Source organism: Macaca nemestrina, chromosome 16, assembly GCF_043159975.1.
Source record: "Macaca nemestrina isolate mMacNem1 chromosome 16, mMacNem.hap1, whole genome shotgun sequence".
NCBI lineage: Eukaryota > Metazoa > Chordata > Mammalia > Primates > Cercopithecidae > Macaca > Macaca nemestrina.
This window is the reverse complement of record NC_092140.1, coordinates 100960789-101083111: the sequence shown is the minus strand read 5'-3', so window position 1 is coordinate 101083111 and position 122323 is coordinate 100960789. Positions and strand designations below refer to the sequence as shown.

General features: G+C 42.8%; 2 protein-coding genes and 1 long non-coding RNA gene across 3 annotated transcripts in view; 2 read left to right on the top strand and 1 right to left on the bottom strand.

Annotated features, from left to right (window-relative positions):
- The first annotated feature begins 5377 nt into the window (after positions 1-5377).
- On the top strand, positions 5378-98102 carry LOC105490236 (poly(ADP-ribose) polymerase family member 4). The gene is made up of 34 exons (XM_071081530.1): positions 5378-5506; positions 13119-13251; positions 15079-15280; positions 16574-16640; positions 17536-17611; positions 18691-18804; positions 21895-22044; positions 22877-23014; positions 24006-24179; positions 25713-25873; positions 30939-31076; positions 32807-32902; positions 38751-38934; positions 39166-39322; positions 41421-41545; positions 43663-43794; positions 44888-44974; positions 53842-54006; positions 54658-54704; positions 54853-54931; positions 56277-56414; positions 57544-57739; positions 59103-59170; positions 60754-60941; positions 62767-62866; positions 65357-65527; positions 65781-65861; positions 75013-75093; positions 76062-76157; positions 76768-76890; positions 83782-84840; positions 87927-88026; positions 92579-92711; positions 97719-98102. Exons 2-34 carry the CDS (start codon positions 13120-13122, stop codon positions 97912-97914), a joined length of 5154 nt encoding a protein of 1717 aa, XP_070937631.1. The 5' UTR covers positions 5378-5506; position 13119; the 3' UTR covers positions 97915-98102.
- Positions 89655-105242, bottom strand: LOC139359153 (uncharacterized). The gene is made up of 3 exons (XR_011614955.1): positions 104660-105242; positions 92884-93183; positions 89655-90264 (listed from the first exon to the last, which is right to left on the bottom strand). It is a non-coding gene; the product is annotated as an uncharacterized lncRNA (long non-coding RNA).
- Positions 105243-119727: 14485 nt separating this feature from the next.
- Positions 119728-122323, top strand: part of LOC105490235 (poly(A) binding protein cytoplasmic 3) — a 3297-nt gene continuing 701 nt past the window's right edge. The window contains exon 1 of the mRNA XM_011755657.3: positions 119728-122323. This exon is cut by the window's right edge and continues 701 nt beyond it. Coding sequence (XP_011753959.2) covers positions 119946-121859 — 1914 coding nt within the window. The 5' untranslated portion in view covers positions 119728-119945 and the 3' untranslated portion in view covers positions 121860-122323.

The window sequence follows — 122323 nt, the reverse complement described above, 5'->3', positions numbered from 1 at the left end:
CTGGGCAAAACACATGGGTCACTCAGAAACAAAATTGTTGGCACTGGAGAAGTGCACCTAGCCAAGCAGAGTGCACGCTCTCTAACATGTCACAATTTGGAGGGAAGAAAAGCAACTATACAACCTCTAATCATGCCCATCCCTGTTCATCTTTGGGAATGGCTATTAGCCCAATCGGAGGGGGGGGGTGGGGGTCACTATGCAGAGCCCTCTCTAATAGTGGCCACTGTTGTAATTCCTGCCCTACCCCTCACATGACTGTCTCAAGATCCTATTCAGGTAGAACAGTGACCTTTCAAAGGGAGAGAAATTACAACAAACCCATGTATTAATTGAGGAACAATTAAAAGCTGACCATATAGAACCAGCAAACAGCCCTTGGAATTCACCCATTTTCGTCATTCCCAAAAAGTCTGGTAAAGGGAGACTTTTGCATGACTTACATGCTATCAATGCTAATTTGCAACCTGTGGGGCCCCTTCAACAGGGGCGCCCTTCCCCGCAGTGATTCCTCGAGTTTGGCCTGTAGTCATTATTGACTTAAAAGACTGCTTTTATGCTATTCTCGCAAAACAGGACAGATAAAAATTTACGTTTACAATACCAGCTATCAAAAATGAAAGGCCAGCTCCCCAATTTCACTGGAAAGTACTTCCTCAAGGAATACTGAACAGTCCTACCATGTGTCAGTATCATGTAAATCAGGCTTTGCTCCCCAGTAGAAAAGAATTTCCTAACCGCAAGATCATCCATTATGTGGATGACAGCTTACTGGCAGCCCTGACAGAGCCAATACTTTTGAATTTATATGCCTCTGTCAAAAAGAATACACAGTTAAGAGGCTTAATCATAGCACTTGAAAAGGTACAGCTGTCCTCTCCTTGGAAATATCTTGGATATGTACTAACATCCCAGTCAGTAAGACCTCAGAAGTTTAAACTGAATAATAACCACAGGTTTGTTTACTTATGTTGACCAGGAGCTGACTGTTGATCATTCACGCAGGTGACCCTTCCCTGAAGGGGGAACAATGTTAATTACCTGCAGATTGTGTTTCCTCCAGGCTTTCAGCATGATGTCTGTACTGAATAAAAACAAGCAGCACCAGCTGTTTGAGACCACGCACTCTTTGGCCACTAGTGCCCAGCGGCCCCCAGCTGCTCTTAAACACTGCATACCTGAGTACTCCTTTCAGCTGTTGCTCAGCCAGAGTCTGCAGGACAGCCCCGGCAGATCCCCAAGCCCAGGTGATCCGGGCTAGAAAGGGGAACTCCAGCAGGTTGGGGAGATGCATGTGTCTGGCTTCTAGGCAAACCCAAGAAAACCTACACCCTGCTTCACCTGCAGGAAGAGTGAAGGAATTCTTCACCAAGGCCAGAAACAGATTTCTAGAATGACTTCAGTAAAGAAGTTTCTTATTTTTGAGACAGAGTTTCGCTCTTGTTGCCCAGGCTGGAGTCCAGTGGTGCGATCTCAGCTCATTGCAAACTTTACTTCCCGAGTTCAAGTGATTCTCCTGCCTGAGCCTCCCGAGTAGCTGGGACTACAGGCGCCCACCACCATGCCCAGCTAATTTTGTATTTTTAGTAGAGATAGGGTTTCTCCATGTTGGTCAGGCTGGTCTTGAATTCCTGACCTTGTGTGATCTGCCCACCTCGGCCTCCCAAAGTGCTGGGATTACAGGCATGAGCCACCACCCCTGGCCAGTAAAGAAGTTTCTAACAACAATGTTGGGTGCAAAGAGACTTTTAAAAAAAATCTTGGCATTTTGATGTAGGTAAATCTATTGCTGGTGCATTGAACTTACAACAAAAGATCCTGGAAACCTAATGGGTCTATACAACAAAGAGATTATCATATCTTCTACATTCTAGAATGCCTGACCAATGATGTTAAATAGATAGTAAAGGATTTCTAGCTTGAATCTTTGATGTGATAACAGCGGAGTAATACCATAATAGTTTTCACACTTGCATTTTTGGTTTCTTTAAAAACAGCAATAATTACATAGTAGTTTGATGGTTTTTCAAGCGTTCTATAGGTTTTTATTACACATTTTTTTTAAGATGTGATGACTCTATCACCCAGGCTGGAGGGCAGTGGCACAATCACAACTCACTGTAGCCTAAACTTCCAGGGCTCAAGTGTTCCTCCTGCCTCAGCCTCCCAGGAAGCTGGGACCACAGGTGTGTGCCATCACACCCAGCTAATTTTTTTTTTTTTTTTTTTGTAGAGATGGGGTTTTGCCATGTTGCCCAGGCTGTTGTTGAACTCCTGAGCTCAAGCAATCCACCTGCCTCAGCCTTCCAAAATGCTGGGATTACAGGCATGAGTCACTGTGCCTGGCATCTCCATCATTTCTGCAGGATAGTTTTGACAGATATAGAATTCATGGTTGCCAGTTCTCTTGTTTTCTTTCAGCACTTTATATCATCCCACTGCCTTCTGGCTTCCGTGGTAATAAATTGGCTGTTAATCTTACAGAAGGTCCTTTGTATGTAGTGATCATTTCTGTCTAGCTGCTTTTAAGCTTCTCTGTCTTTGGCTTTCAACAGTTTGAATATTAATATAATGCTATTGTGAACTCCTTGAGTATATCATACTTAAAGTTCATTGAGCTTATTGGAAATGTTACATTATATCTTTTATCAAATTGGGACTTTGGGGCCACTGTTTATTCAGTCACTCTGAACAGTCTGCAAACACTCTGCGTTCTTTTTACCCTCTTATTTCTGGGACTCCCATTATCCATGTGCTGGTACACTTGATGGTGTCTATAAGTCTTTTGGACTTTGTTCTTCATTCTTTTACTTTCTACTCCTTAGACTTAATAATTTCCATTGTTTTCTTTTTTTTTTTTTTTTTTTTTTTTTTTTTTTTTTGAGACGGAGTCTCGCTCTGCCGCCCAGGCTGGAGTGCAGTGGCCGGATCTCAGCTCACTGCAAGCTCCGCCTCCCGGGTTCACGCCATTCTCCGGCCTCAGCCTCCCGAGTAGCTGGGACTACAGGCGCCCACCACCTCGCCCGGCTAGTTTTTTGTATTTCTTAGTAGAGACGGGGTTTCACCGTGTTATCCAGGATGGTCTCGATCTTCTGACCTCGTGATCCACCCGTCTCGGCCTCCCAAAGTGCTGGGATTACAGGCTTGAGCCACCGCGCCCGGCCAATTTCCATTGTTTTCAAGTTTGCTCATTCCTTCTTTCACCTGCTCAAATCTGTTGTGCATCACTTGTGAATTTTTCATTTAAGTTATTGTACTTTTTAAACTTTTCTTTTTTTTAAGAGACAAGGTGTTGCTCTGTCACCCAGGCTGGAGTGCACGAGTGTGATCATAGCTCACTGCAGCCATGGACTCCTGGCCTCAAGTGATCCTCCTGCCTTAGCCTCCTGGGTAGCTAGGGTCACAGGCGTGTGCCACCATGCCCAGTTAATTTAATTTTTTTGTAGAGATGGGGTCTTGCTATGTTGCCAAGGCAAACGCTAAGCCTCAAGTGCTCCTCCTGCCTTAGCCTCCCAAGATGGTAGGTTTACAGGCATGAGCCACCATGCCTCATCCTATTGTACTTTTTAACTATATAATTTTGTTGGTTCTTTTCAGTTCCAAAATTTCTGTTTGGTTCCTTTTATAATTTCTATCTCTTTATTAATCTTTATCTTTAAAATAATTTCAACTTTTATTTTAGATTCAGAGGGTGCATGTGCAGGTTTGTTACTTAGGTATAATTTGTGGTGCTGAGGTTTGGGGTATGATTGAGCCCCTCGCCCAGATACTGAGCATTGTACCCAATAGTTTTTTCAACCCTTGCCCCTTTCCCTCCCTCCTCATCTAGTAGTCCGCAGTGTCTATTGTTGCCATCCTTATATCCATGGGTACCCAGTGTTTAGCTCCCATTTACAAATTTGAACATGCGGTATTTGGTTTTTCTGTTCCTTTATTAATTCACTTAGGATAGTGGCCTCCAGTTGCGTCCATGTTGCTGCAAAGGACATGATTTCATTCTTTTTATGACTTCATAGTATCCCATGGTGCATATGTACCACATTTTCTTTATCCAGTCCATTGTCGATGGGCACCTGAGTTGATTCCGTGTCTTTGGTATTGTGAATAGTGCTGTGATGAACATACTAGTGCATGTGTCTTTTTGGCAGAATGAGTTTTCTTTTGGATGTGTACCCAGTAATGGGATAGCTGGGTCGAATGGCAGTTCTGTTTTCAGCACTTCGAGAAATCTCCAAACTGCTTTCCACAGTGGTTCAACTAATTTACATTCCCACTGATAGTGTATAAGCATTTCCTTTTCAGTACAGCCTTGCCAGCATCTGTTGTTCCTTGACTTTTTAATAATAACCATTCTGACAGGTGTAAGATGGGATCTCATTGTAGTTTTTTCACTTCTCTGATGATTAGTGATGTTGAGCTTTTTTTCATGTTTGTTGACCATTTGCATGTCTTCTATTGCATATTCTCTATTTATTGAGACCTTGTTCTCCTGGTTCTTTCAGTTATTTTTCTATGTTTCCCTTCACTTTTTGTCAATGTTTAAGACAGTTTAAAGTATTTGTCTAATAATTCCTATGTCTGTGCTTCCTTGGCTCAGGGACAATTTCTGTTCATTTCTTTTTTCCTTTGAATTGGCCATTTTTTAACTTTATTTTTTTTTGCATGCCTCATAGTTTTTTGTTGAAGATTGGACATTGTGAACATTATGATGTGGTAACTCTAGGAATCAGTCTCTCTCCTCCCCTAGAATCTCTGGTTTCTTGGACAACCCTATAGAGTAGGTTGTAATGATGAAACTTGGTAAATTACCTTGTCCCCAAGCCCCTCCGTAATAAATTGTGGAGTCAGGATTCAACGCCATACCCTTTCCACTCTATTCTCTACGCTATCCTTTCTATTCTCATTTTATTCAGTATCCTAAAAATCTGAATCTTCCGCATTGCTTTATTCCCATTTCAGTGAATCTCAGATCTGTATCTCCAGCCCCCGCCTCTCTTGAATGGCGGATAGATATATTTCCAACTGCTTACAAACACTATCACGAATTTCAAACTCAGGAAGGCTTAAACTAAATGTATTATCTTATTCTCCTGTTTGCCCAAACTTTCCCGAAATTTTTTTCTTTCCTACCCTTGTGAATCCCTTCCATTTCTCAGTTAAAGGACAGCACCATCCACCCACCTCTCCCAAAGCCGAGCTCTGTATTAATCCTCATTGACCAAATCCCTCCTGAAATAGGAAACTGAAACAAAGCCCTGAACCCTCCGGCTGATTTTGGAAGAGAAACCCCGCCAGAGGCCGGGTCCCGCTCCCCACCGGGCGGACCCGATTCCAGGCGCGTTCTGGTGACTGTCCCTGCGTGGGACGCTGCGCTGGCCTGGTGCGGGGCGGGGTTCCGGCGCAGTGGCGCCCGCCCAGCCCCAGGGCAGGGAGAGCCTAGAATCCGGAAGCACGGAGTGCCAGGAGTGGAATCGGAGCGCCGGGAGCCGGCGGGATCCTCTGGCAGGTGCGTGGGCGCGGCGGGGTCGGGGGCTGCCCAAGGTTCCTGCAGTCCTGGCCAGGAAGTGGCCCGTGTGCTCTGCGCGGCGTCTTCTCCGCCAGTGGCTGCGCCCTTGTCCTGCGCGGCGTCGGCGCTGGGGGCCTGATGGCGCTGTGAGGCCCGGGGCGGACGAGCTAGTGCAGCCAGCGCGCTCGGGAGGGATGTTGCGGTCGTTCCGCTCAGCCCCGCAGCGCGGCCCGGGTGACGAGAAACTGGGTGCGGTGGGGGGCGCCCACCGGAGCCGGCACTCACACCAAGTCTCCGGACCCCGGGCGGTGTGGTTCGCAGTAGAATGTGCTGTTTCTTGTTTCCTTTATGCCAAATGGCCTTCTTTCCTAAAGTTAGGTTTCAAATTGTGCAAAAGTAAGGGGGTTTGGTGAGTAATCAGGAAGTACCATCTGACCCCGTATTGGGAACACCGTGGTAGAAACAATGTGTTTGTTGAGGTCCAAAGTTGAAAACCTCTAACTCAGTCAAGTAATTCCTGGTGGGAGGGCCAAATGATTCACCCAGGGGTCGAGTTGGTAGATCTCAGCTTCTAGAAAACCAAGGCGCTGCTAAATATTCAAGCCCAAGCACTTTCGATTCTGGACTGCTGCATGACAACAATTATATGACAATGTCCAAGCATAGTGCTTTGATAAAGGGGAAATTCGCTCTGAGTATGTGCGTGTTGCAGATTATTTCATTACATCTGACTTGATCATTTGTTGAGTAAACATTAGGTCCTGTCTGTGTGCGTAGAGCTACTGTAAGTCATAGGAGTGGAAATAAAAGTAGTACGTTTGTTGTTTAAGGGTTTAATAATCCCATTAGGAAGGTGCATTACTGATGCCATTTGGGTCCAAAATGCGAATAGTGTCAGAAGGCTTTCCTGTAATCCTGGGCTTTAATGGATGCATGTGAGAGTTTTTAGTAAGCAAGCTTTTATTGAATGCCCACTGTATATCAAAAGTGATCTTAGCGTGCGGTGACTCACACACTTTGGAAGGCGGAAGCTCTAGAATCAAGGCTACCCAGAAGGGGACTCCTTGCGGTTTTGCCAGTGCTAAAGACAAACACCTGTGAAGCAGGAAGCCCCTTGATTCCACCTACACCAATGGTTTGTGGATAGAGCAGCCAGGAGTTTGTGAGGAGGCGTGCTGAGGGTTTCTTAGGAACCGGGGCTGTGCCCTGCTGTCTTTGGACGGAAGACACTCTGTGAATGCTATTTTGGGAAGAAGCTGGGAAGAGGGACAGGCTGGAGTGACTGCAGATTTGCCTTAGAGAATAACCAGCCCCTAGCTCGGTGTCTGCCACATCTCATGTCTGCATAATCAGCGCTGATGAAAACATGAACTAACTCTGTGTTTAGAGAACATTTTCAAACAAGGAAGAACTGGTGGCGCATGTCGGTTAGGAGCTGTTAACCCAGAAGAGGCCTGGCTTTTTAGAGAGACTAGAGATGAATCTGTGGAAAGAGAGAAGTCAAGGCCTGACTTGAGATTTCACGAAACCCAAAGTGTGCCTTTCCATACCTTCCATGCAGCCACAGGTGCTAAGAGCAGACTGCAGATTTATGTTTAGTATGTTTTTACTCTGGGCCGGGCACGGCAGCTCACACCTATAACCCCAGCACTCTGGGAGGCTGAGGCAGGAGGATCGCCTGAGCCCAGGACTCTGTGACCAGCCTGGGCAACATAGTAAGACCTGACTCCAAAAATAAGCTGGGCATGGTGGTGCAGGCCTGGGGTCCCAGCTACTAAGGAGCCCGGGGTGAAAGGATTGCTGGGAAGGGAGGTTGAGGTTGCAGTGAGCTGTGACAGTGACTGCACCACTGCACTCCAGCCTGGGATACACAGCCACACCCTGCCTCCAGTAAAATAAAATGTTTATACTTTGATTTCACAACTGCGTGTATGTACTTAATGCCACTGAACTGTACACTTAAAATGGTTAAGATGGTAAATTTTATCTTCTGCATGTTTTACCACAATGTTTAAAAGGCTAAAAAATGTTTATACTCCTTGATTCACTAATTCCACTTCTGGCCATCAACTCTAGGGAAACTATGACAGAGATGTGGCCAAAAAATATATGTACAAACATTTTAATTAAAGTGTATTTCAAATAGTGAACACTTAAGTAACCAAGTATCTGATGACTTGGGGAAGGATGAAATAAATGCAAAGCTTATGTAACCACTAAAAACACCTTCAAAGAATATTTACTGACATAGGGAGAATATCACTGAAAGCTAAATAAGCTGTGAAGGTGAAAGTCCTATTTAAAAAGTAAAATAAGAGCAACTGGCTCTAACATTGAATATAGAATATTAATAATTTAGAAAATACAATGATACAAGAAAGAATAATACCAGAAAAAATATTAAAATATCAACAGTGGGGGCCAGGTGCGGCGGCTCATGACTGTAATCCTAGCACTTTGGGAGGCAGAGGTGGGTGGATCACTTGAGCCAGGAGTTTGAGACCAGCTTGGCCAACGTGGTGAAACCCCCATCTCTACTAAAAATACAACAATTAGGTGGGCATGGTGGCGCGTGCCTGTAGTCCCAGCTACTTGGAGGCTGAGGCACAAGAATTCCTTGAACCTGGGAGGCAGAGGTTGCAGTGAGCTGAGATCGTGCCACTGCACTCCAGCCTGGGTGACAGAGCGAGACTGGCTCAAAAAACAAAATCAACAGTGGGGTTATTTCTGGATGGAGGGATCAGGTGCTTTTTTAAAAACAACTTTATTGATATGTACAACTATTATATATCCAAAAAGTACTATTTAAAAATGTATTGGGGTACAATTTACATACCATTAAATTTACTCATTTTAATTGTACAATTCAATAATTTTTTTTTTTTTTTTTTTTGAGATAGGGTCTCTGTCACCGAGGCCGGAGTGCAGTGGCGTGATCACAGCTCACTGCAACCTTGACCTCCCAGGCTTCAGTGATCCTCCCACCTAAGTCTCCTGAGTAGCTGGGACCATAGGCATGTACCACCATGCACAGCTAAGTTTTGTACTTTTTGTAGAGAGAAGGTTTTGCCATGTTGGCCAGGCTACTCTCAAACTCCTGGTCTCAAGCGATCTGCTCCACTTAGTCTCCTGAAGTGCTAGGTTTACAGGCATGAGCCACATTGCCTGGCCCAATTCAATAATGTTTAATAATTTAGCAAGTTGTGTACCATCACCGCAGTCTAGTTTTGAGCATTCCCATCATATTAGGTGCTTTTTGTTTTTTCTTCATAGTGATTAACTTTTAACACAAAAAATTGTTCAAACTTTGATTCAATAGTTCTAGTTAAGTATTATTTTCTAAGATGGCTGTTGGAGATGGAAACAAGGATTTGCACATAAGGATGTTCATCACAGCTTTTTATGATACCAAAAATTAGAAATGATTTAATTTTCCAACAATAACTCATTTACAGTCCATATCTGATAGTCTCCATTAAAAATGTTTTCCAATAATATTTAATGACAAAATGCTCAAGATGCTGACTGGTAACAGCGAGATAGGTAGTGTAATTTCAGTTTTGATAAAAAATATAGTCCGCAGCTGGGCGTGGTGGCTCATGCTTGTAATCCCAGCACTTTGGGAGGCTGAGGCGTGTGGATCACTTGAGGTTGGGAGTTCGAGACCAGACTGGCCAACATGGTGAAACCCCATCTCTACTAATAATACAAAAATTAGCCAGCCATGGTGGCAGGCGCCTATAATCCCAGCTACTTGGGAGGCTGAAGCAGAAGAATCGCTTGAACCCGGGAGACAGAGGTTGCAGTGAGCCGAGATCTCACCACTGCACTTCCATCTAAGTGACAAGAGCGAGAATGTCTCAAAAAAAACAAAGTGTTAATAATACATAGACCTAGAAAAAAAGCCCAGAAGAAAAATGCAAAACAAGATGCTAACGTAGCCTTAGGTTTTGAGATTTGTTTTGTTTTGCTGTTATACAATTCTGTATTTTTCATATTTTCGACAGTGACCATGAATCACTTTTCCAGGAAACACTTTTTAAACAGGTCAGAGGATTTTACACATCCAGGACCCATCAATGTCCTGGAAATTATTAAAGAGTCATTAAAGGCTTTTAGTGGTTTTTGTGTGTGTTGTTTTTAATTGTCAGAGATTACATTGACTAGCATAGATTAACCTAAATAATGTGGTGTAATTTTCTCTTTTTTTTTTTTTTTTTTTTTTTTGAGATGGAGTCTCGCTCTGTCACCCAGGCTGGAGTGCAGTGGCCGGATCTCAGCTCACTGCAAGCTCCGCCTCCCGGGTTTACGCCATTCTCCTGCCTCAGCCTCCCGAGTAGCTGGGACTACAGGCGCCGCCACCTCGCCCGGCTAGTTTTTTGTATTTTTTTCAGTAGAGACGGGGTTTCACCGTGTTAGCCAGGATGGTCTCGATCTCCTGACCTTGTGATCTGCCCGTCTCGGCCTCCCAAAGTGCTGGGATTACAGGCGTGAGCCACCGCGCCTGGCCCGGTGTAATCTCTTTTACGGTACCCCTCATTTCATCCCTCCTATCTCTGCACAGATGCTAATTATTGAATGTAAGAGGCAGTCAGCAAATGAAACTTTTACATACTAATGTTATGGAAAGGCAGAATTACATCAAGAGACTTCAGTTTAACTGGACCTCAAAAGAAAGATTTAAAAATATGAATCCTTAATATGTTCATTCATTGTGTCCTGGATGGGGGAGACAGCATGGGGTGAGGAAGGGCTGGGGGTCCCAGGGAGAAAAACTATAAGATATAACAGCATGTGTCAAGACTTGGAGGACCAAGCTGTGGGTTTCTTCCTCCTGAAGAAAAGGCCAGTGTGGCCAGGAGGGAATGAGATAGCTGCTGGCCTTGAACCATGATAAGCAATTTGTATTTTATCTGAAATGTCATTTAAAACCAAAAACCAAGATTCCTCAAGCTGCAGCGTGGAGAAGAGATTGAACCGCAGGCGCAACAGGAGTGGGAGCCGGTCAGGATGAGAGGGTGTGGGCCAGGGTGGCAGCAGGAGGGACAAGTTCTATAGATTGGGGCTGTATCGGGGGCTGTGATGGAAGAGGTACGACTGGCAGAAGGTGATGGGGCTGCAAGGAGTCAAGAATAGCACCCAGTAGTTGTCTCCAGCCAAGAGGGGAGGAGGAGGCCTGGGCTGGGGATGTGGCGCCTCTGTGGTACCAAGGAGACCCAGAAGTGAGGTGTCACGGAGGCACTGGCATTGTGTCCTCAATTGGGAGCCCAGGGAATGGGCTCCAACACACACAGGGCAAAGGGCCTAGGTAGGGCGGGGCCTCCGGCCTGTGGGAGCAGGAGGTAAAAGGGCAGGCAGAGTAAAGGAGAAATGCGGAGCCCAACCGCGGTGCAGGGCTGTGGCCTTGCAGCGACTCAGCTTAGTCCCAAGACGCGCGGGGCCGCAGCAGAGAGCCTGCCCTGCCTACCCAAACTAACACAGGACCTGCAACCGCGATCCTCAAACTAGCACAGGACTTGGGAACCGCTTTGCCAACCTGCAGCTTACTTTGGGGGAGCCTGTTAGACGTGACTCCTTGCTTTTAAAAATTGACAAATACTGGTCTGGGCAACGTGGTGAAACCCTGTCTCTACTAAAAATAGAAAAAATTAGCCGGGCATGGTGGTGGCGGGCGCCTGTAGTCCCAGCTACTCGGGAGGCTGAGGCAGGAGAATTGCTTGAACCCGGCGTTAGCACAAACTAACATTTTGTAAGCTCCCCGCTGTTTTGCAGACCTTGGTCAAGGTGAAACAGTTCTCCCGGGTTGGGGTGGTGAGAAACATCCTTCCCAGCCACCTGACCACAAGGCCAACAAAGACTCATCTAAAGAAACATCCCTCTCATCTCTTGCTGGGCAAAGGTCCAAGGAACACCACGATAACATCCCGCCTGAATAAGGGCCAGAACCCTTATTCCGGGTTACAAATCAATACAAATCATGCGAACATCTAATTGATATCCTGCGGGGCAGCAAGCCATACTACCCAGACTCTTCCCGCCCATACCTATACGTACTGTCAGCCTGTAGGCAGCAGTGGGCTCTGGCGTTAGGCTGCTCCCCTACTTCTGTAGGTTTTATGCTGGACATAAAGCCTGCATTTGCAATCTCAGTCTCTCAATCTCTCAATCTCTCTCTCTTGCTCTCTCGCTCTCTCTCTCTCGCCCCTCTGTGTATGCGTGTGTGTGTGTGTGTGTCTGTCTGTCTGTCTTTCTTTAACCCTCACCTTTCCTTCCCGGAAGGCAGAGATTGCAGTGGGCAGAGATTGCAGTGAGCTGAGATCTGCCACTGTACTCCAGCCTGGGCAACAGAGTGATACCCTGTCTTTAAAAAAAAAAAAAAAAAGAGCCAGGCGCGGTGGCTCACACCTGTAATCCCAGATTTTTGGGAGGCCAAGGTGGGCAGATCGCTTGAGGTCAGAAGTTCAAGACCAGCCTGGCCAACATGGTGAAACCCCCGACTCTACTAAAAATACGAAAATTAGCCAGGTGTCTTGGTGGACACCTGTAATGTCAGCTACTTGGGAGACTGAGGCAGGAGAATTGATTGAATCCAGGGGGTGGAGGTTGCAGTGAGCCAAAATTGCACCAGTGCACTCCAGCCTGGGTGACAGAGTGAGATTCTGTCTCAAAAAAAAAAAAATTTTACAAATAGTGGAAATTAAACCCAATTTTTCACCATGTATTAATTTATTGTTAAATACACATTTCAATACAAAATTGAGAATGCATGGCATAGTAAATGAATTAAATTAATCCAGGCTGGGTGTGGTGCCTCACATTTGTAATCCCAGCACTTTGGGAGGCTGGGTTTGAGCCCAGCCTGGTCAACATGGTGAAACCTCCTCTCTACTAAAAATACACAAATTAGCCACGTGTGGTGGTGCGCACATGTAGTCCCAGCTACTTGGGAGGCTGAGGCAGGAGGAGGCTGAGGCAGGGGAATCACTTGAACCAGGGAGGCGGAGGATGCAGTGAGCTGAGGTCACACCACTGCGCTCCAGCCTGGGTGACAGAGTGAGATTCTGTCTCCAAAAAAAAAAAAATTAACCCAAATGCAGAATATTATATGTGTGTATATGTACACATACATATTCCATTTAAACATAGTTGTATATTTTTATTACCAGTTGTTCAGTTTTTCCCCAGAATGGCCTAACAGAAACCCACATAAAGAGTCTTTTTGAATGCCTAGAATTAAGTATAAAAAACTCAGGGTTTCACTATCAAATAATGTTAATTTTTAATTTAGAAGTAAATGGTTCCGTGTTCTGGAGTCACACACTTGATCTGTAACTGAAATCTGTCATGTTTTTATTCAGATGTATATTATGAGCCTGTACAAAGGGATTTTTGGTGTTGTAATATCAATCATAAAAGCTAGAAGTGATTCTTAAACCAACACACATGTTGCAAGCTAGGATATTATTCAGCTTTTGCAATGTTCAATTGATAACATGATTACAATATCTTTCTTAAGATAATGCCCAATTTTCCCACAGTTTGCTTGTATAATCTAAATTCACTGTCAATTATATTTACTTAAGAGAGAGTCCTTAAAAACTTTTTTCTACAGGATGATGATGGGGATCTTTGCAAATTGTATCTTCTGTCTGAAAGTGAAGTACTTACCTCGGCAGCAGAAGAAAAAGCTACAAACTGACATTAAGGAAAACGGTGGAAAGTTTTCCTTTTCATTAAATCCTCAGGTATTTCCAAATGTCATAAACTACAGTGTGATAAAATATCGCGCATTTGGGGATCGGGGTCTTGGTTAGAAGAGGAAGCAGAGATTAGCAGCAGGAGACAGTGAGCTACTCGAAGTTCATCAGGAGAGGCTGTGACATGGCCCATCGGGAGGCTGGGCCCCGAGAGGCAGAGGAGGCCCAGCCCTGTCCTCTCTCTCTTCCTTGAACTGCAGGACAGTCCCACATGTCCTATGAAATAGGATATTACTAGAGCACAGACAAATATGAAAATAGAATTTCAGACCAGCCATATCTATTCTTGAAGGAGAAAAGTCATAGTGCACAGGATTTGCAAAAAGTGCACTGTCGTCACTCACCAGTCTGTCAACGCTGGAGTGATCCACTGGTGAGCCAGGTTCCTGGGGGCAGAAAGAAAGACATGCAGTGCAGACTCATCTTCGCAGTGTAGCTTCTGCTGTTTGTTTTGTTCATTTAAAGGCTGCAGGAATCTACTTTCTGCCTCTTGAACTTGTAAGCCTGGCAGTTCAGAATAATAGGATTTTACAGCTGGATGAAATCTTGGAAATAATTCAGTCTAACCTCCTCTTTTTTACACCACCTCACTGTAAGAAGTAAAAATAGAAATCCAAAGGCTTTAGGTGCCAGACTGGCCTGTCCCTGTCCTCTGCTGTTCCCTCTGCTGACGGATTGATGAGCTGACTCAGCCTGCCCCTCCCTGGGCCTCAGCTCTGGGGCTTGGCCATAGTGAGCCTCATCTGTTCTGTGAAGCGTGTTCAACTCCAGCTGAATACCAGAAATGCAGTGTCCCTGTTTACTTCCAATTCAGGTAGAATTGTATATACTTCGCTTATACGGCTTCCCACACTGAGCTGTCTCACCATCTCTGTGGACACATGAATAATTCATGCCTGCTCTCCCTTCTCAGTTTGTCTTCTGTGTGGAGAACTGCCAACCTGGTCTCTCCTCTTTAGAAACTCACATACTGTGAGTGCAACCTTGTGGAAGTCAATGTACATAAACATGTGAAATGTGCATCCCAGCTCCTGTAGAGAAGGAGGCAGCTCTATATGTAATGATGAGGAACAACTGCCAAGATAAATTCAGTGGAAAAGCCAGCACGGAAGAGGCTGAGTAGCACGCTGCCATGTGTCTATGCACAGTGTAGCTCCACAGGATTTGTGAGGAGCAAGTGACAGCAGGTGCCTCTGCAGAGAGGACCTGGGAATAACAGTGAGGATGAAGTTAACATGTCATCATTTTTATTTTATTTTTTAGATATTCTACAATGTGAATTTACTGTTTATTAAAAAATAAGTAATAGTATAAGCTGGGCATAGTGGCTCATGCCTGTAAACCCAGCTGAGATGGGAGAATCACTTGAGGCTGAGAGTTCAAGACCGGCCTGGTCAACATAGCAAGACCCCATCTCTACAAAAAAAGAAGATTTTTTAAAATTACAAATTAAAATAATGAGTAACCTCTGAACCTCCGTTTCCACTACTAAGAAAATAATTGACCAAGTGCACAAAGATGTGTACATGAGGATAGTCATCACAGCATTGTTTACAATAATGAAAATTTAGAAATAACCTCCAGGGTTAATCAATGATGGTACATTTGTATCCATATTCTTTAAAAACAGTTGAGTTTTAAAATGTTTGTGTAACTAGAAACTTTGTTATTTATAGAGGTTTTTAGAAATTTGAGAAAAATTATCACAAACTACCTTAAAACAAGACTTTTTAAGGGTGAAGATTACAGATACAAAAAACTTACTGAAATGTTGTTTTTCCTGATGCATAATGGATTGACTCTTTTTTCCCTTAGTGCACACATGTAATCTTAGACAATGCTGACGTTCTGAGTCAGTACCAGCTGAATTCTATCCAAAAGAACCACGTTCATATTGCAAACCCAGATTTTATATGGGAATCTATCAGAGAAAAGAAACTCTTGGATGTAAAGAATTATGATCCTAATAAGCCCCTGGACATCACACCACCTCCTGATCAGAAGGCGAGCGGTCCTGGTAGGTATCTCATAGCAAGCGTTTAATGTATCATAGGTACTATAGGACACACTTGGGTTTGTCAAAGATATCATAGACAGAGAATTGACCAGAAATACTACAAAAACAGACTTCTCTTACCTCAGCAAATGGACAGAAAAATAACAAAGGACAAAAGACTACTTTAGCAATGGAAACAGATTTCTTGATATCCAGCCTAGTACGGTCAGATTCAAAATGGCCACAAAACACTGATCATCTCAGAAAACCTGATTGTGATTTTAACTAGGGGAGGGAAAAGCCTTGGTGTTAAACAGTGGTTACTACAACCTAATGACTGGAAATGTGAGGACCAGCATTTTGCTAAAGAAATTCTTTCCAAACAAAAGATTGTTTCCCCAACAGAAACATATTTTCTTTATAAACCCAGATTTTATTTTGGAAACTGGCCAAGAAGAAAGCCTTTGGACATGAGAAATGCACTCTTCCTAGTCACATCAAAAATCGAACAGTTCTGATAAATACTAACTTACAGTAAGCACATGGTATGTGTTAGATACCGTAAGGACTTGGCAGGGTAGAGCCTCCTTAGACAATCGTCCAGAAGGGCTGCTGCAGTCCCAGCACATGTCCCAGCAAATGATAGTTACAACAGAAATAGACAAAATAGTAAACTCTTTTCACATTGAAAACATATTGTATGACAGCCAGCATAATTTACTCAGATTCCAAATTACTACAAATACACTGATGATCTTTGGAATCTTGACAGTATAAATAAAACTGGAAAGAAGTCCTCACATGAAGAGTTATTCCTATATATCACAGTGCTCTAGATGGTGTTACTGTTTCTCTGTACAAAAAGTATGAAGCAAAAGCTCATGTAGAGCCCCTGACTTTCCCTCTTCTAAGCTAGAACATCTCCAGCTCCTTCGCTCGTGATGTGCCGACTCTCGGGAACTCATTCTGATCCTGTGCACTTTGTACTCTTCAAGAGGAAAGTGCCCATTGAAAATTGTACGGCTCTCTGTGAGTTTCAAATAATAACAGATGAGAATTCTCCTGATATGCCTGTTAAGATAGAATTAGAGGATGTTCTCACTATCTTGTAATGTTATACTTTCCTCTTACAATGTATACCTTCCTCTTATAATAGTATACCTTCCTCTTTTCCCACCGGGTTATCCTTAGATCACCAAAATTATAACGAATTTAAGGATATATTTATGAATCTTAACAATTCCAGCACTTAGGTTAAGGAAATAGAATAAGCCTTTGGGCAGTAAACAAGTGTGCTGTTTGCTTTAATTCTAGAAGTGAAAACAGAAGGTCTGTGCCTGGACAGTGCCACAGAAGAGGAAGACACTGTGGAGCTCACTGAGTAATTTTCTTCTTTCTGATTCCTGGGACTCTACAGAGTTTGCAAAATCTTGTGTAAACCTCAAGCACAGTATTAAAATTCTGTTTGTAGACTTTTTCATATTTTATTTTGTGTATATAACTCTTCAGTGATTTTTTATTTGAGTCTTTTTCTTCAACTAGTATAGTGATCATTATTTTAAATTCTCAGTATTAAATGAGATTGGGTGCAATTATTAGATTAAAAAAAAAAAAAAAACTATTTTCATCCTATTACTTTCCTGAGCAGCCTTTAGAGTAAAGACAGTTTGTTACTTTTGCCTGATATTTTCAAAAATGGAAATAGCAACAGCCTTCCTCAAATGGAGTACGGGAGTCTAAAGTTCTATATGGCTTCTTAAAGCACACGCAAAACATTGGGTTAACTAGGCATCGCATTCAATCTTGTTGTATTTGTTAATAATAGTGTTTAAAGAGAAGAAAATACAAAATGAAAAGTACAGATTATGAGAAGTTCTGACTCCTTCATTTTAGATAGGAATGGACTGTGGTCTGGAGAGGAGTGACATAGCTTCTAAGGGTCAGATCCAAAGCAGACACAAGTAGCCCATTCCCAGAGTGTGTGGCCCACTTCTTTCTGCCTCTGCCTGTGCTGCGTGGACACCGTCTTCCCGTGCAGTCGCTACAGTACTGGGTATCTGAGCTGGAGAATTATGCAGAGGAGGCATCCAGCTCATTTCAAATGATCTTTTAACAATTTCTGGAACAGCTAAGGAGGCCTTAGGGACTTACCATGTATTTTGTAAGGAATCTATCATATATTTTGTAAAGATGTACAAGAAAAATTTTATGAAATTCTGTTTAACCTAAAATCCATTTAATGTTAAAATTTTAATTATATGCTGTACAAATTTCAGGTTTGGTACAGAGAATGTTGAAATTCCTCATCTTCCTCAAGATTTTGAAGTTGCAAAATATAACACCTTGGAGAAAGTAAGAATCTGGTTTCCAGTTAGCAAAAAAAAAAAAACCTGTTTGAATGTCTTCTGATTGTTTTTCCTATTCAATCATTTTCTCAGTTTTGAAAAATTAGGCATATCCTGAATATCATATATTCCTTAAAATATGAGTTGATTTTATTTATTTATATATTTATTTATTTATTTTTGTGGAGACAAAGTCTCACTATGTTGCTGGTCTCGAACTCCTGGGCTCAAGCCATCCTCCCTCTTTTGCCTCCCAAAGTGCTAGGAATACAGGCATGAGCCACTGCATCTGGACCTGATTTTTAATAGTCAAGAAAATGTTTATGTTTATAAATTAATGTTTAAATTTTTAGTATTATAAAAGTAATGCATGTTCATAGCAAAAATTTTAAACAGTATAAAATATCAATACAGCATTAAAATAAAAGTCCTCTTCCCTGTTATTAACAGTTTCTTGTATCTGGAAAGGGAAGGTTTGACACTAAGTATTTACACTATGTTGCATTTCCATCCTTTTGTGTTACAAAAACAAAATCTTTTTTTTTTCCCCCCACAAAGTCATGCAAATGAAAATCAACACTAGTGTCTGGTGTGGCATCACTTGCCTACAGTCCCAGCTACTTAGAGGGCTGAGGCAGGTGGATCTCTTGAGCCCAGGAGTTTGAGGCTACCCTGGGCAACATGGCAAGACCTTTGTTTCTAAAATATACGTATAGATATAAATCGACACTACCCTTCAAAGTGATGTTCCATTTGTATTTTGAGATATGTTAATAAAATGTAACTCGAAAATAACATTTCCCTCTTTGATAAAGAAAACATGAAAAATGGTATGGTGTAAACATATACAGATCTATTTATGGGATGGTAAAAACACAGGAGGGAAACATAACAAAATATTAATACTGATTGTATTGCTGTCATAGGATTTTAGGAGATTTTAATTTTCTTCTTGATACTTTTCTGTATTTTCTAAATTATATCTCTAAATGAGCATATTTTATAATTATAAACAACATTTTCAAATGGCACATGTAGTTTGATGTTTCCCGAGTGCAGCTTCTGAAAGCACATCCTATTTTCCAGGTGGGAATGGAGGGAGGCCAGGAATCTGTGGTTGTGGAACTGCAGAGTTCGCGGGACTCCAGGGACTGTCCTTTCCTGATATCCTCACACTTCCTCCTGGCTGATGGCATGCAGGTAATGCTGTTTATGTTGATTCCTATGTGTTTATTGACCTCTGTTCATAACTCATTTCAATGAACCAGCCCGCCTCCCAACCTTTTTCTTCTTACCTGGTGTCTTAGCTCAGGCTGCTGTTAATAAATGCAACAGGCTAGGGAGCTTAAACAACAGACATTTATTTCTCACAGTGCTGAAGGCTGGAAGTCCAAGGTCAAAGTGCGGCAGGGTTGATTTCTTGTGGGGTTAGTCCCATTGTTGAGGTCCTGGGAGTTAGGACTTCGGGATATGCATTTTGTAGGGGTATAGTTCAGCCATAACACCTGGTAAGTAATTTTGCGAAGGGGAAATGTGTTCTCTTTTGGAGTGTGGGAGGGGAGGACCTCACCCCCTGAGTAGATCAGCACAGAGTCCCACTAGAAGGGAATGTTTACTGGGTGCAGGGTGTATAGCATTTTTGTTCTTGTTCCACATCACTTCTGGGATATTTTCCTGATATTTACACCTCTGAAAGCATTCCACTGATACACTTCATTAAGCACCTGCTGTGTACCAAGCAATCGACTAGGGCTGACACTCAAAGATAAAAATAGCTTCACAGCCTGGCCCTCAGAAATCACTGCCTAGAAAGAAAAACACTCATCGTTACAATCCACTGTGACAATTCCAGTCCTGTATATATATATATATATATATGAGGTATTGAGGGCTCCAGGCCACAGAGCCCTGGGAAAAACAAGGGAGGCCCAGCAGAGGCCATAACCTTTGCCCTAGGTCAGTATCAGGTCAAGAGCACAGTTCCAATCTAAAGCAATCATGAAACAAAAATAAATTTAGAATTAATGCCTGAAGTTCAAATAAAATGCTGCAACACCCACCAGGATGCCTTCTCAAGTAGACATTCAGAGTTACAGATCTATCTTTTTATTTTCTTTTTCCCTGAGACAGAGTCTAGCTCTGGTGCCCATGCTGGAGTGCAGTGGTGTCAGCTCACTGCAACCTCCGCCTCCTAGGTTTAAGCGCTTCTCATGCCTCAGCCTCCCAACTAGCTGGGATTACAGGCATGCGCCACCATGCCCGGCTACCTTTTGTGTTTTTAGTAAAGACGGGGTTTCACCATGTTGGCCAGGCTGTTCTCAAACTCCTGACCTCACAATGCGCCTGCCTTGGCCTCCCAAAGTGCTGGGATTACAGGCATGAGCCACAGCATCCTGCCTACAGATCTGTCTTGGGCCAGGAAACAGTCACTTCTCCGTGGGAGTGGCCCTCACAGAGGTCCACACAGTCTCCAGGAGCTTTTCCCTTTGTTCCCACTCTGAGTGTCAGCTCAGGTACAAGAGAAAGAGACTCGCATCAGGTGGATGTGAGATCCACTTGGCTTGGAAGCCCCACCCCACAAGAGCCCAGAGCTCTTGTAACATTGTCATAGGTTCCATATGCCTTTGAGGGACATACCCAGTTATACGAGTCACTGCTCTCTGACACGCCCAAAGCTTGGGTTTCCCACCGTGGAACCCGCAGTCTCAATGCAATTTATCAATGAGAGGCCACAATTCCATACGCAATTTTGCCTACTATTACAGCTGACATGCCGTCTTTATCAGATTTCCACGGGAACAGAGCTAGAAAGCGAATCTATGGTCAAATATGTCCAAGAAAGAGAAGGGGTTTTGTTAACCTCGCACCCTGAAATGTATACTGTATTTTGCGAAGGATTCAGTTGTTTGGGTAAGAAGTAAGTAAAAATGAAGGTGAAAAACATGATAGAATGTGTTACTGTTTTCTTCATTGAGAAAGAACACTGTAGCATTGTATAGGCCAGGACATCGCTCAGGGTGCCTTCCTCCCTTAGCAAGCCCACATCTGTGTAGGGCACCCCTTGGGAGAGCCTGGTTTGCTGAGCACAGAAGCCTGTCCGCCTTGATAACAGTGTGCCTCAGCCTGCCGTTCTGCTGAAGAGGATTTTCCAGCTTGCCCTTCTGCTTAATGAAACCATTTTGATGGGAAGCTTCCAAAATTACGTTAAACTCTACCTTCTTCAATGGAGTGACTTCAACAGGCCCTTCTTTTTTCCAGGTTTCAGAGGCGTCCTGCAGCCCCCCATCTGGGAGGGTGGCTTATGGGTATCCTGAGTAGTGTGGCTTCCCAGGGGGCCACACCCCCAAGCCAGGGGCTCAGCCAACACCTACAAGGACACCAGGGCTGTGAGCTGGGGCAAGTTCTCCCAGATTCTCCTGGGATTAATGTTAGCATCACTGCCCACTACAGGAGCAGGAGTTTCCCAGAAAAGCAGAAAGTGCCGCCTCCATGGGCAGTTTGGGATGAGGGAGGAGCTGGAGCCTTTAACACATGCGCGACTTAATAACTTTCCTGCCTGTCCGCTGACTGTGATTTCATTTTCGCTGGTTGCCTGTCTCTAACAGTTCTTCCTTTCTGAAGTATTTTTCTTTTCCTCTCCTCCCCTGATTTTTTTTTCTCATTTCCAAAAAACTGGAAAGCCAGATTTCAAAGCTAATCAGAATGTTTGTAAAGAGTCTATAGACTTGGAAGGAAGTTTTGAGTGACTTTCCAGTGAAACAAACGATCTTTTCTGTCTGCTGTGCGTTCTCAAGCTTTTTGCCATTACCTCCAGGTTTTAGACTATTAAGAGTTTAAAATTTTGGTAATTCTGGCCAGGCACGGTGGCTTACGCCTGTAATCCTAGCACTTCGGGAGGCCAAGGCGGGCAGATTGCTTGAGGTCAGGAGTTATTCAGGCCCACCTGGTTGAAACTCCGTCTCTACCAAAAAAACACAAAACAAATTAGCCAGGCGTGATGGCGCCTGCCTGTGGTCCCAGCTACTCAGGAGGCTGAGGCAGAAGAATTGCTTGAACCCAGGAGGTGGAGGTTGCAGTGAGTCGAGGTCGTGCCACTGTACTCCAGTCTGGGCAACAGAGCGAGACCCTGTCTCAAAAAAGAAAAGAAAAAGAATTTAAAATTTAAGTAATTCTTTGAAAAAAACTAATTTCTAAGCTTCTTCATGTCAAGGACCTAATGCTTTATTTATGTTCAATAAAACTAGATATGTAAATAATTACTGTACTTTTGCTATACACCATAATTTACAGACTAGAAGACAGTTTGCTATAAAGAAAACCTCTGAAGATGCAAGTGAATACTATGAAAATTACATCGAAGAGCTGAAGAAACAAGGATTTCTACTAAGAGAACATTTCACACCTGAAGCAACCCAATTAGCATCTGAACAATTGCAAGCAGTAAGATTGATTTATAGTTTTTTTATTATTATATTTTTAATAGAAATGTTTTCTCTATTACAAATAAAAAACTGGGCCAGGCTTGGTGGCTCACGCTTGTATCCCAGCACTTTGGCAGGCCAAGGCAGGAGGATCACTTGAGGCCAGGAGTTCAAGACCAGCCTTGGTAACATGGAGAGACCCATTTCTACATAAACTGAAGAACATTAGCCAGGAATGGGGGTGTGCCTATAGTCTTAGCTACTCATGAGGCTGAAGCAGGAGGATCACTTGAATCCAGCAGTTTGAGGTTACAGCGAGCTATGATCATGCCACTGCACCCCAACCTGGGCGATACAAGATGACCCTGTCTCAAATAAATAAATAACTGGCAGGAGGGAAGAGGAGGAGTTCAGAAAAGGAAATGTGATCTCATAGAAAGGCATGGAAGTTGAGTGGCGAATGCGTTTTAGGACAAGCCACGAGACTTATTGCCTATTTCAGCAGCAGACGCTCCCAGCTTTTGCGAGACTTCTTTACAACTTAGGCCATGAGTCTGCATGTGTTGAATACGACTGCATGTGTTGAATACCACTGACGGGCCTAGAGCTTACAGGGTGAAGGAAAAAATAGAACAGGAAGAAAAGGGGGTAGGAAGGAATCAGAGAAGAGAGAATGGAGGGAGACAGAGGGTGGATCCAGTAGAGAGAGGATTTAGTTACCTGGCTGGGGATGACTCTCCTGGGCTGTGATTAATTATGTCTCCTCACACCTCTGTCCGTTGGCCCATGTGAGTTCTACACAAACTCACACATGATGACTTTTTGGTGGCGTTTCTATTTTCTTGTTGCAGTTGCTTTTGGAGGAAGTCATGACTTCAAGCACTCTGAGCCAAGAGGTGAGCGATTTAGTAGAGATGATTTGGGCAGAGGCGCTGGGCCACCTGGAACACATGCTTCTCAAGCCAGTGAACAGGATTAGCCTCAACGATGTAAGTCGGTGTGTCGCTGAAACAGAATGTGAGAAATCTGCCTCCTGGTTGATTGGTTTCAGCAATAACACGTGTGTTTGCATGCTGGTCTGACTGCTCTGGCATTCATTCCTAAATGTTCTTTCCTTGTACCCTGATGAAAGGGACCACTAACAGCACTAAGGAGAAAACCTTCTGAGAAACCTAGACATCGCTGTCTGTAAAATGTCAGCCTCAAGGCAGGCTTCTGGTGCTGGCCAATTAGGAGGACTGATCCTCTGTGCCAAGAGGTTTGCAGGAAGCTGAAGGGATATGGGTGGTCTTGGTCTCCAGTCAGATGCCCAGACCCCAACCCATTTCCTAGTGACTCCACAGTCTCCCACCTTCTGACCATCTGAGGAAAGGCAGGCATGCCTCCAGATCACCCGAAAATGTTCTTCCCTTCTTCATTAAGCATAACTGCGTGGAAAGAGCAGACAAAATAAGATATTCCCAATGGTACAACTTGTGCAACTGCATTGTTGTATTGAAATAATACGGTCAGTTTTCCTCTGTGGAATTAAACTAATTTATCTCAAGGAGAAAATGGCTAACTGGGGTAAAACCCATGAAGTACTTGTGTAATTAGAAACATGTTCAGGAGGTTTGTATCCCTGGTCTGATTCTGACAGCTTTCTAAATGTCTCATGTGAAAAGCTAGTCTATCACAGTTGCGTTAGTGTTTCTCTCTCTGTGTATATGTATGTAGATGTATCCACATATGTATAGAAATATAGGACTCTGGTTCTTTTCTCTAGTAAAACCGAGCCCAGTTTTGCAATAATCCTCATGGCATCATTACCACAACTAGAGGCGTCTCCAATAAAGATGAGCATTTGCTTTGTGATGGCTGTCCAGTAGAAAATGGAGAGTCTTGACATGTCCAACAATTATTCGTATAGTTTTGTGCGTGCTCCTTAATTTCTGTATGAAGATTTCATTTCATTAAGCACGTATGATCTTCTTTTGAAAGGTGAGCAAGGCAGAGGGGATTCTCCTTCTAGTAAAGGCAGCACTGAAAAATGGAGAAACGGCAGAGCAATTGCAAAAGATGATGACAGAGTTTTACAGACTGATACCTCACAAAGGCACAACGCCCAAAGAAGTGAACCTGGGACTATTGGCTAAGAAAGCAGACCTCTGCCAGGTAAACCTCTGAAATATAGAATTCAGTTTATTATAAAATATGTTGAGGGTGGGGGTCTTTAAAAATCATAAAATTGTCTCCAGAGTTGTGCTAGAAAATAAATTGTTGAACCATTTTAGAAAGCCCTGGATCCTCATGAAAGTTACTTAAACCATATTTTCAAATGTGAATATGTTGGCACAGTGACATAAATGCAGAAATAGGTTTAGAATTGCTATCTTGTAAACTAACTTTTCAGACCTTGGTATGAGTTCGGATCCTCTCTGCAGAAGAAATGGGAAACTGCAATTGACTGAAACAATGAGGACATTTACGACCTCGGACAATTAGAAGTCCAGCTGTGGGCTGCCTCCTGGCCCAGGTCACCCCGAGACTCAGTGTGTCAGTGTCATCATCAGGGTCTCAGCCTCCTTCCATCCCTCTGTACTTCTTGTAGAATGACGGCTCTGCTCTCAGCCCAGCTCCCTCATGATCCACATATGGCTGCAGTAGTTCGTAGTATCCCATCTGTAACAGTTCTTTTTGTGTCACGTAGAGGAAGCCCCTGGCAGACTTATAGTTCTCTGGTCAGAATGGAGTCGTGTGCACAATCTCAAGCCAGTCACTGGTGAGGAGATTGGAGCCACTGTGGCTGCTCAGAAATGGGCCACCTCCTCTGAGCTGCCAGGAGAGAAAGCAGGCTCAGTGAGTAGGGGAAGGCAGCCACAGCAGCCAACCCTGCCCTAGACAAGGCCGAAGTCACTCTCTTGGTCCGTGTTGCCTCATCTGGGCATGCAGGGATTGGGCCAAGATCAGAGATTCGTGTCCTAGACTTCAGAGGAGTTTATAGATGTGAAATTTTGCATGTTTGGGAAATAATCACTTTCAACAGATTCCCAGAGGAATCAGTAATCCAAAATACGGAAAGAACCGATCAATGAGAAAATATAAGACCCTTCCAAATTTAAAAATCTATGATTTACCTAATATCAAACATAAAGAATCTCAGTCGGCCAGTCGTGGTGGCTCACGCCTGTAAGCCCAGCACTTTGGGAGGCCAAGGCAGATGGATCACCAGTCAGGAGTTCGAGACCAGCCTGGCCAACATGGTGAAACCCTATCTCTATTAAAAATACAAAAAATTAGCTGGATGTGGTGGCATGCACCTGTAATCCCAGTTACTCAGGAGGCTGAGGCAGGAGAATTGCTTGAACCCAGGAGGCAGAGGTTGCAGTGAGTCAAGATCGTGCCACTGCACTCCAGCCTAGGCAACAAGAGCAAAACTCCATCTTTAAGAAAAAAAAACTCAATCATCAGTGTTGCTAAGAGTGAACGTATGGTGCCCATTCAAATGCAATTCAGGAGGCTAAGGTAGGAGGATCGCTTGAACCCAGGAGGTTGAGGCTGCAGTGAGCTATGGTCATGCCACTACACTCCAGTGTGGGTGAGAGCAAGACCCACTTTTCCCATCTTTTTGAGAAAGTGTTAATGTAATATAAATATTAATTTTGATATGTGGTGATTCTGACATCTGTCTATTATTTCCACCTACAGCTAATAAGAGACATGGTTAATGTCTGTGAAACGAATTTGTCCAAACCCAACCCACCATCCCTGGCCAAGTACCGAGCTTTGAGATGCAAAATTGAGCATGTTGAACAGAATACTGAAGAATTTCTCAGGGTTAGAAAAGAGGTTTTGCAGAATCATCACAGGTAAGCATAAAGGAAATATCTCAGGATCTGTTATGATATAATGCTCTTTGAGACTCTGTTAAGAGCTGATTACAGTAATTACCTACATAATTTAATCTTCAGCAACAAGCCACAGTAGCGGTGGTATGATGACAAATTACTTTTTTCTCTGTTCGTAATGGTGCCTGGGGCAGTCTTCTGTGCTTGAAAATACTCTCTGTATTCCACTCTGATTTCAAGGTTACCTAATCTTGTTGAGGGTTAAATTTAAAAATTTTAAATCGAAAGGTGTTTGAGTTTGTATGTTGTAGGTTATTACAGAGAAAAAGCCACTTACACTAAGATTTAAACACGCAGGAATATGGGTATGGCGTCTTCTAATGTGGCCTCTCTGTGGCATGAAAAACTGCACCTGAAAACCTGGAAAACACGTTCCTAAATACCAGTTACACTTGCGCCCTCACTCACTGTGCATGCCCGGGGTCCTGTGCTGATGGGCATTCTCCAGTAACACAAACATGATGGACCACCTGCTCAGACGAGCCCTCACTGGGTATCAGCACCCGAGGGTCACTGCGGCTGAGTCTGTGCCCAGCTGCTCGGTTCGGAAACTCCATTGTGTGCTTACTCTCGAGCATGGGACTGACTCTTGTTGACCTGGTGGTTCATTCCATTGCAGCAGCTCCTCTTCATCAGCTTGGCACAGCCCTTACAACGCATGGCGGTGAGTTGTAGCCGCATATACCAGCTTATGAGAGCCAGTTGTCAACATTTAAGAGATGTGGTGAGCTGGTTGTTAAACCATGGGTAGCTTGAAATTGGACACGGGGAGGATTTGCACCATGGAAATCAACAAATGCTGCAAATCAGGGCTGTGTGGGGCGTTGCTGCTGCTGTTTAGAGGGCTGGTTTTCCAGAGCCCCACTAAAACCACACCCAGCCACCCTTACCTTATGGCCTGATTCAGACCCGTCTACAATTATGTTCTACTTTCCTTGATCGTCCTCGAAATCCATTCCCCAAACCACTTCACATCTACTAAGATGGCTATGATTTCTTTTTAATGGAAAATTCTAAGTGTTGGTGAGGATAGAGAGAGACTGAAAGCCTCACACATTGATGATGAGAGGGAAAAATGATGCAGCCTCTGTTTGATGATTCCTCAACAAATTAAACATATGATTATGATAAGTCCCAGCAATTCCACTTCTAGTTCTATACTCAAAGGACTTGAAAGCAAGTACTTAAATAGGTACTTGTACATGAATATTCATAGCAACACTATTCATAACAGCCAAAAGGTGGAAATAACCCAAATGTTCATCAACAGGGAAGTGGATAAACAAAATACGATATGTAATAGAATATTATTCAGCCATGAAAAAGGAATGAAGTACTGACACATACTACAAATGAGTGAACCTCAAAAATATTATGCTGAGTGAAAGAAGCCACATATTGTACGATTCTGTTTATATGAAATATCTAGAATAGATAAATCCACAGAGATAGCAAATTGCATAGTACCATGAGAGGGAGGGATGGGGACTGACAGCCGAAAGGTACGGGTTTTCTTTTGGGCAAATAAAAATTTTGGAACTGAAGGTGTTGATTACATGACATTTTGAATGTTCTGTACTAAATACTACCGAATTGTACACTTAATAGTTAATTTTATCTTTTTTAAATTTCACTTTAATTTTTTAAAAATCTGGACTGGGGTTGGTGGCTCATGCCTGTAATTCCAGCACTTTGGGAGGTCGAGGTGGGCAGATCACTTGAGGTCAAGAGTGTGAGACCAGCCTGGGCAACATGGTGAAACCCTGTCTCTACTAAAAATACAAAAATCAGCCAGGCGTGGTGGCACACGTTTGTGGTCCCAGTTACTCCAGGGGCTGAGGCACAAGAATCGCTTGAACCCGGGAGGTGGAGGTTGCAGTGAGCCAGGCTTGCGCCATTGCACTCCAGCCTGGGAGACAGAAAAAGACTCTGTCTCAAAAACATTCATTCCTACAGACCTTCTCCAGATTTTGTTTTTATACGTAATCAAATTCTTTTGGTTTGACTTTTGACCCTCCCCTAGGTGTCTGCTGAGATCTATACTAATTAAGAATCCCCTGACATGGAAGGTAGAATCGGGAGGGCAATAAACTTTCTCCAGGAAGACAGGAAGAGCCACGTCAAGCCGCGGGAGTGGCAGCTGCAGTTCAGCCCTCCAGGGCTACCTGAGCAAGCCCGTGGCCAGACACCGCACCCCCTAAGTACAAAAGCAGTCACACGACTAAAGTGGGCTTCTTCCTAGGGAAAGATCCTGCTGCTGTGAAAAGTTAGATTTTCTTCATTTCATTTCACTAATCATGATTTCTTTATATTACTTTTTTTCTAGTTATAAAACTCATGGTCTTTGATAAAAGCTTAGAAAATATCTAAAAATATGAAGACGATTAAAAAGCACTCAACATCTCACCACCCAGAGACAACCCAGAGATAATATAACCACTGTTTTTTTTTTTTTTTTGAGACGGAGTCTTGCTCTGTCGCCCAGGCTGGAGTGCAGTGGCCGGATCTCAGCTCACTGCAAGCTCCGCCTCCCGGGTTCACGCCATTCTCCTGCCTCAGCCTCCCGAGTAGCTGGGACCACAGGCGCCACCACCTCGCCCGGCTAGTTTTTTTTTTTTTTTGTATTTTTTAGTAGAGACGGGGTTTCACCGTGTTAGCCAGGATGGTCTCGATATCCTGACCTCGTGATCCACCCGCCTCCGCCTCCCAAAGTGCTGGGATTACAGGCTTGAGCCACTGCGCCCGGCCATTTTTATTTTTATTTTTTGCAGAGAGCAGATAACCAGCAATAACTTAATTTGCCTGATGATGTTCCTTTTTCTTTTTTCTTTTTTTTTTTTTTGAGACGGAGTCTTGCTCTGTCGCCCAGGCTGGAGTGCAGTGGCCGGATCTCAGCTCACTGCAAGCTCCGCCTCCCGGGTTCACGCCATTCTCCTGCCTCAGCCTCCCGAGTAGCTAGGATTACAGGCGCCCGCCACCACGCCCGGCTAGTTTTTTGTATTTTTTTAGCAGAGACGGGGTTTCACTGTATTAGCCAGGATGGTCTCGATCCCCTGATCTCATGATCCGCCCGTCTCAGCCTCCCAAAGTGCTGGGATTACAGGCTTGAGCCACCGCGCCCGGCCAACCACTGTTAACATTTGGGTGTAGAACATAACCCAGCCTGAATCACCCCGATGCTGCTCACCCCGGGGGTGTGCTGAGCCAGCTCTGTGAAGGAAGAGCCCTGGTCTGGAATATTTGCTGAGTTCTGGGAAGCAAATACTCCCACCATAGCTAATGTCAAGGTACTGACCTGAGGCCACTGGACATGGGGTTGGGAGATGTGCCCTTCCTCCCACCACAGCTGCCCTCAGCCGTACCCCAGTCTCCCCCCACCACTGCCCCATCTTAGCTACCCACTCAGAGCCAGTGTGGGGTCTCTCTGTCCCTCATCCCCACATACCCGTGTTCTGTCAATTCTGCCTTCAAAGTGTCCTTCATCCGTCGGGTCACTTCCGTTCACCTCGCCGCCATCTTTAATCCGGGTCACGTTATCCCGTCTACAACGTCCTTCCGGATGTTCTCTCCACTCCTGCCCCGTCCACCCCGTAACAACCAGTGAGGGCTTCAAATAGACATTTTATGGCGCCACATTCCAACACATGTCACCTCCCAAGAGAGGCCTTTCTTGACAGCCCCCTCTCCAAACCTGGTTGGTTTTCTAAACAGCACTTAAAAATAAGGTCTTTGATAACTTTTTTTTTTCTTTTTCTGAGACGGAGTCTTGCTTTGTCGCCAGGCTGGAGTGCGCAATGGCGCGATTTTGGCTCACTGCAACCTCCGCCTCCCAGCTTCAAGCAGTTCTCCTGCCTCAGCCTCCTCAGTAGCTGGGACTACAGGTGTGCACCACCACGCCCCACTAATTTTTGTATTTTTAGTAGAAATGGGGTTTCACCATGTTGGCCAGGATGGTCTCGATCTCCTGACCTTGTGATCTGCCTGCCTCGGCCTCCCAAAGTGCTGGGGTTATAGGCGTGAGCCACCATACCCGGCCGATAACTTTGTTTTCTTTGAGACAGAGTCTCGTTCTGTCACCCAGGCTGGAGTGTGGTGACATGATCTCGGCTCACTGCAACCTCTACACCACCCCCTGCCCCGGGTTCAAGTGATTCTCCTTTCTCAGCCTCCTGAGTAGCTGAGACTACAGGTGTGCACCACCATGCCCTGCTAATTTTTGTATTTTTAGGAGAGATGGGGTTTCACCATGTTGCCCAGGCTGGTCTTAAACTTCCGGGCTCAAGTGATCCAACTGTCTTGGCCTCCCAAAGTGTTGGGATTATAGACCTGAGCCACCACGCCCAGCCAGAAGTTGCATTCTTTTTTTTTTTTTTTTTTGTTAAGAGACATGGTGTGGGCCGGGCACGGTGGCTCAAGCCCGTAATCCCAGCAGTTTGGGAGGCCGAGACGGGCGGATCACGAGGTCAGGAGATCGAGACCAGCCTGGCTAACACGGTGAAACCCCGTCTCTACTAAAAATACAAAAAACTAGCCGGGCGAGGTGGCGGGCGCCTGTAGTCCCAGCTATTTGGGAGGCTGAGGCAGGAGAATGGCGTAAACCTGGGAGGCAGAGCTTGTAGTGAGCTGAGATCCGGCCACTGCACTCCAGCCTGGGTGACAGAGCGAGACTCTGTCTCAAAAAAAAAAAAAAGAGACATGGTGTGGCTCTGTTGCCCAGAACAAGAATTATACATTCCATATACTATTATATATTTGACAAAATTGGGATCATACTATGTATAAAGTTTTGTAATCTACTTTTAAATTTTATATTTTACTGTATGCTTTACTACATATCCTTATTTGTTTAAAGAATTTGATTTTTTTAATACCTGCATAATACTTCTAAGATATGTTGTGTTGTGACTCATTGACTCGGTTTCCTGATAATGGACATTTGGACTCTTTTGGGATTTCTTCTGCTATAATGACTTTTTGTTTTGTTTCCAATTATGTAATCTAAAGGCTTTTCTTCTAATTTTTACAGTAAGAGTCCAGTGGATATCTTGCAGATATTTAGAGTTGGCAGAGTGATCGAAACCACAGAGTTTCTGAGCAAACTTGGCAATGTGAGGCCCTTGTTGCATGGTTCTCCTGTACGAAACATCGTAGGAATCTTGTGTCGGTAAGAGTAGCCATCTTTATTTTTCAAAAACTTCAGCCTCACAAACGTAAAGTGTTTTACTTTTTTTTTTTTCCTACTTTTTTTCTATATTACATGGGTCTTTTCAGTTAAAATCAGCTAGCTTACTGCATTCTGGAGAGAATTGCACAGTTTATAGTGAAGTGTGTGATGTAAATTACATATTTATGGCTGGGCATGGTGGGTCACACCTGTAATCCTACCACTTTGGGAGGCTGAGGCAAAAGAATCACTTGAGGCCAGGGGTTCAAGACCAGCCTGGAAAACCAGCAAGACCTCATCTCTATTTTGAAAAATTATGTATTTATCATTTTTAAAATGTAGTACATAGGTATGAATTGCTTCTTGCAGACTGTATCATAAGAAGAAAAGTGATTCTATATTCATGACTCTTCCGTGTGTATCTAATCTAGGGATAGCCCAATATTTAAAGAGAAGAGTCCAGAAATTAGAGTGCTCACCAGACAACATGAGCTGTTTATTTGAAACTTAACTCTAAGATTCTGTTTGCTTTGAATTACTACTTAATATTAGGGCTGAAACAAGTCACAGGAGCAGGAGAAAATATAATTAAATGTAGATCCATTAATTACTCAGAAGAAACTTAAAAAGAAACATACAAGATCTACCTGGGGAAAAAAAAGAAAAAACAAAAACCCATTAAACTGCTACTGAGGGACCCAGAAGACAACTTGCGTTAATCAGAAGGATGCCAGTTTTTCTTGGATTAATCTATAGATTTAGTGCTATCATGATAAAATTACCAAAAAGATTTTTTTAAAGAAGTGAAAAGCTGATTCTACAACACATTTTTTTAAATTTTGAAATTACCAGAATAATTCTGGAAAAGAAGCATAATGAGGGTGACATTAATATTAAACACAAGTGAACTCAAAAACACAGAAGATTTAGGATATGATACAAGTAGATCTTATCTCTGTGGAAGAAAGACAAGTTCTTCAATACTATCTATAGAGATGAATGGGTAACCACAAGGAAAAAATATAAAGTTGGACCCTTACCTCATTTCTCATACTTAAACTCCAGATAGAGCATATATTTAAATATTTAAAATTAAACCATAAAAGTATACTGAATGAAAAATGGGAGAATCTTTTAAAAATAATCTTTACATAGGTATGAACTTTTTAAGTAGGACCAAAACCCAAAAGCTGTTTTACGAAATTCATTCAATCTCCTAATATGAAATTCAAACAAGCCGGGCGCGGTGGCTCACGCCTGTAATCCCAGCACTTTGGGAGACTGAGGGGGGTGGATCACAAGGTTGGGAGATCAAGACTATCCTGGCTAACACGGTGAAACCCCGTCTCTACTAAAAATACCACAAATTAGCCGGGCGTGGTGGCGGGCGCTTGTAGTCCCAACTACTCGGGAGGCTGAGGCAGGAGAATGTTGTGAACCCGGGAGGTGGAGCTTGCAGTGAGCTGAGGTCGCATCACTGCACTCCTGTCTGGACGACACAGCGAGACTCCGTCTCAAAAAAAAAAAAAAAAAAATTCAAACAATAGATGTTTATATAATAAAAGGCAGAAATCTCCCTTTACTTGTGTTCCTAGAAACAACTATGGTTTCACCCTGATTGCAGAGTTATCTGAACGCCAGAAGTTCAGTAGGAACCTGCCAAAGTTCTGAGCGAGGCAGAGATGCAGTCAGCGTTGGGCTTACGCCTTATCCTGCCCTTCTCTTTTCAGAGGGTTGCTTTTACCCAAAGTAGTGGAAGATCATGGTGTGCAAAGAACAGACGTCGGAAACCTTGGAAGTGGGATTTATTTCAGTGATTCGCTCAGGTATGTTCGATCCTTAATCACAGAATCGTTACTACTTGCTGTGTGTTTTCTTTTGTCTCTCCTTGGTGAGGGAGTTTCTCAACAAAACACAGATTTATCTATTATATATGACCTCAATATGCCTGGAATACTATTTCACCTTCAACATCCTTGATAATGTTTAAATCTGCCTTTGGGTCAGACATGGTGGCTCACGCCTATAATCCCAGCTCTTTGGGAGGCCAGGGCAGGAGGATCGCTTGAGGCCAGGAGTTTAAAACCAGTCTAGGCAACATAGCGAGACCCAATCTCTACAAAAAATTTAAAAAATTAGCTGTGCGTGGTGGCGCTAATAGAACCTATAGTTCTAGCTACTGGAGGGGGCTGAGGCAGGAGGATCACTTGAGTCCAGGAGTTGAAGGCTGGAATGAGCTATGATTATGCCACTGCAGTCCAGCGTGGGCAACACAGTGAGAAGAACTCCATGTACATCATCTGCCAACCTCATAATTGGTATTGTGACATCATTTCATGCAAGGAAACAGACTCAGGGAGGTCAGGGAACTTGCCTAAGGTTGCAGAGCTAATTAAAGGGTGGAGACTGAGTTCAGGCCCAGGACAAAGGATAATGATCCAAGATATTTAAAAGAGTTCCTACAAATCAATAAGGAAAAGATAAGCAGCCCTGTAAGCAGATGTGCAAAAGACTTGAATAGAAACTTAATAGCAAAGAAAACGAGCTGGGGCCAGGTGCAGTGGTTCATGCCTATAATCCCAGCACTTTGGGAGGCCAAGGCAGGTAGATCACTTGAGGCCAGGAGTTTGAGACCAGCCTGGCCGATGTGGCGAAACCCCATCTCTACTAAAAATACACAAATTAGCTGGGCGTGGTGGCGTGCACCTGTAGTCCCAGCTACTCAAGAGGGTGAGACAGGAGAATCGCTTGAACCCAGGAAGCAGCGATTGCAGTGAGCCAAGATCACACCACTGCACTCCAGCCTGGGTGACAGAGCAAGACTGTGTCTCAAAAAATGAGCTGAGTGCAGTGACACACACCTGTAGTGCCAGCTACTGAGGAGTTTGAGGCAGAAAGATTGCTCAACTCCAGGAGTTTGAGATTAGCCTGGGCAACACAGCAAGAACTCATCTCTAAAAAAACTTTTTAAAATTAGCCAGGCATTGTGTCATGCACCTGTAGTCCAAACTACTCAGGAGGCTGAGGCAGGAGGATTGCTTGAGTCCAGCAGTCCAAGGCCACAGTGAGATATGACTGAACCACTACCACCAGCTTGGGAGACAAAGTGAGACCCAGTCTCTCAAGACAAAAAAAAAAAGGAAAAGAAAAAGAGAGCACGGTAATAACAGAACACTGGAAATCATGCAGATGTCCATCGACAGTGGAATGGAGCTGTACGTTTTGGTGGAGTCCCACATGAAGTCCTATCCTGCAGTTTAAACAAGTGGACTGTGGCTACACATGTCAAATGGATGAGCCTTAAGACCTTAGTGGAGCAAACGTTACTAGATGATTCTATATACAGGCATACCTTGGAGATATTGAGGGTTTGATTCCACACTACTGCAATATAGCAAATATTGTAGTAAAGTGAGTCACACAGTTTTGGTTTCCCAATGAGTATAAAAGGTTTACACTTTAGTCTATTAAGTGTGCAATAGCATTGTTTTAAAAAAACAAATGTACATACCTTAATTTTAACATACTTTATTTTTTTTTATTTTTTATTTTTTTGGAGACGGAGTCTCGCTCTGTCGCCCAGGCTGGAGTGCAGTGGCTGGATCTCAGCTCACTGCAAGCTCCGCCTCCCGGGTTTATGCCATTCTCCTGCCTCAGCCTCCCGAGTAGCTGGGACTACAGGCGCCCGCCACCTCTCCCGGCTAGTTTTTTGTAGAGACGGGGTTTTAGTAGAGACGGGGTTTCACCGCGTTCGCCAGGATGGTCTCGATCTCCTGACCTCGTGATCCGCCCGTCTCGGCCTCCCAAAGTGCTGGGATTACAGGCTTGAGCCACCGCGCCCGGCCTAACATACTTTATTACTAAAAATGCTAATGATCATCTGAGCCTTCAGTGAGCCATTGTCTTTTTGCTGGTGGACGGTCTTGTCTCAGTGTCGATGACTGCTGACTGATGAGGGTGGCGGTTGCTGAAAGTTGAGGTGGCTGTGGCAATTTCTTAAAACAAGACAACAATGAAGTTTGCCTCAGCAATCGACTCTTCCTTTCATGAAAGCTTTCTCTGTAGTATGAGATGCTATTTGATAGCATTTACCTACCATAGAGCTTCCTTGAAAATTGGAGTCAATTATCTCAAACACTGCTGCTGCTTTATCCACTAAGTTTATATAATATTCAGAATTCTTTGTTGTCAGTTCAACAATGTTCACAACATCTTTACCAGGAATGGATTCCATCTTAAGAAACCACTTTCTTCACTCATTCATAAGAAGCAACCCCACATTCATTCAAGTTTGATCATGAGATTGCAGCAATTCAGTCCCATCTTCAGGCTCCAATTCTAATTTCCGTTCTCCTGCTGCTTCTGCCACATCTATAGTGACTTCCTCCACTGAAGTTTGAACCCCTCAAAGTCACCCAAGGTAGTTAGAGTAAACTTCTTCCAAATCCCTGTTAACACTGATATGCTGACCTCCTCTCATAACTCATCAAATGGTCTTAAGGGCAAGGAGAATAGCGAGTCTTTTTGAGAAGGTTTTCTTTTTTTTTTGAGACAGAGTCTCGCTTAGTCGCCCAGGCTGGAGTGCAGTGGCGCGATCTCGGCTCACTGCAAGCTCCACCTCCCGGGTTCATGCCATTCTCCTGCCTCAGCCTCCCGAGTAGCTGGGACTACAGGCGCCCGCTGCCTCGCCCAGCTAATTTTTTGCATTTTTAGTAGAGACGGGGTTTCACCGTGTTAGCCAGGATGGTCTCGATCTCCTGACCTCGTGATCCGCCCGCCTCGGCCTCCCAAAGTGCTGGGATTACAGGCGTGAGCCACCGCGCCCGGCCGAAGGTTTTCAATTTACTTTGTCCAGATCCATCGAAAGAATCACTGTCTATGGCAGCTATGGCCTTACAAAATGTATTCTTTTCTTTTTAGAGTTGGGGTCTTGCTCCATCATTGCCCAGGTGAGAGTACAGTAAGATGTAAACATAGCTCTCTGGAACCTCAAACTGCTGAACTCAAGTGATCATCCCACCTCAGACTCCTGGGATTACAGGCATACGTGGCCAACATGTATTTCTTTTCTCTTTTTTTTGAGATGGAGTTTGCTCTTGTTGCTCAGGCTGGAGTGCAATGGCATGATCTCGGCTCACTGCAACCTCTGCCTCCCGGGTTCAAGTGATTCTCCTGTCTCAGCCTCCTGAGTAGCTGGGATTACAGGTGCATGCCACCACGCCCGGCTAATTTTTGTATTTTTAGTAGAGACGGGGTTTCCTCATATTGGGCAGGCTGGTCTCGAACTCCTGAGCTCAGGTGATCTGCCTGCCTTGGCCTCCCAAAGTGCTGGGATTATAGGCGTGAGCCACTCCGCCCAGCCCAAAATGTATTTCTTAAATAATAAGACTTGAAAGGTGAAATTACTCCTTGATCCATGGCTGCAGAATGGAAATTGTGTTAGCAGGCACGAAAACAACACGCTCCTTGTACCTCTCCCTCAGAGCTCTTGGATGACTGGGCGCTTTGCCCGTGAGCAGTTGTATTTTGAAAAGAACCTTTTTTGTTGAGCAGTAGATCTCTATATTGGGCTTAAAATTCAATAAGCCGTTCTGTAAACAGATGTGCTGTCATCCAGGTTTTGTTGTTCCATTCATAGAGCACCGAAAGAGTAGATTCAGCACAATTCTTAAGGGCCCTGAGGTTTTTGGAATGGTAGGTGAGCACTGGCTTCAGCTTACAGTCACCAGCTGCATTAGCCCCTGACAAGAGTTATCCTGTCGTCTGAAGCCTTGAAGCCAGCCATTGACTTCTCTAGCTGTGGAAGTCCTAGATGGCATTTTCTTCCAATAGAAGGCTATTTTGTCTACATGGAAAATCTGTTGTTTAGTGAAGTCACCTGCATCAGTGATCTTAGCTAGATCTTCTGGAGAACTTGCTACAGCTTCTACATTGGCTTTGGCTGGTTCACCTTGCATTGTTATGTTATGGAGATGGCTTCTTTCCTTACACCTCAGACAACCTCTGCTAGCTTCAAGCCTTCCTTCTGTGGTTTCCTCGCCTCTCTGAGCCTTCATAGAATTGAACAGAGTTGGGGCCTTGCTCTGGATTAGGCTTTGGCTTAGGAGAATGCTGTGGCTGGTGTGATCTTCTATGCAGACCATTAGAATTTTCTTCACATCAGCAATAAGGCTGTTTTGCTTTCTTATCATTCCTATGTTCACTGGAGCAGCACTTTTAATTTCCTTCAAAAATTGTTTCTTTACATTCACCGCTTGGATAACTGTTTGCCACAAGAGGCCTAGCTTTCAGCCTGTCTTGGTTTTCAACATGCCTTCCTCACCAAGCTTAATCATTTCTAGCTTTCGATTTACATTGAAAGATGTACAACCCTTTCTTTCACTTGAACACTTAGAGGCCACTGTAGGGTTATTATTAATTGGCCTAATTTCAATATTGTTGTGTCTCAGGGAATAGGGAGGCCAGAGAAGAAGGAGAGAGATGAGGAAACCAGTGGTCAGTGGAGTAGTCAGAACACACAAAACATTTACCAAGCTCGCCACCTTATGTGGGTACAGTTCGTTGTACCCAAAACAATTTCAATAGTAGCATCACAGATCATTGATCACATATCGCCATTACAACTATAATAAAAATGAAAAGGTTTGAAACATTGGGAGAATTACCAAAATGAGACACAGAGACACAAAGGAAGCACATGCTGTTAAAAAAAAAAAAATGGCACCAGTAGACCTGCTCAACATGGAGTTGCCACAAATCTTCAATTTGTAAAAAAAAAAAAAAAAAAAAAAAAGGAATATCTGCAAAGTGCAATAAAACGAGGTATGCCTGTATGTGCAAGGCTCGAAAACAAGCAGAAGTATACATTACATTGTTGAGAGACATAAATCTTTGCATTAATACTATGAAAGAAAATAGGCCAGGCACAGTGCCTCCAGCCAGTAATCCTAACCCTTTGGGAGACCAAGGTGGAAGAATTGCTTGGGGCCAAGAGTTCAAGACCAGCCTGGGCAACACAGTGAGACCCCATAGCTACAAAAATGTTTTTAAAAATTAGCCAAGCACAGTGGTGCACACCAGTAGGCCCACCCTCAGGAGACTGAGGTGGGAGGATTGCCTGAGGCTGCAGAGAGCTGTGATTGTGCCACTGCACTCTATGATTGCACCACTGCAGCTTGGCTGAAAGAGTGCAAGACCCTGTCTCAAAACACACACACACAAAGGAGAAAACTGTTATAAAAAGGAACACAGTAAAACCTCTCCAACCTACCCAGGATCCCCTCTGTGGCTCCTTATGGAATAAATTCCACATGGGAAAAAAAGAGAAAATAATATACACAAAAATCAAGATAGTGATCAAATGACCTCTGGGTGGGAGAGAAGGTGAGCTGTGAGTTGAGCCCAGGAGTTTGAGACTGCAGTGAGCTATGATCGTGCCGCTGCACTCTAGCCTGAGTAACAGAGCAAGATTCTGTCTAAAAATAGAAGAAATATTAAATAAATAAGTGCATAATAAAGTTCTAAATTGAGTCGTTGGAGATATTTCAATAACAGGAAAATTTAGAACAGTTTACTAGGAAAGTCTTTTCAATAATATTTCCTGTTTATGCAATAATATGTTATTAACAAGTCACTGTAAGCTATAAATATGTGTTTATTTCCTTTCGCATTCAGTACAAGTATCAAGTACTCACACCCGGGAGAGACAGATGGCACCAGACTCCTGCTCATTTGTGACGTAGCCCTCGGAAAGTGTATGGACTTACACAAGAAGGACTTTTCCTTAACTGAAGCACCACCAGGCTACGACAGTGTGCATGGAGTTTCACAAACAGCCTCTGTCACCACAGACTTTGAGGTATTTTTATATTAAGGAACAAGCAAAGAGGGTCTTGAATGCTCTAAGAAGAGCCTCAGTTTTTTGCTCCTGTTTTCATTAAATATGCTTAAGTTTAAATAATTGTTAAATATTTACTGTATGAATTCAACATTTTCTAAATTAGCAAACATGCTTTTATGAAAACATCTGCCAATACAGGTTTTTTGTCACTATTGTTGTTAATCACCTACTGATTTCTGTTTGCTCTAGGATGATGAATTTGTTGTCTATAAAACCAATCAGGTTAAAATGAAATATATTATTAAATTTTCCATGCCTGGAGATCAAATAAAGGACTTTCATCCTACTAATCATACTGAATTAGAGGAATACAGACCTGAGTTTTCAGATTTTTCAAAGGTTGAAGGTAGGACAATTTTCTTGAATGCTGTTTTATGTTATTATGTTTATAGACCTCAAATGTTATATTTTCAATGGAATGTATACTTGCATTTGTTATATCTATGACCTCATCCATAAGTATTTCATTTCCTTTCAGTCTCAAAATAAGTTTCCCACAAATTTCTCTCAGTGTTAACATCAGTCAAACTCCTCTGCCTAATATAAAAATAAAGCACTTAATTTTAAAATATATGTATTTCTTTTTTTTCTTTCCTTTTCTTTTTTTTTCTGAGACAAAGTCTCACTCTGTCCCCCAGGCTGGAGTACAGTGTGTGATCAAAGCGCACTGCAGCCTCAAACTCCTGAGTTCAAATGATCCTCCTGACTCAACCTAGACAAGGTCTCACTGTGTTGCCTGGGCTGGCCTGAAATTCCTGGCCTCAAGCGATCCTCCTGCCTTGGTATCCCAAAGTGCTGGGATTACAGCTATCAGTCACCATGGCCAGCCTCATTTCCTTTTTTATCTTGTATACATGAAAACCAGGATGCTTGAGAAAGGTTAAGCGATCTCAAAATTCCATGTGACTTCATTAACACACTGAAGTTGAGCTTATTCCCTTCAGGAATAGCCAAGGCTAAAACCTGCGGAACCTTGCTAAGATGTCAAGGTGCAGAAAGTGTGATGGGGTGGGTAGAACACACAGCAGAGCCGCTGTGGAGTCAGGAAGCCCGGGGTTTCAGTGTGGCCCTGCCGCCCTGCAGTCTTGAAACTGCATGACCTTTTGCGCTCCACCTTCTCTCCGATGGGAATGAGAGCAGTACCCGCATGACAGAATTGCTGTAAGGGCGGAAGGGGAAACTGGAGGCACTGAGTAAATTGTCATGTGTGGTGTACGTGTTAGCCGTAGTAGTGCCAGCATAAACAGGATATTCACTTCTCAGAGTATCATGAGCCCAAACAATTACAGTGTTAATTAGTAGGACTGTAAGAACACATTAACATTTTTGACCGTGCTCAAATTATTTGTTGTCAGAAACGCGTGTGTGTTCAGAGGTGGCTCCAGTTTTTTCTCTGGGAGTCATTAAGTGAAACATCTGGCAAGACACTATGTATTTTTATTTCCTAACCTTATCTGTGTGTTTGTAGCACTTTAGAATAGGATGTGAACGTTTTTCAATATGCGCCGTAGGAGTTGATTCAGTCTTCCTTGGATTGAAAATCTACGTTGTTTCATGCCATCCCAAAATGCTCGTGTGGCACCATAAATAATAGTGACTGAGCTCTTCCACACTACAAGCCAGGGAATGCAGACACCTGGATTCAGGCTTCAGCCACACTTGAGACAGTCTGAAGACCTCTGTGTATTTGTGTGTATGTTTAAATGTATGTCAAGTAATGCTGTGTTTTCAATAGGACACCCCAAAGTCTCTACATTCAAAAGGCAGAAGAGCACATGCATGTAGTCCCAGATACTTGAGAGGTGGAGGCAGGAGGATTACTTGAGCATAAGGGTTCAGAACCAGCCTGGGCACCATAGTGAGACTCCCATCTCTATCAAAAAAAAAAAAAAAAAAAAGAAAAGAAGAAAAAAAATTTAAGCAGAAGGGTCTTTAAAAAAAAAAAAAAAAAAAGGCAGGCCATGTATAGTGGCTCACACCCACAGTCCCAGCACTTTGGGAGGTCAAGGCAGGCAGATCCCTTAAGTCCGGGAGTTCGAGACCAGCCTGGGCAACATGGCTAAACCTCATCTCTATAAAACATACCAAAAATTTAGCTGGGCATGGTGGTGCATGCCCGTAGTCCCAGCTACTCAGGAGGCTGAGATGGGAGGATCACCAGAGCCGGAGAGGATGAGTCTGCTGTGAGCAGAGATTGTGCCACTGCACTCCCACCTGGGTAACAGAGTGAGACGCTGTCTCAAAAAAAAAAAAGAAGGCACTTCCCATTTTTCTAATGTGGGTTCACTTGCTTTTCAGAATTGGCTATTGAAAATCATAAAATCCTATTTGTCCAATTTCCCTAAAATATAATGCATGAAGGCATGGAAAAGGAATAAAGATCAAGACAACAAACATAGACAGGGATGGTTTTGAAAGCTAATGGTAACATTTTTAACGTTTAGATTACCAGTTACCAGATGCCAAAACTTCCAGCAGCACCAAGGCCGGCCTCCAGGACGCCTCTGGGAACTTGGTTCCTCTGGAGGATGTCAACATCAAGGGGAGAATCATAGACACTGTAGCCCAGGTATGTTTTCTGTGGCTTTATGACACTTAAACTACATGGATATAAACCATACATGCGAATTTGATAGCAGTTGCATGAGCTAAAGGGAATAGATACATTTCTAAAATTCATTTATTCAAAAGCTATTCACTGAGCACTCCATGCCAGGGAGTAGCTAGGCTCTGAGCATCCAGCAATGCACAGTACCAAAGCTCCGCCCTTGTGGAGCACACACTGTTTGGGGGAATAGGCAGTCACCATGATGAAAGAGTGAAACACATGACACGTTAGATGGTGACGGGTGCTGAAGAGAAAAATGAAAGCAGGAGGGGATAGGAGCTGTGAAAGACGGGGCCTTTGAACCTGTAAACAGAATGGCTGAGGAGGCCTCCCTGAGAAGGTGACACCTGCCTACAGACCTGAAGGAAGTGGCGGCTAAACCGTGTGGACATCGGAGGATGCTTATTCCAGGCAGCGGCAACATCACATGCCAAGGCTCTGAGGTGGGAAGGAGGAGGATCTGGTCCAGGCATGCCAGGGAGACGCACTGTGGCTGCAGTGGGGCATGAGGACTGAGTCAGAGAGGTGAGGGGCTCTCACATCAGCACACAGGTCATGCTGTCCTTGACTGTGAGTGAAATGGAAGCTTCTAGATGTTTGGCAGAAGAATGACATGAACAGACCTGTTTTAACTGGCTCACTCCGGCCACCATGTTAGGAACAGTAGGAAGAGGACCAGTGGAAGAAATATTAGGTCACGTTCCCTGGAAAGCAGACTCTGGATGGAATTTGTTTTCAGGAAGCCTGTGGGACTGTGCCTGCGGGAGCTGCACCTGTGAGGGAGTGAGGGAGGCAGGACGTGGCCAAGGAGACAACAGACTCCTCAGATGATCTTGGGGGAAGCTCTGGGCCAGAGTGGTCCTTGAGAGAAGGTCTGAATCAAGGCAAGGGGGCCGGGCTTTGTAGCCCCACTGGGGCCAGTCCTGGGATATAGGCTGCTCCAGGGAGGGGTCAGAACCTTGGCTAAGGCAGTTTGTCTTTGGCTGAGGATAGTTCCTGGGGAGACGCCCCACAGGTGACACTCCTAGCAGTCTCAGTCCTGAAGGGGACACAGCGGGCGCAACGTCACATCACATAGAGGAGATGATTGACAGAATTCAGTTAAGGGACCTGGTGATGTGGAGAATAATGTGTGCAGTGGGGGTGTAGGAAGTGATGGAGTCTGCCAAGGCCTGAGGGAGACCAACCAACCAAAAAAACCAGGTTGTTGAAAGAGAAGGAACAAACCCTACCTTATTAAATTATCTGCACTAAAGCTCACAAAGAGCATTAAATACCAAGTGAGTAAGAACTGGTCAAAGCAAAAAGACAAGCATCGCAGGAGGGTTATTTAATGCAGGTGCTGGGGCCACAGCCAGGAGCTCGCAGCAGGTTCATCATCCACAGTCACAGGATGGAAGGCAGTGCCAGGGGTGCCAGGTGGCCAGATGCAGTGGTAGAGCTTTCTCTCGTGTCCCGTCCCCATCAGCAAATCTGACTGGCTCTGCCCTCCCGCCTTTTCCTGAATGAAGGAGTGATGAAAACAGTCTGTGGAAAGATTAATTAGATAATACAGACAACAGAGAGGAGTAGAGAAGACTTGATTCTGGAAGAACCAAGGCACAGAGAGATGAGGAGCTAGATGAGGGCTGTGTGGAGAGGGGGAAAGCCACAGAGAGGTCCCCAGGAGGAAATGCCAAGTCCTGAGAGCCGATAGGATAGAAGGACTATTCTGGAATCGTTTCCAGCCAACATGGCACTAAGGAGGTATCAAAGCCCACAACTCAAAAGGGGCAATTTTCCAGCTGTCTTAACAAGAGCTCTATCACCTGTGCTAAGTCAGTGTTGGTAAGACAGACTTCAAGTGGCTTCTGTTCCAGTCGGACATGTATGAACCACCTAACCGTGGGACTGGTACCTTTTATCACATGACACTGGCTCTCCATTGCAGAAGTGAAGCCAGGGTTGGGAATTTGAGGGACGTGATACAAATTCAAGGAAATTCAAATAAATATGCAAAATCATTTTCATTCGTCCTTGTTCCTGCACATGTAGTCCATGTGGTCTCATCAGATGTATGGCTTTTTTTTCTTCTTCAGGTCATTGTTTTTCAGACATACACAAATAAAAGTCATGTGCCCATTGAGGCAAAATACATCTTTCCTTTGGATGACAAGGCCGCTGTGTGTGGCTTCGAAGCCTTCATCAATGGGAAGCACATAGTTGGAGAGGTAAGGCGAGAAGATGCATTGTGCCCGCTGTCTGCTTTCAAAGTCAGCTTCCATTTCCCAGAACCTTTGTTTTCGGAGTCCCCATGGCTATAAGGTTGAGTAGCAGCCTTGTCATAAAACAAGAATATTCTTTGAAGAACCAATTCTTGCACGGTGAGCCTCCCTCAAACATCCCTCCCTGATGAAGGGTTTCTACCCTTATCTGTCCAATCTTCATCATCAGTGTCTTGCACATTCTTTGCCTTGGCACTGTAAGAGTGATTTCAGCATGAAAAGTTTAAGAGGGCTGGGTGCAGTGGCTCATACTTGTAATCCCAGCACTTCGGGAGGCTGAGGCAGGTGGATCACTTGAGGTCAGGGGTTCGAGCTGAAATGAAAGCTATTATAACTTTCTAAAAAAAATAAACAGGCCGGGCGCGGTGGCTCAAGCCTGTAATCCCAGCACTTTGGGAGGCCGAGGCGGGCGGATCACGAGGTCAGGAGATCGAGACCATCCTGGGTAACACAGTGAAACCCCGTCTCTACTAAAAATACAAAAACTTAGCCGGGCGAGGTGGCGGCGCCTGTAGTCCCAGCTACTCGGGAGGCTGAGACAGGAGAATGGCGTGAACCCGGGAGGCGGAGCTTGCAGTGAGCTGAGATCCGGCCACTGCACTCCAGCCTGGGCGGCAGAGCGAGACTCCGTCTCAAAAAAAAAAAAAATAAATAAATAAATAAATAAATAAATAAATAAAAATAAAATAAACAACAGTTGATTCTTTGTTTATTGTAAGGATTAGTGCACAGTTACAATTATAAACTACAATTTCCAAAATTTAAAGTAATTATGTTTTGTTCCACATAAACTCCCAACCAAAACAAATTTTTTCACTATTGATTCTGAAATATTCTGATCACAACTGTAAGAGACTTCTCTTTAGTCGACCTTTCCTGGTTCAAGTTCTTATCAGATAAGTACATTTCGATGATCACTTTATTTACGTTTCCATTCACCTTAGACTCGGTTTTTAGTTTTTGCCTGAGTTTTAATAAACATTGATGTTGTTTTCTTCATTAAAGTCTGAAGGAATGATTTAAAGATCATCTTTTCCAGATTAAAGAGAAGGAAGAAGCCCAGCGAGAGTACCGAGAAGCCGTGACCCAGGGCCATGGCGCTTACCTGATGAGTCAGGATGCTCCGGTATGGCTTGGTGTGCGCGCCATGTGCATACAGGAAAGGGAAAGAGAGTTAGAACAGGATTTGAACTATGAAATCCATGCTAGAGGCTGAGATAATTTACACTGTTGTAGGCCCCAGAGTTTCACTTGCTCTAAGTAAGGGGAAGCCACACCAGTCAGACCCATTTGACTTATCTGAACCAAGGAGGAAACGGTGTCAATAGTTCCAGACAAACAGGAAGAGCTAGGCCTATGATTGGGAACCGAGTTTTCCAGAAGGAATGACAGAGAAAACGATAACATTTGAGGTATATAACTTTCATCTGCTGATAAGAGTGTGATACATTGGCTGGGTGCAATGGCTCACGCCTTAATCCCAGCACTTAGGGAGGCTGAGGTGGGCGGATCACCTGAGGGCGGGAATTCGAGACCAGCCTGGCCAACTTGGTGAAACCCCCTCTTACTAAAAATATAAAAATTAGCTGGGCGTGGTGGCAGGCACCTGTAGTCCCAGCTACTGGAGAGGCTGCAGCAGGAGAATTGCTTGAACCCGTGGGGCGGAGGTTGCAGTGAGCCAAAATTGTGCCATTGCACTCCAGCCTGGGTGACAAGAGCGAAACTTCACCTAAAAAAAAATGAAGAGTGTGATATATTTACAGTTTTCCTGAAAGTAAGCTCACCCAGCAGATGGTCCAATCATAAAGCAGGGAGGCATTTCTGCTGGGTCCTACTTGGGCCCAGTTCCTGTGCTTTTAGGTGATTCGCTTTAGCAGGGACGTGACCTGGACAGCGTGGAAGTGGGAACAGCTGGCAGGTCCACTGGACTACTTTCCTTAAATATCAGGTGTTTTCACGAGGCCTCTGGCAGGTGCTAGATTGTGTGTAGTCAGTGTCTAACTCTAGTGCAGGTATTTTAGTTGTTTTTGCAGATGGGGCAAATGTTTGAGTATCGCCTCTGAGGGTGACACATGGCCATGGTGTTTTGAAAATTTAACATTTGCTGGGGCTAGGGGCACATTCAAGATTAATATAGATCTAAGGGGTAAATTATTGGTCTTGACATCTAAGATATCCACTTGCAGGATGGGAATAGGCAATGAAGAGGTGATTATTGAACAGTTAACAATGCTAGCTCTATATATGGCCAAACTGTGTGTATAGAAGCCCGGGGTTCATTTGAGAGGCTGCCACTTAATATCAGGGTGTCTTCCTATGTGAGTTGGTAAATGTTTCCTCCTAAATACTTACATATTTCCCTAGGAATATAGTCCACAAGAAAACAGTCTTCACAAGAGATATTACCTGTGGGTAAAGTCTGATCAGAACTATTGCTAACCCAAGCCTTCAGGTCTCCCAGAATGTGTTTGACATCTTGTGACTATAATGTTCTCATATCATATGGTATTCATGTGTTGTTATATAAATACCATATATGCCAGGTGTATAACAATACCATGTGTTGTTATATAAATACCTGTAATCCCAGCACTTTGGGAGGCCAAAGCGGGAGGATCACTTGAACCCAGGAGTTTGAGGCTGCAGTGAGCTGTGTTAACAACACTACACACCAACCTGGGCAACAGAGCAAGATCCTGTCTCTAAACAAACAAACAAATCTTAGCTTAGGAATCCCTCCATCTAAGCTTTTCCTGCCTGCCCCCAGGAAAGACCCGTGGTTTCATTTTCCCATGGCCACCTGGACATATTTGTCTTATAACTCTTAATATACTGTTTGTAAAGATAGAGGTCTAGCTTGTAATCCCCAATATTTAAGTGTGGAAGTAACAGAAAAGGATACTTAATGGTAAAATAAAGAGAAAATTGTGGTGCTGAAACCAAGGATGAAGACAGTGCCCGCCTAGGACGACTTGTGTCCTCCTCATTGCCAGATTAAATGGCAATGTGTCCAAGACTTCAATTTATGTGACTATTTGATGATTTTCTCCTTTTCAAAACATCTAGACTGACTTGTCACCATAACCCTATACTATCTAGATAGCATACTATTGAATTTTGCTACTTTATCCAATCTGATAGTTTCTGCACTTTGTATTGTTTAGGTCATTTTTATTTAATACAATTACTAATCTGGTCGGATTTATATCTACGATCTTGCTAGTTGTTTTCTATTTGTACCATTTGTTCTTTGTTCCTTTCCCTCTCTCTTCCTACTTTCTCTTGTATTGTTTTTTAAATGATTCCATTGTATCTCCATTATTGGCTTATTAATTCCATGTTTTATTTATTTATTTATTTTTTTTTTGAGACAGAGTCTCACTCTCACCCAGGCTGGAGTGCAGTGGCGTGATTTTGGCTCACTGCAACCTCTGCCTCCCAGTTTGAGCGATTCTCCTGCCCCAGCCTCCCAAGTAGCTGGGACTACAGGCACACACCACGACACCCAGCTAATTTTTGTATTTTTAGTAGAGATAGGGTTTCACCATATTGGCCAGGCTGGTCTCAAACCCCTAACCTCAAGTGATCCTCCTGCCTCTGCCTCCCAAAGTGCTGGGATTACAGACGTGAGTCACCGCGCCCGGCCAGTTATATCTCTCTTAAAAAGTTTTGATTGTTGGCCAGGTGTGGTTGCTCATGCCTGTAATCCCAGCACTTTGGGAGGCTGAGATAGATGGATCACTTGAGCCCAGGAGTTCAAGACCAGCTTGGGCGACATGGTGAAACCCCAAATCTACAAAAAATACAAAAATTAGCTGGGTGTGGTGATGCATGCCTGTAGTCCCAGCTACTTAAGGGGCTGAGGTGGGAGGATTACTTGAGCCTGAGAAGTCGAGGCCACAATGAGCCACAATGGTGCCACTGCACAGCCTGAGCAACAAAGTGAGATCCTGTCCCAAAAAATAAAAAAATTAAAGTTTTGATTGTTGCTCCAAAGCCACATGTTAAATATATGTTAAATATGGTAACCACTTATTGTATGTGGATATTTACATTTAAGTATAAAATAAAATGTTTCATGTGGCCAGTGGCTATCTTATTACTTAGTGCATAGATAGAATATTTTTATCATCATAGAAAGTTACATTGGTCAGCACTGCTTTACGGTTTACTACTATATACATCTTTAACTTACCACATACAGCCTACAATATTATACTACTACGTACGTAAGAACCTTACAACCAGAATACATTACATTACAACCAGTATACGTTCATTTCTTTTTTCCCATATCCTTTGTGATATTGTCGTCATGTATTTTATTTCTTCATATATTGTAAATCCTACAATGTGTTGTTATATATTCAACTATTCTTTTTTTTTAAGTTGTGGGATACATGTGCAGGACATGCAGGTTTGTTACATAGGTAAACGTGTGCCATGGAGGTTTGCTGCACCTGTCAACCCCTCATCCAGGTATTAAGCCCTACATGCATTAGCTGTTTATCCTGATGCTCTCCCTCCCCCAGCCCCCCAACAAGCCCCAGTGTGTATTGTTCCCCTCCCTGTGTCCATGTGTTCTCATTGTTCAGCTCCCACTTATAAGAACATCCTGCGTTTAGTTTTCTGTTCCTGTGTTAGTTTGTGAGGATAATGGCTTCCAGTTTCATCCATGTTCCTGCAGAGGACATGGTCTCATTCCTTTTTATGGCTGCATGGTATTCCATGGTACATAGGTACCACATTTTCTTTATCCAGTCTATCATTGATGGGCATTTGGGTTGATTCCATGTCTTTGCTTTTGTGAATAGTGCTGCAACGAATATACACGTGCATGTATCTTTATAATGGAATGATTTATATTCCTCTGGGTATATACCCATTAGTAATGGGATTGGTGGGTCAAATGGTATTTCTGGTTCTAGGTCTTTGAGGAAGACCACGCTGTCTTCCACAATGGTTGAACTAATTTACATTCCCACCAACAGACTAAAAGCATTCCTATTTCTCCACAGCCTTGCCAGCATCTGTTATTTCTTAATTTTTTAACAATTGCCATTCTGACTGGCATGAGATGGTATCTCATTGTGGTTTTGATTTGCATTTCTCTAATGATTAGTGATGTTGAGTTTTTTTTCTTATGTTTTTTTGGCCACATAAATGTGTTCTTTTGAGAAGTGTCTGTTCATGTCCTTTGCCCACTTTTTAATGGGGTTGTTTTTTTTCTTGTAAATTTGTTTAAGTTCCCTGTAGATTCTGGATATTAGACTTTTGTCAGATGGATAGATTGCAAAGATTTTCTCTCATTCTGTAGGTTGTCTCGTCACTCTGATGATAGTTTGTTTTGCTGTGCAGAAGCTCTTTAGTTTAATTAGATCCCATTTGTCAGTTTTTTGCTTTTGCTGCAATTGCTTTTGATGTTTTCCTCATAAAATCTTTGACCGTGCCTATGTCATGAATGGTATTGCCTAGATTTTCTTCTAGAATTTTTAGAGTTTTTGGTTTATATTTAAGTCTTTAATCCATGTTGAATTATTTTTTGTGTAAGTTTAAGGAAGGGGTCCAGTTTTAATTTTCTGCATATGGCTAGCCAGTTTTCCCAGCACCATTCATTAAATAGGGAATCCTTTCCCCATTGCTTGTTTTTGTCAGGTTTGTTGAAGATCAGACAGTTGTAGATGTGTGGTGTTACTTCTGAGATTTCTATTCTGTTCCGTTGGTCTATGTGTCTATTTTTGTACTTGTACCATGCTGTTTTGTTTACTGTAGGCTTAGAGTATAGTGTGAAGTCTGGTAGTGTGATGCCTCCAGCTTTGTTCTTTTTGCTTAGGATTGTCTTGGCTATACAGGCTCTTTTTTGGTTCTGTATGAATTTTAACCTAGTGTTTTCTAATTCTGTGAAGAATGTCAATGGTAGTTTAATGGGAGTAGCATTGAAGCTATACATTACTTTGGGCAGTACGGGCATTTTTATGATGTTTATTCTTCCTATCCATGAGCATGGATGTTTTTCCATTTGTTTGTGTCCTCTCTGATTGCCTTGAGCAGTAGTTTGTAGTTCTCCTTGAAGAGGTCCTTCACTTCCCTTGTTAGCTGTATTACGATGTGTTTTATTCTCTTTGTAGCAATTGTGAATGGGAGTTCATTCATGATTTGCTTCTCTGCTTGTCTGTTGTTGGTGTATAGGAATGCTTGTGACTTTTGCACATTGATTTTGTATCCTGAGATTTTGCTGAAGTTGCTTATCAGCTTAAGAAGCTTTTGGGCTGAGACAATGGGGTTTTCTAGATATGCGATCTTGTCATCTGCAAACAGAGGTAGTTTGACTTCCTCTCTTCCTATTTGAATAATCTTTATTTTCTTTATCTTGCCTGATTGCCCTGGCCAGAACTATGAATACTATATTGAATAGGAGTGGTGAGAGAAGGCATCCTTGTGTTATGCTGGTTTTCAAGGGGAATGCTTCCAGCTTTTGACCAGTCACTATGATATTGGCTGTGGGTTTGTCATTAATGGCTCTTATTATTTTGAGATATGTTCCATGAATACCTAGTTAACTGAGAGTTTTTAACATAAAGGGATGTTGAATTGTACAAAGACCTTTTCTGTGTCTAGTGAGGTAATCATGTGGCTTTTGTCTTTAGTTCTGTTTATGTGATGATCAACTATATTTTAAAGCAATTAAAAATAAGGGGAAATGTCTCTACGTTTATTCTCATTTTTACCGTTTCTGGTGCTCTTCATTTCTTTGTACAGATACAAAGAAATATTCCTTCCGTTTGAAGAGTTTTCTTTATTTTCTTTTTCTAATGCAAGTGTGCTAGCGAGGAGTGCGCTCCTCTTTTATCTCACAAAATCTTTCACCTTCATTTTTGAAAAATATTTTTTTGCTGAGTATGGGATTCTAGGTGACAGTTTATTTGTTTTCCTTTCAGCATTTTAAATATGTTGCTTTATTTTCTTCTGGCTTATATGGTTTCTAACCAGAAGTCAGCTCTAATTCTTGTGTTGTTCTTCTATATGTGAAGGTATCTTTTTTCTCAAGCTATCTTCAATATTCTCTTTATCTTTGGTTTTCAGTAGTTTGACTATGATGTGTTTATGTTATTTTTAAAATGTATTGCTTATTTTGCTTGGATTTCTCTGAGTTTGGATTGTCTCACATTCATTTTGGGACAGTCTTGACCCTTATCTATTGAAATATTTCTTCTCCCTCATTCTGTCTGTCTCTTTCTCCTTCTGAGACTTCAATACATATATGTTAGACCATATTTGATATTGCACCACAGCTTTTGGAGCTCTGTGTTTTCACTTTTATTTCTTGTTGCATTTTATTTTGGATAATTTCTATTGACCTAGCTTCAAGTTCATTCATTCTTTTCTCAGCTATTGTCAGTCAGCTGATAGGCTTGTCAAATCCTTCAACTTTGATAGTGTATTTGTTTCTAGCATTTTTGACATTTAAAAATATAATTCAGTCTCTCTAATGAAAGGTTCCATCTGTTCATATGTATTCCTCATGTTTTCTGTATGTTTTTTCATATATTAATCATAGTCCTGTCTGTGGCAGTGTCACGGTTATCTCTGGATCTGCCTGTCATTTTTTCCTTGCTTTTTAAAAAGTGTGTATTTTGGAATTTGTGATTGAATGTTGGACATTGTGCGTAAAAGAAGAAGAGAGACTGAAATAAATGGCATTTATGCCCAGAAATGGCAACTCCTATTCTTTCAGACTAGTGTAGGGGTTGAAGAGCTGAAGGGGTTGAAGAGCTGAGTTTGAGTTCTGCTGTTATCAGTACTCTCTGTTGTTATTATTCCTCTCGGTCTCAAATTCCTCTAGTGGTGGACTGCCACTACCTTGTGCCTCTTGGGTCCTGGATCCAGAACTATTCTCATTGAGGCTCATTCTCTGCCCCCAGCTTTCAGCAGACCCTGCACACTGTCCGACAGAGGTGGTTACAGCCACCTTCCCCTCCCCCAGTGCTAGGCTGCCGTTGCTTGATGTGCTGTACTAGGCTCCTGGTGGGGCAGGGGCATTCTTCTGGTTCAGCCTCAGTCTTAGGCAGGGCCTGCAGTCCTGGACCTTAGGGTGGGAACTTCTTAGCACTTCTGTTCGTTGTCCTACCTTAGTGGCAGCCAAATTCTGCCTTGTGTCTGTTAAGAGTTGTTTGGGGGACAGTTTCCTGCCTTTCCTCCAGTTGTAGCAACCCCTGCTTTGTACTAGCGCAGGGTCCTGGGCCTAGGAGGGTGTCATCCCCTGCCCCATGGGGAGGTGGCTGTTCCTCTCTGAAGCAGTGGAACAGAAAAAGAAAATAAAGAAAACTCTTCAAGCACCTGGGCACGGGGCTAGTAAGGAAGGCTTCTGATCGATCCCTGGTTTATTTCTGCCCCTTCCCCGCAGCTCTGGAAGTGAGAGTTTGCTGCCCCTCCTCCAGCAGCTGGAGGCTTTTGTTTCATGTGGGGTAGGGATCCAGGGAAGTGGCCCCAGCACCTCCCACACACCTGCTCCACTGAGAGGTGCTCCACCTTGGTCTCCTGTCCTGCCCAGCCTTTCCAGTGGGCCCAGTGGAAGGCTGTGGGGATGTGGGGAAATGCCTGTGAGAGAATGCAAACTCCCCTTGGGTCAGGAGCTCCCAATTATTCTAAACCAGCAAGCTCACCCACCCTCAGCCGGGAGGAGTTCACACAGTTCCTGTGTCCCATCTGTCCCCTCTTTGGAATTCAGTTCTCTTGGTTGATGAGTTCAAGACAAGTTATGATTGTGTAGATTGCCTGGTGTGTTACAACAGAAGTAACATTATCTGCATCCATCTATATCCTACCCAGAAACAGAACTGCAATCCCACTCTATTTAAAGTGGCAGTCTCTCAAATGAACCCCAGGTGTTTATACATACATTTCTTTTAAGGGCTAGCACTATTAAGTATTTAATAATCACCTCTTTATTATTTAATTCCATCCTGTAAATGGATGTCTTTGATGTCAAAAGTAACAATTTAACCTTTAAGCCTAAATTAATCCTAATCTAAATAAAGAAAATTTTCATGATAGTGTGGTCAATTAGAATGGTGAACATAGTTGGGGATGTTGAGAGGATCTCTGCGTAGTTATCCGAAAAAAATGTATCTAGCCTCTTTTTTCTGCACTAGCTAGTCATGGGGTTGCCGCCTTGTATAGTGATTATCAACATCCCATTAAAAGAAAGCTGAAGACTTTTTATTTAAAAATAACATGATAGTCTGGGTGTGGTAGCTCACACCTGTAATCCCAGCACTTTGGGAGCACAAGGTGGGTCACTTGAGGCCTGGAGTTTGAGACCAGCCTGGGCAACCCCATCTGTACAAAACTATTTAAAAATCAGCCAGGCATGGTGGTGCGTGTCTGTAGTCCCAGCTACTTAGGAGGATGGCTTAGACCTGGGGTTTCAAGGCTACATTAAGCTATGACTGCACCACTGCCCTCCAGCCTGGATGACAGAGCAAGATCCTGTCTCTAAAAAATAAATAAATAAAAATAAAAATAACATGAGAAATTACCACAGGGTAAAATAATTAAGCAAGGGCCAAGCTTAGAAAAAACTGCCCTGTTCTACAGCTGCTGGCGAAAGTGGTGTTGGGTGCTGTGGAGATCAGGGAGGGTCTTCGAGAAAGGGCTTTGTAGAGGCTGTCTGTGCAGCAGGGCCCACCCGTGCAGGGAGCTCACACGTCGGAGCCCCCGGGGCAGAGTCCGTGAGTGCCTCTTCCCAGTTCAGCTGCCAAGGGGGCCCCTCTCCGTCTGCCTGCCGCGGACATCACCCTGTTCCCATTACTGGTGAATGGCTCCAGGATTCTCCGCTAGCCTCATCAATGTGTCTTTTAGGTTTTATTACTGTTTTTCTGAGGAAGAATTTGGCAGGTTGTCGTTCAAGTTCCTTAAGAAGTACATGGAGTCAGCTGGCATATAATGGGTAGGCTTTCAAGTTGCACGCTAAGTCATATGTTTCTGTTTCAGGACGTTTTTACTGTAAGTGTTGGAAACTTACCCCCTAAGGCTAAGGTTCTTATAAAAATTACCTACATCACAGAACTCAGCATCCTGGGCACTGTTGGTGTCTTTTTCATGCCCGCCACCGTAGCGCCCTGGCAACAGGACAAGGCTTTGAATGAAAACCTTCAGGTTTGTACGCATAAGATTTGAAGAAGCATTTTGGCGGCAGTGGAGGGGGAGTGGTGGAGGGCTGTGGAGGAATTTATGCATGGGGAGAAAAACATGTAAAATAATCTTTTAGGCATAAAGTCAATTTTACTGACATTTATGCATTTAGATACATTATGTGTATAAAATGAAAAGAATAAAAGATACAGATATGATCAGTAAGCATATTGTTATTCTGCTTAATCACTCAAAACATGTTATATCTGTAGTGCATGTTCATCTTGAAGAACTAGGTAAGCACAGAGAATACAAATAAGCCAAAATAAGAAAATTAAAACCATCCTTTATCCCATCGCCCAGAGATAGCTACTAGTTAATGCTTTGGTATATCCCTCCAAACTTCCTACTTTGTATGCACAGCACATGTATAAAATGTGTGTGTGTGTATATACACACAGACATATGTAGAGTTTAAAATCTCTGTCAAAATGGTCAGTTGTATTTTAGAAGTTCCTGTCATTCCATGAGCAAACTTTCTGTGTTTCTCTACTTGAAAGTGAAACCAGCTGTCTTGCTGACAGTTGTGGCCTTGCCAAGATTACATTCAGTTTAGAGTCTCATTGTGAAACTTAATATATGCTTAGTTATACAAATATGTTTTTCTTTTAACAGGATACAGTAGAGAAGATTTGTATAAAAGAAATAGGAACAAAGCAAAGGTTAGTACCTAAAATATAAAACCTGTCAATTAATCATTCAATGTATATTAGTTTTCTGGTTTAAATTTCCATTTAGAATTGTTTGAAATAATTTCAGATAGAAATTTAAGATCGTAGACTGAGACAACTTTCTCTTCATTTTTGGTAGCTTCTCTTTGACTATGTCTATTGAGATGCCGTATGTGATTGAATTCATTTTCAGTGATACACATGAACTGAAACAAAAGGTTAGTGCATCTTTGATTTGTTAAGAGCTCTTATTTTAACACTACTTTTATCTTATCAAAGCAATGCATGCATGTGGTTTCAAAGTGAAATAATGCTAACAAAAGCTTCTAACAAGAAGCAGCAGTCCTGCCCCTGATTCTCCCCAGACCAGTTTCCAGAGACAGTGAATCACTTGGAATATATGAGGTGTTTCTTTGATTTTGCCTCCAATTTTTAAATATTATTTTTTAATGATTTTTCTTGATTCACCTGTTTCAGAAATTATCTTTTGACTTCCTGTTATGGAAGTTGAATGTGTAGCTCTTGCCCCCTCCACCCACCTCACTCCCTACTTTTCCTCTCCCCTTTATTCCAAAAGACCTGTTTCACAATAGTCAGTGTTTATTATGTAAATGATGTTAACCACTGAGCCAAGAAATGTATAATATTATGATGAGTTTTCTTGTTTGTTTTGTTTTTTGAGACAGGGTCTTGTATCTGTCACCCAGACTAGAGTACAATGGTGCAGTCATGGCTCACTTCATCCTTGACCTCCTTGGCTCAAACAATCCTCCTGCTTCAGGCTCCTGAGTAGCTAGGGCTACAGGCCTGTGCCACCACACCTGGCTAACAAAAAGAAAAAAAAGATTGTAGAGACAGGGTCTCACCATGTTGCCCAGGCTTATCTCAAAACTCCTGGGCTCAAGGGATCCTCATCTGATGTGCCATCTGCTATACCCAGATAAGTCTAACTGAATGGGCAGATCTATAATCTTTGGATCTGGGGTTTGAGACTGTTTCACACGTACCTAAATTTGACTATGTGAATCAACCTTAGGATTGCAGAAGGGTGACTAATATGCTCATGGTCTTCTAAAACCTGCATTTTGTTATTTTGGTTTCTTTGTTTTGTTTTGTATGTGTGTGTTTTTTTTTTTTTAGATGGAGTTTTGCTCTTGTTACCCAGGCTGGAGTGCAGTGGTGCGATCTTGGCTCATTGCAACCTCCACCTCCTGGGTTCAAGCGATTCTCCTACCTCAGCCTCCTGAGTAGCTGGAATTACAGGCTCCCGCCACCACGCCCGGCTAATTTTTTGTATTTTTAGTAGAGACAGGGTTTCGCCAGGCTGGCCTCAAACTCCTGACCTCAGGTGATCCACCCGCCTCGGCCTCCCAAAACACTGAGATTACAGGCATGAGCCACCGCACCCAGCCTACATTTCATTATTTTGGAATTTACCACTACTTTGTTGATTCTTAATAGAGTTATGTAAGCTATGCAAGGGTTTGCTCCGTGACAGGTAAGTGCAGACTGCTAATATGGTGTTACTCCATTACTCACCTTGTTGTGGTGTTTGTTTTGCAGCGCACAGACTGCAAAGCTGTCATCAGCACCATGGAAGGCAGCTCGTTAGACAGCAGTGGATTTTCTCTCCACATCGGTTTGTCTGATGCCTATCTCCCAAGAATGTGGGTTGAAAAACATCCAGAAAAAGAAAGCGAGGTATACTCCTTTTTACTTAGAAATAGGAGACGCTATTGAAAAAACGTTTCAGAATAAGTTGGTTAAACTTGCAAATTATTGTCTTGAAAAACTAGCATTACAAAATGAACTCTCACACCCCAAGATTCTACAACTAAAAATATTTATGATATCAAGTATTCCAAACTTCTGACGTTTCGTCCAAAACCCTTATGTGGATGATTTGCCTGTACATATTGGCATTTTTACCTTAAGCTCCACCAAAAGAACATGTTCTATCAGACATTACATTGGGTATTCTGTATACTTTTAAAATACTGATACTGGAAAAACAAATAAGCAATTACTTGTGGTTGGTAATAAGATCATTTTGTGTGGCTGTGACAGAGTCTCTTCCTAAGTTAAAATGAAAATAGAAACTTAGGCCAGGTGCAGTGGCTCACACCTGTAATCCCAGCACTTTGGGAGGCCAAGGCAGGTGGATCACTTGAGCCCAGGAGTTTGAAGCCAGGCTGGGAAACATAGTGAGACCTTGTCTCTATAAAAAATTAAGAAAAAAAATTAGCCAGGTGTGGTCACACCCACCTGTGGTTTCAGCTTCCCAGGAGGCTGAGGCAGGGCGATCGCTTGAGTCCAGGAGGTTGAGGTTAAAGTGAACTGTGATCGTGCCACTGCACACCAGCCTGGACAACAGAGGGAGACCCTGTCTCAAAAAAAAAAAAAAAAAAGAAACTTATGTGATTAGTACTTAAGTATTGGTTAATTAATGGAACAAAAGGTATGTGTGTGTATTTTAGTAATCACAATGGCATGTATATTCCTCTTAGAATAGTGTGTATGAGATATACATATATATATATATATATATATATATATATATATGTTCTATAATGTTGATGCTATATGATTTTTCAGATGTTAACTCTTGACCTCTCAGAAGTTTATGTCTTCTCCATTGGAAACTCCCAGTTCTAACATTCTACTTTTGCCTGGAACTCCTAGTAGGCCATCTTGTTGTTAATTACATCTTATTCTTTCTGTTTTTATAGCATTAGTTTACCTCACTAGAAAGTTTTGGAGTTTTCTAAGTAGACCTTTTCCAGTTGAAGTGACAAGAAGCTCCAGTCCAGCACCTTCTTTCTCCTTTCAGGCTTGCATGCTTGTCTTTCAACCCGATCTTGATGTCGACCTCCCTGACCTAGCCAATGAGAGCGAAGTGATTATTTGTCTCGACTGCTCCAGTTCCATGGAGGGTGTGACATTTTTGCAAGCCAAGCAAATTGCCTTGCATGCGCTGTCCTTGGTGGGTGAGAAGCACAAAGTAAACATTATCCAGTTTGGCACAGGTGAGTGCGCTTTGGCCCTGGTCCTGCGTGTGCTTCCCCCACGTGTGAATCACGCTCCGTAGAACTGACTGCTGTGGGTGCCTGACCCCGCCTGTGCAGTGAGAAGCAGCCTAGTATGAAACTGAAGAACAAGAGCTCTGGAGCTGGACCCCCTAGGTCCAGATTCCAGCTGTACCACTCACAGGCTCTGTGTCACCTTGGGTGTGCTACTTGAACTTCTGCTGCCTCCGTTTCCTCATCTGCCATCTGAGGATAATTGTCCCTAACTCACAGTGTTGCTGTGAGGAGGATTAAGCTAATATATGTAAAGGATTTTTAAACTGTGCCTGTTCCATAGTAAGTGAGATATAAATGCTACTGTTGTCATTAGCAACTGAACCAAATGCAAAACCCTTGGTCTGTTGAGTAGGAGGTCCCAAGTCTAAGGACAAAACATTTGCCATCAGCACAGTCATAGAAAATCTGTAAGGAATGGTCTCAGGAAGCATCCAGCCAGCACCGCTAGAAGGGAGGTAGTGCCACCCTCGGGGTGGGGCCCAGGGACGTCTCAGCCACTAGAAGGCAGCACTTTGGGGATGAGAGGTGCGTAGAGTGGACTGAGGGGACAGTCCTGTCCTATTGATTCTCATCCTCTGTGCCATCCAGCAGAAGGCCCAGCCCCTTTTCCCCAGAGGTACGGTCTTCTGCTGCTGCTGGGACCAAGGTCGGATAAGCATGGGGAGTGCAAAGGGCATGAGCAGAGACTGTGGCCTTCCAGCGGCCAAGCTGCTGAGGCCATTGCAATGCCCTGCACCTTTGCACAAGCGATCTGCATGTACACATGGAATTCGACTCAACATTTTGCATAGTAAAGCACCACAGTTTGAATGCTCTATGATGTATTATTTAGAAAAATAGCGTGGTGATTTTTTTCTTTTTTTGAGACAGAGTCTTGCTTTGTTGCCCAGGCTGGAATGCGGTGGTGCGATCTCAGCTCACTGCAACCTCTGCCTCCTGGCCTCAGCCTCCCCACTGGCTGGGATTACAGGTGCCCACCACCACACGCAGCTAATTTTTGTATTTTTAGCAGACACAGGGTTTCACCATGTTGACCAGGGCTGGTCTTGAACTCCTGACCTCAGGTGATCCACCCACGTCGGCCTCCCAAAGTGCTGGGATTGCAGGCATGAGCCACCATGCCTGGCCTGTGGTGAATCTTTTGTATGTTAAAATTATCAAACAGTTTTCTAAAAAGGAAGATGCACACATAAATATATAACATCCTTTACGACAGCCGTGATGGTATGAAGTAACATGATTGATTGTTAGTGGTCAAGCAAGTGAACGTGTGGAAGCAGCACCTCATGCTGATCTTATTACACAGGTTACAAGGAGTTATTTTCGTATCCTAAGCATATCACAAGCAATATCGCGGCAACAGAGTTCATCATGGTGAGTGCAAGGGGCTTCCTGTGTCTCTTGGGTCTTTTCCTACCACGCTTTAGGGGGACCTCCAGGGTTTAGGCCCCTCAAACCACCATCAGAGCACCCCTAGTCCTGTGCTTTTTGTATATTGGTGGGGTCTTTATTTCATTAATTAAAATGATAATAAACTCATTAAGGAAAAATTGGAAATTAAAAAGAACAGAAAGAAAAAATCCACCCATGTCCTACCACCCTAATGCAACTAGCATTAACAGCTTTGAGAAGTTTTCTTCTGTCCTTTGTTTTTTTTCCTCTTGAAATGCAGCCAGCTTCATCTAAATGAGTTAAGGTTTAAAAAAAAAAAAAGAAAGAAAGAGAAAAGAAATGCTGGGTGTGTTGGCTCACACCTGTAATCTCAGCACTTTGGGAGGCCAAGGCGGGTGGATCACCTGAGGTCAGGAATTCGAGACCAACCTGGGCAACATGGTGAAACCTCATTTCTACTTACAATACAAAAAATTAGCCAGATGTGGTGGCAGACACCTGTAATCCCAGCTACTTGGGAGGCTGAGGCAGGAGAATCATGTGAACCCAGGAAGTGGAGGTTGCAGTGAGCCAAGATTGCGCCACTGCACTCCAGCCTGGGCAATGACGGAGCGAGACTCCATCTCAAAGAAAAAAAAAAAGGAAGAAAATAAAATAATAATAAAATTAAGCAAACTAAGACTGACCAGCTGCCTCAGCCAGGCTGGCAAATCCAGGGCTGATTGGATGGGACATTTCTTCCCGTAGACGTCATAGTCCTCTGGAAACTGTAAAAAATCAAATAAGCATGAGGTGATAATATTATAGTTGGGAGGCCGAGACGGGTGGATCACGAGGTCAGGAGATCGAGACCATCCTGGCTAACACGGTGAAACCCCGTCTCTACTAAAAAATACAAAAAACTAGCCGGGCGTGGTGGCGCCGCCTGTAGTCCCAGCTACTCGGGAGGCTGAGGCAGGAGAATGGCGTAAACCCGGGAGGCGGAGCTTGCAGTGAGCCGAGATCCGGCCACTGCACTCCAGCCTGGGCGACAGAGCGAGACTCCGTCTCAAAAAAAAAAAAAAAAAAAAAAAAAGTTACTGCGTGACATCAAATAAACTAAAAGGACATAAGTTTAGTTGTTTCACAAGTGTATAATTAGGGAAAGAAAATCTTTTTTTTTTTTTTTTTTTTTGAGACGGAGTCTCGCTCTGCCGCCCAGGCTGGAGTGCAGTGGCCGGATCTCGGCTCACTACAAGCTCCGCCTCCCGGGTTCACGCCATTCTCCTGCCTCAGCCTCCCGAGTAGCTGGGACTACAGGTGCCGCCACCACGCCCGGCTAGTTTTTTTTTTTGTATTTTTAGTAGAGACGGGGTTTCACCGTGGTCTCGATCTCCTGACCTTGTGATCCGCCCGCCTTGGCCTCCCAAAGTGCTGGGATTACAGGCGTGAGCCACCGCGCCCGGCCAAGAAAATATTTTCAGTGTCACTATCTCTCTACACTGTCCTTAGATGTGTCAGTGATGACAGCAAATGGTGACTGTATCCAACAAGGAGAACATAATCTTTCACTTCATTTCCTCCAGTCGGCCACACCTACCATGGGGAACACAGACTTCTGGAAAACGCTCCGATATCTTAGCTTATTGTACCCTGCTCGAGGGTCACGGAACATTCTCCTGGTATCTGATGGGCACCTCCAGGACGAGAGCCTGACGTTGCAGCTGGTGAAGAGGAGCCGCCCCCACACCAGGTTATTCGCCTGCGGTATCGGGTGAGTCTCAGAGAGCTGGTCACACAGTCCAGACCCACGGGGAGGTCTTCTTGTTGGCCTGCACAGAACTTTTGCAAGCTTGGAAGTTGACACTAGAATACGGAAGCCTTACAGCACAGAGGGATGGGGCTCCGGGCTCCCGGCCAGACTGCCTGAGTCTCAGAACCTGGGCTGGCCACTCATTAGCTGTGTGACCTGGGGCAAGTTCCTTAACCTCTCATCTGTAAAACCAAGATGATCATGAAAATACCTACGTCCTAGGGTTGCTGAGGAATAAATGAACTCATACATAGAAAGCACTCAGAACAGAACTGACCCAAAAAGCACCAAATCGATATTAGATGTTATTATTTAGCATAAGAATCCATATCTAGGCCGGGCGCAGTGGCTCAAGCCTGTAATCCCAGCACTTTGGGAGGCCGAGACGGGCGGATCACGAGGTCAGGAGATCGAGACCATCCTGGCTAACACGGTGAAACCCCGTCTCTACTAAAAAAAATACAAAAAATTAGCCGGGCGAGGTGGTGGGCGCCTGTGGTCCCAGCTACTCGGGAGGCTGAGGCAGGAGAATGGCGTGAACTCAGTGAGCTGAGATCCGGCCACTGCACTCCAGCCTGGGCGACAGAGCCCGACTCCGTCTCAAAAAAAAAAGAATCCGTATCTCTAGCTTGTCCCACTGGCCTGGGCGCACCTCCTCACTGGCTGTGCTGGACTCGTGCTGAGAGCACATGACCTCCAGGCAGACCTCACTGGGCTGCTAACGGACGGAAGCTGTAGCTACCAGTAACCCACGTTAAGGATCTTCTAGTCAATGTTATGATCATCACCAGTTAATATGGGGGGTAAAGACAAATCCAGTCTTTATCCATAGGTTGAAAAACATCTTGGAAATTATTTTCATAAGCTCTTTTTCTGAAAAATAATTGATCTTTTCTTTAATATTTCAGGAGGAACTCCTCTAAGCAAGGAGTTCTTGATAGTTGTAGAACTGTTTTTTTTTTTTGAGACGAGTCTCGCTCTGTCGCCCAGGCTGGAGTACAGTGGCCGGATCTCAGCTCACTGCAAGCTCCGCCTCCCAGGTTCACGCCATTCTCCTGCCTCAGCCTCCCGAGTAGCTGGGACTACAGGCGCCCGCCACCTCGCCCGGCTAGTTTTTTTGTATTTTTTAGTAGAGACGGGGTTTCACTGTGCTAGCCAGGATGGTCTGGATCTCCTGACCTCGTGATCCGCCCGTCTCGGCCTCCCAAAGTGCTGGGATTACAGGCGTGAGCCACCGCGCCCAGCCAGTTGTAGAACTGTTGTAGAGAGAAAAGTAATCGGGCACTTGTCATTTAAATGGCAGAGATGCCCTTTGCTGGAGTGCGAGTTGCTTCTTTATGCCTTTTGCTATGTTGATGTGTATCAGATTTTAAGAGGTAGACTTTATTCACTCTTTGCCAGCTCTAGGCCTTTGGGATCAGATTCAGGCAATATTGTTATTGATGGAAATTAAGTTGATATCTTTGTCAACATTCTGATATCTTATAGGGTTGTTTTTAGAGTCATCTGCTCCCTCCCTCAGTGAATTGGAAGTGAAGAATTTCAACTTTTTTTCTGTTTGAAGGACAAGTCAGTCCTCTGATAGATGGGAGCTTAAATTAGCCAGACTTTCAGATGTTTCCTCCTATTACCTCTTTCTCTGTTTAACCTCAGCTACACACGAGTACATTTCTTCCCCACGTCACGTCTCTCCTATTGAGCTGTGAGCTTTCTCAACACTGTTAACATGTACTTCAAAAATATTTCTCCAATGTCTTAAAAATTAAAACATGTGAAATGTAATCAGTCCTACAGCAAATCGTCACATCCTAAGGATTTTGTCCCAGTGTGGTGCCGGAGTATTTGAATATTTTAATGCAAAATCCAAGCACAGTTGGAGAAAACAGGTATGTTTTTTAAACATCTGGTGTTATATTTACATTTGGAAATCTCACATTCTTCCAAGGCTGAGAAATAGGAACATCTGTGTTTCCTTGAGTGAGAAGGGAGCCATAAAGAGGCAAGTGCTGCCGCAGGTGTGAGCCCTGCCTCAGGACGGCACTAGCGGGAACTCAGGAGTTCCTCAGCAGGTCATTCTCCCAGCTCATAGTTTGATTTCTGCCTTAAAAATGATGGACTGATTTTTTAAAGTGAATTATTAAATATGTTTTGCTGAAATTAATTTTCCTTATGATAAAATTTAGCATTTTAAACTTTTTTTTTTTTTTTTTGAGACAGAGTCTCGCTCTGTCACCCAGGCTGCAGTGCAGTGGCGCCATCTCGGCTCACTGCAAGCTCCGCTTCCCAGGTTCGCGCCATTCTCCTGCCTTAGCCTCCCGACTAGTTGGGACTACAGGTGCCCGCCACCAACCCCGGCTAATTTTTTTGTATTTTTAGTAGAGAAGGGGTTTCACCGTGTTAGCCAGGATGGTCTCGATCTCCTGACCTCGTGATCTGCCCACCTCGACCTCCCAAAGTGCTGGGATTATAGGCGTGAGCCAGCGTGCCCAGTCATTTTAACCATTTTTAAGTGTACAATTTAGTGGTATTAGCTACATTCACAATGCTGTGCAACCATCACTGTCTTCGAACTATTTCATCAGCCCAAACAGAAACTACATACTCATTAAACAGTAACTCCACATTCCCTCCTACACCCAGCGCCTGCTAACCACGACTGAATGTTCTGTCTCTATGACTTTGCCTATTCTGAGTATCTCATATAAGTGGAGTCATAGGACATTGTTCTTTTATGTCTGGCTTATTTCACTTAGCATGATGTTTTTAACATCTGTCTATGTTGTAGCATGTGTCAGAATTTCCCTTCTTTTTCAAGCTGAATAATATTCCATTGTATGGAGAGACCACATTTTGCTTATCCGTTCACCTATCAGTGGCCACTGGGGTTGTGTCTGTCCTTTGGCTATTGTGAATAATGCTGCTATGACCATGGGTATACAAGTGTCTGTGTGAGTCTGCTTTCGATTCTGGATACGTGCGTAGTGTGGGATTGCTGGATCCTATGGTCGTTCTGTGTTTCGTTTTTTGGGGAATTGCCATGCTATCTTCCATAGCAGCTGCATCATTTTACATTCCCACCACCAGTGCACCAGGATTCCAGTTCTTCCACATCCTCACCAACACTCATCATTCCTTTCTTTTCCATATTGACTGAAATCAATCAGCTTTTCTTTGGTTTGTTTTGGTTTTTGAGACACAGTGTTGCTCGGTCATCTAGGCTGGAGTGCAGTGATGCAATCCTAGCTCGCCACAGCCTTGACTTCCTGAGCTCAAGTGATCCTCCCACCTCAGCCTCCAGAGTAACTGGGACTACAGACATATGCCACCACTTTTTTTCTATTGCTTTTTATTTGTTTGTTTGTTTTTTGTTCGTTGGTGTTTTTTGAGACAGGGTATCACTTTGTCACTCAGGCTGGAATGCAGTGGTGCAACCTTGGCTCACTGCAGCCCTGACATCCTGGTGTCAAGCCATCTTCTTCCCTCACCCCCGAAGTAGGTGGGACTACAGGCCCACACCACCACACCTGGCTAATTTTTTGTATTTTTTGTAGAGACAGGGTTTCGCCATGGGCCCAGGCTGGTCTCGAATCCCAAGCTCAAGCAGTTTTGTGTGCCTTGGCCTCCCAAAGTGCTGAGATTACAGGCATGAGCCACTCTGCCCAGCCAGCACTTTAATAACAGCTATCCCACTGGGTGTGAAATGGAATCTCACTGTGGTTCTGATTTGCACTTCCCTTATGACTAGTGATGCAAGCATCTTTTCATGTACTTGTTGGCTTTTGTGTATCTTCTTTGGAGAAATAGCTATTCCAGTACTGGAATCTACTCTTACCAAGGTTGCATATTAGTAATTAGCTAATGGAATAATTTCAGGATGCTTTGTAAATGTAAAGGTTGTGATCATGCTATTATTTAAAATTCTAGCTGGGCATGGTGGCTCATGCCTATAACCCCAGCACTTTGGGAGGCTAAGGTGGATCACCTGAGGTAAGGAATTCGAGACCAACCTGGGCAACATGGTGAAACGCCATCTCTACTAAAAATACAAAAATTAGTTGGGTGTGGTGGCACCGACTAATGCTGGGGGCAGGAAAATCACTTGAACCTGGGAGGCAGAGGTTGCAGTGAGCCAAGATTGTGCCACTGCACTCCAGTCTAGGTGACAGAGCAAGACTCCATCTCAAAATAAAATAATTAAAATAAAATAAAATAATGTTTAAAATCTTTTCGGGAAAGTGCCCTGTAGCAGGAGGGAGAGAAAGTACTGAAGAGTTATACAATTCCCAAAGAATAGAAGGTATACTTTGTTTTTAATGTGAAGTAACTATTTGCTGGATGGAGCATTGAAAGAGAAATAATTCCTCTTTTATAAATAGATAGAAGACCAAATGACTAGGCTATGTTCTCCAAGCTGCCACTCTGTCTCGGTCAAATGGCAGCAACTCAACCCAGATGCGCCTGAGGCCCTGCAGGCCCCAGCCCAGGTGCCGTCCTTGTTTCGCAATGATCGACTCCTTGTCTACGGATTCATTCCTCACTGCACACAGGTAAGAAGGCACAGAGTTTGTTATTCTATGGGAAGACCAATGTATTTTGCTATATTTTTTCTGTCTTCTTCCCTCCCCTTCTCACCAGCAGATTTTCTTCTTCTGGGAACATAGCTGGTGGTTAGCCAGGGCTTTGGGGAGGCTTCTAACTTTCATTGAAAGGGGAGAGGAAATCACCAAAAGAATTTCTGTTAAACCAAGACACTGCAGAGTGGAAAGGCTAATGAGGAATTTATTTTTTTTCCCATTTCAGGCAACTCTGTGCGCACTAATTCAAGAGAAAGAATTTTGTACAATGGTGTCGACTACTGAGCTTCAGAAGACAACTGGAACTGTAAGATTCAAAACCTAAACTATCGACCCATTGTTTGAAAGTTATGATGTTATATTTCCATATATGATGCTCTATGTCAAGCTTGTCCAACCCACGGCCCAGGGCAGCTTTGAATGCAGTCCAACACAAATTCGTAAACTTTCTTTTTTTTTTAATTATATTTTAAGTTCTAGGGTACACGTGCACAACGTGCAGGTTTGTTACATATGTATACATGTGCCATGTTGGTGTGCTGCACCCATTAACTCGTCATTTACATTAGGTATATCTCCTAATGCTATCCCTCCCCACTACCCCCTCCCCACAATAGGCCCCAGTGTGTGATGTTCCCCTTCCTGTATCCAAGTGATCTCATTGTTCAATTCCCACCTATGAGTGAGAACATGTGGGGTTTGGTTTTCTGTTCTTGCGATAGTTTGCTGAGAATGATGGTTTCCAGCTGCATCCATGTCCCTACAAAGGACACAAACTCATCCTTTTTTATGGCTGCATAGTATTCCATGGTGTATATGTGCCACATTTTCTTAATCCAGTCTGTCACTGTTGGACATTTGGGTTGATTCCAAGTCTTTGCTATTGTGAATAGTGCCACAATAAACATACGTGTGCATGTGTCTTTAGAGCAGCATGACTTCTAATCCTTTGGGTATATCCCCAGTAATGCGATGGCTGGGTCAAATGGTATTTCTAGTTCCAGGTCCTTGAAGAATTACCACACTGTCTTCCACAATGGTTGAACTAGTTTACAGTCCCACCAACGGTGTAAAAGTGTTACTATTTCTCCACATCCTCTCCAGCACCTGTTGTTTCCTGATTTTTTAATGATTGCCATTCTAACTGGTGTGAGATGGTATCTCATTGTGGTTTAGATTTGCATTTCTCTGATGGTGAGTGATGATGAGCATTTTTTCATGTGTCTGTTGGCTGTATGAATGTCTTCTTCTGAGAAGTGTCTGTTCATATCCTTTGCCCACTTTTTGATGAGGTTGTGTCTTTTTTTCTTGTAAATTTGTTTGAGTTCTTTGTAGGTTCTGGATATTAGCCCTTTGTCAGATGAGTAGATTGCAAAAATTTTCTCCCATTCTGTAGGTTGCCTGTTCACTCTGATGGTAGTTTCTTTTGCTGTGCAGAAGCTCTTTAGTTTAATTAAATCCCATTTGTCAATTTTGGCTTTTGTTGCTGTTGCTTTTGGTGTTTTAGACATGAAGTCCTTGCCCATGCCTGTGTCCTGAATAGTATTGCCTAGGTTTTCTTCTAGGATTTTTATGGTTTTAGGTCTAACATTTAAGTCTTTAAACCATCTTGAATTAATTTTTGTATGAGGAGTAAGGAAAGGATTCAGTTTCAGCTTTCTACTTATGGCTAGCCAATTTTACCAGCACCATTTATTAAATAGGGAATCCTTTCCCCATTTCTTGTTTTTGTCAGGTTTGTCAAAGATCAGATGGCTGTAGATGTATGGTATTATTCCTGAGGGCTCTGTTCTGTTCCATTGGTCTATATCTCTGTTTTGGTACCAGTACCATGCTGTTTTGGTTACTGTAGCCTTGTAGTACAGTTTGAAGTCAGGTAGCGTGATGCCTCCAGCTTTGTTCTTTTGGCTTAGGATTGTCTTGGCAATGCGGGCTCTTTTTTGGTTCCATATGAACTTTAAAGCAGTTTTTTCCAATTCTGTGAAGAAACTCATTGGTAGCTTAATGGGGATGGCATTGAATCTATAAATTACCTTGGGCAGTATGGCCATTTTCACAATATTGATTCTTCCTATCCATGAGCATGGTATGTTCTTCCATTTGTTTGTGTCCTCTTTTATTTCACTGAGCAGTGGTTTGTAGTTCTCCTTGAAGAGGTCCTTCACATCCCTTGTAAGTTGGATTTCTAGGTATTTTATTATCTTTGGAGCTATTGTGAATGGGAGTTCATTTGTGATTTGACTCTCTATTTGTCTCTTACTGGTGTATAAGAATGCTTGTGATTTTTGCACATTGATTTTGTATCCTGAGACTTTGCTGAAGTTGCTTATCAGCTTAAGGAGATTTTGGGCTGAGACAATGGGGTTTTCTAAATATACAATCATGTCATCTGCAAACAGGGACAATTTGACTTCTTCTTTTCCTGAGTACCCTTTCTTTCTTTCTCTTGCCTGATTGCCCTAGCCAGAACTTCCAACACTATGTTGAATAGGAGTGGTGAGAGAGGGCATCCCTGTCTTGTGCCAGTTTTCAAAGGGAATGCTTCCAGTTTTTGCCCATTTAGTATGATATTGGCTGTGGGTTTGTCATAAATAGCTCTTATTATTTTGAGATACGTTTCATCAATACCGAGTTTATTGAGTTTTTAGCATGAAGGCTGTTGAATTTTGTCAAAGGCCTTTTCTTCATCTATTGAGATAATCATGTGGTTTTTGTCTTTGGTTCTGTTTATGTGCTGGATTATGTTTGTTGATTTGCGTATGTTGAACTAGCCTTGCATCCCAGGGATGAAGCCCACTTGATCATGGTGGATAAGCTTTTTGATGTGCTGCTGGATTCGGTTTGCCAGTATTTTATTGAGGATTTTTGCATCGATGTTCATCAGGGATATTGGTCTAAAATTCTCTTTGTTTGTTGTGTCTGTGCCAGGCTTTGGTATCAGGATGATGTTGGCCTCGTAAAATGAGTTAGGGAGGATTCCCTCTTTTTCTATTGATTGGAATAGATTCAGAAGGAATGGTACCAACTCCTCCTTGTACCTCCGGTAGAATTCGGCTGTGAATCTGTCTGGTCCTGGACTTTTTTTGGCTGGTTGGCTATTAATTATTGCCTCAATTTCAGAGCCTGCTGTTGGTCTATTCAGGGATTCAACTTCTTCCTGGTTTAGTCTTGGGAGAGTGTAAGTGTCCAGGTAATTGTCCATTTCTTCTAGGTTTTCTAGTTTATTAGCGTAGAGGTGTTTATAGTATTCTCTGATGGTAGTTTGTATTTCTGTGGGGTCGGTGGAGATATCCCCTTTATCATTTTTTTATTGTGTCGATTTGATTCTTCTCTCTTTTCTTCTTTAGTAGTCTTGCTAGCAGTCTATCAATTTTGTTGATCTTTTCAAAAAACCAGCTCCTGGATTCATTGATTTTTTGGAGGGTTTTTTGTATCTCTATCTCCTTCAGTTCTGCTTTGATCTTAGTTATTTCTTGCCTTCTGCTAGCTTTTGAATGTGTTTGCTCTTGCTTCTCTAGTTTTTTTAATTGTGATGTTAGGGTGTCAATTTTAGATCTTTCCTGCTTTCTCTTGTGGGCATTTAGTGCTATAAATTTCCCTCTACACACTGCTTTAAATGTGTCCCAGAGATTCTGGTATGTTGTATCTTTGTTCTCATTGGTTTCAAAGAACATCTTTATTTCTGCCTTCATTTCGTTATGTACCCAGTAGTCATTCAGGAGCAGGTTATTCAGTTTCCATGTAGTTGAGCGGTTTTGATTGAGTTTCTTAGTCCTGAGTTCTAGTTTGATGGCACTGTGGTCTGAGAGACAGTTTGTTATAATTTCTGTTCTTGTACATTTGCTGAGGAGTGCTTTACTTCCAACTATGTGGTCAATTTTGGAATAAATGCAATGTGGTGCTGAGAAGAATGTATATTCTGTTGATTTGGGGTGGAGAGTTCTGTAGATGTCTATTAGGTCCGCTTGGTGCAGAGTTGAGTTCATTTCCTGGATATCCTTGTTAACTTTCTGTCTCGTTGATCTGTCTAATGTTGACAGTGGGGTGTTAAAGTCTCCCATTATTATTGTATGGGAGTCTAAGTCTCTTTGTAAGTCTCTAAGGACTTGCTTTATGAATCTGGGTGCTCATGTATTGGGTGCATATATATTTAGGATAGTTAGCTCTTCCTGATGAATTGATCCTTTTACCATTATGTAATGGCCTTCTTTGTCTCTTTTGATCTTTGATGGTTTAAAGTCTGTTTTATCAGAGACTAGAATTGCAACCCCTGCTTTTTTTTGTTTTCCATTTTCTTGGTAGATCTTCCTCCATACGTTTATTTTGAGCCTATGTGTGTCTCTGCAAGTGAGATGAGTCTCGTGAATAAAGCAAACTGATGGGTCTTGACTCTTTATCAAATTTGCCAGTCTGTGTCTTTTAATTGGACCATTTCGTCCATTTACATTTAAGGTTAATATTGTTATGTGTGAACTTGATCCTGTCATTGTGATATTAGCTGGTTATTTTGCTCGTTAGTTGATGGAGTTTCTTCCTAGCATCGATGGTCTTTACATTTTGGCATGTTTTTGCAGTGGCCGGTACTGGTTGTTCCTTTCTATGTTTAGTGCTTCCTTCAGGATCTCTTGTAGGGCAGGCCTGGTGGTGACAAAATCTCTAAGCATTTGCTTGTCTGTAAAGGATTTTATTTCTCCTTCACTTATGAAACTTAGTTTGGCTGGATAGGAAATTCTGGGTTGAAAATTCTTTTCTTTAAGAATGTTGAATATTGGCCCCCACTCTCTTCTGGCTTGTAGAGTTTCTGCCGGGAGGTCTGCTGTTAGTCTGATAGGCTTCCCTTTGTGGGTAACCCAACCTTTCTCTCTGGCTGCCCTTAACATTTTTTCCTTCATTTCAACTTTGGTGAATCTGCCAATTATGTGTCTTGGAGTTGCTCTTCTCGAGGATTATCTTTGTGGTGTTCTCTGTATTTCCTGAATTTGAATGTTGACCTGCCTTGCTAGGTTGGGGAAGTTCTCCTGGATGATATCCTGCAGAGTGTTTTCCAACTTGGTTCCATTTTCCCCCTCACTTTCAGGCACACCAATCAGACGTAGATTTGGTTTTTTCACATAGTCCCATATTTCTTGGAGGCTTTGTTCACTTCTTTTTACTCTTTTTTCTCTACACTTCTCTTCTCGCTTCATTTCATTCATTTGATCTTCAATTGCTGATACTCTTTCTTCCAGTTGATCGAGTCAGTTACTGAAGCTTGTGCATTTGTCATGTAGTTCTCGTGTTATGGTTTTCATCTCTATCAGTTCTTCTAAGGACTTCTCTACATTGGTTATTCTAGTTAGCCATTCGTCACATCTTTTTTCAAGGTTTTTATTTTCTTTGCACTGGTTACGTAGTTCCTCCTTTAGCTCTGAGAAGTTTGATCGACTGAAGCCGTCTTCTCTCAGCTCGTCAAAGTCATTGCCCGTCCAGCTTTGTTCGGTTGCTGGTGATGAGCTGTGTTCCTTTGAGGGGGAGATGCGCTCTGATTTTTTGAATTTCCATCTTTTCTGCACTGCTTTTTCCATATCTTTGTGGTTTTCTCTGCCTTTGGTCTTTGATGATGGTGACTTACTGATGGGGTTTTGGTGTGGGTGTCCTTTCTGTTTGATAGTTTTCCTTCTAACAGTCAGGACCCTCAGCTGCAGGTCTGTTGGAGTTTGCTTGAGGTCCACTCTAGACCCTGTTTGCCGGGGTATCAGCAGCGGAGGCTGCAGAAGATAAAATATTGCTGAACAGTGAGTGTTGCTGTCTGATTCTTGCTCTGGAAGCTTCGTCTCAGAGGTGCACCCAGCCATGTGAAGTGTGGGGTGTCGGTCTGGGGGATGTCCCCCAGTTAAGCTACTCAGGGGTCAGGGACCCACTTGAGCAGGCAGTCTGTCTGTTCTCAGATCTAAACCTCTGTGCTGGGAGATCCACTGCTCTCTTTCAAAGCTGTCAGACAGGGACATTTACCTCTGCTGAGGTTTCTGCTGCTTTTTGTTTAGCTCTGCCCTGTCCCCAGACCTGGAGTCTACAGAGGCAGACGGGCCTTCTTGAGCTGTGGTGGGCTCCACCCAGTTCGAGCTTCCAGGCAGCTTTGTTTACCTACTTAAGCCTCAGCAATGGCAGGCACCTCTCCCCCAGCCTCGCTGCCGCCTTGCAGTTAGATCTCAGACTGCTGTGCTAGCAATGAGGGAGGCTCTGTGGGCCTGGGAGGCTCTGTGGGCATGAGACCCTCCGGGCCAGGTGTGGGATATAATCTCCTGGTGTGCCGTTTGCTAAGACCTTTGGTAAAGCGCAGTATTAGGGTGAGAGTTATCCAATTTTCCAGGTGTTGTGTGTCTCAATTTCCTTTGGCTAGGAAAAGGAATTCCCTTCCCCCTTGTGCTTGCCAGGTGAGGCGATACCTCGCCCTGCTTCACCTCTCACTAGTTGGGCGGCACCCGCGGACCAGCACCAACTGTCCGACACGCCCCAGTGAGATGAACCCGGTACCTCAGTTGAAAATGCCGAAATCACCCGTCTTCTGTGTGGCTCACGCCGGGAGCTGGAGGCTGGAGCTGTTCCTATTCGGCCATCTTGCCATAAACTTTCTTAAAACTTTATGAAATTTTTTTGCAAGTTTTTTTTTCCAGCTCATCAGCTATCATTATTGTATTTTATGTGTCACACAAGACAATTCTTCTTCTTCCATTGTGGCCCAAGGAAGCCAAAAGATTGGATACCCCTGCTGTCTGTACTTCCTGTGTTGTTTTCCTGTGTTGAAATTTCATTACACAACATGGAGATGGGCTGTATGTACAAATGAGTATACTTTCCTTCAGTTTCTAACACAGCCCTTCTTCATCTGGGGTAGTTGGGTCTAGGTGTGTCTATATGGGCATCAGTGGGTGGCAGTAACTGCAATAAAATATGCCATTTATGCATGGAAATTTTGCTAGAGAGGTTCGCAAAGATGTTCATGACTCAATAAAAGTTACATGCCACTGGCCTACTGATGCTATTTAGAAATATTGGTTATAATATTTCTATTATATTATAGAATAGATATAATTCTATAATATAATAGAAATTATAATATATATATAAATGGACTAAGGGTAGATCATATTGTATATTGAGGATGTGGGTTATTTTCCTTTTTTGATTAAAGCAACTGAATTATGAAAGAAAAAATTCCTGTTTCCCCAATACTCACACCATTTCTGGTTTCCAGATATGTGTTTTTCTCAACCAATTCTCTGACACCAGTTGCATGTCCTACAATTTAATTCAATTCTGACACTAGCCACCTGGGGTTGGCACAGACCTCACAGGTCTCACGGGGTGAGGGCTCAGTCCCACAAGACTGGTCCCCACTCCAGACACCAGTAGCAAGTAGCGGGTCCCCAGGTTACCCACATTTCTGGTCAGCTCCAAGTCAGTGTTTCCACAACCCTTTCTCAGGTTCACTAATTTGTGTAACAGCTCACAGAACTCAGGAAATGTTTACCTTAGTATTACTCATGTATTACAAAGAATATTATAAAGGATACAAATTAACAGCCAGACGAAGAGGTATATAGGGTGAGGCCCAGAATAGTCCAAGCACAGGAGCTTCTGTCTAACATACAGTTGGGGTGCACCATCCTCCTGGCACATGAGTGCCGACCCAGAAGCTCCCTGAACCCCTTTAGGTGGGATTTTTAAGGCAGGTTTCGTTACAAAGACCTGGTTGATTAAATCATTGGCCATTGGTGATTAACTGTGCCTTCTCTGGAGGTTGGGGAGTGGGGCTGAAAGTTCCAGTCCTCTAATCATATGGTTAGTTCCCCAGCAACCAGCCCTCATCCTAGGGCCTTTCAAAAGGTCACCTCATTAACATAAACTCAGGTGTGGTTGAAGGGTCCTGTTAGGAATAACAAATATATATATTTCTTATGTCTGTAGGGAAGTTCAAACTTTCCCTCTGAAGTTTCCATGTTTGGTCTATAAAATAATCCAACAATAGATGAACAGGGGAAAAGACATGCAGATTTCGTTATATGTGCAAGAGCCACATGAGACTCAAAGAAGGGCCAGATGAGTGAAGTTTTATACTGTACAGAGGCGGGTAGGTGGGGACAGGTTGTAGGAGGAATAGGGGAGGAAACACATGGTGAGCAAAGGCTTCCTTGTGATGCAGATGAAGTCTGGCAGGCAGCAGCTCTCAGAGAGAATAGAAGCACCTCTGGTAACAGTTTCTCTATGATCCCTTTAAAGTATCAGACTTTAGCCTCTTATTCCTGGGAGTTCATCTTTCCTAAATCTGGATAAGGCAGATAAGGGGGTCTCAGAGAAAGCCTGTTTGCATCTGCTGTTTACTTCACTGACATAGGATTCCTCTGCAGATGCAAATATTCCCTACAAAAGGACTGCTTTCCAGAGCTACTCCTGTGTCTGCTGTCCCTCTGAATAACATCTCAAAATATGCCAAAGAAAGTATCTTTTTGGGGTGGCCTATTTTAGCTTTTTTTGCATATCACAATATCACAAATTATTACTAAGAAGTTTGCGATGTTTGCCCTGGTACTGAATCCACTATAGTTTGGCCTTGAAAGTTCCTAGCCTATATATGCTATCTATGTAGTTTTTTCTTCAAAGGAGTGTTAATGTAACCAGATAAATAATTTCCCAGACATTGCTGGGTTTTTTGTCAAAAATGTATTGCTTACTTTTCAGCATTAAATCGGTATCACTGACTTATTAGTTGCCAGTGACTTATGTATAGAACTTAAGCTCAATATTGCTTTAAAAATTAGATCTTTGTGGGTAACAATAAGGGAGAATAAATTAAAAGAGTATTTTTAGAAGTTAGATCTAAGGGGGAAAGAAGGTAAAATAATTTTACCTGGGAAGAGGTCGTTTTCCATAAAGGCACAGCAAGTTGTTCTTCCTCTGTGAGAAGCAGCCTTATCAATGACAAAATTACAAGAGTTGGAATTAAGGAAAGTTCCGTCTCTCAGTTGTTGGAGAGGAAGCACCTGGTGGGGCAGTCCTCACCCTGCAGAGTGCAGGCCATGTTCATGAATGGGCATCCCAGCACCAAGGCAGTTCTTCCTATGGTAGAAAAGAAGTTTTGAATTTTTTAAATAAAATGAATCAGCAAAATGGCCTTTTATAGAAAAAGCAAAACTCTAGGGACAGAAAAGAGATGCGGAGCTGCCAGGGCTAGAGGAAGCTACACAGGGGCACACAGGAACTTTTCAGGGTAAAGAGAATGTTCTGGGCCTTCACTCCAACAGTGGTCACACAACTGTATACATCCCCTAAGACTCATCAAACTGTATATTTAAAAGGAGTGCATTTTACTGTATGCAGGTTATACCTCAATTTTTAAAATGATGTTCTTTGCACGTCTTTTATTAGAAGCCATATGAATCTTTTTTTTTTTTTTTTTTGCCTTTGCTGCTTAAACACAGATGATCCACAAGCTGGCAGCCCGAGCTCTAATCAGAGATTACGAAGATGGCATTCTTCACGAAAATGAAACCAGTCATGAGGTTTGTTCTTTCCATTGTAAAAACGATTAGACATTCTTCTTGAGCGTTCTTACACTGATTTATCTGTGGAAATGGAAAGTGAGGCCAGCTGCGTGCAGACTGTGGCGTCAGGGCATTCATCACCGTATCTGTGACACTGTGCCCGGGATGTGGGGTGTGTGGTAAATGTTTGTTGAATGAATTAACAGAATAGTGGATGGCAGTGGTTTCCGGAAAATTCTGTCATGTTTTACTCATCAGAAAAAGTCCGAGGAGGGCTCAGAGAACACTCGCTGAGCGCCTGTAGTGGACGTCACCTCAGATCTCTCGTGTGGTAGCGTTAGTGTTCCCGTCTTACTGAGGAGAGGCCTGCGTGTGAAATGCTGAGTGACCTGCCAAAGTCCACCCGACCCCCCCGTGCTGTGCAGACCAGAGCCTCAGCAGAGAGGCCCTCAGCCAGGCCTCCGGGACTGCCCGCTGTTCTCTCAGGGATGAGACCTTCAACAAGGCTGCACGCGTTAGTCCTCAACGCCATCCCCACAAGAAGGTGCCAGCGTGACAGCAGGCCTTAGAGACCCCCACAGTCAGTTCTAGTGACAGACAGTCACCTGGTGGTCTCCCTATTCCCCTCAGATGCCCCTGGCTTGGCAGCCTCTGTGTGCTGTTTTGTTTAAGGCCCCTTTGTCCTGAACAAGTCATTGCGTCTTTCCAATTCCTCAGCTTTAAATTGGGAGCCACAGATGGTGAAAGAATGAGGAAGGCCACGGCCTGCGAGAGCTCTCTGTGAACTACGGGGAGCTGAATAATGGAGAGTGACAGTTTCTATGACTAAGTCGGTGCATCTCATTTTAAAGGAAATATTGAGCCACCGATTGAGATGAGACCTGCAATTCAATATTCAGTCTGAAATATATGAATCTTAAGATGATTTATTGACATAGCTAAATAAAAACAAAACAGGACATGACTTATGTTTTATTCTATCCTAGATGAAGAAACAAACCTTGAAATCTCTGATTATTAAACTCAGTAAAGAAAACTCTCTCATAACACAATTTACAAGCTTTGTGGCAGTTGAGAAAAGGGTATGTATTATTGTTAATTCGAGATTAAATTATTTTATTTATATTTTCACATTAAGAGAGTTACCCTTGCTTTGATGGTGAATGACGACTCCCACGCCCTGGGCCTGTGAAGTGTGGGGTGCAGACAGGCCAGCAGACCCCACAAGTCCCAGCCTCCTAGTCATGGGGGGCTTCGGTGTTGGGACTTAGGGTGATCTTTCTAAATGACTTGAGTATGTTATCATTTTTAATGTTATAATCATTAATAGTTAGCTAATGTGTATTTTTCAGATATAATTTTGTTACAGTTTTGGCACTGATCGTCTTTTATTAATCCAAGACCCTCAAAAAATAGAAAAGGCCTGGATTCCCTGAGAGCCCCTTCCCCCTTCATAAGTTTAAGGAAAAATTCACCTAACGTGCCCAGCACAGTGGCCAGCACCTGCCAGCGCTCCGTGAAGAGGAAAGCGACTCCACCTCCCCACTTTCCCTCACGCTTGTGGCGCATGGCACACGCCCCAGTCCCACACACCAGCGTATCCCACACCAACACCCACAGGCTTTAGAGTGTGTCGTCATCATTTAATTGGTTAACGTCTGTTTGATTTAATCTATTTGTGATTCAATATAGGATGAGAATGAGTCGCCTTTTCCTGATATTCCAAAAGTTTCTGAACTTATTGCCAAAGAAGATGTAGACTTCCTGCCCTACATGAGCTGGCAGGGGGAGCCCCAAGAAGCCGTCACGAACCAGGTAAACGCTGATCACCAAATAAGCTGATATTGTGCTTTTGTTTGTTCACGAAGATGAAGGGAACCCTTTGCTAAAATGGCTCCCTTAATACCTATACATGAAGAAGTTGTTGTATCCCTGATGATGGAAAATATTCACGCATTTATAAAATGTTGAATGACATCATGTTGCATTACAGAGACTTCACAATGTATGAATGGAGCTGTGTAGACAGACTTCACAATGTATGAATGGAGCTGTGTAGACAGACTTCACAATGTATGAATGGAGCTGTGTAGACAGACTTCACAATGTATGAATGGAGCTGTGTAGACAGAGACTTCAGGGTGTATGAATGGAGCTGTGTAGACAGACTTCGAATGTATGAATGGAGCTGTGTAGACAGAGACTTCAGGGCGTATGAATGGAGCTGTGTAGTACCAAAAGAGAACACCTGTGGCTACGCTTCTATCATGGGCAAATAGATTGTCAGCCAGGAAGCTAAAGTCATTTAGGTAGTGTAATAGGTTTGTCATGAAATTATCCATAAAGTGCTATCTAATAATCTAAATTCACCACCAATATTTCTTAAAGTTTATAGTGCTTTATACTGTGGCCCTTATAACCAGAAATATAATAGAAATTGAAAAATGTGGCTTAAATAAAAATTGGAAGACAAATTCAAAAGCAAAGGAACAAAGCAGTGCTGACAACACTCTTGGGTCTCTAGGTTAAAAAAACTAAAATTTCCAAAATTTAAAAATTTAAAATCTGGTCAGGCACCGTGGTTCATGCCTGTAATCCCAGCACTTTGGGAAGCTGAGGTGGGAAAAATCACTTCAGCCCAGGAGTTTGAGACCAGCCTGGGCAACAAAGGGAGACCTCATCTCTACAAAAAGTTTCTTAGGGCAAGCGCAGTGGCTCACACTTTTAATTCTAGCACTTTGGGAGGCCAAGGCAGCAGATATCTTGAGCCCAGAAGTTCAAGACCAGCCTGGGCAACATGGTGAAACCCTGTCGCTACAAAAAAAATAACAAAAATTAGCTGGGCTTGGTGGTGCATGCCTGTAATCCCAGCTACTCAAGAGGCTGTGGCGGGAGGATGCTTGAACCCAGGAGGCAGAGGTTGCAGTGAGCCAAAATGACACCCCTACACTCCAGCCTGGGTGACAGAGCAAGGATTTGATCATAAATAAGAAAATAATACATGAAAGATGTGCAATCTCGTTGCTAAAAGAAGTTAAAATGTAAACTGCCATGAGATTCCTTTTTATTTTTTAACTGTGTCAGGTTGGCAAAGATCACAAAAGGTAGATGATTGAAAGGCAGTAAAATATAGTGGTTAAGATCACAGGCACTATGGCCAACTGTTCAGGTCGGAACCCCAGCCCACACTTCACTCTGTGGGACTTGACCTTCCCTGTGCTCCAGTCCCAATGCGCTAGTGGGGAGGGCGATAAAATCCACCTTAGGTGGTTATGAAGAGTTCTAAGACCATTACAACACATGTCTAGCTTGTGGCAGATATTCGATAAATATTAGCTGTACTTATTATTCACCAAAGCGTCTGAAATGGGCACTGTTGCCCAAACAGATGGGGCAGAAAGCTGACAAGTGGCCTTGGGTTTGCAGGGATACTTGCTTTCTTTTTTTTTTTTATTTTAATTTTTTTTTTTTTTTGAGATGGAGTGTTGCTCTGTCACCCAGGCTTGAGTGCAGTGGCATGATCTCGGCTCACTGCAACCTCCGCCTCCTGGGTTCAAGCAATTCTCGTACCTGAGTCTCCTGAGTTGCTGAGATTACAGGTGCGTGCCACCACACTCACCTTATTTTTGTATTTTTAGTAGAGATGGGGTTTCACCATGTTGGCCAGGCTAGTCTCGAACTCCTGATCCACCTGCCTTGGCCTCCCAAAGTGCTGGGACTTCAGGCGTGAGCCACCGCCCCCGGCCTTGCTTTCTTACAGTGCACCCTTTTGTATATTTTGAATTTCGAACCATGGGCACGGATTGCCCATGAAAGAAAAATAATACTTTAAGCCAACACAAGCAAAGAGTTTGGGGAATCAGGAGAAGTTGGAGGTACATTCAGCCAGGCTTAGGCAGCCCTGCAGGCTCACCCACAGGCAGGGCAGATGTTGGCAATATCGTGGGCTCCCACGCTGGTTCAGACTTCCAGGTCAGCCAGAGAACGGGGCTCAGGGCTGCTTGAAGGAAAGCGAGGGACCAAGCTGAGGGGCTGTGACCTGTGGCCTCTCTGTGATGGCACAAGGGGCCCTTGGAGTGCATTGTTTTGGAAAAAAAAAAACCTGATATATAATTAAGAATCAGTTTGATGATGTATAATTAAGAATCAACTGTTTGTCCTTGAAACAAGAGAGACTCACTATTAAAATGGGCCCTGGAAAATATATACTTACCTTATATGTGTTTCAAAAACACACATCCAGAAGAAGCTCTGAAAATGGAGATGGTCATGGTTGCACAATAGTGTGAATGTGCTTCGTCCCACTAAACTCTAAAATGACTAAAATAGCAAACGTTGTTATATACATTTTTCCCACAATAAAAATTAAATTAACAAAATAAGAGAGATGCCGCTACGCTCTGCTACACACATAAGTACTTTGTTCACAGAAAAGGTCTGGAGGGATATATGCCAGAGATCAGATATAACATTCTGTATGGTGTTTATTTTCTTCTTTGTGTCTGTCTACTTGTGTCTGCCTGTATTTTCTAATTTTCTCATAGTGCACGTGTGTTGTTTATAGATTTTTTTTTTTTTTTTGAGACAGGGTCTCACTCTGTTGCCCAGGCTGGAGTGCAGCGGCACAATCATAGTTCACTGCAGCCTCGACCTCCTGGGCTCTAGAGATCCTCCTACCTCAGACTCCCAAGTAGCTGGGATTACAGGAGTGAGCCACCATGCCTGGACTGTTTATAGAAATTTTTGAAGTTATTTGGTTCTACATTAATTTACGTTTTAATACAGTGTGGTGATAAATTATTTCATAGTATATTTGCCAATACTTTGGATCTTAATACTTCCGGATCCAAACATATCAGATGAAAAATATTATCCATTAGCTTGATGACTTGAAAATTTATATTAGCTGCAATAATTTTTTTGAATGGACCATCTAATTTAGCAAAAATGTCAAGCCTCTGTTACTCTCCCTCAGTATCTGTTTTACTAAAATGTGGCACCTGCAGCATTCCGCATGGAGTCATTCCACCGAATTCACTAACAGAAGCCAGCCACGATAGAGCCCGGGACAACCGGGTCTGTTTGGTCCTTCCCGACTCACTGAAACTTGGGGTATTTCCTTATTTGATACGTCTTCATTGTGAAATGAGACCTTCCAGGGAGTGCAACACCTTTTCTGCTGGGACATGCTCAGCAAGAACAGCACTCTGTGCTGGGTGCTTGTGTCCTCCCGCAGCTACCCCTGGGCTTAGGCTCAGTGTCTTCTGCACCAACCCCGAGTCCACTTTGTTCCCTCCCGCTCATGAAAGCACATTGAGAAGACGCAAGAGGCAGAGATTTTTAAAACCTAGCTCCTAATCCAAGTTTTTAAAGTAAATCATTTGTAAAATTCAGTGCTATAACTCTTAGCAAGAAATTGAAGGCACTGAAGCTGAGGGTCCAGAGCCCATGCTGTTCCTTAAATCAGGGGTCTCCAACCCCTAGTCCGTGGCCTGTTAGGAACCGGGCTGCACAGGAGGTGAGGGGCGGTGAGCGAGCATTACCGCCTGAGCTCCGCCTCCTGTCACATCAGCAGTGGCAGTAGATTCTCATGGGAGCCTCGAACCCTGTTGTGAACTGCGCATGGAGGGGTCTAGGTGCTCCTTCTGAGAATCTAATGCCTGATGATCTGAGGTGGAATCATTTCATCCTAAAACCATCTGCCCCACCCTTGTCCATGGAAAAATTGCCTTCCATGAAACCAGTCCCTGCTGCCATAAAGATTGGGGGCCATACCTTAGGTGATCAAGGTGGGGAAGGGAAAGAGGAAGCAAGTGAGTGATTTTGGCCAATAGAAGAATCATAATGAGGCCAGGCACGGTGGCTCACACCTGTAATCCCTATACTTTGGGAGGCCAAGGTGGGTGGATCACCCAAGGTCAGGAGTTCAAGACCAGCCTGGCCAACATGGTGAAACCCTGTCTCTACTGAAAAATACAAAATACTATCCAAGAAGCAATTTTATAAAATTAAACAAAAATAACCCATATTTCTCAGTATGATTCTTTTTTTTTTTTTTTTTTTTTGAGATGGAGTCTTGCTCTGTCACGCAGGCTGGGGTGCAGTGACTATTCACAGGCTGTATCACAGAGCACTACAGCTTTGAACTCCTGGCCTCCAGCGATCCTCTCACCTCAGCCTTCTGAGTAGCTGAGTAGCTGGGATGCTCCACAATACCTGACTTAATCAGATTTTTGATCTTTGCAAATCTTACAGGTGAAGCATGTTGGTTGGTGACTTATAAGTTTTTGTTTCTTTATGAATGAAGAGGAGCATGTTTTATATTCTTACAGCCCTATGTGTCCCTTCCTGTGTGTTATCTGTTCATGTCTTTTATCTTTGTATTGAGATTTTAGTCATTTTCTTATTTATCTTAGGAAAGCTTTCTCTGTTAAGGGAAATTAGCCCTTTGTGCTATGAGTTGTGAAAATGTGTTTCCCAGTTTTCCACGTGTTATTTTGATGTTGCTTATTATCTTTTTGTCATGCAGATTTTTTAATGCTGTCAAATTTTTAATCTTTGTGTTTCTTCTTTTTGTTTAGTGTTGTTTTGCTTTTCATCATGCTTAGAAATACCTTTCCTAGTCAGAGATTATACTTTAAAAATTTTTCCCACTATTTCTTTAAATAGTTTTATGTTTTCATGTTTACATTTAATTTTTCATCCGATTGAAATTTATCCTGGCATAGGATAAGAGATATGGAACAAACGTTTTTCTTTTCCAGATGGCTACTCCTTTTCCTCCTGTTGACTTGAAATGCCACCTTCATAATGTAGTAATTCTCAGTTTTAGGGGCTATTGCTGGACTTGCCTACTCTGTTCCTTGATTCATCTACTATAATTATTGTAATTTTATAAGAGACTTTAATATCTGATAGTTCTAGTCTATCACTATTGGTCTTTTCCAGTTTGCTTCTCTAATTTTTAAAAATTTAACCTCTGGTTAGCATTATTTTTAAATACATCTTTTCATATGTTCTATAATATTAATTATTCAGATGTATACTTGAAATTTGAGTTGGGAAAGGACTATTCCTTTTTTAAATAGTTCATATTCACAGGTAAAATTACAGGCTAATTATTTCAAAAATATCAAGGACTTGTCATCCATATAAAACTGGATTTTAAGACCGGGCATTGTGGCTCAAGCCTGTAATCCCAGCACTTTGGGAGGCCGAGACGGGCAGATCACGAGGTCAGGAGACTGAGACCATCCTGGCTAACACGGTGAAACCCTGTTTCTACTAAAAAATACAAAAAACTAGCTGGACAAGGTGGCGGGCGCCTGTAGTCCCAGCTACTCGGGAGGCTGAGGCAAAAGAATGGCGTAAACCTGGGGGGTGGAGCTTGCAGTGAGCTGAGATCCGGTCACTGCACTCCAGCCTGAGCGACAGAGTGAGACTCCGTCTCAAAAAAAAAAAAAAAAAGCTGGATTTTATACATGCAACTTTTAAAGGAACACTCTTTACATTTAGATTGAAACAATAATAGTAATACAGCATCCCTCAAAATTTGTTTTACATACATACTGTTCATATTCTGGTATAATTATATGTTCATTTAATTACTTTAAAGCTTTTGGCTGGACACAGTGTCTCATGCCTGTAATCCTAGCACTTTGAGGGGCCAGGCTGAGACGATCACTTGAGCCCAGGAGTTCAAAACCAGCCTGGTCAACATAATGAGACCACATAATAATTTAAAAATTAGCCGGGCGTGGTGGCATATGCTCATAGTCCCAGCTACTGGGGAGGCTGAGGCAAGAGGATCGCTTGAACCCAGGAGTTCGAGGCTATAGTGATTGTGATTGCGTCATTGCACTCCAGCCCCAGGCAACAGAGCAAGACTCTGTCTCAAAACTAAATAAAGCTTTTGAGAACGTTCTTCCATTTTCTCATTTTCTTAATATTACTGTAAAACAGTATAAAAGACCGGAATAATTTACTTCAAATGACTGTCTCGTTTGAGGCCTAACTTACACACTGTGATACTGCTCATTGTAAAATCTTGGGCAAGCCACTTCTGTGCTCCGCAGTTTGCTCCTGTGTAAAACGAGGGGTGTTTAAAATTCCACAATTCTAAGAACTGCGAGAGAAGGTCTTTCAATATATTGATTGCTGATATTCTCTCCAGGTCTCAGCTTCCACGTCTAGAAAAAGAGGGCCTTGTACTAAAATGATCTTGAATGTCTCTGATGGCATTATTTTCTCTCTCTCTCTTTTTTGAGACAGAGTGCTGCCCTCTCACCCAGGCTGGAGAGCAGTGGTACAAATCTGCCCTCATAGCTGCCTCAGCTTCCCAGGCTCAAGCACTCCTCCTGCCTCAGCCTCCCAGATGGCTGGGACTATAGGCGTGAGCCACGACACCTGGCTAATTTTTTATTTTTTGTAAAGATGGAGCCTCGCTATGTCACCTAAGCTGTCCTCAAACTCCTAGCCTCAAGCGATCCTTCCTCCTTGGCCTCCCAAAGTGCTGAGATTACAGGCGTGAGCCGCCGCACCCAGCACTGGTGTTATTTTCAACATCCCAGCTCATATCGATGATCCTGATTCTGGATGAGCAACTGCCTGGTGGGTGGGAAGTCAAGTGCTAAGAAGAATGTTTGCTTGATTGTGCTTTTTATTCTGTGTTTTCTCCTTACATTAATAATTCTCTCTTCTGGGCAGTCTCTTTTAGCATCCTCTGAGTGGCAAGAAGTACGTTCATCCAAACGGGCTAAAAGAAAAATGAAATTATCTCAGCCAAAAGTTTTTGAAGATGTTGAAGAGGATGGCTTAGATGTACTATCAGCTTTTACATCAAGTTTGAAATGTGAAGGTGTGGAAAAGCTGTTGGATTTAAGTCAGACAGAGTCATGTAAACCAACAGCAACTGAACCACTATTTAGGAAAGTCAGTCCACTGGAAACATCTACTTCTAGCTTTTTTCGTGTTTCTGCTCCAGCCTTTGGTTCCTCTCTTCCCCCGGCTGCCCGCTCTTACAGTCCTGCTTCCATGCCTTTTGCCTCCCATGGTCAGGGAGCTGGTTTTGGTTTTGCTCCTCCTCCCAGACAGTTGGCTGCATCTCTATTCAGCCAAGGCCCTGTGCCTGGCAGTTGTGCTGACTGGATCCCACAGTCGGCATCTCATCCCACAGGGCCTCTCCAGAAAGTACCTTATGTACCCTTCTGTGGCTTTCCTTTTTCAGAGGGCTCATTGAGCTCCACACAGCCTGCTCCACCCCCACTTCCTGGAGGCTATACCCCCAGGCCTTCTGCTGGCACCTTCCCTGAGCTAGATTCTCCCCAGCCTCATTTCTCTCTTCCTACAGATCCTGATCCCATCAGAGGTTTTGGGTCTTATCATCCCTCTGTTTCCTCTCCTTTTCATTTTCAACCTTCCGCAGCCTCTTTGACTGCCAACCTTAGGGTGCCAATAGCCCCTGCCTTACCTAAGACTCTTTGCAGTCAGTCCTGGACTACCCCAGTAGATCTCTGTCTTCTAGAAGAATCAGTAGGCAGTCTCGAAGGAAGTCACTTGCCTGGCTTTGGTTTTCAAAGTTCTGAAACAGAAAGTCATGAACTATCAGAAGTGCTTCTAGACAGCTGCTTTTTACAAATAAAATGTGATACAGCAGATGACAGTATCCCATGCTTTCCGGAAGTAATAGAGGAGGATGAAATAGTGTGCACACAACACTGGCAGGATGCTGTGCCTTGGACAGAACTCTTCAGTCTACAGACAGAGGTATGTGTCTTATTTCTCCTTAAATCTGTGATTAGCTGGCTTCATAGTTTAGAACAGTGCTACTCAAAGCAGCCGGTCAAGGAACTGTCTATCGTCAGTCTGTAGTGAAGTAAGGGGCTTGTGCACTGGGGTATAAGTCATACTGCTTCTTTCATTGAGGAACTCTTGCTACAAAACAAAACAGACAGCTGAACGAAACAGTGTGCTTGATGCTGGCTGGTGTTTCTCTACCAACATTAGACCAGAACCTCATGCTGGTGAATGTTACTATTCCTCACATGAAAATGAACATCCCCGAACAGATGATGGGGTGAAATCTTAATTTCCTAGATTCTAGAACTAATGTAATTGTAATCCATTTAAATTTCCCACTATGAAGTATAGCACAAGCACTTGTACATACTCTAAATATTTTCACATAAGGTCATGGGAATACAGCTATTGTTCAGCATGTATATTGTGTTAGAGCTTATCATTCCGTTTGTTATGCTAATAAACACCCTGTAGATTTGGCTTCTGCACTGGTACTAAGACCCAATCTTGCACCTGCGATTATTTGTTTTGATGTAAAGTCGTTTAGTGAAATGGAAAGGCCTTGATGTAGCATAAAAGTAAGTGTGAGTCCCAGCCCACTTTGTGATTTGGGGCAAGTCAGGTAACCTGTCTGAGCCTCAGTTTCCTCATCCATATAGTGGAGATAATGATAGTGTCTACTTCACAGAGTGGGTTTGAGGTTTAAACAGGATAATGACAGCTGCCCAGTTTCCCTACTTGAGACAGTGCACGCACAAGCCTGCCGCGAGCATACTGCCGGTGGTCAAGAGTGCGGATCCCATGGCCACTCCTGGCTCTGCTGCTGGTTAGCTATGTGACTTTAGACAAATTGCTTCACCTTTCTGTGCCACCATGGTCTCATCTCCAGTGTGGGTGTGATAATAGTCGTTGGGGTGATCAGACCCAACACCAGGTCATGGGGGTGACAAAGTCTGGTGGAGTCAAAGGATTGAGAAAAAGTTTGAGAGAGAAAGGTGGGACACCAGTGGGCCATCGCTATCATGGAGGCGGCGAAGGCCTCGAGCTCTGGGAGCCCACAGTATTTATTGGTAATCCAACAAAGAAACAGGCGGTGGGAATGTGGAGGTTGAAAGGACATGTTGCATTAAGCACATGATTTACAGCTGTGATGGTTTAGCATTTATATGGAACATGTTCTGCTACTTGAGATAATGGGAATAGGAGCCTAGGAAGGCTAGAAGCAAGGAGCCAGCAAGTCTAGACACATTCCAGAGGACATTATGCAAGCCCTGCCTCAGTTTCCCTCCCAGTACTCAGCTTTTTCCCAACAATAGTACTCCGCAGGAAGTGGCTAAACATATAAAAGAACAGCACTTGGTACCAGTTCTCTATGGGTTGGTACATAGTATTACTGCTGTCATTTTTCAAGGTATTGCCATAGATTCTTCAACCTGTGCACCTGCCTAGGGCCACACCCTGCTTTCTGCTCCCTGTGTTGGTTTTCCTAGGGCCTGGATTCTGTTTCCTTTGAGGTTAATATTCCCAAGTTCAGGCTTAGCACACCCTCCTCTGCATGTAATGGGGCAGGCAGATGATGGGGGGTGCAGGGAAGGTAGTTTTAAAGTACATGTTTAATGTAACAATTTTATACTTAGAAAAAAACTGTCATTTTCTTATTTCAGACTACATCAGGGTACATTTTTAGGTTAAACAAAAGGAATCATGCTGGAGGTCATAGGCCTGTACAATACAGGGCCTATGACTGACAATCCGATATGGTATACTTAAACATTTGCTAAGAGGTCTATCTTATGTTAAGTACTCTTTCCACAAAAGGGAACAAAACAAAACAAAAGGGGTGAAAGAAAAGTTCTGGAAGTGGTGGCTGAGTTTATGGCATTGATAAGTGATGGTTTGATGGTTTCGCGGGTGTGTACTTATCTCCAAACACATCAAGTTGTATACATTAAATATTGGTGACTTTTTGTAGGTCAATCATATTTCAATAAAGTGGGATTTTTTTAAAGTGGGAATCATGCTATTTAAAAGTTTGAGAAATACTGGTTCAATGCTCATTGCTAGTTGACAACGCAGTAGGGTGACTATAGCTAACAATACATTGAATACGTCAAAATAGCTAGAAGAAAATATTTGAAATGTTGCCAACACAAAGACATCATAAATGTTCAAGGCGATGAAATCCTAAATACCCTGACCTGACTATTTCACATTCTATGCATGTATTAAAATTTCATGTGTACCCCAAAATACGTACAAGTATTATGTATCAATAAAAAATGAAATAAAGCATTGCTAGAAGAAAAAAAAGTACCACTTAAAACAATCTCCACACATGAGCCTCTTCCCACACTTTTTATAAATGCCAGCAGATATGTAGTATTCATAGCATTTATGAGGTGCCAACCAATACTATGTCACTAGTGTATGAAGAACTTTATTTTACAGTAATAAAAATATCAGAAACACTTTAACTGAAATTAAATTTTTTTTTTTTTTTTTGGAGACGGAGTCTCGCTCTGTCGCCCAGGCTGGAGTGCAGTGGCCGGATCTCAGCTCACTGCAAGCTCTGCCTCCCGGGTTTACGCCATTCTCCTGCCTCAGCCTCCCGAGTAGCTGGGACTACAGGCGCCCGCCACCTCGCCTGGCTAGTTTTTTTGTATTTTTTAGTAGAGATGGGGTTTCACTGTGTTAGCCAGGATGGTCTCGATCTCCTGACCTCGTGATCCGCCCGTCTCGGCCTCCCAAAGTGCTAGGATTACAGGCTTGAGCCACCGCGCCCGGCCTGAAATTAAATTAATGGAAACTTATATTTATCACATAACTTCTTTTTTCATTTAATTTGTTAAAATTTTATTTTAGATGCAGAGGTACATGTACAGGTTTATTACATGGGCATACTGTGTGGTGCTGAGGTTTGGGCTTCTAATTATCTTGTTGCCCAAGTAGTGAACATACGTTTTTCAACCCTTGCCTCTCTCCTTCCCCCACTACATAACTTATGTGATAAAATGTGAATAATATAACTTGCATTCGTTTTCTTAATTTTGTAGGATGGCTTCTGGAAACTTACACCAGAACTGGGACTTATATTAAATCTTGATACAAATGCTTTGCACAGCTTTCTTAAACAAAAAGGCATTCAATCTCTGGGTAAGTCACTATCTTCCCATTTATTAAGTCATTATTTTCACTCATTCATAAGCATGCTCCTAATTGTTGTAAACTATTTTGTAAACTAGTGTACTAATGTAATAATTATGAAAGTTATATTTGAATGGAATTATATTTAACCATCAAAGGAAATGGGAGATGGGTTTCTAGTCATATTTTTGCCACTAATTAGGGTATTATCTGAGCAAATTTATTAGCATAAATAGCACCAACTGCTATAAAAAAAATCTCAGAAGCTTAACATAATCAAAGATTACTTTCTTGTCCCTATCACAGTAAAATATCAGTCAGGAAGAAAGTTCCACTGATGTGGTCATTTAGAGACCTTGACTCCTTCCATATTGTGACTCTGCCATCTTCAATATATGTCTTTAAAATTATGCTGGTAAGAAAGAAGAACAAATATTACCCTGGCATCGTCCCCCTGCTAGACAAGAGGAAGAACACTAGTCACATAGCCCCAACCATGTACGAAGGCCTGAGAAATGTACAGTTAAGCTGTGTGTCCAGGAGGAGAAAACAGCTCTGATGAGCACCTAGCCAGCCTCTGCCAGAGGCAGTTGTTCAACCTCTGGATCTGTTTCCTGTCATGACAACACAGGGGATAGGTGAGGAAGTCCTGAGCATCCTTGACCCAGCAAGTAGTTTAAAGGTCAAATGCTAGCCCTAAGACAGGAGCTGTTTGTTTGTTTTGAGACAAGGTCTGGCTCCATTGCTCAGGTTGGAGTGCAGTGGTACTATCTTGGCTCACTGCAACCTCCACCTCCCAGGCTCAAGGGATCTTCCCACCTAAGCCTCCTGAGTAGCTGGGACTACAGGCACCTGCCACCATGCCTGACTAATTTTTGTATTTTTTTTTGGTAGAGATGGGGTTTTGCCATGTTGTCCAGTGTGGCCTTGAACTTGTGAGCTCAAGCAATCTGCCCACCTTGGCCTCCGAAAGTGTTGGGATTACAGGCATGAGCCACTGTGCTCAGCCTGGAGATTTTTTTTTTTAAATAAAATACACATTATTAAACAACTAGCCAATATGCATGGATAGACAGAACAGCAGTGTCTCACTGGCCCACCATCACCTCTAAAATGCCAGAGTTTTCATATTCCAGGCTGGGTGGGTGGGCAAATGCATAACCTGTTTGACGTGACCTGCACTCGGCCGAAAAGGAGTGATGACAATTTACTTGAGGAGTGAGTGAGTGTTCCTGGAATAATAGAAGAGCCTGTATCTGACTAACTCTCCTGCCAATAACAGTTACTAACTTTGAAGAAAATGTTCAAAACCATTCTTTGAAGGCCAGGAGAATAATCAAAAACAGGCAGAAACTAGAGTGAACATAATCTTTGAAAGAAAGCAAGCCAACTAGGTGGGCTCTACGTGTATCCAGCTTGTCACCTAAAGGCATTTCTCAGCTCATGAGACACAGTGGGAGGTTTGAACTAAAACAGAAAGTCTTTCTGGGATGAGGACATGGGGTTGGAGTTTGAGGTTGCCAAAGTGGCTGGAAGTTAAGGATTAAAATCCTATAAAGGAGGGAACCACAGAGCAGGGAGCTCTGAAATCTGCATCCAAATGCCCCTCAGATCCTTGGCTCTCTCCTAACCTATACATATACAGGGTGCAACCTCAAGGAATCCAGAAAAAAGCAACAGCTGGGAAGCTACAGAGCTAACCAGAGATTGCAGCTGCTGCCTAGTACTGGCCAGAGTTTAGAGTTCAAGTTGCACCAAATCGGACATTATGAATATCTTTCCATTGAAACCGTAAAAGGGTCATAAGGATCATATCTCATGATCAAGGACTATACCCCAGGACAAAGGGATAAGCCAAAATAGACCCATCCTAATAAAGCCTAAAACAAAGCCTACACAGGATCCACCAGAACAAAACTGAACACTCTTTAGAGTAAGATAGCATAGCTGAGAGTCTCTACGAGGTGTCATTTTTAATGTTCAGTATGGAATGAAAATTTAACATATGAAGAAGCAGGACAACGTGACTTGTGATCAAGGGGAAAATGGGCTATAAATGCTGACCCACAGATGACCCAGATGTTAGAATTAGCAGACACAGACTTTAAAACTGCTTTTAAAAATATAGTGAAGGATTGACTTACCAGAAAAGGATGGAATGGGTGAATAAATGGCAGAATCTCAGCAAATAGATGGAAACTATAAGGAAGAACCAAATGAAAATCCTGGAACTGGAAAATATAGTATCTGCAATGAAAAGGTCATTGAATGAGCTTAACAACAGAATGGACAGAACAGGAAAAAAAAATCATTTAATTCAATTGACAATGTACTCAATAAACTTATCTAAACTGAAATACAGAAAGAAAAAAATAGAATGAAAAATGAACCGAGGAGCCAAGACTGTGGAGTGATATCAAAAGATTTCACATTTGTGTAACTAGGGTTTCAGAAAGTGAAAGGGTAGACAGAAAAATATTTGAACACTTTTGTAAAATTGATCAAAAACAGCACCTTCCAGATCCAAGAGACTCAGCAGAACTCCAAGCACAATAAATACAAAAATGACCACATTTAGATAGGCCAGAGTCAAACTGTTGAAAACCAAAGATAAGCCAGGCACGGTGGCTCACACCTGTAATGCCTGCATTTTGGGAGGCCAAAGCGGGCAGATCACTTGAGCTCAGGATTTCGAGATCAGCCTGGCCAACATGGTGAAACCCCATCTCTACAAAAATACAAAAGTTAGCCAGGCATGGTGGCGTGTACCTGCAGTTCCAGCTACTGGGAAGGCAGAGGTGGGAGGATCACCTGAGCCCTGGGATGTTGAGGCTGCAGTGAGCCCTGATTGTGCCACTGCACTCCAGCCCAGGTGACAGAGTGAGATAAAAATTCAAGATAAATATATTGTCACGTGAGGCTGGAGCTCAGGGAAGAGGTCAGAATTGGAAAAGACAGGGAGAATTCTCAACGTGAGTAGTATTTAAAGCCTGGCTCTGGATGAAGTCACCCAAAGAAAGAAGGTAGTCTGAGCAGAGCAGGTGCTAGGACCAGCCTGCCACACGACAGTGTTTAGTGTTCAGACTGGACAAGAAACAGCAAAGACGCTGAGAAGGAGCGGACTGAGAAACAAGAGGAAAACTGGAGAAAATTGAGTCACAGATGCAAGGGGATGGGATTTCATGGATGTAACTTCTCCATGGGCTTTTCCTGTGTTTCTCTGTATTGCTGTGTATTGTCCGTGTTATTTTTCTGTAAGCATGTGCTTTTCTGCCTTTCTTCCTCTACATAGCCTCAAGCTGTCTGATTTTTTTCTCCGACTTGTTTTTATATCTGTACCCAACTTCGTCTTTTGTCCTCTTCTTCGTTTCTCTTTTATCATCCCTTCTCCTTCTGAATTTGTTTTTTAAGCGACGCTGATACACATTAGGCATTTCATCAGTTTACTATTTATTATATTATTCTTGGAGTTGTATGTTGCTTATTATGAATATTGGTTAAAAATTAGTGTAACATTTTGTAAATAATACCCAAAAAATAAGCCACAAAAGAATCCAGCAAATTAAACTGCTTTGTCTCCATTGATTTTTCTTTTGTGGGACAATGGCTTGGTCTTGTTATTTTGTTTTTAAAAATTTATTCAATTCCTTTTTTCTCTACTAAGAACATTATATTACTTAATAAAAGCCCTCTTATGAGCAGTTTTGGCTACCTCAACGATGTAAAAATTAATGGTGTATATGCAGATATGTGCATACTCTGCAAGGTCCTTTTGTCTTTTCTCAAAGTAATTGTATATTCTTAATTATAAGACAGAGATTTGGGGTTTTTTTTCCTTCCCTAAAACCATTTTTTGGCTGTGTGCTGTGGCTCATGCCTATAATCTCAACACTTTGGGAGGCCAAAGTAAGAGGATCACTTGAGTCCAGGAGTTGGAGGCTACAGTGAGCTCTGATCACACCGACTGCACTCCAGCATGACAGAGTGAGCCCCTGTCTCTCCAAAAAAAACAAAAAACAAACAAAAAAGCTGCTTGCATTTTTTAAATAAAAATGGGTTGTTAATTCTGAGTTCAACACATGTAAACATTCATTTTTCAATTTTGATATTTTGTAATATAGTAACATATCTTGGATACCTATAGGTACTAACCACTAGAAATAATTTGATACACCAGTGTAACTGGTCATATCTGTTGTTTATCTGTTGAATATTTAAGTTTACTCTTCTAAGCTATTTGTAACAGGAGCCTGAAAACTGGATTTCTTTCATTGAACTTCATGGCTCTCTGTGTGAAGATGGCAAGCAAGGGGCACTCTGGGTACAGTCCAATTTCCTGACGACCATCAGGATAATATGATAGGCACATGGTTCCAACCATCCTCATTTTTTATTTAAATAGCAGGCTAATTAAGGACCTTGAATAGTATTTGAGAGTTTCATGATCTGCTCATGTACTGTGATTTAACCATATTATAATTATTTAATGGGAATTTTATAAACAGGCACAGTTTGAGATGCAGAATTTCCAACAGACTTAATGGAGTTTGTTTCCTTTTAGGTGTAAAAGGAAGAGAACGTCTCCTGGACCTAATTGCCACAATGCTGGTACTACAGTTTATTCGCACCAGGTTGGAAAAAGAGGGAATAGTGTTCAAATCACTGATGAAGCTGGATGACGCTTCTACTTCCAGGTGGTTTTAACTATAGTATTATGTAACTTATTTAATAAACCTTACAAACAGCTATAGGGAATTATCTTTCATGTGTAGACTACTTTATAAGTATGTAGGAAGAGAATTTGTTTGCAGGTGACAGCTTGCCCACAGTCTCCTGTGGCGGGCAGGGCTGATGTAGTATTTGTACCTTGGGCTGCACAGGAAACAGGCTCAGAGAGTTTTAGTGCAGCTCCCGCTGGAGGCCGGCGCTTCTGGCTCTGGATGTGGTACCCTTCGCTGCAGTGTGCTGATCCCCGGCACTGGAGCCTGGCGCTTCTGGCTCTGGATGTGGTACCCTTCGCTGCAGTGCGCTGATCCCCGGCGCTGGAGCCCGGCGCTTCTGGCTCTGGATGTGGTACCCTTCGCTGCAGTGCGCTGATCCTGGGTGCCTCCAGAGGACCCACAATATGACTGTTGGGCCCAGCCCTGTTCCCAACAATGGCAGGGCCTGAGATAACAATACAAATGGAAACCCACATACTATATGTCTAAGTATTTAAAAGTTATAAATCAAACTAGCAAACTATTAGATTAAATGTGTTCTAATCTCCTACCTTGGCAAATACAACTTCATAACCACCTAGAAGGCCAGGTTCAAATTCGGCCCTTGGCTGACCCCTAGGACCCGAAGAGGCCTTGCATGCACACATGAATACCCCACCCTACCCATCAAAATGCCATCCAGACCCCGTGCCAGTGCCCCCTCACCCCAGCCACCTTGCAGCACCAGTGAGATAGCAGCACTGTTCAAACTCAGGGTGACAGACCCAGGGAAGACCCTGAAAGTGGACTCAGGGCCATGTGGTCAGGGACGCTGGAGTTGCAGGGTCTGAACAGGAGGATAGGGGCTCTGGGGTGGGCACAATCTCTTGTCCCTGCAGACCCCCACCCCATGGCGAGAGGGGCAAGACCAGAGCAGGATCCCTCTGACATACATATACATATAAGTATATACATACACATAGGCACATACATACACATATACATACACATGTAATTGGCTTATGTTCTTTTAAAGGCAAGATAAGGGGAAAACTAATCAAACTAATAAAAATATTATTCCAAGGGGGGTTTGGTAGAGGGGACAAGGATGGAAGCTAAGTTTCTCCTAGTGTGCTTTGTTGTGCAGTTTTGACTTTGGAACTATGTAAATATTTTACATAATGATAAGATTGATACTTTATTTATTTATTTATTGAGATCATCTGGCTCTGTCACCCAGGCTGGAGTGCCGTGGTGCAGTCTCAGCTCACTGAAACCTCCGCCCCCTGGGCTCAAGCCATCCTCCCACCTCAGCCTCCTGAGTAACTGGGACTACAAGTGTGCACCACCACACCCTGCTAGTTTTTGTAATTTTTGTAAAGACTGGGCTTCACCATGTTACCCAGGCTGGTCTCAAACTCCTGAGCTCAAGCAATCCTCCCACCTCACCCTCCTGAAGTGCTAGGATTACAGATGTGAGCCACCGTGCCCAGCCTGGGTATTAATTTAAGGTGACTTAGTACATAATTTGACTATATCTCCCTAGTGGGATAGTACCTAAGGATTAAAAAATATTATGAAGAAATCTCACTGGGAGTAGCCATGGTGTTAATAATACTTTTGATTTGTTATTTTGGAAGGTAGATATTAATATTGTTAGAAACTAATATGTATAAAATCAAATAAGTTAAACGAAACCCCTTGATTTCTTGAATTAGATCAGAGAATAGAGGAACATGTTACATGACACCATGCAAATGCAGTCAGCAAAGTCTGAAATGTGGGGAAATAAATGGCAAGAGAAAAATAAATGGCAATAGAAAAAAAAAGGTTGAGGATCAGAACCTGTAAATAAACCTTTAGAGACATATCAACCAAAAGCAAGGGTAGACCTTGTTTAGATCCTGATGTGAACAAAACCCACTGCATTTAAAAAAATGAGACAGGGAAAATTTAATTTAATTTAATTTAATTTATTTAATTTAATTAAGTAAAATTTAATTAATTTATTAAATTAATTAAATAAAATAAAATTTAATTAAATTTAATTAAATAAAATTTAATTTTTAATTGTTTAATTAAAAATTAAAACAATTTTTAAGTGTCATGATTAAGAAAAAGTTCTCAAACACAAAACAGGTGTTCAGGAAGTTCTGGGCTAGGCAAATTGGCTCATGCCTGTAATCCAAGCACTTTGGGAAGCTGAGACGGGAGGATCACTTGAGCCCAGCAAGATCAAGCCCAGGAGTTTAAGACCAGCCTAGGTAACCAATGAGACCCCCATCTCTACAAAAACCTTTTTAAAATTACCCAGGCATTGCTGGGCACAGTGGCTCACACCTGTAATCCCAGCACTTTAGGAGGCCAAGGCAGGAGGATTGCTTGCTTCCAAGAGTTCAAAACCAGCCTTGACCACATAGAAAGACCCTGTCTCCACAAAAAAATTAAAAATTAGCCAAGTGTGGTAGTGTGTGACTACTCAGGAAGCTGAGGTGGGGGGATTGCTTGAGCCCAGGAGGTCGAGGCTGCATTGAGTTGTGATCCTGCCACTGCACTCCAGCCTGTGCGACAAAGTGAGACCCTGTCTATAAAAAAGGAAAATCATAATTTACTATATGTAATGTATACTTCCATTTTTAAAAAAGCAATATCTTCTCATTAGTTTGCCAAGAAAGATGAGAATTTATTCTTTTTTTTTTTCTATTTTTGGGGTTTTCTTTTTTTTTGTTTTTATTTATTTTTTGAGGCCAGGTCTCATTCTGTCGCCCAGACTGGCATGCAGTGGCATGATCTTGGCTCACTGCAACCTCCACCTCCCAGGTTCAAGCAATTCTTGTGCCTCAGCCTCCCGAGTAGCTGGGACTACAGGTGTGCACCACCATGCCAAGCTAATTTTTATACTTGTAGTAGAGATGAGGTTTCGGGCCATGTTGGCCAGCTGGTCTCGAACTCCTGGCCTCAAGTGATCTGCCTGCATTGGCCTCTCAAAGTTCTGGGATTACAGAAGTGAGCCACTGCATCAGCCTAATTTTTGTATTTTATTTTAAAATAAACCAGTGCCACTTGCCAAGAGAATTAATTAAATAAATATCAAAGAAAAAACACTTTGAACAGCTAGGAGATGGGACTAACAAATTAGTATTTGACTTAATAGGCACATCCAAAGAGGCACTTACTCTATTTAGATCATTGCCAATCATTAATATTATAGCTGTTAGAACAAGTATAAACTTTGAACCTGCTTTTGAACTGTAATATCACAAAGTATTAAAGCAAGATTTTCAAAATTGATCAAGTATATTCCAGCATATTGCTCTTACCACATTACTGCTATTGTGCCAGCAAAATGGTTTGTTGGCACTTTAGTACGTAAGACAAAATGATTTTAGACTGGGCATGGTGACTCACACCTGCAATCCCAGCACTTTGGGAGGCTGAGGCGGGCAGATCACGAGATCAAAAGATTGAGACCATCCTGGCCAACACAGTGAAACGCTGTCTCTACTAAAAATACAAAAATTAGCTAGGCATGGTGGCACGTGCCTGTAATCCCAGCTACTCAGGAGGCTGAGGCAGGAGAATCGCTTGAACCAGGGAGTCAGAGGTTGCAGTGAACTGAGATCGTGCCACTGCACTCTAGCCGGGTGACACAGTGAGACTCCATCTAAAATAAATAAATAGATTTTTTTTACTCCCTGTTTATTGCATATTTGAAGCTTTTTCTATATTTTCTATTTCAAGATGTACGTAACATTGATGTAGGAGCACATTACATGGGGGTGTAGGCACAAGATTTTCTTACTAGTGGAATGGTGAACCAAAAAGTGTAGAGGCCACTGGACTGAAGGAGGCCAGCTGAATTAGTGAAAATATTCAAAACCAGTTTTGTTGTTTTCAGCAGTTAGTAACTATAAGTAGATGAATATTTACCAGGAAACATTGGTCTTTAACCCACTTTGGCATGCTTCTTATTTAGTATGTTCATTCTGTCATGACATTCAGTGAACATTTATTGAGTGCCTACTGTGGACCAGGGACTAGTAAGCATGTTAAGTTTATAAGCTTTGTTAATTTCCACCACAAACCCATAGGACCTCATGTTATTCTCGTAATAGAGGAAACAGATTCCCAGTGTTGAATGAAAGCCACACAGTATCACATGACCAATATCATGTGATTGCAGAGTCAGGACTCAAACCCAGCTCTTAACCACCACGCTATACTGACGGCCCTTTCCCAGTTCACAGGGAAAAATCGGGAACAGGGAGAGAATTTTCAAAATATTAAGTTTCCCCCATAGAATTTTCTGAAGAACTTTGGCGTATGTTGCCACTTGTTCACTAACAAGTTCTAGCAGATGATAGAACAAGTGAGGAAGTAGCTAATTAATATTAATTAACAATCTCAGAATTTTTCTGAGTGTTGAATAGACCTGAATATTCAACAGTCTCAAATATTTGACACCATTTAGTGGACACAGACTTGACTCGATATGCTTATTCTACCAAGTTATTCCTGGTTTACGTGACACAACTGAATATATGCCAGTTTCATGGCGGACTCTCAGATATTCTGAAGGTACCTAATCAAGTTGGTACAGTAGGAAGGAGAGAGAAACAGCAGCCTCATTTGTAAAACAGTACTTGAGTTTGTGTGTGAAGAATGGATAGGATTTAGATTGAGATGCATGGAAAGGGGACAACCATAAACAACTGTAGAGAAGCTGGAACTCGAGCTGTCCTGTAGGCAGCAGGGATGCCTGGAGGCACGTGGAAGCCGGGAAGTGGTGGGCACGGGACACTTGACAATGCAGTGCATAAGCTCAAGGTCAGACGGGTAGAAGAAGTCCCGTAAGATGTCAAGGAAAACTGCTTTTATTAAATATCTTAATTTTTGGCAGAATCATTTTGTCTGATACAATGTGATGGGTTTAGTACCATATTACATTTCACATGTTGTTATATTCTGAAATCTGAAACATTTTTTTTTTTTTACATCTAGGAATATTCCCTGGGCTTTTGAGGCTATAAAGAAAGCAAGTGAATGGGTAAGAAGAACTGAGGGACAGTACCCATCTATCTGCCCACGGCTTGAACTGGGGAAAGACTGGGACTCTGCCACCAAGCAGTTGCTGGGACTCCAGCCCATAAACACCGTGTCCCCTCTTCATAGAGTCCTTCATTACAGTCAAGGCTAAATCAAATGAAACTGAATTTTAAACTTTTTGCATGCTTCTATGTAGAAAATAATAAAATGATAATAGATGCTTATAATGAAACTTCATTAAAGTTTTATTCAGTGTAGCAATTACTGTCTTTAAAAATAAAGTGGAAGCAGGATTACTTTAATCAACTAACAAGCAATAATAAAATAGAACTTAAAATATTTCAGTTTTCTGTGTCTCCTTGTTTTTTGTTATTTTTTTAAATATTTTTTATTTTTTTGAGACAAAGTTTTGCTCTTGTTGCCCAGACTGGAGTGCAATGGCGTGATATCAGCTCACTGCAATCTCCTCCTCCTGGGTGCAAGCAATTCTCCTGCCTCAGCCTCCCCAGTAGCTGGGATTATAGGCGCCTGCCACCACACCCTGCTAATTTTTTGTATTTTTAGTAGAGACAGGATTTCACCGGGTTGCCCAGGCTGGTCTCGAACTCCTGACCTCAGGTGATCCACCCACTTTGGCATCCCAAAGTGCTGGGATTACAGGCATGAGCCACTGCGCCAGCCTGTTGTTGTTTTAGAGATGGTCTCAATCTGTCTCCCAGGCTGGAGTGCAGTGGTGCGATCATAGCTCACTGCAGCCTCAAACTCATGGGTTCAAGGGATAGTCCCGCCTCAGCCTCCCAATTAATTGAGACTACAGGCATGTAGTCCCACCCAGCTAATTTTGGGGTGTACTTTTTGTAGAGATGGGGTCTTGCTATGCTGCCTAGGCTGGTCTTGAACTACTGGCCTCAAGCGATCCTCCCACCTCAGCCTCTGAATGTGTTGGGATTACAGGCATGAGCCTCTGCACCCAGCTAGTGTTTCAGAGCTTTAAGGTGATGAGAGATGCTTGCTTCTGGATGGTCCTGGGAGCCTGTGTCCTCACACTCAGGAGTCCAGTGGAAAGCTGGCTCAGCTGGACTGAGCAAGCTGAGAAGAAACATGGTCTTTCGTAGGGGATCTGTCAGGGTGGTGGGAGAAATTATAAAAATTAAGTTGTAGGAAATAGACACAAACCTTCTTGGAGGGTCAGGAGGTTTGCATAGCTTCAGTAAAAGATTTGGCTGAAGGCAGCTGAATTCTCTTAAAAGCTTAGGGCATGGATACATAGCAATGTAGAGGAGTTTAAATAGCTTATTTACTCATGTGCTCCTAAGACTGACCTTTGATCATTTGTGGGCACATGACTGCTCTCTACTCAGAAGGTCAGCAATGTTAATTACCCTCTAGTGGTGTCTACTTGAGACCTTTGTCATTAAATCTGTACTGAATAAATGCTTGGAGCCCCAGCCTGTCAGGGCCATGGCTGCTGACTCTTTATAGCACCCTCCTCGGTGTCTGGGAGTTGCCCAGTCCCCTAGCCTGCTCTTTCATGGGATACCTCTGTCTGAGTGCATTTCTTCATCTGTCACATGGCCAGGGTGTGTAGGTCGCCCCCAGCAAGTTACTGACAGTTTGAAAATTACACAGGATTGGTTGCTGAGTTGGATATTTTAGTCAACATTTCTTAAGCCCATGCCTCAGCAGTAGTTGACTTTTGTCTAAAGGGAGAGAAAGAAATTCTAGTTTTCCCAAACGTCCAATGCTCCAACCAAAACATACTGAATCAAGATTTCCAGAAGAAAATCCTGGCAACTTGGATATTTAATAAGTGCTCCAGATTATCAAGCACATTTGAACACAATGGCCCAGGTGGCCGTATCTCAAAGTGTGAGTCTGTGAACTGGCATTGTCTGCCTCACTCGGGAGCTCATCAAGACAGGCAGAATCTCTGGTCCCATTCGAGGCTATTGAATCAGAAGCTGCATTTTTATTTAGCAAGGCCCCCAGGCGACTCCTGTGCATGTTTATAGTTGAAGGGCTAGTGGACTGCGGTGACAGGAACATATTTAGTGCTTGTGCAGGGCCTTGTTTTAAGAACCCATGATGCTTGTGCACAGTGGAACATCCCATCAGTCCAATTGCTGGGAGAAAAGCTGAGGCAAGACTTCTAGTCTGGTATCATATGAAAAGAGCCTTGGAACAAGTTATGAGTCCAGAGTTTAAAACCTCTTGTGGCCTATGGAATACCAGGCTCTGTGCTTAAGAGTGGAAGGCTGCACTACAGCCTAAGCCCAGGGCATAAAGCCCCTCGTGGCTTGGATGGAATCCAGGACTCAGGGCATAAAACCCCTCAGTGGCCTCTGGAATGTGTCCAGACTTGCTGGCTCCTTGCTTCTTGCTCTCCCAGGATCGTAAATTGATTGTATTTTCAAAACAAAAAAACAACCCCATTAAAAATGGGTAAGAGCCAGGCGCGGTGGCTCAAGCCTGTAATCCCAGCACTTTGGGAGGCCGAGACGGGCAGATCACGAGGTCAGGAGATCGAGACCATCCTGGCTAACACGGTGAAACCCCGTCTCTACTAAAAAATACAAAAACACCTCGCCGGGCGAGGTTGCGGCGCCTGTGGTCCCAGCCACGCGGGAGGCTGAGGCAGGAGAATGGCATAAACCCGGGAGGCGGAGCTTGCAGTGAGCTGAGATCCCGCCACTGCACTCCAGCCTGGGCGACAGAGCGAGACTCCGTCTCAAAAAAAAAAAAAGGGTAAAAGATATAAACATACACTTCTCAAAAGAAGACATACCAGTGGCCAACAAACATATGAGAACATAGAACTACGGTTTGACATTGCAATCCCATTACTGGGTATACATCCAAAGGAAAATAAGTTCTACCTAAAGGACACATGCACTGTATGCTCATCTCAGCACCACTGACAATAGGAAAGACATAGAATCAACTGAGGTGCCCATCAATGGTGGACTGGATAAAGAAAATGTGGTACATATACACCATGGAATACTACACATTCATAAAAAATAAAATAAAATAATGGCTGGGCTCAGTGGTTCACGACTGTAATCCCAGCACTTTGGGAGGCTGAGGCGGGTGGATCACCTGAGGTCAGGAGTTTGAGAGCAGCTTGGCCAACATGGTGAAACCCCATCTCTACTAAAAATACAAAAATTACCCGGGCATGATGGCGGGCACTTGTAATCCCAGCTACTTGGGAGGCTGAGGCAGGAGAATCGCTTGAACATGGGAGGCAGAGGTTGCAGTGAGCCAAGATCGCACCATTGCACTCCAGCCTGGGCAACAAGAGTGAAACTCCATCTCAAAAAAAAAAAAAGAAAGAAAGAAAGAAAGAAAAGAAATCATGTCCTTTGCAGCATCATGGATGCAGCTGGAAGTCATTATCCTGAGCAAATTAATGCAGGAACAAAAAACCAAATACCATATGTTCTCACTCATAAGTGAAAGCTAAACAATGGGTGCTCATGGACATCAAGGTGGCAATAATGGACACTGGGGAGTTCTAGAGGGGGCTCAGCAGAAAACGGCACAGGTTGAAAAACTATTGGGTCCTATGCTCAGTACCTGGATAATGCAATCAATCATACCCCAAACCTCAGCATCACACAATATTACCAATAAACCTGCATATGTACTTCCGAATCTAAAATAAAAGTTAAATTGTACCAAAAAACTAAGCTCAAAAAGAAAAAAAAAAAAGTCCTTTGCCCGTTAAAAAACAAATAGTAAAAGAATACAAGAATCATCCTATATCAGAAATCTGTATTAATGTAATTTATCATATTCATTGATTAAAGAAGACATATCTTACAATTATCTCAATAATGCAGGAAAAAGCATTCACTAAAATTCAGCCTGCACCTGTGACTTTAAAAATTAACAAACACTAGGAAACCTCCTTAACTCAACAAAGAGAATCTACCAAAATACCTACCAAGAACACCATAATTAATGACATAATATTGACAGCATTTTCTTTAAAGCCTGGAATTAAACAAAAATGCCATCTGTTCACTGCTTCCATTTAACAATATACCGCAGAGCCTAACCAGTGTAGAAAGTCAGTGTAGCAAGTAAGTCTGTAGAATAACTCCTTAATCTAATGAGAGAGTTTAGGAAGATTTCTAGATGCAGGCTCAACATAAATAAATATTAATAGCTAAATCAAGGATGCAGGTTGAAATCTTTACAGTAATTACTAAAAACATAGACAACGAGTATATGACTTCGAAGGTAATGACAGAGGGTGAGAAGGAAAAAATTACATTATTAAAATTCAATCAAGGCCGGGCGCAGTGGCTCAAGCCTGTAATCCCAGCACTTTGGGAGGCCGAGACGGGCGGATCACGAGGTCAGGAGATCGAGACCATCCTGGCTAACACGGTGAAACCCCGTCTCTACTAAAAAATACAAAAAACTAGCCAGGCGAGGTGGCGGGCGCCTGTAGTCCCAGCTACTCGGGAGGCTGAGGCAGGAGAATGGTCTAAACCCGGGAGGCGGAGCTTGCAGTGAGCTGAGATCCGGCCACTGCACCCCAGCCTGGGCGACAGAGCAAGACTCCATCTCAAAAAAAAAAAAAAAAAAAAAAAAAAATTCAATCAAATGAAAACAGAGTATCAGTAGGAATACAGAAGAGTTAAATAAAATAATTAACAAATAGATGTACATAGAATGCTGTTCTCAACAATGCATAATACGTGTTCTTTTCAAATGTACAGAAAACATTTGACGATATCGACCAAATTCTGGGCCATAAAGCAAGTCTAAACAAATTTCAAAGAACTAAAATAAAAAAATACATAGTATGTTCTGTGTCCACAACACAATATAATCAGAAATCAAAAATTTAAAGATAAATACAAAATTCTCAAATGTTTGGAAATAAGGAATTATACTTCTACATAACTCATGAGTCAAAAAAAAAAAAAAAAAGCACGGTGAAAATTGGAAAACAGTTTGAACTAAGTAAAATAAAAACACTGCAAATAAAAATTTATGGGATGAAGCTAAAGCAATTCTTAGAGGAAAACTTAAACGGTAAAAAGAAAAGAGAGTGGTTGACACTCTAAGAATTATCCATGTCAAGAAGTCAGGAAAAGAACAAATTAACCCAAAGAGTACAGAAGAAAATACGAAATATAATAGTAATTGATGAAACAAAAAATAAATAAAAAATAGAGACCACCAATAAGGCCAAAAATTTGGTACTTTTAAAAGACTAGTGAAATTGACAAATCCCTGGTGAGACTAATGAAAAGAAAAAAGAGGAGAAGGCATCAAGAAAGCAATGTACGGAATAAAAAAGGGAACACCTCATAGACATTAAAATGGAAAAATGATATTGTGAACAATTTGATGTCAAGACATTTGCAAAGTTAGATTAAATGGACAAATGCTGGGAAAACTATAATCTATCAAAATGGGCAAAAGAAATAAAATTATTAAAAAATTCTATATATGGAATTGAGCCATAATTTAAAGACTTCTCTCCAGAGAAAACTCTAGGCCAATGTGCCTTCACTGGTGAATTTCACTGTACACTTAAGAAGGAAAAAAATCAGCATGCATAAATTCACCCAGAGAATAAAAACAGAGAAAATGAAATCTAACTCATTTTACGAAGCCAAGATTTGAAAAAAATATGAGAAAGGAAAATTATAACCAATCTCCCAGATGACATGAATTTGAAAATCCTAAACAAAATATTAACAAACAGAATCTGGCAATGTAATAATAAAATAATTTAATAATTTAATAATTATTTAACAAAATAATACAAAATAATACAGCACAACTAAATTATGTTTTTTCCAGGAATGTGTTGGTTTACCACTTAATCAATCAATTAACCACATCAACGCAAAGATTCAGAAAAATCTTTAAAAATTCAACATCCATTCATGATTAAAAAAAAAAACTCTTAGCAAACTAAAGGAATTTCTTTTTTCTTTCCTTCTTTTTTGTTTGTTTTGTTTTTTGAGACAGAGTCTCACTTTGTCATCCAGGCTGGAGAGCAGCGGTGCGATCTTGGCTCACTGCAACCTCTGCCTCCTGGGTTCAAGTGATTCACATGCCTCAGTCGGAGTAGCTGGGATTACAGGCATGTGCCACCACACCTGGCAAATTTTTGTATTTTTTAGTAGAGACAGGGTTTCACCATGTTGCCCAGGCTGGTCTCAAACTCCTGGTCTCAAGTGATCTGCACCGCTCGGCCTCCCAAAGTGCTGGGATTACAGGTGTAAGCCATGGTGCCTAGCCAAGAAATTTCTTAATCTGATAAATGGTAGCTAACACACACACACACACACACAAAACATACACACACACATTCGTAAAGCAATTGGAGAGACGTTGAAAGCCTTTCCTTTGAGAATGGAACTGTATGTTGATGGTTGCTATTGCCACTTCTAATTCTACACTGTACTGAAGGTTCTAGCCAGTGCTAGGGGAGAGAAATCACTGAAATGGAAAAAATACAATTTATTATTTTCACATGATGTAATCATCTATCATAAAATCCAAAAGAATCTATAGATAAATTAGTAGAACTCGGCCGGGCGTGGTGGCTCAAGCCTGTAATCCCAGCACTTTGGGAGGCCGAGACGGGCGGATCACGAGGTCAGGAGATCGAGACCATCCTGGCTAACATGGTGAAACCCTGTCTCTACTAAAAAAATACAAAAAACTAGCTGGGTGAGGTGGCGGGCGCCTGTAGTCCCAGCTACTCAGAAGGCTGAGGCAGGAGAATGGCGTGAACCCGGGAGGCGGAGCTTGCAGTGAGCTGAGATCTGGCCACTGCACTCCAGCCTGGGTGACAGAGCGAGACTCCGTCTCAAAAAAAAAAAAAAAAAAAAAAAGACTCTCGGGGTGTCAGGACTTACCAAAAGATGAATGAAAGTGGGGAATGCAAAGAGCTGGAGGCTTCCTCTGAGCTCCCCGTTTGGATGTAAATGGCAGTTAAAGGTTCAGTAGGAAGAGCTGGGAGCAGGTCTGCATCTTTGTCAGGTGTGGCAGAGGCTGCTGGCCTGGATTTCCGTTCTCCCACTTAACATCAGCTCTCATTCTTCTTCCTTGGGAGATTGTGAAAAGGAAAACAGCTCAGGTTTCCAAATGATATATATTGCCTCTGTATAAACGTCAGAACTAGGTTTTGTGAGGACAAAACTTTATGTAGTTGCAGGACCCTTTTTAGGAAAAGAATACAAAACTACAAATGCAAGATTAGGTTCAAAAACAAATTTAGAATGAGAAAGACATAATCATATTTTACTAATGTACAAAAGCTGACAAATTCCAAAACATCGCCCAGAGCCTTGGATGGGGTGATGCAGCAGAAACAATCAGCTCCGGAAAGTCCCCGGATGCGCATGCGTCTTGGTGGGCCTGGCGGGGAAACATTCCCTTCAGGCCAGATCCAGCCATCCCGCTCCGGGCTGGTATTAGGTCAAGAATGAAAAGCAGGGAAATGAGCCTGGCAAAAAGAGAACTTTGGTTTCTCCTTTTGGGGAAGAGACTATTTAAAATGCGCACACATCTTCCATTAAGAGGCAGTAGAACATTTTTTTATCTGCTCATTTTTATAGTCCTAAGTGTTTTTATGATCAGAACATTAAAAATAAAATAGAAGGGACGGCCATTTTCCCACTATGGTTGTTTGCATAGCTGACTTAGCGTGGGCCGCTCCTCACACGCGGAGCTCAGGGCACCTTCCTCGTGGATTTCCCACCACGCCCAGGCACTGTGCTGTCCCCTCTCCCCCAGGCAATCCTCTCACCACCGGCATTCCCTCCTGCTTCGTGCTGCTTCCGAACCGCTTGTCCTTCATCCATGGCTGTTCCGAAAAACACCTGAGTGCTTTTATAAAACTCTTTAAAGTTCCACCTGGAGATTCTAAGTGACATTTTCCTCAAGTGGTGACAGGTGATAACATGCTAGCAGCCCTCGCTCGCTCTTGGCGCCTCCTTGGCCTCCGCGTGCACTCCGGCCACTGTGGGGGCCGCTCTCTGCAGCTGGCCGAGGCCGGAGCCGGCTCCCTCTGCTCCCGGGGAGGTGTGGAGGGAGAGGCACTGGCGGGAACCAGGGCTGTGCGCCGCGCTGGGGCCTGCGCGGGTTCCGGGTGGGCGTGGGCTTGGCGGGCCCACACTCAGCGCTGCCAGCGGGCGCCTGCTGTGCTTGGTCTGAGGCGGGTCCGGTGCATGGACTGCCATTGCCTCTTCGTGGGGTCGTTGGTCACGATGGCAGGTCTCCATCTCTTTCTCGCTTCCCCTCTTTTCCTCTTGGTTGTCTGGAACCCGGGCTGCCGGAGTGCCTGCGCTGGGTGCCCCAGGGTGCAGCCGGGAGTGCCAGTGAGGTGAGGCCAGCTGGGCTTCTGGGACCTGTGGGGACTTGAAGAACTTTTCCCTCTGGCTAAAGGTTTGTAAACACACCAATCAGCACTGTGTCTAGCTAATCTGGTGGGGACATGGAGAACTTTTGTGTCTGGCTATAGGACTGTAAATGCACCAATCAGCACTCTGTGTCTAGCTAAAGATTTGTAAATGCACCAATCAGCACTCTGTCAAAATGGACCAATCAGCTCTCTGTAAAATGGACCAATCAGCAGGATGTGGGTGGGGCCAGATAAGGGAATAAACGCAGGCCACCCCAGCAAGCAGGGGCAACCAGGTTGGTTGGGTGTCTTTGTATGCTGTGGAAGCCTTGTTCTTTTGAAGCTAATAAATCTTGCTGCTGTTCATACTTTGGGTCTGTGCTGCCATTTTGAGCTGTCACACTCATCACAAAGGTCTGCAGATTCACTCCTGAAGCCAGGGAGATCACAAACCCAACAGAAGGAATGAACAACTCCAGACGCGCTGCCTTTAAGAGCTGCAACACTTACTGCAAAGGTCTGCAGCTTTCGCGCTGCCTTTAAGAGCTGCAACACTTACTGCAAAGGTCTGCAGCTTTACTCCTGAAGTCAGCAAGACCACAAACCCACTACTTCAGACACATCTGAACGTCTGAAGGAACAAACTCCAGACACACCATCTTTTTAGGAACTGTAACACTCACTGCGAGGGTCCGCAGCTTCATTCTTGAAGTCAGCGAGACCAAGAACCCACCAATTCCGGACACAGTGGGAAGGAAGGAGGAAAAGAAGGAAGTCAGATGGGAGGAAATCCCAAAGGGTTAGGAAATACTGATAAACAGTGTCCATCAAGAGACTGTGACGACCTTGACCTAAAACAGTGACTCTCCATGCAGAGTCCTAGGCAGCAGCAGATGTGTTACATGAAAGGGGTCCTAATCCATGCCCCAAGAGAGGGTTCTTGGCTCTTGTGTAAGAAGGAATTAGAGGTGAATGCATAAAGTGAAAGCAAGTTTATTAGCAAAGTAAGGAATAAAGAATGACTACTGCATAAGCAGAGCAGCAGCATGGGCTACTTGACCAGAAATATTTAGAGTTATTTCTTGATTATATGCTCATCAAGAGGTGGATTATTCCTGAGTTTTCCAGGAAAGGTGTGGGCACTTCCTGGAACTGAGGATTTCTCCCCTTTTAGACCACAGAGGGTAACTTCCTGATGTTGCCATGGCATCTGTAAACTGTCCTGGTGCTGGTGGGAGTGTCTGGTAGCATGCTAGTGCACTACGATTAGCATATAATGAGCAGTGAGGACAATCAGAGGCCACTTTCGTTGCCATCTTGGTTTTGGTAGGTTTTAGCAACTTCTTTACTGCAACTTGTGTTGTGAGCAAGGTCTTTATGACCTGTGTCCTGTGCCAACCTATGTCATCATCCTGTGACTTAGAAAGCCTAACCTCCTGGGAATGCAGCCAAGTAGGTCTCAGCCCTATTTTCCCAGCCCCTATTCAAGATGGAGTCGCTCTGGTTCGAACACCTCTGACAGATGCATCCCCTGGGAAGTTGTTAGAAATGCCAGTTGTTGGGCCCCCCTCCGACTCACTAACTCAGAAACTCAAGCTGGGGCCCCGCCATCACCAGGTGAATTCCTGGTGCTCACTGGGGGAACTGCTGGTCTAGTGCTTGGGGAGGCTACTCCGAGTTTTCCCAAATCCTCAGGGGATTCTAATGTACAGAGAAGGTTGCAGAACACTTGGCCTTCTTTCCACACAGAAGTGTTTCATTTAATTAATAATTCAGCAGATAACATGTGGATAGAAGTTCCATGTATAATTTATTTTTCTTCTTTCAAAGAGCGTGGCTGTTTGCTAGTAAATCCATTGTCATTAATGAGCCAAGCGATAAACCTTAGCTACATGTGGGTGGAAATAGCGTTTGTCTAGCTTGATGTGCTGCGTTTTAATCGGAATGTATTACTCGAGGGTGGCCACTCTATTGTTCAGCCTATCAAGATCAAGAGTTACAGAAGGACAGGAACACCTGTTAGCTTTCTGTAGTGAGTTACACTGAGTGCCTGAACTACTTTCAGAAATGATTATAAGATCCTCCAGAGGACACTGTGCTTATCAATGAATTGACACCTCTGGGAATATCTTATTATTTATTTAAATGCGTGTAAACCACTTTGAAAACCTATTTAAATCATCCTGGTTTTAAGACAGGAATGTTTCCAGCATGATGAAGTCTTTACCAAATGTAATATTATGTGTCATCCCCCAGCAAATTTTCAGTTTTGTAAACTACTTTTCTGGGTTCCAATTACAAATGTTAGTTTCAAGATTCAGACATCTCCAGAGCTGCTCCTCTCCAATGGTGGTAAGGAAAGGAAGCCAGGGGCCCATGAGGCCACTGCTCAGCCACATAGAGAGGAGCAGTTGCCCCCTCACAGTCTCAGCAAGTGCCCAAGATGGTCAAAACAGCAAGACTGACATAGCCCTAGCCAGGCTGTATCCTGTAGGACAGCAGTTTTCTGCGTAGGACGTGATGTACCTTGGGATCATTGGGAGAGCGTTTAAAAGCACACACCGACATCCAGCTCCCCACAAAGCAACTGTGGATCCAGAAATAGATATTTTTAAACATATCCCTAAGTAGTTCTAATATGGCCGGGTTTGCAGACCACTCCGTCACCACACCCTCATCACAGCTGCCACTTTCCTTGCCCCAGTTGCTTGCCTGGCTGATGTATCCAACATATCCAATCCAGTTGGAGTCTTCATCTCTGTCACCAGAATGTTCACTGGGTGTTAGTGCTCCTAACAGATTTCCCTGTGCTTTGCTCTTCCAGGTGGGTATGCATTTTCTCAAACAGGAGCATCTGCGGTCACACAGGAAGAACTAGTTCATTCTTATGACACTACTAAAAGTAAACACAAGAAGAGTTGCTTTTCCTGATTTCACCTACGACTAAGATTCCGATTACTGTAGTGTGTGCTCATGTCCTTCACTGAGACTGGTAGAATGCACTGGCACTCCCAAACACTCAAAATCCTTGGGTGACCCCTATTTGCTTTTTCTTAATGTGTCTTCAATGTTTTACCAAATGTATTTTTTTTCCGTGTCTGAAAGGTAATTTGTTTATCAGCTCAGCCTAAAGTATAAAATTGAGAGCATTATGTTTCACCAAAATTTAAACTTTGATACAAGTTGTTTTTGGAAAATGATTAAAAGACTTTGTGTTGCATAATAAAGCTATCATGCCTAATAGGAAAGAGGTCATGAAGAAAACTCACAGATTAAAGGCAAGATGAGGCATAGAAAACATTTTTCTAAGCATAATGTCCTGTCTCTTTGAATCACCTTTTGTTTCTATGAAATTCACACTGTATTCTTGAATTCAATGAACTCACATAGTGAGGATCATCTCGGGCCTCAAAATCAGGTGTGCAAGAATGTATGTATCTCATTATTTTCTATAAATCAGTTTAGTTTCCATTCCAATTTCCCTGTCCAACACGACTAGTAAAAATTCAACCTCAATCATTCTTGCAGCTCTGCCTCAAGAAGTACCAACTTTCCAGGGTCTTACACAGTGCAAAGCATCGGAACACTTCATTCTTCTGTCATCTGCCCACACAGTCTCCAGTAAGACACATGGTCCTTTTTGGTCTGGCAGCTGGATGAGGCTTCTGTACCAGGTGTGGGGAGCTGGAACCTTTGGGGAGGTTGGAAATCCCCATACCCACGCTTCACATCCCCAGGAAACCCCCGCGCCACTCCTGGAGCACATCGTCTTCCTGGGGCTTTTCCCAGGAACAAAGAGATGCCTTTCAACTCTCTCCTCTAGTCCAGGACAAACCCCATTTGTCAGACCCTATTCTATTTAGTGGGTTCTTACAAACAAAGACCAGAAATTCTTGAAGGCTACTTCTATTTTCTCTCCTGCCAAAAATGACACCTCTGAGCAAATGAACTAAAAATCCTGATACCAGTTTGAAGGAAGATAAAGCGAAAAGGAAAAAGGAAGTAAAACGCAATGAAATTTTCAAAAAGTTATCCATGAATGGATTATCAATTTGTTGTATATCCATACAATGGACTATTAGTCAGCCATAAAAAGGACTGAAGTACTGATACATGCTCCAACATGGATCAACCTTGAAAACATTTCGCTAATTTTATTTTATTTTTTGAGAGAGTCTTGCTCTGTCGCCCAGGTTGGAGTGCAGTGGTGTGATCTCAGCTCACTGTAACCTCCACTTGCCAGGTTCAAGCAATTCTCCTGCCTCAGCCTCCTGAGTAGCTGGGATTACAGGCACAGGCCACCATACCCAGCTAATTTTTGCATTTTTAGTAGAGACAGGATTTCACCCTGTTCACAAAAGGCCATATACAACATGATTCCATTCATATGAAATGTCCATAATAAGCAAATCTAGAGAAATAGAAAGTAGATTAGTGCTTGCTTAGGTCAGGAAGGAAGATGAGGGGGTAAAAAGTTAATCTTTTAAGTACATAGGGTTTCTTTTTGAGGCAATAAAAATTTTCTGAAATTGACTACAGTGATGGTTACAGTATTCATGAATATACTAAAAATCATTGAATTATACACTTTAAAATGAATTGGTTATTAAAATCTTAATAAAGCTGTTTTTAAAAATTATTCAGCTACGCATGAGGATACACATCTGTAGCCCGAACTACTCCAGAGGCTGAGGTGGGAAGATCGCTGGAGTCCAAGATTCAGAGGCTGGAGAAAGCCATGATCATGCCACTGCACTCCAGCCCTGGTGACACAACAAGACCCCATCTCCACAAATAATTAGAAATCGAGGGGAATTCAGCTTACTACTCATGATGTAGTAACTAGTACTGAAATTGTCATCCTGCTTAAAACTATTAGAATACTGAGAAAAAAATGAATGAAATTATTATCTTCAGACATTGGACAAAGGGCAGCACAAAACTATAATTTTAAGGAGAAGGAAATAAACTAAATGAGCCAAACCTTTGCCAGCCCTTCTGCCTAGAGGCAGATTTTGGACCACGGTGCCAGGAAGTAGTACCTATGCAAAGCTTAATATTCTCACTAAGTTGAGGAAACAGAGAGCAAAGTTTGGGGAGGCTAAGGCAGCTGGAGTCTGCTGCACAGAGTACTGTTGAGAAACAAGCCATACACAGAAAGAGCTCTAGGAATTTCCACAGGGATATTGTGGAGTGAATAGCTGGATGCTAAGTCGTACATGTTTAGAGTGAAACTCAATGAAGTTGAACAAAGACAAACTACCAGAGAAATTCAGCAGACCGGTCATGGTGTATTGTGTGCGCATGTTTAGCCTGCTTCGGGTTGTTTGTGCTGAACAATTCTTAGAACTCCCACATGATTCTAGATCTAACCATTCAGAATGGAAAGACCTTGAGGAATACTTGAGATATTCCGCGGAGACCCCACAAGGGCCATAACTTGAAAGTAGAGCAAAACTAGCACTAAAGCAAGAACTATTCCAGACTTTTAATATTAACAAAATTTATCTTAAATCTTAAAAAAAAAAAAAGCCTCTAGGCTGGGCGCGGTGGCTCAAGCCTGTAATCCCAGCACTTTGGGAGGCCCAGGCGGGTGGATCATGAGGTCAGGAGATCGAGACCATCCTGGCTAACATGGGGTTTCACCCCATCTCTACTAAAAAATACAAAAAAACTAGCTGGGCGGGGTGGCAGGCGCCTGTAGTCCCAGCTACTCAGGAGGCTGAGGCAGGAGAATGGCGTAAACCCGGGAGGCGGAGCTTGCAGTGAGCCGAGATCCGGCCACTGCACTCCAGCCTGGGCGACAGAGTGAGACTCTGTCTCAAAAAAAAAAAAAAAAAAAAAAAAAAAAGCCTCTAAAGCATCAAGGGGCTTCATAATGAATTTAACTGCCTGCAAAAAACCAAAAAAATTTAGTGGGAGAAAACGAAATCCAGACACTTAAGAATGTAATAATCACAATGTCCAACATCCAGTCAAAAATGCTGTTCAAAACAGGAAAACACCATCCATAATCACGATAAAAGTCAGTCAATGGAAGCAGACACAGAAATGACAGGGATTGATGGAATTAGTATGTGAGAACTTTAAAAGAGCCATTGTAAATATGTTTAAGGTATTAAAGATAATATGACAGGGAAAGAAATTGAAACCATAATAAAAGAAACAAATAAATCTTGGTAGAGTTGAATCATACAATATATAAAATGGAAACTTCACTGAATAAGTTTAGCAGTAGATTACACACTGCAGAATAAAAAATAAAAACTTGAAGACATAGCAATGGAAACTATCCAAACTAAAGCACAAAGAGAAGGCCGAACAAAAAAACGAAGAGAGCCTGTTACCTATGAGACAATATCAAGCAGTCTTACATGCATCATAAGTTACTTTGGAACTGCAAATAGAGAAAGGAACAGAAAAAGTGGTTGAATAAATAAAGGCAGAACATTTTCCAAACACCAAGATCCCAGAAGCACAACCAACCCAAAGTAGGCTAAACACACGCACACCCAAAATACATCATAATCAATTTGCTGAATTTCAAGAATAAAACAAAAAATATTAAAATCAGCCAAAGGTGAAAAACATGTTATAAAGTTATCAAAGGGAAACCAAATAGAGGATGACCATGACTTCTCAGAAAAGCCAAAAGACAATTTGCTGAAAGAAATTCTAAATTCTGCAGCTAGTAAAACTGTCCTCCAAAATGAAGGGGAAAGAGGTTATTTTCAGATGAAAATAGAGATGTTATCATTAACAAAGTTGAACCAAAAGAAATAGTAAAGGAAATTGTTGAGGCAGAAGGAGCATAAGAGATGGATAGTCTGACCTACACAAAGGAATAAAGAACTCCAGAAATATAGTAATTCTGGTATGAATATAAAATCATCTTATTTTCTCATTTGAATAAACATCTTATTTCTATTTAAAGCAAAACTAATAAAAATGTGTGAAGTGTACAATATGTGGAAGTAAAAATATATGTTAACAGCACAAAGGAAGGGAGGGAGAAAATGAAAGTAGATCTTCTAAACACTTGAGCCAGTCTCTCTCTCTCCCTTCTCCTCTCTCATCTAGGCCTCCCCTCTTCCTATAGCACGACCATAAGTGGCATCTCAGGAAAAACTCTAATCCAGTGTTTTTCTCAACCTTAGTTGTAGTTTGGAGGACCTATTTACACATGATTCCAAGCCATTGTCATGATAGTTCTAGTCAGAAAGCCTTGTTCAAGTTAACCCTAGGAAATAACTGTTTACATCCCACATAACGTGGCGAAATCACTGTCCTCTAGGGGGAGCTCTTAGGTAGCAAACAGCCAGTAAAGCAAAGAAGTACGTAGTAGTCACTTCCCAAACACAAGCGCTCAATTAGCTGAGCTAATAGCTCTTACAAGAGCACTTAAAATAAGCAAGGGAAACGTAGCTAACATTTATACTGACTCCAAGTATGCCTTCCTGATTTTCCATGCTCATGCTGCCATTTGAAAGGAAAGGCATTTTCTTACCACTAATGGGTTTCTTATAAAATATCATCAGGAAATTAGCAGATTATAATCCTCAGTTTTTCTTCCACGAGAGATAGCAGGGAAGTATGGTAGGGAACATCAAAAGGGAACGGATGAAGTAGCTGAAGGAAATAGATAAGCTGATCAGGCAGCTAAGTCAAAGGCAAGGAAGCCTCAAGGCACTAACACACTTCAAGCCTTTCTAATCTAGGAGGGCTCCATAAAAGAAATTAAACCTCAGTATTCTGCTGCAGAAATAGAATAGGCCACTTCTCAAGGGCATACTTTTCAGCCCTCAGATGCCTACAGTCAGGATGGCAAACTCTATTTGCCAGCCTCCAGTCAGTGAAAGTCCTTAAAATCCTTCGCCAAGCTTTTCACTTGGGAAAGGATACAACTTATCAATGTGCTCAGAGATTGTTTTCAGGCAGAGAACCTCTAAATTGGTTAAGGATGTAACCCTTCTAGCTCATTTCCAACAGGAATTAACACAACTAGGAGAAGCCCAACCCCAGGAAATAAAACCACCTTTATATAATCCAGGAAATTAGGCATTAGTGAAAACTCTCATCTCTTTCCTTCCCTAAGCCAAGCTGGGAAGGGCCCTACACTGTTCTTCTTTCAACCCTCTCAGCAGTAAAAGTTACAGGAATCAACTCCTGGATACATCACACTCAAGTCAAAGCCTGAAGAGCTGAGGGAGCAACCTCTGACAGCCCAGAGGAACGACCTGAATAGGAATGTGGAGAAATAGAAGATCTTATGCTAAAAATCATGAAAGATAAGTAACTGAGTGAGGGAGGGCTCCTCATCTTACTCAACCCCACCTTTACCTCAATAGATACTTTTTGTCACTTCTGCCCTTTCCTCTCAAAATTTGCCACCAAATATTAGAACTTCTTTTTAACACATATTTGCAGGGAAATTTTAATTATACATGAGATTGCATTTGTAACCTTGTAAATCCCCGAAGGGAAATGTTATATCTTGGCAAGTAAAGTTTTAAACGAAAATTATTTACTATGCCACTCTTGTGGAACTTGTTACAGTCACGCTACTATTTGCAATAAGACTATACACTGTGGCACCCAGTGTGGAATTCTGGTTGTAAAATTCTAATTGCTGTAATATTTTGGCTGATTATCATCCTTATAAAAGGATTAATAATTGCAGGAGAAATTTAGTCAAGGCTGTTTTGATTATAGCAGGAGTAATAGTTACAGATAAGAAGCAAGCATAAAAGTTTTGCTATCATTAAGATTAACAGAACTTTTTACTAAAGGTTGGTAATATAATGCACTCTAAGCTATAAAAAAAAAGATTATAAAGAAATAAATTTTATATAAGAAAAGATTTTGTATTGTAAATACTTGTCCTGGAAGGAAATGACTGGTTGTTTAAAGGAAGGATGTTTAAGACAAGTCGTAAAGTTGAAGTGTGTTTTAAGAGGGTCTGTGAAAGTCATGAAAAAATTTAATAAAGAAAAGGAATTGTCAAAATTAATGCTAAAGTTATTTTAGCCACCCAATAATGTATTTCTCCCAATCATATTGCAAGTTATAAAGATGGCCTAGACTAAATTTCTTCTCTAATGGCAAGTCAAGAGGGAAATGGATGCATTTCTCAAGGAAAGTCTTACTTTTATATTAACATTTCTGGTAATGTACAGCGACATCTAGTGCAGGCAATCCGGTATTGCAGTCCATTGGTGTAACAGGTACCAAACTCTGCTATCAGTTAAGGTCTATAAGGCCCCCCCTAACGGTGGTAATCTTAATGCTCATATTCTAACCCTATATTTTAAATCTTCTTGTAAAATTTATCTCTTTTCACCTAGAAGCAATCAAACTCCAAATGGTGCTATGAGCAGAGCCAAACATGGACATGCCATTCTTCCAAGAACCATTAAATCAACCTCAGGAGAAGGCCCAGCTGCTGTTCCTCCACATGACACCCCTTTTCAGTGGGAAGTAGCCAAAAAGAATCATCGTTCAACACCCCCTAATAGTAGTTAAATTTGCTTATCTTGGGGGAAATAATACAGGAGTTATTGAGAAATAATTTTTAGGCAGATAGAGAGGGTAAATGAAGTTCTTGGTAAAGCTTTTTCTTTTAATAAAAGCAACCCCCAAACCATTTCTTTTCTAACAGAAAAACGGCTTGAAGGGCCAAGCTGGGAAGCTTAGAGTTCCTCATGCCCGTTAACTCCCATGTTGTAAGATGAACATTTTCTAGCCTCATTCAGACAGAATGGACCAAGAGCAGACATCTGTCTTTGTTGGGCAGCTTGGTTAATGAGATGGGATTAGACATGCTGCTTCTTCAGCTCTTCACCAGACTTAGACTGACCAATGAAAATGGTCTTAATTATGATTTGCTTTCTATTCATTGTCTTTTGGGTTCCTACCTATGCTGATTTTCATAGTCTTGAAAGTGTGTATTTTTCTTCAAAACATTTTTTTAATTTCCAACTTTCATTTCAAGTTCAGGGGTACACATGCAGGATGTGCAGACTTGTTGCATAGGTAAACGTGTGCCATAGTAGCTTGCTGCAAAGATCATCCCATCACCCAGGTATTAAACCAGCATCCATTAGCAATTCTTCCTGATGCTCTCCCTTCTCCCCCTGCACCCTCCAGCAGACCCCAGTGTGTGTTGTTCTCCCCCTACATGTTCATGTGTTCTCATCATTTTCCTCCACTTACAAGTGAGAGCACGTGGTATTTGGTTTTCTGTTCCTGCGTTGGTTTGCTAAGGATAATGGTCTCCACCTTTATCCATGTCCCTGTAAGAAACATGATCTCGTTTCTTTTTATGGCTGTATAGTATTCCATGGTATATATGTACCACATTTTCTTCATCCAGTCCATCATTGATGGGGATTTATGTTGATTCCATGTTTTTGCTATTGTGAACAGTACTGCAATGAACATATGAGGGCATGTATCTTTTAATACAATGATTATATTCCTTGGGGTATATACCCAGTAATGGGATTGCTGGGTCAAATGACATTTCTGCCTCTAGATCTTTGAGGAATCTCCACACTGTCTTCCACAATGGTTGAACTAATTTACACTCCCACCAACAGTGTAAAAGTATTCATTTTGCTCCACAACCTCACCAGCATCTTTTGTTTTTTGACTTTTTAGTAATAGCCATTCTGACTGGTGTGAGATGGTATCTCATTCTGGTTTTGATTTGCATTTCTGCAGCGATCAGTGATGCTGAGCTTTTTTTCATGTTTGTTGGTCACATGTATGTCCTCTTTTAAGAAGTGTCTATTCATGTTCTTTGCCCAAAAGTGTGTATTTTTGTACTTCTCTATTTGGACAAGTACAAAAGTATCATTTTGTACGTTTCTATTTGGACAATATGTGTAGGTGCAACATTTAAACCCCATTGTACTATTCGACACCACTGACCGCAATATGTCAACAGGGTAGCCTGACAGCCCATATTTGAGGCTTTCCATTTCTAATTCTTTTTTAAATATAAGAACCAACTTTATTCTGCCTTATTTGTGCATAAGACTACCTTCAGTTTTATCTGACAACAAACCAAAGACGAGATGTTTTCTTTCAGATTACCAACTCTCCTAGGAGAGGAGGGAATAACTTATAATCGCTAAAAATTGTGAAATGAAAAGGAAGCTCCACAAAAGGGAAGAGGGAAAGTGTAGGAATTAGACGTGGGGATTTCTGTTCCCTATTACTTCGGAAACCATGGTGACTGAGAGCTGTGATTAAACCATATAATATGCCAGTATAAACTTAGAAGGATCTGGGAAAGAATAAATTTCTCTGGCCAGGCATGGTGGCTCATGCCTGTAATCCCAGCACTTTGGGAGGCTGAGGTGGGCAGATTGCTTGAGCTCAGGAGTTGGAGAGCTCAGGAGTTCGAGACCAGCCTGGGCAATATGGCGAAACCCCATCTCTACAGGAAATACAAAAATTAGCTGGGTGTGGTGGCGCGAGCCTCTAGTCCCAGCTACTTGGGAGGCTGAGGTGGGAGGATCTCTTAAGCCTGGGAGGTGGAGGCTGCAGTGAGCTACGGCCACTGCACTCCAGCCTGGGCAACAGAGTGAGGCCTTGTCTTCAGAATAAATCCCTTCTATCTATTCAGTTCCTTTTCCTTCCAGACAAAAATTTTCCACACAAATCAATTTGTTTGCTAACTGCAATCAGGGTTTTCTCTAAACCATAATACAATCGGCAGATTAGTTGCCTGGTGGAAATGACCTCCTGCATGGTCTAGGCTTGTTTCAAATGGTCTACCATCACTGGGTTTGGGATTGCAATCCTTAAAACTTCTGGGAAATCTGAAAATGAAGTTACACATTAAATCATAGGTCTCCAAGAAGCTTGGAATTTTGATACATTCATCCGCGTTTTCTTCCGCCCAAGTGTATATTCCGTGGGCTGCGTCTGTTGGGAAGAAGAGCAAGTCCATTCTCACATCTTTGTGAATCTGCTTTTCTGCCCATAAACACACTGACATGGTTCTGCAAAGCTGCCTTTCTCTGGAAGAGCGTTTTGCTTTTGTGAATGAGGCAGAAAATCGATCTCATATTGTTGAGTAATCACACCCTTCCTAGCACTTGTTTTTTACAAGCCTACATTGTTGAAATGATGGATGTGTTCCTAAAAAGCTGTGTATCAACTTAATTTTTAAACTTTTAATTGAATTTTATATTAGTGGCAAACACTATTTAAAGAAACCCGCTAGGCCAGGCGCGGTGGCTCACGCCTGTAACCCCAGAGCTGTGGGAGGCGGAGGTGGGCGGATCACCTGAGGTCAGGAGTTCTAGACCAGCCTAGTCAACATGGCGAAACCCTGTTTCTACTCAAAACAATACAAAAATTAGCCAGGTAAGGCAGTGCTCACCTGTAATCCCAGCTACTCGGGAGGCTGAGGCGCAAGAATCCCTTGAACCTGGGAGGCGGTGCACTACAGCCTAGGTGACAGAAGGAGACTCCATCTCAGAGAAAAAAAGAAAAAAAAAAGCCTATAATAAATTATTTGTAACATGAACAGAATGAGCAGATCCTCCCCATAACTAGTATTTTTTGTCGGACTGGACCTTTCTTAAAGGATTTTCTTAAATAGAATTATTTCAGATCATTGATTACTTAGATATGTAGCTATATTAGGTCACAAGATTAAGATTGTGTACTTATAATTATAAAACTTTAACAATGAATCCCAACCTGACCTCAAGAGACTATATCATATAATACTATATTAACATTACGTATTTATTGGCTGGGTGCGGTGGCTCACGCCTGTAATCCCAGCACTTTGGGAGGCCTAGGTGGGTGGATCACGAGTTCAGGAGTTCAAGATCCGTCTTGCCAAGATGGTAAAACCCTGTCTCTACTAAAAATACAAAAAATTAGCCGGGCTTGGTGGTGGGTGCCTGTAATCCCAACTACTCGGGAGGCTGAGGCAGAGAATTGCTTGAACCTGGGAGGCGGAAGTTGCAGTGAGCCGAGATCGCACTCCAGCCTCGGCGACAGAGCGAAACTCCGTCTCAAAAATAAATAAATAAAATAAAATACATATTCATTATGTTTTATATTGTTATATAATATAAAAAGTCGTGTTTTTTTGTTTTTGGTTGGTTTTGTTTTTGAGACAGAGTCTTGCTCTGTCACCCAGGCTAGACAGCAGTGGCGCGATCTCGCCTCACTGCAACCTCCACCTCCTGGGATCAAGCGATTCTCGCGCCTCAGCCTCCCGAGTAGCTGGGATTACAGGTGAGCACCACCATGCCCAGCTAATTTTTTGTATTTTTAGTACAGACGAGGTAAAAAGTAGAAAATATTTTATAAAAATATATTTGTGCAAAGTAGAACATATATAAAAACATACTAAAGTAGAAAGGAGAAAAAAATTCATTTATTTTTTTTCTAGGCATTTTAAATTTGGATTATAAAAATCATCTTAGAAAAATCATTAATGCTCTTTTACAAAATAACCCGGTGAAGGAGCTAAGCCCGAGCCGCCCGCCAGCGGCCCCGCAGCAGCTCCAAGAAGGAACCAAGAGACCGAGGCCTCCCCGCTGCCCGGACCCCACACCGCCACTCTGGCTCCCAGTAGGCACCCGGCAGCCAGCGGCAGCGGATCCACCGCGTTCCATGACCGTTGAGTAGTTTGCGATTTCGGATGATTTTTGTCCCTCTGCGCTTGCCCTCGCTCCCCTCCCCCCGGTTCCGGTCCCCGCCCTGGCACTCGCTCTACTCTCACGGAAAGGTGGCGGCTTGTGTCCCTGTGGGCAGCCGTGCCGAGAATGAACCCCAGCACCCCCAGCTACCCAACGGCCTCGCTCTACGTGGGGGACCTGCACCCCGACGTGACCGAGGCGATGCTCTATGAGAAGTTCAGCCGGGCGGGGCCCATCCTCTCCATCCGGGTCTGTAGGGACGTGATCACCCGCCGCTCCTCCAGCTACGCGTATGTGAACTTCCAGCACCCGAAGGACGCGGAGCGTGCTCTGGATACCATGAATTTTGATGTGATAAAGGGCAAGCCAGTACGCATCATGTGGTCTCAGCGTGATCCATCACTTCGCAGAAGTGGAGTGGGCAACATATTCGTTAAAAATCTGGATAAATCCATTAATAATAAAGTACTGTATGATACAGTTTCTGCTTTTGGTAACATCCTTTCATGTAAGGTGGTTTGTGATGAAAATGGTTCCAAGGGTTATGGATTTGTACACTTTGAGACACACGAAGCGGCTGAAAGAGCTATTGAAAAAATGAATGGAACGCTCCTAAATGATCGCAAAGTATTTGTTGGACGATTTAAGTCTCGTAAAGAACGAGAAGCTGAACTTGGAGCTAAGGCAAAAGAGTTCCCCAATGTTTACATCAAGAATTTTGGAGAAGACATGGACGATGAGCGCCTTAAGGATCTCTTTGGCAAGTTCGGGCCCGCCTTAAGTGTGAAAGTAATGACTGATGAAAGTGGAAAATCCAAAGGATTTGGATTTGTGAGCTTTGAAAGACATGAAGATGCACAGAAAGCTGTAGATGAGATGAACGGAAAGGAGCTCAATGGAAAACAAATTTACGTTGGTCGAGCTCAGAAAAAAGTGGAACGGCAGACGGAACTTAAGCGCAAATTTGAACAGATGAAGCAAGATAGGATCACCAGATACCAGGTTGTTAATCTTTATGTGAAAAATCTTGATGATGATATTGATGATGAACGTCTCCGGAAAGCATTTTCTCCATTTGGTACAATCACTAGTGCAAAGGTTATGATGGAAGGTGGTCGCAGCAAAGGGTTTGGTTTCGTTTGTTTCTCCTCCCCAGAAGAAGCCACTAAAGCAGTTACAGAAATGAACGGTAGAATTGTGGCCACAAAGCCATTGTATGTAGCTTTAGCTCAGCGCAAAGAAGAGCGCCAGGCTCACCTCACTAACGAGTATATGCAGAGAATGGCAAGTGTACGGGCTGTGCCCAACCCTGTAATCAACCCCTACCAGCCAGCACCTCCTTCAGGTTACTTCATGGCAGCTGTCCCACAGACTCAGAACCGTGCTGCATACTATCCTCCTAGCCAAATTGCTCAACTAAGACCAAGTCCTTGTTGGACTGCTCAGGGTGCCAGACCTCATCCATTCCAAAATAAGCCCGGTGGTATCCGCCCAGCTGCTCCTAGACTACCATTTAGTACTATGAGACCAACTTCCTCACAGGTTCCACGAGTCATGTCAACGCAGCGTGTTGCTAACACATCAACACAGACGGTGGGTCCACGTCCTGCAGCTGCTGCTGCTGCTGCAGCTACCCCTGCTGTGCGCACGGTTCCACCGTATAAATATGCTGCGGGAGTTCGCAATCCTCAGCAACATCTTAATGCACAGCCACAAGTTACAATGCAACAGTCTGCTGTTCATGTACAGGGTCAGGAAACTTTGACTGCTTCCATGTTGGCATCTGCCCCTCCTCAAGAGCAGAAGCAAATGTTGGGTGAACGGCTCTTTCCTCCTATTCAAGCCATGCACCCGACTCTTGCTGGTAAAATCACTGGCATGTTGTTGGAGATTGATAATTCAGAACTTCTTCATATGCTGGGGTCTCCACAGTCACTCCGTTCTAAGGTTGATGAAGCTGTAGCTGTACTACAAGCCCACCAAGCTAAAGAGGCTACCCAGAAAGCAGTTAACAGTGCCACTGGTGTTCCAACTGTTTAAAATTGATCAGAGACCACAAAAAGAACCTTGTGCTTCACCGAAGAAAAATATCTAAACATCGAGAAACTTAAATACTATGAGAAAAAAAATTGCAAAATCTAAAATAAATTAAAAGTGGAAAGGAAACTTTGAACCTTATGTACCGTGCAAATGCCAGGTCTAGCAAATATGACGCTAGACCTGCTGATTTAAAAACAAAAAACTGATTTAAAAACAAAAAACAAAAAAGATTACTTAATTGATTTAAAAACAAAAAAATAGTAAAATATAAAAACAAGTTAATGTTTTGTAGACCCTGGGGAAAAGAATTTTCAGCAAAGTACAAAAATTTAAAGCATTCCTTTCTTTAATTTTTTAATTCTTTACTGTGGAATAGCTCAAAATGTCAGTTCTGTTTTAAGTAACAGAATTGATAACTGAGCAAGGAAACATAGTTTGGATTATAAAATTCTTGCTTTAATAAA

Coding starts and splice junctions, on each gene's coding strand:
- LOC105490236 (XM_071081530.1), top strand. CDS start 13,120: ATGATGATGGGGATCTTTGCAAATTGTATCTTCTGTCTGAAAGTGAAG. Junction 17,612..18,690: donor AATATAACACCTTGGAGAAA/GTAAGAATCTGG, acceptor CCTATTTTCCAG/GTGGGAATGGAGGGAGGCCA. Junction 23,015..24,005: donor ACAGGATTAGCCTCAACGAT/GTAAGTCGGTGT, acceptor TTCTTTTGAAAG/GTGAGCAAGGCAGAGGGGAT.